Source organism: Nomascus leucogenys, chromosome 12 (genome assembly GCF_006542625.1).
Source record: "Nomascus leucogenys isolate Asia chromosome 12, Asia_NLE_v1, whole genome shotgun sequence".
In the NCBI taxonomy this organism is placed as follows: domain Eukaryota; kingdom Metazoa; phylum Chordata; class Mammalia; order Primates; family Hylobatidae; genus Nomascus; species Nomascus leucogenys.
Genome location: NC_044392.1, coordinates 78,724,990 through 78,869,168, shown reverse-complemented (window position 1 = coordinate 78,869,168; position 144,179 = coordinate 78,724,990). Strand labels below are relative to the sequence as shown.

Sequence of the window (144,179 nt, the reverse complement as noted above, 5' to 3'; positions counted from 1 at the left end):
CCCCCAGTGGGTGTTCCTGGTGCTTTTGTCAAAAATTAGTTGGCTGTAAATATATGAATTAATTTCTGGATTTTATAATCTGTTCCTTTGGTCTATATGTCTGTTTTCATGACATTACCATGCTGTTTTTGTTACTACACTTTTGTAGCATATTTTGAAGTCTGGTACTATGATACCTACAGCTTTGTTCTTTTTGCTCAAGATTCCTTTAGCTATTTGGGGTCTTTTGTGGTTCCATACAATTTTTAAGATTTTTTTTTTCTATTTCTATGAAGAATGTCATTGATGTTTTGACAGGGACTGCATAGAATCTGTAGATTGCTTTGGATAGTATGGTCATTTTAACAATACTGATTCTTCTGATTCAGGAGCATAGGATGTCTCTCTATTTATTTGTATCTTCTTCAATTTCTTTCATCAATGATTTATGGTTTTTCTTGCAAAGGTCTTTCTCCTCCTTATTTAAATTTATTCTTAGGTATTCATTTTTTGTAGCTACTGTAAATAGGATGTCCTTTGTGCTTTCATTTATAGCTAGTTTGTTGTGCATGTATAGAAATGCTACTGGTTATTATATGTTGATTTTATATTATAAAAATTTACTAAATTTGTTTTTCAGTTCAAAAGTTTTGGGTAGAATATTTAGGTTTTTCTATACATAAGATAATGTCATCTGCACAATCAGGGACAATTTGACTTTTCTTTTTAACTTGAATGCCCTTTATTTTTTTATCTTGCTTAAATTCTCTGGCCAGAACTTCCAATACTACGTTTTGAATAACAGTGGTGAGAGTGGGTATTTCTGGCTAGTTTCAGTTCTTAGAAGAAAAGCATTAAACATTTCCTCATTTAATAAGATATTAGCTATGGGTTTGTTAGATATAGGCTTTATAAGGTTGAGGTATTTTCTTTCTATACCTAATTTATTGAGAGTTTTTAATCACAAAGGAGTGTTGAATTTTACTAAATGCTTTTTCTGCATCTATTAAAACAGTCATATGTTTTTGTCCTTCATTCTATTAATATGATGTGTGATGTTTATTGGATTCTGTGTATTGAATCATACTGGAATTCCTGAAATAAATCCCTGTTGATCATGGTGTATTATATTTTGATGTGTTGTTGGATTTTGTTTGCTTGTATTTTGTTGATAATTTTTGCATCTATGTTCATCAGGAATATTGGCCTACAGTTTTATGTTCTTGTTGTGTCCTTGTCTGATTTTGATATCAGGGTCATGGTGGCCTCAGATGAGTTAGGAAGAATTACCTCTGCTTTAATTTTTTTTCAACAGCTTGAGAAGAATTGATATTAACTTTTGTTTAAAGATTTGATAGAATTCAGCAGTGAAACCATCTACCTCTGGAATTCTTTTAGTTGGGAGATTTTTATTGCTTATTTAATCTTATTGCTTGTTACCTACCCTCTTCATGTTAAATGACTTAATGTATGGTCAGTCCTGGTGCATGTTTCAAGTGCTAATGTGTTGCAGGAAGTCAGGGACCCTGAACAGAGGGACTAGCTGAAGCAACAGCAGAAGAACATAAATTGTAAAGATTTCATGGACGTTTATTAGTTCCCCAAATTAATACTTTTATAATTTCTTATGCCTGTCTTTACTGCAATCTCCGAACATAAACTGTGAAGATTTCATGGACATTTATCACTTCCCCAATCAATACTCTTATAATTTCCTATGCCTGCCTTTACTTTAATCTCTTAATTCCATCATCTTCATAAGCTGAGGATGTATGTTGCCTCAGGACCCTGTGATGCTTGCGTTATCCGTACAAATTGTTTGCAAAACATGTGTGTTTGAACAATATGAAATCTGGGCACCTCGAAAAAGAACAAGATAACAGTGATTCTCGGGGAACAAGGGAGATAACCATAAGGTCTGACTGCCTGCGGGTCAGGGCAGAACAGAGTCATATTTCTCTTCTTGCAGAAAGCGAATAGGAGAAATATCACTGAATTCTTTTCCCAGCAAGGAATAACCCTGGGAAGGGAATGCATACCCTGTGGGAGGTCTCTAAAATGGCCGCTCTGGGAGTGTCTGTCTTATGTGGTTGAAGACAAGGGATGAACTATGCCCTGGTCTCCTGCAGCGCCCTCAGGATTGCTAGGATTAGGAAATTCCGGCCTGGTGAATTCTAGTCAGACCGGTTGTCTGCTCTCAAACCTTATTTCCTTTTAAGATGTTTATCAATGACAATGTGTGCCCAGTGAGACATGGAACCTCATTAGTAATTCTAATTTCGCCCTGGCCTTGTGATCTTGCTCTACCATTTGCCTTGTGATATTTTATTGCCTTTTGAAGCATGTGATCTCTGTGACCCACTCCCTGTTTGTACACTCCCTCCCCTTTTGAAATCCCTAATAAAAACTTGCTGGTTTTGTGGCTCAGATGGGCATGACGGAACCTGCCAACATGTGATGTCACCCCTGTAGACCCAGATGTAAAATTTATCTCTTTGTATTCTTTCTCTTTATTTCTCAGACCGGCTGACACTTAAGGAAAGTAGGAAAGAACCTACGTTGAAATACTGGGGGCTGGTTCCTCCAGTATAAAAAAAAGAAGGTAAGTTTTGAGGTTGTTGGATAAAATGTTCTGTAACTGTCTCAAGCCCATTTGATCTATGCTGCAGTTTAAAGTCAATGTTTCTTTGCTGATTTTCTGACTAGATGATCTGGCCAATGATGAGTGTGGGATGTTGAATTCTCCAACTATTATTTTATTAGGGCCTTTCTTTTAGATATAATATTTGCTAGGCATACTTTGGTGCTCTGGTGTTGGGTACACATATATTTACAATTGTGATATTCCATCGCTGAATTTATTCCTTTATTATTATATAATTTTCTTCATTTTCTCTTTTTACAGCTTTTTACTTGAAGTTGGTTTTTTCTGATATGAATATAGCTACTCCTTCTTGCTTTTGATCTTCATACATGTGGAATATATTTTTCCATCCCTTCACAGGTGAGATGATTTTCTTGTAGGCAGAATATAGTTTTGTCTTGTTTTTTAAATCAATTTTGCCAATCTACGTCTTTTAATTTTTTACTATATTTTTTATTTTAAACTTTATATTTTAAATATAATTTGGGTACATAATAGGTGTATATATTTATAGGGTACATGAGATATTTCATACAGGCAAGGAATGACTAATAATAATATCAGCATAAATGGGGTATAGTTTAAAAATATGTTTTAACTCACCTGAAAATATTTTCTAGAGTTTTCAATAAAAAGCATCAAAGCAAAATAGAATAATTCAAGTAGATAAAAGTTCCATTTCATAGAAAAACATCTGATATGAAAATCCTAAATAAAACATTAGCTAGTCAAATACAATAATGCATCACATAAGAAGCTATCAGACATCAATTCAGCCATGATGGCAAGAATAGTGCTAAAATTACAATGTCATCATACCTAAGAAAACTAGAAAACAATATGAAACACCTCTTTTTCAGGCATTTAGCAACAGACAGGGAAGCATTATGATCTCTGAGAGAAGATAAACAAATAAGCCCTACTATCTTACCTTTTTTAAAATATGGAGAAACTTTCCAGACTATGGTGCAAAGAGAGTAAACCCAAGCAGAACACAAATGTTTCTTTGAATTGAGAAGAAAGAGATCAGAGTTTAAAGAGGCTAAAATGATTGGAAAAGGTATATCTCAGAGACTTCTGCTTCTCTTAATGATGGAAGAACAACAGTTGGATTTACATTGCATCTTAAACAATAAAAAGACTGGATAAAATATATAAAACAACTTATTGTGGACACTGGACAACTGGTAGCACATGGCCATAATCCCTGAGAGATGGGAGTTTCACAGAGAAAGAGCTCATGAGATCTGCGTGGTGGTTTCTTTAAGTCTTGGACTGATTTTGATGGGCATATGTGTGGAGTGTGACTCCATAAGAGTGGAGAAACAATCACTGGAAAGCAAACGATCATCAGAGTTCACACAATGCTGAGAAATTTTGTGTTCCCATTAGTCAATGTGAAGTAGTCTCCAAAATACATGGAGATTTGAGTATGTTCCTTTGGTAACAGGGTTAAACTAGCACTATTTATTCCTTGGGAGTGACCCAAACATAAAAGCAAGCACTCCAAATATTAAACTGATTTCTACTACATTAAATGCAGCCAGAACAATGTTGAACATTCATAAAAAAGAATTCCAAAAGGTAACATAAAAAATCAATCATATTCATCATCCAGATAATATTATTAGGCATGCAAAGAAGTGCAAAACTATGACCCGTAAATAGGAGAAATGCCAATCAATAGAAACAGATACAAGAATGAGGAAAAGAATTAAATCAGAAGGCAACTTACTAAGTTTCCTGTGTTAAGAATGAAGTAAAAGTAGAACATAATGAGGAGAGAAATAGAGTATATATAAAAGATCTAATGGAAATGCTAGAGGTAAAAAATACAATATAAAAAATATATATTCAACAGAATAATAACAAATTAGACTATAGAGAACAGATAGTGAACCTGAAAGTATACCAATACAAACTTTGCAAAAATTAAGCACAGATAAAAAATATCCTTGAAAAAAAAGAGCTCTAATGATTGCTAAAACAATATCAAGCAATCTAATATAAATGCCATTATATTCCCAGAAGAGAAGTAGACAGGGGAAAGAGAAGGGTCAGTCAAAGGTTATCTGAATGAATTATGGTTAAAATTTTCCAAATTTGAATAAAAGTATAAAATAATAGATTCACCAACTAATGTAGATGATGGGTTGATGGGTGCACCAAACCACCATGGCACATGTATACCTATGTAACAAACCTGCACATTCTGCACATGTATCCCAGAACTTAAAGTATCATAAAATAAATAAATAATATAGAAAATAATTAAAGGAAATCACACTATGGTACATTAAAATAATTTGCAATAAACACTGGTAAAAAGACATTTTTTAAAGAAGCTAGAGGCAAACAGGAACACTACTTACAGAAGAACAGAGGTAACAACTAGATTAGATTCTTTGTCAGAATCTATGTAAGCCAGAAGACAAAGGCAAAGAAGAAAATAATAAAAAGACAAAAAGTGTAGGGGGGGGGAAGCCTATAAATCTAGAATTTAATACCCAAATAAAATATCTTTCATAAAATGAGATACAATAAAAATATTTTTAGTTAAAGCTGAAATAATTCATTAGCAGCCAACCTATATTATCAGATATAGAAAGGAATTTCATCAGATAAAAGAAAAATAATTTCAGATAAAAACTTGAATCTCCATAAAAGAAAAAATATCTTCAAAAATGTAATGTACATGTAAATTCAAATATGTAGATATTACTTTTAATTTTATAAAAAGATAACTGATAATTTAAATTAAAAATCATAACAGCATTAAATGGGGTTTATAAAATATGTAGAAGTAAAATGTATGATAATAATAGCCCAAAGAATAGGAGAGAGAAAATAGAAGTATGTTGTTGCAAAGTTTATACACTAATCATGAAGTAGTATAATACAATGTCAAGGAGACTTTGATAACTTAAAGATACATATTGTATACCTTAATCACTAAATGTAAAACAAAGAAATATAGGTAATAAGCCAATGGTCAAGATAGAAGAGAGTCATAAAAATGTACTCAATTTAAAATTAGCCAGGAGGCCAGTCACAGTGGCTCACGCCTCTAATTCCAGCAATTTGGGAGGCCAAAGTGGGTGAATCAGCTGAGGTCAGGAGTTTGAGACCAGCCTGGCCAGCATGGTGAAACCCCGTCTCTACTGAAAATACAAAAATTAACGGTGTGGTGTGCACTTGTAGTGCCAGCTATTTGGGAGGCTGAGGCAGGAGAATCATTTGAACCTGGGAGGCAGAGGTTGTAGTGAGCCAAGATCACACCACTGCACTCTAGCCTGGGCAACAGAGTGAGACTCTGTCTCAAAAATATGGAAGCCAGGAAAAGAGAAAATAAATAAATAAATAAAAACAGATAAATTGAAGAGGGAAAAATGGCAAGAGCTTAGAGTTAAACCAACCATACTGATAACTATATTAAATATAAATGGTCTAAACATTTAAACTGAAAGGCAAAGATTGCCAGACTGGATTAAACAGTAAGGCAACTATCTGCTATCTATAACAAATTGACTTTAAATACAAATATGCAAATAGAATAAAATGAAAAAGATAGTATAACTCTCTACCATGGACCCCAATCAAAAGAAAGCTGGAATGGATATATTAATATTACACAAAATAGACTTTAGAACAAGGAATATTATCAGGAATACAGAGAGATATTTTAGCTTGATAAAGGAATTAATTCATCAGGAGGACATAATGAAAAACAAGTATGCATTTGATAATAGAACTAAAAATTACCTGAAGTTAAAACTGATAGAACATAAAAGAGAAATAGACAAGTCTACAACTATAATTAACATAAAAACTTTTCTCAGTTATCAATTAAAAACTTATATAGAAAAGTAGTAAGTATAAAGAAGACTTGAAGAAGCACCACAAACAAATATACCTAATTGACATTTATAGACTACTCCACAAAACAACAGTAAAATACATATGTCTTTAAAGTACACATGGATCATTCTTCAAGATAGATATTCTACCATAAAAATATCTGAATAAGTTTTGAATGATTTAAATAATAAAACCTTCATTCTCTAACCACAAAGATGTAAAATAGAAATTAGCAATAGAAAGATATCCAGAAAACAACCCAACATAGGAAAGGTAAATAAGAAACTTTTAAATAACTCATGGGTTTAAAAATATATCACAATAGAAATACATTAAATTGATTGAAATAAAAACAAAAAATATTAAAATATACAGAAGGTAACTAATTCAAGATTGCCCAAGCTGTTCTGTGCATTGTAGGATGTTTTGCAGCATCCCTCATCCTTATCCACTAGATGCCAGTAGCACTCTTTTCCTCTGTTGTGACAACCAAAATCTCTCCAGACATTATCAAACGTCCCTTAAAAGGCAAAATTACCCCTAATTGAGAATCATTGAGCAAAGATAGTGCTTAGAGAAAAATTATACCATTAAATGCTGATACTAGAAAAGAAAAAATGGTTTAAAATAAATGCTGTAAGTTCTCATCTTAAGAAACCAGAAATTTATCACATTTACCTTCGACTAAGAAGAAATAAAGAACAACAGAATAAATTAGACAACTAGGAAATCAATTATAATTCTATATAATACTAATTAACATTTAAATGTTCTTTGCATAAATAGCATTAAATATACTAAAAATATACTAATATACTATTTAGTATACTAATATACTAAAAGATACTGAGGGATAAATTTCATAAATTATGTGCAAGGACTGAACACTGAAAACCAAAAATTATTGCTGAGAAGTTAAGAATTCTTCCCTTGAGTGCTACATCATGTTCATGGATTAAAAGATGCAATATTGATTGTCAAGATATCATTTTTCTGCTAATTGATTCACAGATTCAATGCAACCCCAAATTGAGAAAAACTTTTGTTTTTTGTTAAGAGGCAAGATTTTTCAAAATTTATATGGAAATGTAAAGCACCTAGAATAGGTAACACAATTTTTAAAAAGATCAAAGTTGAAGAATTACATCCACTGACTTCAAGACATCTATAAAGCTACTGTAACCAAGACAGTGTTATATCACTGCTAAGATAGACAAAACTTCAGGATTTGACTAATTTGGCCATTTATAGAACACCACCTAAACACTACCTTGAACAATATAATAAATAATAGCAGAAAAAACATTTCTCTTCCAAGTGAACATGGAGCTTACACCAAGATAGAGCATATGCTGGGTAATACAATTCTCAATATTTTAAAATTATTGAGATTAGATATAATATATTCTTTGACAAAAACAGAAGTAAATTAGAACCCAATAATAATAAATTATCCAAAAAATTCTTAATTATTTAAAAAATAATCACTTCTAACTACCTTGTCTGATAAAAATAAAATAAAAAGGGCAATTGGAAAGTATTTTGAATCATATGATTACACAAACACGTCAAATTTGTAGGATAGAACTAAAACAATTGCTAGATGGAAATGTGTAGCTTTAAATACTATATTAGAAAATAAGATCAAAACTCTATTATCTAAGCTTTTGCATTAAGAATCTTAGAAAAAAATGTCCAAATTAAGCCCAAAGTAGAAGAAATAAAATAATAACTAATAAAAATTAATAGAAAATGAGTAAACAGAGAGAAAAATTACTAAAACCAAAAGCTAGTTTATTAGAAAGAGCAATAAATTGTTAAATTACTATCTAGACTAATCAAGAACAGAAAGAAAATATGAATTGCTAATATCAAGAATCACATCGTAAATATCACTATAGATTTTACACACACTAAGGAACAATAAGGGAATACTATGAACATTTGTATTTTCACAATTTAGATGAAATAAACAAATTTCTCAAAATATTCCAATATGAAAACAGACACAAGGCTTAAAACCTGGCAGTCAATATTTATTAAATAAAATAATTTTTTAATTAAAGCTTTCCCCAAAAGAAAACCCTAGACTGTACAATTATTTCAAAATAAAGCATTCAATAAAATTCATAGCAAAAATTATCTACAGAACAGTTATGCAACCTAAAAGGTTTCATCATTGAAACATCTACAGCCAAAATCATGTTTAAAGGTGAAAGACTAAAAGCTTTTGTTACTGAGATTAGGAACAAGGTAATGCTGTCCACACTCATTCATCACCTCTATTCATCATTGTTCTGGATATAATATCCAGTGCATTAAAATTTTTAAAAGAAGTCAAAATGACAAGAAAAAAAATTAAAGCTACTCAAATTGGAAAAGAAGCAGTAAATTTCTCTTTATATATAGATGCCATGATCAAGCTCATATTAAATTCTAAGGTATAGAATTTAATGTATAAAAATATAATTAGTAAAATATATTTTTATATTCATATATAATATACCCACAAACATAATTAAACTGTTATTATTTAATTTAATAAAAATTCAATTGTTTGTATGTATGTGATATATATATACATATAACATATTCATATCTTTTACTACTATAGGCATACATGCACACATACACACTAATAATTGAATTTAGTAAAGTTGCACAGTACAAGGCCAATATACAAAAATAAATTTTATTTCTTTATATGTTATATTTTTATATATTTTAATTTCAAAAAATAGAACATAAAATTTAAAAACCTTTACAATGGTTTCCAACTTAAAGCAAATATATTGAAGGTTTCTTCACTGAAACCTGTAAAACATTGTAGGGTAAAACTGTAGAAGACCTAAAAAAATCAAGAGTTATGCCATGATGATCGATTGCAAGACTCAATATTGTTAAGTTGTCAGTTCTTCCTAAATTAATGTATAGATTCAATGAATTGCCATACAAAATTCCAATGAGCTTTTTTGGTGTGTAAATTGATAACACAATCCTAAGATTTACAGAGAAATGAAAATGACATAATATACAGAGCAATTTTTAAAAGAACAAAGTTAGAGGACTTGTAGTACCTGGTACTGACTCAAAACTCACTATAAAACTACAGATTCAAGACATCATGATATGGGTGTCATGATAAACATACAGATAATGGAACAGAATAGAGAGTTCAGTAATACCCATGTAAATATATTCAAGTGATTTTTTTATTAAAATCCCCAAATATTTTAATATTAAAATTATGTTTTTTCACGAACAATGTTGTCATCACTATATATTTGTATAAAAAAATGAATCTTGATTCTTACTCCATATTTAACAAAATTAAGTAAAACTGAATCATCAACTTCAACTAGAATACCATTAGAGAATCTTCATGACTTTGGGGTTGACAAAGATTTCCTAGAACTTACTAGCCAATAAAAGAAAAATATTAAATTAGACTTCATCAGAATTGAAAATTTAAATTTTGCTACATCCATAAAATGAATATACTACTCAGCAAGAAAAGCATTTCCAGTAAATGAAGGCTCCCATAAAAGTGAACACACTGTACGATTCAATTTATATAAAATTACGAAACAGGCAAAACTAATATATAGCACAGGGCAGATTTTTTTGTATCCTGGTTTAAAAGTAGGGATAAAATTACTGCAAAGAGATAAATGCAATTCTGTTGGAGATAGAAATGATTGCGTCCTAACTTAGATGGTGGTTACATGGGTACATACATATGTCAGAACTTACTGCACTGTGTGCTTAAAATTGATGCATTTCATTGTATTCAATTTTTATTTCAAAAACTGATTTAAAGAGAAAAATATATTATGCTGTAGTAAAGTTTATTGCAAGAATGAAATGTTTAATATTAGATAGTATACCAATTTCTGATGAAACATGTCATTAAACCAGAAATAGAAGGGAATGTCCTTAAGTTTATCAAGTGATAACAGTGAATAAAACCTAAACCAAGCTTGTCCAACCCATGGCCTGCAGGCTGTATACAGCCTAGAACAACTTTGAATGCAGCCCAGCACAAATTCATAAACTTTCTTAAAACATTATGAGATGTATGCAGAGGCCTTTTTTTTTTTTTTTTCAGTTTGTCAGCTATCGTTAGTGTTAGTGTATTTTATGTGTGACCCTAGACAATTCTTCTTCTTCCAATGTGGCCTAGAGAGGCCAAAAGATTGGACACCCCTGACCTAAACCTATATGAAACACCATATTTAATCAAGAAACTCTAGAGATTTTCCCAAGGCTAAGATCAACACAAAGATGCTTACCATCACTGCTATTTTTTGAGCAATAATGAAGATCCTGGCCAATTTCGTTAAGAAGGGGAAAAGAAAAAAAAGTTTAATAATCGAAAAAAAAGGGATAAACTACCATTAATTACATATAATATGTTCATCAATAATTTAAAAAATTTAGAGATGATGAACAATCCAATTATTCTATCTAATTAGAGAGTTCAGCAAATGTACTGCATAAAATAGATAAAACTAATTAATATCATTTCTCTATGGCAGGGGTCAACAAACTACTGTCTAGTAACCAAATCCAGCTGTCACCTTTTTTTTTTTTTTTTTTTTTTTTTTTTGAGACAGAGTTTCACTCTTGTTGCCCAGGCTGGAGTGCAATGGCATGATCTCGGCTCACCCCAACCTCCGCCTCCCGGTTTCAAGCAATTCTACTGCCTCAGCCTCCCAAGTAGCTGGGATTACAGGCATGCACCACCACGCCTGGCTAATTTTGTATTTTTAGTAGAGATGGAGTTTCTCATTGTTGGTCAGGCTGGTCTCGAACTTGTGACCTCAGGTGATACGCCTGCCTCGGCCTCCCAAAGTGCTGGGATTACAGGCATAAGCCACCATGTCTGGCCCACCTTTCTTTTTATAAATAAATTTTTATTGTAGTACAGCCATTTTCGCTTGTTTATATATTTTCTAGGGCTGCTTTCTTGCTAATATGGCAGAAGTGAATAGTTATAACAGAGACGGGTTGGCACAAACAGCCTCAAATTATTCACTATCTGTTTCTTTACAGAAAAATTCTACTGACCCTTGTTCTACAACATCAATTAGAATTTATGTTCTAAGTAATCAATTAGAAAATAACCTAACAAAGGATGAACCACACATTTATGGAAATAATTAATGTCTTTGTTAAAGAACTTAAAAACAGTTCTAACTAAATGGGATGATATTTCCTATCTACAGATAGGGCAACTTATTATTACAAAATATAAATCTTTAAAATCACCTATAAAGTCAAGGCAGTCCCAATAAAAATTACAGTTGAATCTTTTTAAAAGCTTGGCAAACACCTTTTAAACTTTAAATGAGAGATTAAAGAGCAATGAAAAAGAAAAGTGAAGAGAGGTATCCTACTTTTCAGATATTTAGACAAACCTCAAAATTATTTAGTACAATTAATATGGTATTCTGGGAGAAATAAATAGACCAAAGGAGCAGAACTCAGAAAAAGGCTCATTTATATATGGAAAAATAATTGATGGTAAATACAGCACCACAAGTGGATATAAGTATCATTTAGTAAAGAGTGTTTGAAAACTGCTTACTATTTTGCAAACAAATAAACCTGGATGACTAATTAACACTGAATACAAAAGTGGAGTTCTGATGTAGTAGACATCCAAAAGGAACATTATACTACTACTGGAAGAAAAGGAAGAAAGCTGTCTTGTAATTTGGGATATAGGTGGAGAAAGTCTTAAAATCCCCCACAGCACAAATCAAGATACAAATACAAGAACGGATTTTACTAAATGAAATTAACTATATACATAGTACATAGTATATGGAATTCCTAAAAATCACGACAACGAAAGAGAGCAGAAAACCAATTTGAAAGGTGAGAAGTCTTTATATTTATAATACACGCAAAGAGAAGTCCCAAACTAATCACAAATATCTTGAGATATTCAAACTCATCAGTAATTGGATGAATCAAATAAAAATAAAATAATAATTGACATCCATGAGATAAACAAAGAAATTATTATTATTTTTAAGAGACAGAGTCTTGCTCTGTCACCCTGGCTGGAGGGCAGCAGCACCATCATAGCTCACTGCAGCCTCAAACTCCTGGGCTCAGGCCATCCTTCTTCCTCAGTCTGCTGAGTAGCTAGGACTACTGGTGTAAACCACCATCCCCAGCTAATTTCTTTCTTAATATTTTTTGTGGAGTTGGTGGCTCGCTGGGTTGCCCAGGCTGGTGTCAAAGTCCTGGCCTTAATTGTTCCTCCCACCTCAACCTCTGAAAGCACTGGGATTACAGGCATCAGACACTGTGCCTGATCAGAAATTATTAGTAAAACCAAATTTGTAGCAATTATTGAGAGATAGGAACATTCAGGCACTTCTGGTGAGATTACAGTTGTTTTATAAAGTAATTTGCAGTGCTTATGAAATTAAGTACATCTACAAACTTAATTACGAGTATATCTGTAATAATGTATATTCATACTTACTGTGTATGTGGACATCTTGATTATGGAGTATGTGTTCTTCACTGCCCACTCTGAGTACATTTCCCACACTTATTGTATGTGTTTTCATCCTTGTGGGTTTGTGTACCTCTTTATATCCTTACTGTGTAGGTATATGTGTTTATTAGCGTATATTCATGCTTATGTCGTGTGTTCATTCTTGCTGAGTATGTGTGCATACTTTCTGAGTATGACTCAGGAAACCCACTCCTGAATATGTTCTAGAGAAATTCTCACATAGGTTCATAAGCAGACTTGTATGAGGTCATTATATCATCATGCATTATGGCAAGGAGCTGGAGGCAATCTAGTGATAGAATAGATTAGAAAATGTGGTAGAACCATACTTCAGAATCCAAAACAATACTTCAGTATAAACTGATAGTATCATAGATACATGGCTACTTAAAAAATTCACTGAGGGAACAAAAGTAAGAAACAGAGAAATACTGTTTATATAAATTCAAAACACATACACACAAAAACACTTCACATTTTAAAAGGAAATGTAAATGTTTAAGGATTTATCTAAATGCATTATAGTAGGTATTTAGTGGGGTACAGGAGCTGAATGAGAATCAGGATCTAGGGTGAAGTGGGAGGAGAGTAAAACAAAGGCAGGGCCTTGCATCGACATAACAACTGTGCTCATATACGCAAGTGCCCTGCATGGGAAATAAGGTGAATCAACCCCCTAAATTTATGAGTTGTGGTAGTCCTGATGATGAGTAATATGACTAACAACTTTTTGTGATTTGCCCAAAATGGGAATAGAAATCAAAGATGAAAAAGAGAATGTCAAATTGAATTTATAAAGCTTAGACATTTATAATGAGCATACATTGAGCATAGATGGGTATATATTACAATGCTTTCTTAGGGTATTTTAGCACATCTTTACTAAAAATTATATGAGATAATGCAACAAATACCAACAAAATACTCTACTTTTTGTATTTATTTCAAAATGACCCTCATAATTTATAATGTGATTTAAATATATTTTTCCCAAATTATAGTAAATATACTTTGCAAAGTCATTCTTTCTAGATGGAATTAAAGTACTTACCTTGGTAATGGAGAGTCACCGGAAGGATGTAAATGAGTTGTTAACATGGCACTTCATTGCCACAATAATTTAGAGCCACTAGCTAGCTTGATGTGTCTGCAATAAATGCTTTATTATTTAGGAAAAATACACTATACAAGTTGCAATGTGCCATGCTCATTCATGCTGTAAATCAACAAAGATCAGCAGACTGAATAGAAAAATGAAAAGCTTATTTAGAAACTGACATAAGCTTTCAGATGAGCAGGGATGGTTGAAGTTAACTGCATTCATTTTTCTTTGCTTGTCATATTTGCCACTTGAATTTCACTGCTAAAGATAGAAGATAGTTTTGCTTTATGAAATTATATCCACAGAAACAGTGTTTGCATTTATATAGATATAGTCATAATAAAGTGGAATATAAAGAAGCCACACTAAAGTGATAGTAGCCCCAAATTTATGAAGTGTGGGATGGAGTTTGCTACTCCACATCCCTAGACTCAGGGAAATTGTTCTGTGGAGATCAAGGCTCACGTTAGAAGCCACGTCATGCGCCACAGCCGTATAGTAATTGCCAGACAATACTATAAGGCACCATAAAGTTTTGCATTCGTAAAGCACCTGGCAATTTTTCTTTTATTTACATTGCTTCCATTTTGACAAACTCAAGATCCTAGAAAAATTATCACTGTGTTCTCAAACCAAGTAATGCCAGTTGAGAGATCAACATAGGCCAATTAAGTGTGACCTTCACCATGGGAACTCCCTACACTCACTGTGGTCACCTAGAAAGTTCCAAAGTTGGCTACAGGTGAGGTCCCCGGTGTTGAAACAGCGAAGTGTGGAATCCGGGCTGTTGTCCCAACTCCTGCCCTGGAAGAAGGTGTCCTGGTCTACTGAATGACAAATTCTTTTGTGTGAAAGTGACACGGGTAATTGACACCCACCCACCTTGGTGTTACTTTCATAATAACATCATTAATCTGTACTATATAATGATCGTTTTCTATGTAAAGTTTGTCAGGGAATTGGTGAGGTGTTAACCACCAAGTTGAGATTAGCTCTTCCTGGAGGTAGATTTGTTACAGATGTCAGGGCCATAAGCCCAAGTTAAAAAGAAGAAGAAAAAGGTTATATTATTGATTTATTTATGATGATAAAAAAATCAGAATCCTAGAAAAGGAACATTAAGTTATAATGTAGCTAGGTGTAGTAAGATGGGAAAAGGGTACTTGGGCAATAAACAGCTATAGAATGAGTTGCCATGAGGCTGAGCTTATGGAAATCCAGGGAAGGGCCCCGGAGGTCATGAGGAGGTGAGAAAGGCTATCGAAGAAACGTCAGTGATAAAGAAAATGCAGAAGCAGAGCTAAAGATAAATTTTGGGGAAAGGGGAGTGTAATTTATACATAGTGAAAGTCAGAAGTCTTAAAGGTATAGTTCAATATATGTTGACAAACACATATCCATCAAATTCATACCTCTGACAAGATCCAGATTTTTATCATCCTAAGAAGTTTTCTGTACCTCTTTCCAAACAAAATCACCTCCTACCATAGGCAATCAATGTTTTACGTTCTATTATCATAGATTACTTTTCTGCTTTTGAACTTAATATCAGTAGAGACATACATTATCTACTGTCATGTCCCACTTCTTTCACTCATACTGTTTTTCAGATTCATCCTTGCTCTTGCAAGTATCAATAATTCATTCCTTTGTATTCTAAGAAAGCATCCTATTGTGTGTGTGTGTGTATGTGTGTGTATATATATATATATATATAGCTCAATCTGTTTACTGTTTCTCCAGTTGATGAATTATTGAATCATTTCCATTTTTTATATTATGAATAACACTGTATGAACATTCATAGAAAAATCTTCATGTGGACATATTTTTTTAAACTTCTTTTGGATAAACACCTAAGAGCAGAATTGCTGGACAAGTACACATTTAGCTTTATAAGAAGCTGCCGAACTATTTCTCAAAGTGAGTTCACCATTTTATAACCTCAACAACAACATTAGGAGAGTTCAGATTGCTTCACAACCTCATCAACACTTGGTGTTCTCAGTTAAAACTATACACTTTATGTTATACACAATTTGAGACAGAAATAACTGGCAGTTTAAAATTATGCACAATGTTCACATTATGCTAGTAGAAGAAAAAGCATTATTACATGATGTAAATTAGAAGCATGCCCTACAAACTTAGTATTCATCATACAGTGAAACGATTTCATTGGCATTCATCATTAACTTCTTTTGATAAGCCAGTGTATATTTTTCTATTACCTCAATAAAATATCATGAATTGATATTAGCCTGCTAACATGAATACCAGATGTTTTAACATGCTAAACTATAAATGTATTTGGAGTTAATATAGAGCCTGGAAAAGCTTACCATAATCTAATATTTGTTGCACTTAATTTCTTAGATCTTGCAAGAAGTCTGGAGATGTGGAAATCTAAGTGATAAAAATCTCCTGGAATTGTGAAATAATTTATTATTCTTGGATTCTAGTTTTCCTTTTTGAAACTAGAAATGATATTAAAGAGAGGTTGTGGGAAGAGAGAGAGAGAGAGATTAATCTGGGATCTGTGGAACTCTAGGTAGTCTGTGCAGGGCAAAATAAAGTCTGTGATCATTCTGAAATACTATACTAAATTTCGTTTGTATAGTATATCAGAATTTGTATGTGAATGAGGAAGGAGTGTGTGCTCAAAAGAGTTTATGAGCCAGTATCTTAGTAGGGCCTGCTACCATCTTGGTATTTTTTCGATGGGTCTACTAAAAGAGGCTCTGATTGCTCTTGGCAGTTAACTTATTCGGCTAAGTCTGTCCAGCTGTTTCAAACCTCTGCTACTGGAAACAGTTTTGCGTGTGCACAAGCAGATATTACTTTATTATTTCATATGATTTTCATCAAAAAATGTTGAAAATCATTCCTTATGAACAGAGTAGACTTAACTCTGGTAGCCCAAAATGGATGAAGCTCTTGGTGGTTATCAGGAAAAAGAAAAAGCATTGCTTTCTATCTCTACTTTGATGATAAAAGGAAGTCTTCCTGCTACAACTGTTTTGTGAAAATAAAGTTGAATGCCTAAACATACAACAGAGAACACTCACAGGTAAGGTTTATGAACCATGACTAACCTTGTCTCTGTGCATTTTAGCACATCTTCCCAAGATGACCCAACGTTCATGCTGCCCCAGTTTAATCTAAAATTAACCTTCATGGTGCCATTTCCTGTGCGGTGCCTGCCTTTGAGTGGTGTCATTGTCACACAGTGATTTGGTTCACTAGTTCACGGTGTTCATTTGGACAAGTTACCACTAATGTGTCTATGCTTCAGTATTCTCAGCTGTGAAGGAGAAACGACCCTGTTAACAGCATGCTTCCCTGAGGTGTTGTGATGGACAGCCAATACAATTATTGTGAAACATTTTACCCGATGCAAAAAAAGGAGTTTTATGGGAAAGTTATATGACCCTCTCCCTGGCATTACATAATGGTTCAGAGAGCTTGTGTATTGCTTTATGAAAACATTTATTTAGAAAATGCCTTGACGACCTTAAACAACCAGTGTTTTACAGTATAAAATATTAAGACTACTTTTATTACTTTTGCTATCATCAATTGTTATTATTATTCTTACTGCTATAAATGTGAAGGAAGATCCACAATTGCGGACGTTATGGGATTTTCAAAAGTATAATGAATGGCTGAGCCATAATACATTATTATGGTCCTCCCATTAGCCCAACCATCCTGAAATCTGTAAAGGTGCATATGATAGATGCGGGAATAATATCTAAACATTTTCTTATCCACGAAAGAATAAAAAACAACTAAATGCAAGTTATGAGTTGGATTTCAGCCTAAGACACATTGGGTGGCTTGATTAGACTCCAGTAACCCTACTGATAGAGCAATGTGATGCTGTTTTCCAAGGCACAATAAGACTTTGGTTAACTAGAAAATAACTAAAATTGAAACCTCAGTTAAGTAGACTCTACCAACCCCATTTAGAGCAAAAATAAATTATTTTTTAAAAAGCAAAAGGACGAGTTTCCAAAAAATGAAGTGAATAAGCAAACAAATTCAAGTTCTAGAGAACCTGAAAAGAAAGCTGCTTGATAATATCAACTGATGGTAAATTAGAATTCTGGGAACTCTACTCTCCGTGAGGCTGTTTCAGATGCTTTATAGACATTAGCCATAATTCTCACAGGAAGACTTTTACAGTGCAATGCTGATTCAAAAAGGTTACAACTTATTTATGTCATTGGTAAGTTACCAAGTGGGGGTTCAAACCCAGCTCCATCTAACGTTTTTCACAACAGCAGCAGCATGCCTCATTAGAACTGGAGTTCTGAAGAAGTTGATGTAAATTACAAGAAAAATATCTACTCAGATAAATTAGTTTGAATAAAATCTATGAGTAGTCTGTGGTTTTTCTGTTTGGTAGGACACTTCAAAAATTTTAATAATATGCTTTATGACATTATAAAAGGCGGCCGTACTAGGCAACATTACCTAAATGTAATTAATTATGGAGCACTTACTTGGAGGGTTGCAGGGAAAGGGACTTTGCTGGACCAGCATTTCACTGAAATGTCACTACATCCACTTCTACCTGCTTTTGCAAACTAAACTTTATATTCAAAGTGATTAATCTGAGAAATGCAAACTTGTAAATGTATTTAAAATGCATTGCCTATAATGTATTTAATAAGGAACGGAAAGACTCTTAGGTATCTAAGAAAAATGTTTGATAAAACTTTAAACAAAAGACTTCTAGTTAACTGGAAAATACAGTTAACTAGAAAAAGCATCCTTTAATTACTTTGAGTAACAGGTTGTACTGAGCAAACTTGATACTCTTATTAAACCAGTAATCATTCTGCTTTATATTTAAAATTTAGCATGAGGCCGTAGCAGACCCTTTTGTTTGGATAACTCAGTAGCCATCCCCAATTCTCTTCATCTTTGCCCCTTTCTGTCACAGAAAGTGAAAAAAAAAAATTCCCCTTTTCCTATTTGCTTTCCTAACTTTTTTTGAAACTAATGATAGTAGCAGAGCACATATGAAACAGTGAGACATAAGCATAAGGCTTAAACATTTTTGTGGAGGACTAAAGATATATTAACAGTAGCCTACAAAATATGTTTTAGACAAAGGGTCAGTTTTTATTTTAAACAAAGCTTTATTGGGATGTGAATAATGGACAATAAATTTTATTAATTTAGGTGCATAATTTGATTAGTTTTGAAAAATGTGCAGTTAGGTGGCTACCACCACAACACAGATGTAGAAAATTTAATCATCCCCCAAAAATTTCCTCATGCCCTCTGCAGACAGACTTCTTTCTTCACGCCTCACCTCTGTCAAACATTGATCTGCTCTACCTTCCTGTAGTTGTTTTCTAGAAATTCATATAAATGGAATCACGTAGCATGTTGTTTTTGGTCGAACTCCTTACCATTAGCATTATGCTTTTGAGATTCACGGATGTTGTGTGTACCTGTAGTTCATTTATCTTTTACTTGCTGAATGGTATTTCATTTTATGAACATAACATGATTATTGCATCTGTTCCCCCACTGATGGCCATTGGGTTGGTTGTTTACATAATTTGGTAAAGCTGCGGTGACAATTTGTGTATGTGTTTTTGTGTGGATGTATATGTTTATTTCTCTTTGGTAAAATACCTAGCAAAGTTCCTTGGGGTTATTTTGATACTCTCAAACAGTGCTTTATGACCGATACATTGCTGAAGACTCGACCTGGTGCCCTCAAGTGTTGAGCTCACTCTCTTTTGGCTGATAGAATTAGAACCTGTACCAGCCCTTTGTGAACTCTAGATATGTTTTGTCATCCTGCTTTCCAGTGGCTCTCCTCTCAACCTTGTGGATGTTTCCTCCTATGTGCACAGATCCTTATTCAGCAAACAGTTGACCTCCCCGCGTCTCTCCAGAGCAGTCTCTGTGTGCAGCTCCTGACACTCTCATGTTTGGATCTGCCAATTTAAATGACTCTGCCTTCATAAACTCTGATCTCTGTATCCTAAACTCACGGAGACTGCTGGGTTGTGTTCAGCTCCCCTCACCTTTTTGTGTGGCCTGGAAACTGCCTTCGGGCAGTAAACTGGTGTAATTGCTCACTTTATTTACTTTTTCTCAAGATCACAGTCTTATGCTTCCTGACGGCCAATGTTGCCGTTTATGGTGAGAACAGAATTTCTCTGACAGTTACTCTTTTAGGGCAGAAGTGTAAGTCTATGCATCAGCTTTTAATTAACTATGATATAGTGGTGAGGAAATGAGTTAGACAAGACGAATAGTATTTCTATAAAATAAGCATATACCAAGAAATATGCAAAGACATTCCATTTACTTTCTGATTGTAATGCTGAATCTTGAATGATTTGTAGAGAGTATCCCAACAGCATTCTGGGAAGGAATGAAATCAGAGCACCATAATTAATTTTAAAATTAATTATTTATATTATGTTAATAATAGTTTAAAATGTATACATAGTAATAATACCATATATTTTATAAGCATTATCCTGGCTGACCCTCATTACAACCTTAGCCTCATTGCAATCTTGATCTTTATTTTGCAGATGTGAAAAGTGATGTTAAAAGGTAAGTGACTGACCCAGAGTCACAAGATAGCAAATACTTGAAACAGTATAATTGATCAATTAACTCAATCTATAGATATTTACTAATAAGCGTCTAGTCTGTACCAGGCCCTGGGTCAAATTAAATACATAAAGATTAAGAAAATGACTTCTACCCTTACATAATTCAAATCTTTTCAGGGAAATTTTCAAAACAATATAAGATGCTAATGTATTCACGGAGGATAGATGTCTAATCTAGACCTCGGGAAGAGAGGAGGTTAGGGAAAGCTTCCTGGAGGAAATAACATTTAAACAATTTGGAGAAATGAGTAAAAATTAAATAAAGAAAAAGAGAAAAATCATTCCAGGGCAAAGGAACTCGAGTCTGTGGCACTTCCTCAGCCCTTTCCAAGATTCAAATCCGTTTCCCTCCTTCTTGTCATAACTAAGAGAGTAAGAAATTCTCCCAGTTTTAATGACTCCCAAAACTAGGCTAACAATTCAAAAATTTAATTTGGTTCTTTAGCCTTTTGTATAAGTAATAGTATTCATTTCACATGGACCTTAATTCTTAAATGACAAGATGTATTATACTTTGCTGATTTTTTTTTCCTCTTAGAAATAATATGTTTTTTTCCAAGTCCCTGTTCAGGTTTAACAATTTTTATGATCCAATTTTATAAACATTGTTGAGTTCTCTTTTGGTAACAGACATGTGCTAAGTGCTGCAGGGGATACGAGGGTAATTAAAATATATTTCCTTTCCATAAAGCACTGATAATTTAGCAGGATGACTTAAACAAGTACATGACTGGTTATGCTACAAGTAAAGGTGAATCTGTTAAGAAAAACAGTATTTGAAAGGGAGTTCAGAAGAGGGAGACACTAAAACTGCTTAGAAAAAAATCTAAAAAGGCTTTATAGAGGAGAAGACTTTTATCGGCTTTGCAGAATGGGCAATTTTGATAGGCAAAGAAAAGGGGAGAACATTCCAAGTATGGTACATGTAAGTGGGGCATAGGTTTTATATGAAGAAGTGACGGAGATGAGACCAGAAAAATGCCACCTTTCAGAAACTTGAAAGCTGTGATAAGAAGTCAGTATATATTTTGGTAGACAATAGAAAACCACAGGTTTTCTAGAAGTGATGTGAAGAGAGTGCATCTTAAGAAAATTATTTTGGCCCTAGGATGTATGATATATCAGAATTAGAAGAGATATATAGCATGTGATAGAAGCTGGAAGACCAAGTAGGAGTTAATAACAGAGTTGTAAGTGAGAAATAAAGGAGATGCCATACAGGGTTGTGGTTGTGAGGATGCGAGGGAGGAGCCAGGCTACCTATGAAAAACATTTCTAAGGTGAGTTTGGCAAACAAATGGATGTAGATTGTCATGCCTAGGAGAAGGAAAAGCAGAGAAGGGCTGTGAGACACGTGTACTGAATAAATGATAACTCCATTTGTGGGAACAAGGAAGTCTAGAGAAACTGGGCGTCTGGAGGCCTAGAAGAGCTGGTAGGACATCAAAATGGAGAGATATAACAAATTGATGGAAATGTGGCACTAGAATTTTGGAGAAACACTACGCTTTGTAAAGAAAATAGATGAGGTTTCCAGAGGCAAGCATAGAGAGAAGAAAAAAGATCTTAAAAGCACTTCATAACTGCTTTATCAACCATTAGACAATGTTTACCATTCTTGATTTTTCCTAATTCCAAAGCTTCCTGTAACATAAAACAAGTGTTTTTTATGACTGTTCACAAAGTATATACATGTTACGTTTTCAGTCATTTATTTTAACTGATTGTTAGCTGATCTACATTAAAGCTGTTATTTGATATAGCCTAGTGGGAAAAGTTAAAAAGGCTTTGGTTCAGTTGTTCTCAAGTTGTAAAGGTACTGAGCTTGTGAGCCTGGGTTTTCATCTGTCCTATGAAGTGCTAATACCTAGGATTTTTAGTAAGATTAAATGAGATAATGGTTGTAAAAAATTTAGCATATTGCCTGCAGCATAGCAGGAGTTTAACTCTCATGTTTTGTAAGATAGTAAGCAAATGTCCTTGATTCCCTATGAGCCTGGAAAGAAAATGTCTTAAACTTACTAGGATGTTCTTAAGATAAGGCAAAGAGGAAAAACATTCCAAACAAAACAAAACAATAGGCTTCAAATCAACGGGAGGTTTTTGTTGAAAATAATATGACTCATTAACAAGAGCTACTGCACAATTTCCTTTCTAAGTATTTTTAAGGGATAGCATTGATAACCAATTGCTTATTATGACTTAATCTTTATGGGGGTTTCAAATAGCTTTGTGCTTTTTAGAAATTTACTTTTTGTGGCTATTACAAAAACCTGTTGACTTTAAGAGTAACGAAACAATTTGGGATGTTTGGGTGATCATACTGTAAATGAAGGTCAAATATTCTGCTACAAAATACTGATGCAGAATTTTTGCCCCTTAGTTCAGCTAAATCTGGGTTCTTGTATCTCGACCAGGAGAAATTAGGCACGCAGACACATTGAAGTGTGACGAAAGCAGAATGTATTGGGTGAAAAGGAAAAACAAACAAACAAAAAAACAGCAAAGCAAAAGGGAGTCCTGCCAACAGGCTCCCAACTCACAGATTGAATACCACAGACCACCACACAGAGGCTGAAGAGGCCAGGCTCCTCCCCCTGCACAAGGCGTGAACTTCCTGTGGCTCCACCCATTTTCCCAGTGTGCAGGTGGGTCTTCCCCGGTCTGCTGTGGGCACGCGCAGACAAGACCCTGGGCAGGTTCCCTCATCTCCACGAAAGCATCTGATGTAATCACTTGTGCGGCAGGTCTGAGATTCTCTGGGGATCCCCCTTATCTACCTCATGCATCTATCAATACCACCCAAGATTGTTTGGAGAGATGGTTTTAAAAATAAGGGTTGGCTCTTCCATAATTTTTTTATCTTTAATTGTGTGCTATTTATAAGAGACTACATATTTTGATTATCAATCTTAGCGTAAAACATATTTGAAGAAGAAGATAGATATATACGTGTGTGCATACGTGTGTAAATGAGAAATTAAGCTTTAACTCACAAATTCAAAGCAATGTTAATGTGTTTTTCTAAAAAAAAATTGCCATACCTTGTACTCTTGAGTGTTGCTGTCAGAAAATTACTGAATAAATATTTGTACAATCTATGCTCGGAAGAATAAACATTAAACCTTCTCTCAAAATATTTTCTAATTGTCAACTAACATATTTAAAACAAGGACATCATCATTTATCACAAACACACAAACTGAATTTTGTTGAGAGGTTAAGATAAAGTGACATATATAACAACCAAAAGACAGGTTGCCTTCAAAAAGTGATTCATGACATTGGAGAATGTATAATTGATGTGTGTGGTTGTCTGGATGGTAAAATAACAATGCCATCCATTAGAGATGAGAGCTCTAACAACTCAGGCAGGGAGGCAGTATGTATTTTATGGGTCATCTGGGTTCCATTTGGATCTACAGGTTGCTATTCCTTCTCCATACTTGAAAGCATTTAATGGATTATTATAAAAGGAAAAAGATGGCATGCAATAATGGTTTAAATTGAAGCTCTGTGTGTATATCACCACCGTGTGACTCCTAAATGAGAGCTTCATTTTTTAAATTCTCATACGGCATGCTTGAAAGTTTGCCAGCACATGAAGGAATCAAAACAATGAATTCAGCAGCAGGAAAGAAGGACACAGCACCAGGGAAAAGGGGGAGTTTTTTTTCTTCTTTCCTCTCTTTTGGCATCCATGACTAAAAATAGACAAGTTCATCAGAAATGACATTGCAGATAGTTCCAAACTTCAAATAAACAGTAATTGAGCAGTGTTTTTAGAAAACACGTTGATTCAGAAAATGGGGTAAAGGAACAAAGCTTAAAACCATCAGGAAAAAAAAAAGCTGCTGGGGGAAAGATCTTGATAGTAATTGTGGTGAAAATCAAATCAAATAGCAACTCATCTGGAAAATCCCCCCTCTTTTCTGAAATTGAGATAAGCTTCAGGGTGAAGACTCTTTTCTGCATTGTTAGCCATGAGTATAAAAGTTTATTTCTGATTTTAATGAATAGTATTTTAGAAATGTAATGAAAGATAATTTTACTGGATTTCCCCAAGGAAAAGCCTTAGCTTAATTATATAGGCAATCCCAGTCATTCTAGTATAATACGTATAATATATATGCATAGATATGGGTATTTCCAGTTAAAATAAAATGCAGTGGAATTTGAATAATCAGAAAGCAATGAAAGGAAAGAAGGTGGATCGGAAATGATGAGGTATTATTAAGATACTTCTGGTTTATGGTGATACATATTCTAAAATAAGGATCTTTTCAGGTTAGCCTCAAAATGATTGTCATTTCTAAGAACAAACTTACTTTGCTGGGGTTTGAAAGAAGATGTTGGGGATATAGAGAGAAGAAAAAGGTATAATTAATAATTTCATTAGTTCATATATCAACCAGGCTATACACAAAGTATCTTCTATTAAATTGTGATGTGACATATTTAGCATTTGGCAATTGTGAATTAGTAACATAGTGCTTATGGCCAAAATGCAGAAGGACAGTTCTCAGTCTTCCAGGTAAGTACATGCTTTTTATAGGCATACTTAGTGGCTATTAGATGATTCTTGGTGGAAGACCTTGTTATTTTTTTCCTTGAGTGTAATATTTATACATGAATTCTTCTTCAGAAAGCATCTAATGATCACACACTCTGAACTAAATACTGTATCAGGCACTGACGATACAAAGATCAATGAGATATGATTCCTATCTTGTCTTCAGGGAGTTCAGAGGCTATGGAGGACTGACATGCTAAGTACAATATTATAGAATAAGTTATCCTATGAACAAGATGTAGGAGCATAAAAGAGTGGCTCACTCACTGTGTCTGGGTCCTGCACGAAGGCTGTGGAGATATGGGAGCTGAGTCTTGAAGGGTGAGTAGAGATTCATCAAGTGGAGAAGTAGAGACAGGACATTACAAAAAGAAGAAGGCCCAGGACACACAAACACATCTGTGTGAGACAGCATAGGATATGCATGAAATGGCAAATGGCTCATAGAGTCTGGAGTTCAGGGTGCCTGGAGGACTACTTAGGGGAATGAGACAAAACATGAGGCTAGAGAATCAAGTGGGTGTTGGGTGCTTGTCTTAGTCCATTTAGAGCCACTACAACAGAATACCTGAAGATGAGTAATTTATAAACAAAAGAGGTTTATTTGGCTCATAATTCCGGAGGCTGGAAATTCCAAGAAGGTGGCACTGGCACCTGCTAGGCTTCCAGTGAAGGCCCTGTGCTATATCACAACATGGCAGAAAAGCAGAAATGGAAGCAGATCCACAGCAGAAACTCAGAATAGTCTTATTAAAACATTGTCAGAATAGCTAGGCTATTAGTCTAGCTCCTGAGTCCGCCGCTTCCAGCAGGAGTCCATGCTCAGAATTTGTGTCATCTTAATTGCATCTTGCACCATCCCCCTTGCTTAAATCCTCAGAAAATGTCTATAGCACTTCTTTCAAGCATGAAGGAAAAGGATTCTGTACTGCTAAAAGAGGGCAGAATTCTCCCTCCCCCATCTCATGGCCGAGTATCTAAGCTTAGAAATGGGAGGAATTTAATACACACCAACTGAAAGAGATAGGCTAGGAGGAGTGGATTAATCACTGGCTCTTTTATGATTGTTTTGTCCTTAATTGTGTGTTATTTATAACATACTCATTGGGGAAAGTATTGTACCTTATAGAAACCTGTTCATTTTCTTTGTATGAAAACTGTTTAAAACAAGTATAAGTTTGTAGCCTCTTATTTGACATTCATGGAACCAGAAGCATCTAGGAATTAAATTGTTTATTTCCTCACACTATGTTATATTACATAATATCATGTATGTTATTTAATATCCCCAACAGAGGTAGCACCCATTATCAAATGCATTAATATCTCAGTGGAGAAACATGAATATTTATACTAAGTGAGATAAACAAAAATAGAATTTGAACTGAATTTACTTAAAATCTTGGTTTTACAGCTTTGAAGTATTTAGGGATTATAGAGAAAAGACCTGGATTTCACTCTCCTATCTGGTTATCCTGAGCAATTTTTGACCAATGGAACTGAAAGGTATCTAAAGCAGCATAATCCCTGGAAATACCCTTAAGCCGGAAATTTTAATAAGGATATAGAACTATTAATATGTATATGTCTAGAGGTTATTATTAATGAACACCAGAAGTTTAGGGGTACAAATCTACTAGAACCTGGGTGTGAATTCTACAGCTATGATCTTCCCCAACAAGTTGTAGCTAACTGCATATCTGAATACCTTACTCTTGACTCAAATTTTCTGGAATGCTCTAGGTCAGAGGGGTTATTAGAACTAATTGATCAAAGCTTCTGGGTGAAATTGCCATAAAAGCTAAAGCAAGACGAATGATTATGTGGGAAATAATTCTATAAGAAGAAAAGAGAAATGGGTATTGGAGAGGTACAAATAATAGTAATCGATTACTAAGTATAGAAATATTAATATGTGAAAAATGGATGAGTCAAATAGAAGTTAAAGATCTCAACTACCATATTTAATTTAATTTGCCATCTAAACACTTTTGTCTGTATATGTGCATATATAGTATGTGTGTATGAGCGTGCATGTGCACATACACAATTTTCCCAATTGCTACACCCCAAATTTTTGGCTCTTAAATTAACTGAGGGCTCTGAAACTTTAGGTTTCACGGGGAATGACAAATAATATTCAAGATAAACTGAAGCTTCCTTGAAATATAACATATGCTGGGTACACTGCCTCTTTTTGTATATGTTGAATTTTGAGTCTACTCCTTCCAGATTTACTTTGAAATGAATGTGCATCCTGGGAACAAGACAGGGACCTACTAGATTATTTCATAAGATGGCTCCAACTGTCTCATTTTTTATTAGCCTAGCCTTAAAAAAAGACATTTCTATGGAGGATTCTTTTAAGATCTGATACCAGTGGAATGTACTTTAACATAAATCTCTAAGACTTAGGGTTCTTGCCACCACTGTGATACATTTGAAGGTATATACAGGAAAGTCTTCCTTTAGAATGCTCATGTGATCATATCACTGCCCTCTCATAGTCTGCTGTCAGTGTTCAACAGCACTGGTTAAAGGGAAACTGACCTTCTGTGTAATTTCTTAAAATTCTTGTCTCTAGATAATCCTAGAGGTAGCCTGAGCTGCTGAAAAGCTTTCACATTCTTCTTTCTCTGCAGCATTGAATGGTTGGCAAACAATGGAAATTTCGTTTTCATTTTTGGATCAGTCTGCTTGATGAATTTAAACGTAGTGATTATGTTTGCTCATCTGCTTCTCCAAGTCAGCTTTAGTGTGGAGACCTGAACTCATGGAATCATGGTGAGTGAAAAAGCAAGGGACAGTTGTCTCAAGTGCTTTTTCAGGAAAAAGTCTCCATAGCGAGTCTCCCTTCTTTGTTCTGTGTGCCCACAGTAACTGCCTTATCAGACATCTACTTTAATGATATACATGGGAATGAGGAACAAGGGGACAAAATTCATTATTAATCTGCTATTAATTTCTGCTCTTCTGGGAGGTAGGAAAACAATACATGTAATAACACAAATAATTAAGAAATAGGGCATAATTCAACACTGCACAATGCAGTGATTCAACACTGTCCAGCCAGTTATGGCCCATGCATTTCTAGCCTCTCTTATTTTCCAATTTTATGTACTACCATTATTTAGCATGTTTGGACCTCCCAAATTACCAGTTTTCTTCTTTTTAATTAAGGAAGTTTCAGGTGTTAGGCAATTTTGCTTTAAGAGAAATGGAGTAAAATTTTTTAGATAGAAAGTGGGATATAATTGGACTTTTTTCGCTGGACTTTCATTGATCTTTCACATATATTTTGTGAATATACATAACATGCTGTCAAATTATCACCACACAATTTCTTTTCTGCTAGATAAGTGTTTTTCAGACATGCCAACTTTAGTGTTTATATCTTATTGTTAAACGTGTTTGGAAGTAACAGACACAGTCATTCATCTACACATAGATTAATAAATGTATTTCTCTTTTTTTATCACCAGTATAATAGGAAGTTTAGAAAACTTGCCGATAATCACTAATTATGTTTCTTGTGGTTCCAGGTTTTCTTCTGCCAAGCCAAGGTCAAACTTTTTCTTTTACTTCTCCTGCATTCCCAATGCTGGAATCAGAGTTAGGTATAAATTTACCCAAAGAAAATACTATAATTTGTGCCTATTAAGATAATAATAAAATCTCTGAGTAGGCTTGGCATGCAGGAAGTACTTAATAAGTGCAAGGGAGAGCAATGTATTCAGCAATAGAGCTCAGATATTTTGACTCCAGGAAATTATTTTATGTGATTTCTTTGCCCAGATATTCTCAGACCAGCATAGTGTAAGTGAATCTAGGTCCAATCCCTTCATGTTCCCTGTGCAGTTATAACTGAAAATGGAACGGCTGGATTACATACAGACTTAACAGCAGCAATGTCTACTCTAAGCCACAGGAATTCTTTTCTGAGATGCACACATTCTTCTTTTCTTGCAGCTTCCCACATTCTATGTCAGAATATCTAATGTTGTCACCTGTAAGAGTTAATACAGTGCTCAATAAACGTGCCTAATTTGCACACATCCGCTAGAGCCACAATTAGATCCCAAGGCACATTTAGAACAGTGGTTCACAAACTTTAATGCACATAAAGTTTGCTTGATAAAAATGCCCCTCGGGCCCCACCTAGGCACTGACTAGGACCCATGGCAGAAATTCTGATTCACTGGGTCTGCAGCCACCTAAAAATTTGCATTTTTATAGACATCTTCAGATAATTTTGAAGAAGCTTTCCTCTAGATAGTTCTCTATAAAATACTGCTTTAGAGCTTGTATGGTAGAAATAATCATTTGTTTCTTCATCCTTTCAAAAGGGTTTTTTATATTCATATTCTAATGTCTGTGTACATATGTGTACATAACAAAAGTAAACACATCCCTATGTAAAGAAAGCACGAGAGGGCTCTTGAACCAAAAGAAATAAATCACCTTTACCCAAATGGTCATGTGGCTACATCTAAGTCTAAACTGTTATATAATTTTTTTAATAAAAAACTATTCACTCTACACTAGAGATTTCTAAATGACTGCTATCATTTGTAGAATGTATACAACAGAAGTCAGTGCCCAACAAAAAGAGTTACTGTACTGGTTTTGCTTTCCTTGGGGGAAAGGTACTCCTCTTCCCTACTCTCTGCTTGGGGATGGGCAATAATCTCGTTTGCGATTTAATAAAAACTGCCTTCAAATCAAAGCTTTAGAGGATGTAATCATGCATTTCACTTGATTCACTCATTAGTTTTCACCTGAGAGCCTCAGGTTCTGTAATTCCCAAAGCAAGAGAGCTATGCTTCTTTCTTTCTGCATCTTCCCCCCTCCCTCAACCCAGGAAGCTCAGAGTTTTATCAGTTCAATCTGACTCAAGGAGTATTTCTTATAAGGTGTATTACAAGATTATTTTTCTGGCTTTGATATATCCTTTAACCCTTCTTCCCCTTTTTCTACTCCCTTCTCTGACTATTCTCTTCCTTTTTTCCCACCATCCTCACTACAGAAGTTGTATTTGAATTAAAGACAGAAAAAAAGATAAAAACAAAAAGTCCTGTAAATTCAACAATAGATTATTCTCTTTCTCACAGTCAGGAGTTTTCACCAGATGGCGCCTAGTACCTTTGTGGATATATCCTTCTTTTTATCATTAGTAGGTATTTGCACGTGTATAGCTTTGAGATGTGAAATACCAGTGAGCCTTTGCACGCCTTGCTAGACAAATGAAGCAAACTCCCACCAAAAAAGCCTCCTTCACAGATACCAAACAAAGAAGAATTATTTTTAAATAAATCAAAGGGGAGTTCAAAATAAGGGGAAATAAGCCTATTAATTAATGACTTTTTTTTCTGGTTTTCAATGCTGATTATAAAATCAAAAGATTCTTCATGAAAGGTTGTATGATTATATGATTTCTATTTACAGAGGTAGCAACAAGCTGAAAAAGAATGGGGGAGAGAGAGAGAGAGAGAGAGAGAATTTCTAAACAATAAAATTTTTATGACCAAGTGAACACACAATATTTTTTTAAAGCCCAATTATTCTCTTTGTAATCACAAAGTTTTGCATCCCAGAGAGAGAGGATGCCAGATTTCCCACAGTAGTCATATTGCAGGGAGAACAAACTCAAAGATGCTAAACTTTTCCTGCTTTTTATTTCACTAAAAGTATTTGTTCATTGATGCCCAGTTTTGGGCTCCTGTCTTCATTATGTCTTTGGTCTGTAGAAAAAAAGTGCCAGCATCTTAACATTTTCTAGGAGCAAAATAGTAATCTAATAGGAATTAATAATGCTATGTAAATTAGGTTGTTTTCCAGGGATCTTCAAACATCCAGGATTATATTACATTTAAAAAAAACTCATGTCCTTAGTAGACTACCTACTCTTCCTTGCAGACTTAACCATTCTGAAAGCATTTTCTTGTAATTTTCATGTAATACTCAAACAATTTAGTGAGGTAATCATTAACTTCCTTCTTACAGGTTTGAAGCAACTAGGGTTTAGAGAAAGTAAGTGATTTGTCTGAGATTAGAGTGCAAATTTATGACATAATCAAAACCGTCAGTAGATTTACTTACAACCAGTCTGAACTCTTTTCCATGTCATAAGCAAGGAAAGGGTAAAGAGAGGAAGATTTTAGTGGCAGAAATTGTGCTACCGTAATAACAAGCAAGAAAACATTGTCATAAGATTAAAAGTTGCAGGCACCCTGTCAATTTCATGAATGTATTTCTGGACATTTTTTTGAATATTGATGACTTACAGTTGCAAAACAGACTTTTACTTGGTAAGGCAGTGTTCTGTCCTCAGGCAGCCATAGCATGATGAACAAAGTTACAATTATGAAATGTAACCAGACAGACAGATAAAAACTTCACAGATTTCTGGGAACCCACGATTCTGGTCTTCCAGTAGTATTCTCACGGGACTCAGAAGATCCAGAGAAATTTTGTCTGAAAAATTGGAGGACAGCCCCTAATTTTTTTTTTTTTTTTTTTTTTTGAGACGGCGTCTTGCTCTGTCACCCAGGCTGGAGTGCAGTGGTGCGATCTCGGCTCACTGTAAGCTCTGCCTGCTGGGTTCACGCCATTCTCCTTCCTCAGCTTCCCCAGCAGCTGGGACTATAGGCGCTCGCTGCCACACCCGGCTAATTTTTGTGCAATTTTTGTGAATTTTAAATATATCTGGAAAAGTAACTTCATATATTAGGGCATATGACTTTGATTTGCAAAAACACTGAAAGTGTGATAATGACCTTGGTTTACAAAAACATTGAAAGTGTGATACAATGAAATGTTAATTGAAATTGAAGATAGACCTGTATTTAAATTTGTGCTCTATCACTTTATAGACATCTCATCTCGGGTATATCTTAATTTGAATCTTCCTTCTTTGTCTACCCTTTCCTGCCTCCCCTTTTCCTTTCTAACCTATTTTATTTCTAAAAAATATGTTACAGTTGCTTACAGAAATACATAAATTTCTATGAGATTGTAGATTATTAGATCTAGATATCAATAGATAGATGAATCAGTGCAAAACATAAAGTTGAGATAGACAAGACAAGAGAGAGTCACTATACAGAAAGGTTGTTCTTACCACTCTATTATTCTTACCAAGATGAGGCATCATAAAATCACGTTTGAATTGCCAGAAGCTGAAGGTCATAATTGAATATTGACTGACAACAGACCCAGTCCTAACATTTGTGAATCCTAGGGCAGGACTACATATGGAAGCCTATGTATTACATGTTCAAATATTTAAATGTTAAAATCAATTTAGCATTTTAAGGAAATTTTGATTTTTACTTTGATAATACCTTCAAAGTAACAAAACTGAAAATGTTTACATACTACATCCACACACACACATATGTATGTATAGAAGAGTAATATGAATTTTTTTAATATTGCAAAAAGTTTCTGAGCCACCAGATGCAATAGTGGTGAATACTCTTCTAATTCATGCATCTCCCTGGGACTGTGAATAGGAACATGAAGAAGAAAATGGACTCTTGGTGCTACTGGGAAATGGTGTTTGTTATGCAAGAGTCTACCGCCTATATTTAAGGATTACAAGTTTTACTCTGCCAGTATGGAGTACTGGAACCTAAGTGAGAAAGGCATCAAATGCTTTTTAAGAAAGCTGAAGCCTCCCCTGCTAGGTTTAAAGACCATACTTGCTTAAAGATATCAATATCTCAGGAGAGGGAGACCCAGTTTAGGGAGAGGTTTCTATTTTAAGTTTATTTTTATTTTTAAAATTTATGTTTTATTTTATATATTTAAGGTAAACAACATGATGTTTTGATATACATATACACAGAGAAATTATTACTACACCTAAGCAAATTAACATATCCACCACCTTTCATAGTTTCCTTTTGTGTGTGTGTGTGTGACAAGAAAATCTGAAATCTAATCTCTTAGTACATTTTCAATACACAATACACTATTATTAACTATAATCTTCCTGCTATGCATTAGATCTCTAGACTTACTCATCTTACATAATTGCAAGTTTTTACCCTTTGACCTACATCTCCCCATCTACCCCATCTACTCTAAGTTTTAGTCTTTAAAAGAACACCCGGAGTGATTCAGTCTAGTGCTTTTTTTTTTTTTTTCCGATGGCTTCTCGCTCTATTGCCCAGGCTGGAGTGCAGTGACGTGATCTCGGCTCACTGCAAGCTCCGCCTCCCAGGTTCACGCCAGTCTCCTGCCTCAGCCTCCCAAGTAGCTGGGACTACATGCAGGCGCCCGCCACCATGCCTGGCTAATTTTTTGTATTTTTAGTAGAGACGGGGTTTCACCATGTTAGCCAGGATGGCCTCGATCTCCTGACCTTGTGATCCGCCTGCCTCTGCCTCCCAAAGTGCTGGGATTACAGACATGAGCCACCGCGCCCAGCCCAGTCTACTGATTTCTAAACCCAACTTAAACATTCAAATAGCCTAGGAGCTTCAGATTGAGTACATCTGGATTAGGGTCTAGGAATCTGTTGTTTTAAACATGTTTGAAGATTAATCTGATAAACTACAGAGGCATGCTGATTCGTGATATTCTGTATAATATATTCACAGTTATTTTGACATAGCCGTTATTTTTCTCACTCAGAAATTAGGGAAATAATGCTACCTCTTATGAAATAGGGACTTTAAATAAAAATATATTCACAAGGGTGTGCAACAAAAAGCAGGTATTTCACAAGTTAGTTTAATTTGTGTATCTGAAGCATGTGAATCTGATTACATTTGAAGACATGGATTATTTATGTTTTACCTTTTCTTTCAGTGATTGATGAAAATTGGTTTTAGACCCTTGTTTATACATCTGCTTACAAGAAAAGTTTCTTCTTTTGAAAAATTGGAATAGAGCATAAAGCCTTTAGCTCAGAAAAATTTTTATATGCAACTTTTATTAAATTATTTTTTAGTTTTAGCCACTGAGTCTTAAACCCTTTGTATACCTATAGTTTCATAATTTAATCTGATTTTAATACATTCAACAAAAAGGTTTTTCATTACAAACTTCATAGATATTTACTGTAGAAACTTAGATGATGTGGATAATAAAAAAGAAGAAAGACCATATTGTGAATAATCTGACTCTTTAGAGTTCATCACTCATGCATTTGGATATCATTCCAGATTCCTTTCTGTAAAAGAGTCATTTAATAGACATGTGTATTAGGCCATCTTTCTATGTGTATTCATCTATACATTCTTCATGATGATGTTTAGTAGCTTCATAATTATACAGATGCACTAAAATGTATTCAACTAATACCAAACTGTTGGACATTTAGATATTTTTCTTTTATAAATAATGCTAGTTGTATATACTCACATTTAAGTATTTGTCCAATTATTTCCTTAGGCTACTAAGTAGCAAGAGAAATTAGTGCTACAGCTGTCCAGTTGTTTAAAAAACTATATATGCCTTTTTGAGTTTCAAATATATGACAAACCTTTGGAATTGTCTCTTTTTCATCTAATAAGGAACGAATGGTAAGTCATTGTTTAAATTTTCATTTCTTTAGTAAAGCAATATTTTTCTTAATTTATCAAGTATTCTTGCTTTTTTTCTTTTGTGAATTAACTCATATCTTTTGCCTGTTAAGACATTATTGTTCATTGTTTTGTATTTTATTTCTATGATAGTTTTATATGCTAAAATGTCTAAGCTTTATGACAAATGGCAAACTATAGGCAGAATTTAAGTATCATGTACTCAAGCAATATGTGGCCCGAGGGATTGTTCTTCAGTTCATGGATTTCTCAAAAAATTCACCATTGCTAGTCTGGTCACCTAATTCTTCTCTGGATATCCATTTCTCCTCGAATAGCAGGATCCACTTGGGAAGTGCTTAATGCGCACTTGTCTGAGTTTTCTTTCATGTGGCCTGCATTTTCACCCGACATTAGAACCTAAAATGAGTTCTCCACTAAACAGCTTATGGGCAAAAGTTTACATGATAGAGAAACAAAATTTATGTTTAAGACTTGTTTCATGGGGTACACCTCCTGATTTGATTAATATTCATGCCAAACCTGAGTCCATTTGGCTGTTGCAGAGAAATGTATTTGTTCTGACTGGTTAAGGACTGCCAGAAGTGCCACATGTCTTAGGTGGTGGGACCAGTGATCCACTTCCCACTATACGATTTGGCTAGACAAATCTGACAGGACCAATTGTTTAGAGGTAATCCAATCTGCACACATTCTAAGATTAAATTTCAATATAAGAAAATTAAAATTGGCTTTAAACTAGACCCCCCCCCACCCCCACACAGGCACACACATACACTAGAGACAGGGTTCTACTCTATCACACAGGCTGGAGTGGAGTGGCATGATCATAGCTCACTGCAGCCTCAAACTCCTGGGCTCAAGGGATCCTCCTGCCTCAGCCTCACAAAGTGCTGGGATTACAGGCATAAGCCGTTGTGCCTGGCAAACTAGACAATATTTTTAATATAATAGATATTAACAGAATGTATCATTAGAACTTTACCTCATATTAATAATCTATTATTTACTATTCATTTTATTCAAGCACGTTAATTTATGTTGTTGAGCCTCAGTTTCCTCATCTATAATATGAGGATGATCAAATTTAACTGATACGGAATGTTGATTAGATATTTAAAATACTTAAAACCATGCCTAAGTTATAACTTTTTCAACAAATAGAAGCTCTCTCCAGTGAACTTCAGGATCCAGTAAAAAACATAAAGTGACCGATGTCTTCAGAGTTTTCTCTGATGTCTTCAGTAGAGGCAGGAGATTGCAATATATATCAAATTTCTTTAATATTTCTTCTATCACCTTTCTTTAAAAGAACTTTCTGTGTGGATTTAAGAAAATACAGTAGCCTTCCAAATAACCTTATGGCTGGTCTAGGGACATAGGTAAATAGGAAAATCTCGTCACTTATTCTCTAGAAATGTTCTGCCATATTCATTTCGTTATGAGTAAAGTGAAGTTCATGACATTTTATTTTAATCCTAGAATAAACAAAGGAGTTAAATCAATGTTCTATTTTTCTTCTGAAGGTTCTGCTCAAACGTATGTAAGATAATCATGAAGCCAAAATAAGATTAATACACATTGCACATGCAAAAAGTTTTAAAAACATAAACATACATTTAGAGTGGCATATGAGGTTGGGCTAATTACTCGTAACATAAGATAGAGTAGTATTTTAAATGAATGATTTAAAATAGAATTTTTTTACATTGAAACTTGTGGCTATGGCTGTCTAGAAACTAGGAAACTTAGCTGCAATAAGTTATTTATTTATTTTGTTGTTATTTAGTTGAGACCATTCTTCCAGTTTCCCCTTCCTTCCACATCGTGCTGTTTCCATAGTTTATTCATCTAAGGTGAGTCTGCTGAGTCAGTATCACCTCCAGCAGTCCTTCCTGTCAGTCATTAACACGTCCTTAGAAAAGCTGACTTGGTGGAAGATAAGAAGGCTTCTTTAGATGCTTAAATCTAACTACGGAATGGTGGTGGGAATAGAAATCAATTAAAATATGGGCACCAAATAAACATGGAAGCAATTTATATGAAAAGTGTCATGGAGAGAGAAAATCTGTAGTTCTAAGAGAAAGAGTGTTGAGATGAAGTATGATTTTCCGAAAGGGGGAAAAATAAAGTAGAAAACAATAACTATGAAAAGGAACAAAAGAAAGGAAACAAGAAAACTTACGGGAAATGTTGTAAGGTGGAATGGGGGCTCTTTAAAGATTTGTGGGGATGAAACTAACATTTATGAAGCCTTTTTCTCTATGTAGATATAAAGCCATAGGAATACATTGTTAAGTCAAAATAGCACCAAAAGGTTGTAACCTCTTCGATCAATAGAAAACCAGTTTTTCATAAAACAGGTTTTCTATTGATTGGTGACATCATCCTCATTAATGAATAAGCAGGAGGTACTCAATGTACATCAGCCTTCACTCACAATAGTTTTTGTTTCATTGTGTACATTCTTGGCCCTTGGGTGGAAATAGAGCCCTGAAATATCTCATTGCCTTTTACTTCAATAAGCCCCAGAGGAAGAGAGTTGTCCAGTAAAGTTCTAGAATCTTGTTAGTGCTTAAGAGTGCACATTAGTAATTATAATATAAATAAATTGTTTCCAATTTACTCTAGGATAATTTACACTTAGGTGTAATATAAATCCCTATCCTTTGTCTCCAGCTTTCAACCCAGAAGGTGTGAATAATTTTACAATAATTCACTAGATGGCATGTCTGGATTCAGTGTAAAAACAATCCTTCACATAGTAAGTCTGTGCGTCTGCTTGGTTACGCTTCTTGGTACCTGATACCACGTAACAGATAGGAAAAAAATAATAATTGGTAACATGTACATTTGGTAAATACCAATTTTTAGTGATTTTTGCAGAAAAATTATAATAACATGTACATGACAATTACTATTTATTGAAGCATAATGCATATTGAAGCATAGACGTTTCCTTGTAGCGTCATTTGTCTACTAGAAGTGTGGAGCAAAAAACATAAAGAAGTATATCATGTAGAGCTTGGTGTACATGTTCTCAACTACTGCATGCTTTGTTTTTAAATAGCAATTTATAATATGTCATACATTCCTTTCTAAAGTGGAAGGTTCTCCACTACAGGATTATTTTAGATGGAGTGAAACAGTTGCCAAGGTCTCCTGCTGTAGGACTTCGCCTCAAATGCTATTGAACATATTGCATGAAGTCAGTGCATAGTGCTGGCAGCAAATATTTATTTGAAAATTTAATAATATATTTTATTTACCAAACACATTTATTACTTGTAAATAGTTGGAAGAGAAATGGCTCCTAAGCAGTTTTCTAACATGACTTTAGATCCCAGCTATATTGTACAGTGCTGCTGTATCTTTATGAAATTTGCATTGACCTTGTTATACTTGTTGCTCATGTCATCTTTAATGTTTTCATTTTTAATTTTTGAGTAATGCTAGTAAAATCGTTCCAAAAGCAAATAGCCTATTTTTTCTGTTGGTCCATTATTTTTCAAATGTTTTATTTCAATCTTTTGGTGACAAGAAATTTTTCACCATAAAGTTGATGTAGATTTTCATGAAAATCAGCTTTCTTGCAAATTAAGATGGAATAGTCAGGTCGAACTCCGGAGAGCCCAGGATAATGGCAGCAGCAGAGAGAGATTTAATTGTCATCTACTAAAACATAATTTGCAGACTACCTCACATACATGAATCACTTCCAAAGATTGGGGGATAGTCCTAGGAATACGTTACATAATTATAAATTGTAAAATTTGCAAAATTATTTATTCTTTTTTATAAGGGAATAAATTGTATAAACTACAAGCTTTACAAGTACTGTATCTATTTATAGAGAATTCAGATCTTCTTCTACCTTTGCCAGGGAAGACTGCTTGCTTATGTAGGTTTCTAAGAGAAATGAAAATCAACTGATAGCATGGCTTAATAAACTATCAAAAATGAGTAGATTGTTTCCAGGAGAGTTTTCAAGCTGCTGGGTCTTCTGTTTTTAACCTTAAGTTCCAGTTATTATTTTCTGTTTTCAAACAATTCTTTTTGACTTAATGAAATAATTGATATTGTTTATGTCTTGGTGATAGCCACATGCTTGAGTAGAATCAGCTTAGAAATATTACTAATGATGAAATTGTAAATGTTAGTGTGTCAAGATATCTGTAAATGACATTAATATGTATAAATAGGAAATTTATGTACCTATAATGGGGATTAATAAGAAAATTTATGTACTGCTAGAAATATATAATCAAAGAAGTGGAAAGCTATTGAAACAGATATTGAATGAAATCCAAGTATTTTCCCATGACTGGGCAGTTCCTCCATCCTCTGGGCTTTGCTGCTGCTTCAATTTCATTTTTGGTTACCACCTTCCTTACCTGCATTAGTGATATTGAACTAGTTATAGTTACCCGAAAACGCCAAGGCATTTTATACTTTTGTTACTTTACCATGGTGTTTTTCTTTGCCTCAAATCCTCTTTGCTTTCTTATTTGCCTGGTAATCTTCCATCTATTGTTGAAGATCCTGTTTCTGGAACTTTCTCTGATTTCTTCAGCCTTCAGGACAGAGATAATAACACTCTCTGTTCATTCTGTCCTTCATATATACTTCTAACATTGCCAATATAAAAATTATTTATTTATGAATATGTTCTCTACCTGCAGACTGAAAACTCCTTGAGGACAGAACCAGTATATTATTCATAAAGTTCACCTGGAACAGAGCCGGGCACATCAATGCATGTTTATTGAACAAAATTACTTGGATAAAGGTATTTACAAAACAAAATCTGTTTTCTCTCTCTCTCTCTCTCTCTCTGTGCATTTCTGTTTTACTTCAAAAACTAGGATCCAAAGCCCTCAGTACCTTAGGGTGAACTGATTCTTATTACCTTTTAGAGGCTACCTTCTGTGTTTGAATTCAGAGAAATATCTGCCCTCAGTATTGACTGGATGATGTTTGGAGAGCTTTGCACCATCACCTAATAAATTAGAACTGCTGCTAATATAAATATAAGACAAAGGCCTTTAGAACAAAGAGTCTGACTTCGTTTTTTGATGTTTGACTGCTGACAGCTTTTAAGCCTCAATCCCCCCTTCTTCCTTCCCCTTCTGTCCCCACTTTGAGCATGCTTATAAGAAGAGGTTCTCCCCACTTTGGCATCTGCAGGAAGTTCAAACCACATGTGGGAAGCCTCAGCCTAGCCCCTCCCCTAAATACCATAAAAACTCCCAGCCAGTCTCTTTTCCCTGCTCTGTCAAGCCATTTTCCTGATTATAAGTAGCCTGCATTCCACAGAAAGCTTCAAAATGCAACTTATAAACCTTTTCACCCTCTTTTAATGTGTGAGTGGTGTTACCAGTCTCAATACCCAAACCAAATTTTGGGTTGGAGTCCATCCAGATTCTGTGAGGTGTCTACACAACAGCATCTCTCTAGATTATAATGAATTTCAAGGGTAATGGCCCTGGTAAATGATACCCATCAATGTCACATATTACTTCCCATCATCCCTTTCATTTTCTTCCTTTATGTCTCTGTTGAGCAGGGTAATAGGGTTGTTTGCTTTAGATGTGATTCAAATTATAACATGGATTATAACAACTTCCTGTCTGTCAAACCGGGTCATGCAATTGGCCATATGCTCTTGGATTAAGTCAGGTGGTCATGTTGCCACACATTGCAACTTGCAATTACAGCTGTTAAGTGTCTTTCATAATCATCTTTATTTCCAGATGGAACAAACGTATTATCATTGAATAAGCTCCCTGCTAAACATTTTTATGCTTGAATTTATTATTCTCCTTAAAATAATGTGGTATTTGGTAAAATCCTAACATTCTGGCATTTTCTTTTTCTTTTCTTTCTTTTTCTTTCTTTTTTTTTCTTTTTTTTTCTTTTTTTTTGTTTTGAGACAGAGTCTCGCTTTGTCACCCAGGCTGGAGTGCAGTGGCACGATCTTGGCTCACTGCAATCTCCACCTCCTGGGTTCAAGGGTTTCTCCTGCCTCAGCCTCCCGAGTAGTTGGGACTACAGACACCTGCCACCACCCTCGGCTAATTTTTGTATTTTCAGGAGAGGTGGGCTTTCACCACGTTGGCCAGTCTGGTCTAGAACTCCTGACCTCAAATGTTCCACCCACTCGGTCTTCCAAAGTGCTGGGATTACAAGCATGAGCCACTGTGCCTGGCCCATTCTGGCATTTTGTATTACAATAAATAAGCAAGTAAATCACTCTTTTTTAATTTTTATACTTTCAAAGGAGAGCGAAAACACTCTCTGATACTTTATCTAATGTTTGAAATATCTTTTCCCTAAGGTTAACTTTTTTCCCAAATTAAAATTCTTTATTGGATATTCAATTGCTTAGATTTGATTCGAATCTCTTATTAATTGAGTGCATACCTTGTTCTGGGCTCTATCACATCATGTCTTATTTTATTAATTTTCTTATTTGAAATTGCATTCAATGTGATGTGGTTATTAAGAGGTGATATTAATTAGTCACTACAGCCATCTCCAGAATGTCCTCTCCTTTCTACCTCATTTTCCAAGAGACATGAATCCTACAGTGGGATTCTCAAGAATACATCGTTTCCTTAACAGGGCAATCTTTTAAATTTAAATGATTCTGTGGCTGGAATTAAGATTTTCATAAGGTCAAAGAGTCCAGATAATTTGAAGGAAAAAAATGTAGCCAGGAAGCTGGAATTGGCAGTCCAAATCTATGGGCTACCAGTCTGCCTTGTTTCAAATTAGGGCACAGTCCCATTAGTGACGCACTCCAATCAAGACCTGATATACAGTCAGAGCGGCAGGAATGGCTCTGAGCTTTCCAAGTAGAAAATTATAAACCAGCAGCAGAGAGCAGTATGGAGCCATTTTTAAAACCAGAAAACCAGGAAGGCGAGCCAAAGAGCCCAGAAAGGGCTGGGGGAAGGGAAAGAAAAGGTCCAAAAGCTGTCCAAGGTCTTTATTACATTTTCTTTTTATATATGCATTTTTTTTCCTATATAGATAGCAAGTCCATGCTTTGGAGGAAAATTCATAAATATCTTTTCCTCCTGATCTTGTTGCTTGCTTTTTCTTCAGGGGTGTGTGTGTGTGTGTGTGTGTGTGTGTGTGTGTGTGTATGTGTGTGTGTGTGTGTGTGTATGTGTCTGTGTGTGTTTAGTATGTACAGGCACCTATCTATGTAGTCATATAGTTATTTTTTAACTAGTTTTCAACCATCTTTCTAAAGAATAAATGTAGAACTAAGTAGTGTTTCCTGCAGTGCAATTCCATGCAGGATGTATTAATCGACATTTCATATGCAGCCTGGATATCCGCAGCTTTCGCGTTCTTAGACAAGCTTATAGATACACTGTATCTACATCCTGATTTCCTCTAATATTTTCTCTTCAATTCCCCTTGGTAACTCTTTGAGTTAGAGGATGTTATTATATTGTTGATCCCAGTTTGGTTGAATTTCTATCCAATTTAAATCAGGATCAAATGCAGTGTTTGAAGAGTAAGCAGAGTATGTGAACACAGAGAAAGCACTCTCTCTGGCCCTGTCATATTGTCTGTAGATGAGTGTGCTTTCATTTAATTAAATGTTCTCTTTTTTTAAATAAACAGAAACATTGATTTATGCCAGTGCCCTGTCTGCAAATGACACAATCTGCCGTTCTTGTTTCTCCACCATCATCATGAAATGCCAACCTTTGAGTCACATTAGCCTTGGGTATCCAATATAGGTGATCTTTTTAAAAAGCCAGGGCTTTTCTTTGCTGTTTTCAAAGTCTGTCTGGATGATTGCGTCTGCCTGTGTGTGTGTGTGTGTGTGTGTGGACAGGAAGGGTTAGTGTCAAAAGAAATGGGGGCTCCGAGAAACTAGATTAAGCATTTTTCATAATAGAACTCTCCTGTCTGGTGCTCAGTTTATTGCTCTCTTGATTACTGGGCATTGTTTGGCAAGACATGGGTCAGGAGAGTTGCCAGGCTTGTCTTTTCCACTGGGGAATCTTAAATAACAGCCCGAATTTCTCAGTGATGGGAGTGAATTAAAAGGTTATGCCACTCCTTCAGGCCACCTTCTGACCATGTAAGTACTGGACAGCTTTTCCAACAAGTGAAATTTCAGAACAAAAACAGATCATCTCCTAAGGCACGTATACTTGGATTTTAAAGAAAGATGCCGTGGCATTTTCTATCAAGAAGGTTAAACTCGTAGGATTATATGAAAACACTCATTTTACCCTGGCTAACCTGTAAAGATTTCATTTTGCTTCATTTATCTTCTCTCTTACCCTATGCTAAACCATCCCTGGCTTCGATGAAAGAATCATGTCTCCATTCATTTCCTATCTTGCTGAATTGCCTTCACATTTCCTATCATCTGCACATAATCCTATTCTCTCCATTATTGTCTTAATACCAAGAACAGCACAAGATAATGGATAGGCACTGTAATAACAGCGTGGCCTGTAGGAGCCCCTCGAGGGAAATATCTTTGATGCTGGTGGAATATTAATGCATTCTAGGTCCCTGATCTTCCTCTTTCACTTCATCTTCTGTTTTCTAAACTACATAATGACTTTCATATACATGACAAAAGCGTTAGAACAGAAAAAGCCTCATTGATGAGCAGCAGGGCTGTATGATATTAAGGAGTCCTATTCTTACTTCTTTGTACAATTTTTGACCACCATCTGAGATTGTATGTGCAGGTAATTTCCGATTTGAATAGATACTAGTGTAAAGAGGCATAATCATATAGTGTTAATGCAAACGCCCATCAAAAGCACTGCATGAAAATAAATTAAAATATAATTCTTCAATAATGCATTTGTCCATAGGATGATTTTGGACATATTAAAAACAAACACCTTGATATCACTTAGGCAAGGGAGTAAATTGTTTCCAAGGAGGCTAATCATCAGCAGATTATGAATGGGACAGTAAATCAAAGCAGCCTATATTAAACCTTGTAGATTGGGTTATAGTTATAATTTGTTGTACATAATTTTTCAATAAAAGGGAAAGAATTGATTTTTTTTCTAAGCATAAATAGTGGAGCCTAAGAAAATTCAGTAGCAAATTAAAAAATAGAATGTTGGAGGAAAATGACTCAGCAGCATGATGACAATAGCCTTGATTGTGTAAAAAGTAAAGTAGAGGTTCTTCTTCAATGACTTTCCTCCCCATCTAATTAGGAATAAATAGTAACTTCTCTTAGAAGCAAAATTTATTCAAAGACCTGTGCTAACATTCCTAAATATCTGCTAGCCATAATAAAGAAATCAATGTACTTTATGTTCTTAGCTCCCACAATTTAGTCTAAATATTTGCCCTGGCATGCTTACACTGGTCTGAGCAGGCATTAGGTCATAGCCTGTTCATCTTCCTTATTTTAAAGTGTTTTTACCTTTTTCAGCATTCCACAAGTTACTTCCTCCTTCCTTTGTTCTCCTCTACCTTTGCCTCCTTTAAACACTTCCAAGTTGCTAGCTAATCAGGACCTATACAGAATGCGAGGTCCCGTTTCAGCCAATGGAAACTGGACACAGCAGTAGAGTGGACACGTCAGGTTATAAATGACCATGTCTCCTTTGTTCAGTGTACTCTTTTGGCAAAACTGCTGGCGAGTGTACCCTTTCCGCAGGAAGTAAAAATGGCCTGATTAAATTAAATTAGTGTTCAAGTACACCAGGGAACAAGCATTTCAAACAATTGCTTTAGGTGACGTGAATGTCCTCAACAACCTGCAAGAAACAAAACTTTTGAAACTCCACCTTCTTTCCTCTTTCCTATTTTGCTTATATGCTAGTGGCCATTGTACTGTGTGCAAATTTGTATATGAGTAAGTTGGGATGCTTATAAAAAGGATGTCTGACCAAGTTACACTGAAAAGGGATACACAGAAAATGCCCCAGACATTGCCTTCTCCTTTCAAAAGGCAGATCACGAAGCTTATATTTCTGTATGAAGCAAACTAAGAAAGTTGGTTGTGAAGGTTTTTACTTTTGTGGATGATTTTCCTTCTACTTAAATGACATAATAAGGGCTGGTATCTGAATTTCTGTGTTGCAATACTATTTTTAGTAATTCTATAAAAAGTCCACTGGATAGGGTTGCAGGTGTTTTTGTTTTTCTTTTTGAGTCCGCTAACATTTATTAAGCATTTTCTGTTCAAGGTACAGTGTTAGGCAGCTGGTTGAAAAGATGATCAATATAGACTTGTTTCTTCTGGTCTCAGGCAGCTCACACTCTAGTATCTAATGGACAAAAGGAACATTCTTTTTTATTATTATTATTGGGCAGAAAAATACATTATGTGGCAGGAAGTGTGTTAGACATAGGGAAGGACATCAAATTAAGCAAAATGTGGTTCCTTTTATTTCCCAAAATATTTTCAGTTGGTAAAAGAGGCACATGTGTCACCTACAGTCTTAATATGAGGTTAAACATAAAATGTGTTTAAGAGAGATACAAATAAAATTCTGGGAGGTCTGGAGGAGAGGAGAATAACTTCAGGCTTGAGAAATGAGTGGAGAGAGTTTGCCATAAAAATATTTCATTCCAAAGTTCTGTAGAATTTAAACGAAAGGCAAAATTGAAGGTGAAGTGGAGGGAGTGAAGGAAATGACATGAACAAAAACATAAAATTTATGTTTCAGAAACTGATCTAAATGGATAAGGAATTAGAACACAGTGCAGGATGTGATTGTTTGATTCCAGATGGTAGAACCTCTAAGATTTGGTATATTTTCAGGCAGTAGAAGGGAATCATCGAAGATTCTGTTCACAGGAACGTGATTAGCCGATGAGGAACCCGGCAGTGCTGTGTAGCTTGTGGAGAATGAAGGGGCTACTTGAGCTGGAATAACCAGTTGGGAAGTCCTCAAAGCAAGGCAGATGAGAAACCTAAAAAGCTCAAACACAGAGATCTAGTAGAAGAGCTAAATGCAGTGATGCCAAAACACAGCAATCACATAAGATACTTCACTATTTTATAATGAAAAAATAGTGAATAAAAGAAAGCTCAAACGGGACTCTTAAGAAAGTAATACTAAAAACAATAGTTCTGGAATTTGTATGAGTTGCTTTTGAAAGTGTGAAAATCAGCATTGGGATGGAAGAGGAGGCTTCAGAGAGCACTGTGATATATCTCATTTGCAGGTTGTAAATCCCTTGGCAAAAGGGAGAGATCTTCCCTGTTTCTTTTCCCAGGAGTGCTGGTTCTCAGAAAAGCTGTGTCTTAATTCAGTTTATAAGGCTTCATCAAAACCTGGCTTGGTAGCCATGAAAGAGGCCCTGTCTTCAGGGAGTAGACCAGAGTTAATCTAAAATTCTCAGCTCCAAGTAAAAAACTAGTGCCTGTATAAACCTGTTACATACCTCTCTGATTATTTTAACTTCATATAAAAATAGCAGAGTGATTACTATTTAGTACATTTAGGAGTGTGGAAGAGGTCAATGATGGATTGAGACAGTGAAGCTTCTTTAAAACATGTCTTTAAGAAGAAAGATTATTTAACATGCAGCTTCATGTAACTGAACTCTAGAAACTGGAGTTCATCACTTTAAAATCCATTAGGGATAATATTATTGCATTTACTCGATATTTTTCCCTTTACAAGTCCTGCCTTGTGACCTAGATAGACGTCATTTGTAATGTGAGTGATAATAGAACTAAATGCTTGAGACTATGCATGGTATTTTTAACTTGGCTTGATGGCAAAATGTTCAAAAAAATGTTTCATTGTCAATGCTAAATGCTTCCCTTTTTAGATAACTTTATCTCACCCACTTTTACAGTGTCAGAGTGATAAGAAGGACTGGCCATTCCCTATTGAGGTGAGAGGACAACCAGCTTTGTTCTTTCTTTCCCTTTCTCCTTTCTACCTGTACCTGGAAAATAAGGCATAGCTTAGATTCTGCTCCCTGTCAGAAAAGGTTCATTCTTTCCCTCTCTCTCCTCTTTGGTGGTATGGCTCCCACAGTTCAGCTAGTTTTGGAGGGCTCACTATTTAGCATTCATGGGTTAAACCTCAATTCTCATAGTTGTCCTATGAGGCAGATACAATTATCATTATCCTTATTTTAAAAATGAGGAGCCTGAGATAGTACAGGTAAAGTCACTTGCCCAAAGTTACACATTAAAAAGTATCTGAACTTGCATCATCCAATGGCTGTACTCTTAACCACAACCCTATACTACCCCCTCACACTGAACCAATATATTTATTTTATGGCCCACTTCAAAGTCATGGCCTACAGTTGGAAAAATAGTGAATTAGAATGTATCCAGGGGAGGATGACGGAATTGATAAATACAATCATTTAAATCTGCATCATTTGGTGAATGACTAAAGGAACTGATAGTCTTTATTCAGGAGGGATTTGCATCTTTCTTCTAATATTTGAAGGGTTTTTGCAGGGTGAGAGTAGACATTTAGAGTTGGCTTTGGTGACTTAGAAGGTAGGGCGAATTCCATAGGCAAGACAGGTCCATGGGAGGCAGAAAGTATTTTTTTTTAGTATAACAAATAATTTCCTAATCACTCAATCTGTCTAAAAGATAGTGGGTCCACTCATGAGGTAATGAGTTTTCCTTTCATTCAAGCATTGATTTTTGATAAATCAAAGGTAAGGGACTTTTCTAGAATATGATCATGAGTGAACAGAGCACACAAATCATAGGCCCTCATGGAATTTCCATTCTAGCTGAGTGAGACAGATAATAAATGTAATTAAGTATGTGAGTATAATGTAATATAAGCATACATAAATAAATATTGCTACACTGAAAAATTAAGGTAATAAGATGATAGGGATTTGGAGGGACTGACAATCTATGAAGAGTTTTAGAAAAACTTTTTGCTAAGATGACACTTTTGCAGAATCCTTAAAAAAGTTAGGTACAGGGCCTTGTGTTATTAGGAAGGAAAGTTGTTGGGAGCAGGCCCCCCAAAATCTGGTCATAAACTGGCCCCCAAACTGGCCATAAACAAAATCTCTACAGCACTGTAACATGTTCATAATGGCCCTAACACCCACGCTGGAAGGCTGTGGGTTTACAGGAATGAGGGCAAGGAACACCTGGCCTGCCCAGGGCAGAAAACCGCTTAAAGGCATTCTTAAGCCACAAACAATAGCATGAGTGATTTGTGCCTTAAGAACATGCTCCTGCTGCAGTTAACTAGCCCAACCTATTCCTTTAATTTGGCCCATCCCTTAGTTTCCCATAAGGGATACTTTTAGTTAATTTAATATTTATAGAAACAATGCTAATGACTGGTTTGCTGTTAACAAATACGTGGGTAAATCTCTGTTTGGGGCTGTCAGCTCTAAAGGCTGTGAGACCCCTGATTTCCCACTTCACGCCTCTATATTTCTGTGTATGTGTCTTTAATTCGTCTAGCGCCGCTGGGTTAGGGTCTCCCCAACCGAGCCGGTCGGCAGAAAGCATTACAGCCTAAAGGAAGAGCAAATACAAAGACCTTGAGGTGTATGTGTGCTCAGTGGATTTGAGGAATATCAAGTGTCAGTAGCTGAGGAATATCAAGTATCAGTCGCTGAATTTGAATAACCAAAAGAGAAAGTGGTAGAAGATGAGATTAGAGACTTTGGGAGGCGTCATAGATTATATAGGACCTTCCAGGTAAAAAATTTAGAATTACCTAAGTGACAAGAGAAGGAGTTTGAGCCAAGGAATGATGAGTCAACTTTAGTTTTAAAAGAATACCTCTTCCTCTTGTATAGAAAATTGCAGAACCCCAGGCTAATTAGGATATTATTGTGCCACTAGAGGTGTGCCAAGTAGCCTTAGATCATAACATATTTGGGATGTGATCAAAGAAATTCACTGCTTCATGTCTCCTCATTGGACTAGAGCACTTCTAAGATCTCTTCTCACTTTGAGATTTGTGATCCTATATTTCATTTTACATTTTAACTTCTTTCCAGTGCTAAAAGGTCATGTATACAATTTCTAATGATGTTAGGAGAATAAACACAGCATTAATGGTAGCTGAACAAAAAAGGCTCTTAAAGATGAATTTTATACATTGTAATTCAATGTATGTAAAAGGACAAAAGTGACTTGAAATAATTACTTACTAATATATAATTCAAAAGTGGTCAAGTCTCTGGAAGCATTTAAACACATCTCTTTAGTTACTGTGACTAAAGCTATGCACCTACTCTCTATTGAATAAGAAAAAAGGCTAAACTCTTTTTTTTTTTTTTTGAGATGGAGTCTCGCTCTGTCACCCAGGCTGGAGTGCAGTGGCGCGATCTCCGCTCACTGCAAGCTTTGCCCCTTGGGGTTCATGCCATTCTCCTGCCTCAGCCTCCCAAGTAGCTGGGACTACAGGCGCCCGCCACCACGCCTGGCTAATTTTTTTTTTTTTTTTTTTTGTATTTTTAGTAGAGACGGGGTTTCACAGTGTTCGCCAGGATTGTCTTGATCTCCTGACCTCGTGATCTGCCCACCTTAGCCTCCCAAAGTGCTGGATTACAGGCATGAGCCACCGCACCCGGCCAAAGGCTAAATTCTTTTGGAACACTGTGTAGTTTAAAAATATGTTTTAACACAATTAAAAATAATTTTTAGAGTTGTCAATAGAAAGCATCAAACAGATTAGATAAACTCTTAATTTGGTCATTTTCCTGTAATTTTTCTGAGTGTATTGTAGGTGTATATATTTATGAGTTATATGAGATACTTTGATACAGGTATGCAATGCATTATAAACACACCAGGGTAAATGGGATTCATCACCTTCAGCATTTATCTTTTGTGGTACAGACAATCCAGTTATACCCTATTAGTTATTTTTAAATGTATAATTAAATTATTTTTACTACAGTTACCTTGTTGCCCTTGCAAACACTGGGTCTTATTCATTCTTTCTAACTACATTTTTGTACATAATAACCATCCCCACTTCCCCCACCACCCTTCCCAGCCTCTGGTAACCATCCTTCTACTCTCTATCTCTATGAGTTCAATTTTATTGATCTCACAAATAAGTAAGAACATATGAAGTTTATCTTTCTGTACCTGGCTTATTTCACTTAACATAATGAACTCCAATTTCATCCATGTTGTTGCAAATGATGAGATCTCCTCCTCCTCCTCCTTCTTTTTGGCAGAATAGTACTTCATTGTGTATATGTACCACATTTTCCTTACCCATTCATCTGTTGATGGACACTTAGGTTGCTTCCAAATCTTACCTATTGTGAATAGTGCTGCAATACACATGGGAGTGCAGGTATCCCTTTAATATACTGATTGCCTTTCTTTTGAGTACATACCCAACAGTGGGATTGGTGGATTATATGATAGCTCTATTTTTAGTTTTTTGAGGAACCTCCAAATGTTCTCCATAGTTGTGGTACTAATTTACATTCCCACCAACAATGTACAAGGGTTCCCTTTTCTCCACATCCTTGCCAGCATTTGTTATTGCCTAACTTTAGGATAAAACCCATTTTAACTGGAGTGAGATATCTCATTGTAGTTTTGATTGGCATTTCTCTTATGGTCAATGATGTTGAGCACATTTTCATATGCCTGTCATTTGTATGTCTTCCTTAGAGAAATATCTATTCAGATCTTTTGTCCATTTACAAATTGGATTATTAGATTTTCTCCTATAGAGTTGTTTGGGCTCCTTATATATACTGGTTATTAATCCCTTGTCAAATGGGTAGTTTGCAAATATTTTCTCCCATTCTGTGGGTTGTCTCCATTTTGTTGATTGTTTCCTTTGCTGTACAGAGCTTTTTAACTTGATGTGATCCCATATTCCAATTGTTCTTTTAAATTTTGTTTGCTAGTATTTTTTTTGGAAATTTTTGCATCAATATTCATCAGTGATATTGATCTATCATTTTTTTAAATTTGTCTTTGGTTTTGGTAGGAGGGTAATGTTGACCTCATATAAGGAGTTTGGAAGTACGTCCTCCTCTATTTTGCAGAATAGTTTGAGTATTATTTGTATTAGTTCTTTTTAAAATGTTTGGTAGAGTTCAGCAGTAGAGTCATCGGGTCTCAGGCTTTTCTTTGCTGGGAGACATTTTTTAAAGCTTCACTCTTGTCGCTTGTTATTGGTGTGTTCAGGTTATGGAATATTCTCATGGTTCAATGTTGATAGGTTGTATGCATCTAGGAATTTATTTATTTCTTCTGGGGGTTCCAATTTACTAGTATGTAGTTGCTCATAGTAACCACTAATGATCCTTTGAATTTCTGCAATATCAGTTGGAATGTCTCTTTCTTCATTTCCAATTTTATGTATTTAGGTCTTTTCTTTTTTCTAAGTCTGGCTAAAGGTTTGTCAATTTTGTTTAGCTTTTCAAAAAAATAACTTCTTTTTTGTGATCTTTTATATTATTTTCTTCATTTCAAATTCATTTATTTCTGCTCTGATTTTTATTGTTTCTTTTACTAATTTTGAGTTTGGTCTGCTCTTGTTTTTCTAGTTCTTTAAGATGCATTATTAGGTGCTCATCTGAAATTTTTTGGAAAGACTTATAGCTACAAACTTCCCTCTTTATACTACTTTTGCTATATCCCATAGGTTTTGGTATGCTGTGTTTCCCATTATCATTCATTTCAAGAAATTTTTCAATTTCCTTCTTAATTTCTTCATTGATACACTGGTCATTCAGAGTCATATTGTTTAATTTCCATGTGTTTCTATAGTTTTTAAAATTCCTCTTTTTATTGATTTCTAGTGTTATTCCATTGTGGTCACAGAAGATGCTTGATATTATTTCAATTTTTTTGAATGTCTTGGGATTTGTTTTGTGGCCTAATATAAGGTCTTGTATTATAAGACCATCCTCATTGAGGATGATCAATGTGCTGAGGAAAAGAATGTGTATTTTGCAGCCATTGGATGAAATGTTCTGTAAATATCTGTTAGGTCCATTTGGTCTATATATCAAATTAAGTCCAGTGTTTCTTTGTTGATTTTTTTTTATCCAGAAGGTGTGTCCAATGCTGAAAGCGAGGTGTTAAGCTCTCAAGCTGTTATTATATTAGGTTCTATCTCTCAATAATATTTGCTTTATATATCTGGGTGCTCCAGTGTTGGCTGCATATATATTTAAAATTGTGATTTCTTCTTGCTGAATTCATCATTTTATCATTATATCGTGATGTTCTTTGCTTCTTCTCACAGCTTTTGTCTTGAAATCTATTTTGTCTGATGTAAGTATAGCTATTCCTGTTCTTTTTTGGTTTCCTTTGGCATGGAATATCTTTATCCATTTTTAAAAATGTTCACTCCATATGTGCCTTTATAGTGAAGTGTATTTCTTGTAGGCAACAGATCGTTGGGTCTTTTTTTTTTTGGTAAATCCATTCAACCACTGTATGTCTTCTGATTGAAGAGTTTAGTCCATTTACATTATATGTTATTGTTCATAAGTAAGGACTTACTTCTGTCTTGTTATTATTTGTTGTCAGGTGGTTTTATATTCTTCTCTTTCTTCTTTACTTCTTCTTGTCTTCTTTTTAGTAAATGTGATTTTTCTGTGCTGGCAGAATTTATTTTCTTGCTCTTTATTTTTTGTGGGACCGTTATATGTTTTTTAATTTGAAGTTACCATGAGTCTTGCAAATACAATGTTATAACTTGTTATTTTTAGCTGATGACAACTAATAGTGTTGACATAAACAAACAAAAAGAAAGAATAGGAAACATAGAAATTCCAAACAGTATATTCACCAACCCCCCACACTTTTCAACTTTTTGTTGTTTCTATTTATATCTTATTGGTTCATCATTTTGTTTTTCTACTTAAGATCAAAGTAGTTTACATACCATAGCTACAGTTTTATAATATTCTATGTTTTACTGTGTACTTACTATACCAGTGAATTTTGTACCTTCAAGTGATTTTTTGTTGCTTATTAACATCCTTGTCTTTCTGATTGAAATACTTCCATTAGCCTTTCTTGGAGGATAGGTCTGGTGCTGATGAAATCTCTCAGCTTTTGTTTATCTGGGGAAGTATTTCTCCTTTATGTTTGAAGGATATTTTCACCAGGTACACTATTTTAAGGTAGAAGGTTTTTTCCTCCAGCACTTTAAATATGTCGTATCGCTTTCTCCTGGCCTGTAAGGCTTCCACTAAAAAGTCTGCCACCAGCTGTATTGGAGCTCCATTGTTAAGTTATTTGTTTCTTTTCTCCAGCTGCTTTCAGGATTCTTTCTTTACCCTTGACTTTTACAAGTTGGATTATTACTTGAAATTGTATGCCTTCAAGTCCTTGTTTTTTAATATCTATAGTGGCATTTATAAAAAACTTTATCTAATTGTAGGTATTCATAAATCTTATAAAAAATGTGACATGACGTGATGACAGACTGTTTTGCAAGTGTGTAGAGTTTGCAATTTTATGTTTTTAATTATTTTCATGTCCATGTGATCTTCAGAGCAATACTATAAATTAGGTATGGCAGCTAACAGTACTGTCATTTTTAGAAGAGGTTTTGGACATTCCTTTTTAAAATAAGTTAAAAATTTCGTTCTATATTCTTTTTTGTATTATCAACACGTGAGCTTCTTTAGATTAAGGGCTGTATCTAGATAGTCTTTGATAGCCTTCTTAGTACTAGAGAACACGTATTAGGGACTTAATACATACTGTTTAATAGATGCCTAGGAAATCTGAGCTTCTCTCCTCGTGCCAGCCTCTTTTCCCATGATATTAGAAACTCACTACTCACACTTATTACTCTGTGTTTTCCTCGCTGAGATTCCTAGAAATTGGCAGCAAATACACAATGAAAAAAATAGTGTGTCTTTTGCCACCTGAGAAAGGGCAGATGGGTTAGCTTTTAGGGGAAGATTTCTCACATCAGAGAGTATTTCATTGTAATGAAGGGTGGTTTGCTTATCTTAATAGTTGTGTGGATTCAATTGAGCATTTAAAGTCCACTCATAAATTTAACTAACTCATTTTTTTTAAGGTCAGTGTACAATGGTAGCCAAACTCCCGAAATTACTTATTACAGGTTCTTCCTACAAAAGCTTATATTCAAGCTAGGGAAGCAAAATCTGTGCACATGAAAGGTGTGACTGCAACTTCAAAAGAGTGGAGGAAGAAGACATCAGGCTAGGCATGACTTGTGTAAACGTGGATAACTCACTTAAAATTTGTTAACAAGAAACACATACCTAAGAAAGCTTCAGGTAAGTACAGGCTTTCCCAAGGTTATAGATATCTGTGCATTTTGAGAGCAGAAAAGAGGAATAGGCAGGTGTTGGAGAAGGATATACAGATTGGAGCAAAAGAATTTAAAAATTGAAAAGTACTTGGATCTTTATGACATTATGCAGAAGAAAGCAGGTTTTCTTCTAAGAAGAGAAAATAGACTACAAATAAGAACATTCATCTACTTTGTCCAAATGAAAATTGTCCCTTGCTCCTTGAAAACACTTAATGTGAACCTATGACTTTATAATCCAGTCATACATTGCTTAACAATGAGGATACCTTCTGAGAAATGTGTCATTAGGCAATTTTGTCATTGGATCAACATCATAAAGTATACTTACACAAACCTAGATGATATAGCTTAATATGCACCTAGGATATATGGTGTAGTCTATTTCTCCAAGGATACAAACTGGTACAACATGTTGCTGCACTGAACACATAGTCATTTGGGACACATAGTAAGTATTTGTGTATCTAAAAATATCTAAACACAGAAAAGGTACAATAAAATATTGTATTATAGTCTTACGTAGTCCATCGTTGACCGAAGTGTCATTATATAGTGCATTACTATATATGAAACTACTAATGCCTTTATCATGTATATTGTCTTATGATTTTTTTTTATCTTCCCCAATTTAAATCTTTTAATTTAAAAGTAAATACTGTCGAAAATACAAACTTGGGGAGGGCAGAAAGATCACACACAAGGCTGCCACTTCACACCTGGAGGGTTGCATGGTGGCGGGGCAGAGGCGCTCCTCACTTCCCAGATGGTGCGGTGGCCTGGCAGAGGTGCTCTTCTCTTAGATTTTTAAGGAACTGTCTGGTTTCACAACCAGACAATTCTATTAACAATCCATACTTCTCATATGTATTATCTTACAAAAAAATTTGCATTACTAGGTGGATCTGCTATTTTACTATTTAGTATAGTACAGTCTGCTACTTTTTTCAAGAGACATAACCTTATTTACTGAACTTCAAAAATACATTTACCCTCTGTAGATAGCTTCAACACATCTAAGTGTGATTAGGTTGAGGCAGATGGGATGAGATGGAAAAGACTCATCAGATAAAAGCTTACTTCTCACTCACATTTTGCCTTCATCATTTTTCTTTCCTTAATGAATCCACAGAACCCCTGCTGCATTCAGGAAAACTTTAAAAAATACCATATGTTTCCGATAACCGTACTAACCTTCTTAGTACTTTTAACTTTTTTTCCTTTTAACTGTTGCTGCAACACTTGAAGTACATTAATACACTATCTAGCTGATGGCTTCTATATCTAAATCACAATTTCAACATCTCAGCTCATTCTCAATGAAGAACTTTATGAAAAAACAAAAACTTAGATTATGAAATTCTTTCATCAGGGCCAAAAAGGAAGCTAATTGTGGAGAATGCTTTTTTTTTTTTCTCCTAATATACATAATATTGCTGGAACTGACAAGAAGACGCAATGTTATATATATGCCAGATAAATAGGAATGTGGTTTTGAAAGTTTGCTACCTTTCCCAGGCTGTCTAAAATGACTTCTGCTATTTCTGTAGGTAGGTCACACATTAGTCCATTTTGCTTTCAGATGTGTAAAAAAATTATGCATGAACAAATCCTCTAGGTTATAGATAATATAACAATTAGAAGATAGTATATTTTAAATTGATAATAAAAATACTTCCTTTTCAAACAAACTCTTCAACCATCCTGTTTCACACTGCTGATAGAGGACAATTCTAGACCAGAGAATATTCAACTAAGTGAATATGTCTTTTCTTGGCCTCCAATATTTTTCCAGTAAATATTCAGTCCATCAAGAAGTGTTTTTAAAACAGCTAGTTATCACCCAGTGCTGTGCTAGGTAATGGGAAATATATCTAGGGCACTTAGAATCTAGCTGAGAAGACTACTGAATAATTCAAAATGACATATAACCAAATTAGTGGTGAGTGACACAAACATCATGAATTTTCTAGAGTTTAGCAATTTTATATTCCCCTCCCCCATTGGAAGGGGAAAAGAAACTAAAGTTCCATGAGCTGATGACGTTCCCAAAGTCACACCTAATTAGGGGTAGATGTACGCCCAGACTCCACTATTTGTTTCCTAAACCATTGTAAAATGTTTATCTCTAAAATCCAAAGAAAGGATATGTAGGTAGTGTCTGAGTTAGTTGGAAATACAAATCTAAAGGAGCGGAGAACTAAAATCAAGTATTTGTAATGATTACTCCAAACTAGAAATGGCACTTTATTTATGAATACTTTCCAAGTTTTTGTGACTATATGATGCAAGGTATTTCAGAATTAATGCATTTATTATATATGCTGTGTTCATAATTGATGTCATAATGCACTTGTAGCTTTTCACCTGAATGTGTATGAAAATGAGTGAGAAAACAGGTCTGTTGTTTTTAAACTGCCTTCACTTATCATCTTACAAATTTATCTCTGTATTTCTGTTTCTCTTAACCTTTGGAAAAGTAATCTTGCATATCAGTTATCTATGTTCTAAGGAAATTTGTTCTCCTTTATTTTGTCCTTTCATTTCCATATGGCATATTCAACTTCAGAGTGATAAGATAGTTCTCTAATAATATTCTTATAATTTCTGATGCTTGGTTTTACATTTTCATATGGCACCACAGCCCTAAAATTACTTCCATGTAAAGTGCTCTTCCCTGACATACTTAATTTAATAACTACATATTGGTGCAAGTTGAACATGTTAATTGTTACATGTTTAATTTAACAGCTACCTTGAAATATAAAATACTTTCCATTACATGGTGTTTATCCTTTTTCAGCCAGAGTGCTGAGTCAATACTCTGATTAGTTTACTTTAAATCGCAACTTACAGATTGGCATTTATTTAGCATAACATGTATATATTTGGATTTATTATTGTCTACTTCATCAAAATATATTTAAAGACCCTCCTTATAACATCTTTCATGTTCAGTTTTACACCATATTATGAGTAATATCTAAACTGTAACTATAGACATATCCATAAACATAACATTTGCTGATATCTACTTTACTGTTCATGACAGTCATCCATAAGCATTTTCTCATGTAATGTTTTACAGACTCATGACTTCATTTAAATGTCTCCAGAAATATTTCTTCATTAATTCGCTAATATGCTGATATCCATTTGATTTATGTTTTTTAGCTTTTCCTCAGATATTATGCATATGCATAGTTTTGAAGTGCTTGAGGCTAATTGGAAGACCCGGATGCAGAACTAGTATTAGGAGAAGATATCTAATCTTTCATGGCTGCCGTAAGCTATTCACCTGCTGTTGCTCCACACAGCTCAAATAGACCCTCAATGCAGGCCTAGCTCCTGACCGCTTTTCTTTTCTTTTCTTTTTTTTTAAATTTTACTCTAAGTTTTGGGATACACGTGCAGGTTTGTTACATGTTTGATACATGTGCAGGTTTGTTACATAGGTATATGTGTGCCATGGTGGTTTGCTACACCTATCAACCTATCAACTAGGTTTTAAGCCCCGCATGCAATAACTATTTGTTCTAATGCTTTCCCTCCCCTTGCCCCCAACCCTCCACCAGGCCCTGGTGTGTGTTGTTCTCCTCCCTGTGGTCATGTGTTCTCATTGTTCAACTCCCACTTATGTGTGAGAATATGTGGTGTTTGGTTTTATGTTCCTGTGTTAGTTTACTAAGGATGATGGCTTCCAGCTTCATGTCCCTGCAAAGGACATGATCTCATTCTTTTTTATGGCTGCATAATATTCCATGGTGTATATGTATTACATTTTCTTTATCCAGTCTATCATTGATGGACATTTGGGTTGGTTACAAGTCTTTGCTATTGTGAACAGTGCTGCAGTAAACATATGTGTGCATGTGTATTTATAGTAGAATGATTTATATTCCTTTGGGTATACACCCAGTAATGGGATTGCTGGGTCAAATGGTATTTCTGGTTCTAGATCCTTGAGGAATCACCACACTGTGTTCCATAATGGTTGAACTAATTTACATTCCCACCAACACTGTAAAAGCATTCCTATTTCTCCACTGCCTTGCCAGGATCTATTGTTTCTTGACTTTTTAATAATCACATTCTGACTGGTGTGAGATGGTATCTCATTGTGGTTTTTATTCGCATTTCTCTAATAATTAGTGATGGTGAGCTTTTTTCATATGTTTGTTGGTCACATAAATGTCTTCTTTTGAGAAGTGTCTCTTTATATCCTTCACTCACTTTTTGATGGGGTTGCTTTTCTTCTTGTAAATTTGTTTAAGTTCCTTGTAGATTCCGGATATTAGACCTTTGTCAGATGGGTAGATTGCAAAAATTTTCTTCCATTCTGTAGGTTGCCTGTGCACTCTGGTGCTAGTTCCTTTAGTTGTGCAGAAGCCCTTTAGTTTAATTAGATCCCTTTTGTTAATTTTGCCTTTTGCTGCAATTGCTTTTGGCATTATCATAATGAAATCTTTGCCAATGTCTATGTTCTGAATGGTATTGCCTAAGTTTTCTTCTAGGGTTTTTATGGTTTTGGGTTTTATATTTAAGTCTTTAATCCATCTTGAGTTAATTTTGGTATAAGGTGTAAGGAAGGAGTACAGTTTCAGTTTTCTGGATATGGCTAGCCAGTTTTCTCAGCACCACTAATTAAATAGGGAATCCTTCCTCATTGCTTGTTTTTGTCAGGTTTGTCAAAGATCAGATGGTTGTAGATGTGTGGTGTTATTTCTGAGGTCTCTGTTCTGTTCCATTGGTCTATATGTCTGTTTTGGTACCAGTAACATACTGTTTTGGTTATTGTAGACTTGCAGCATAGTTTGAAGTCAGGTAGCATGATGCCTCCAGCTTTATTCTTTTTGCTTTGGATTATCTTGACTATACAGACCCTTTTTTGGTTCCATGTGAAATTTAAAGTAGTTTTTTTCTAATTCTGTGAAGAATGTCAATAGTAGTTTGATGGGAATAGCATTGAATCTATAAATTACTTTGGGCAGTATGGCCATTTTCACAATATTAATTCTTCTTAACCATGAGGATGGAATGTTTTTCCATTTGTTTGTGTCCTCTCTTATTTCCTTGAACAGTGGTTTGTAGTTCTTCTTGAAGAGGTCCTTCACATCCCTTGTTAGCTGTATTCCTAGGTATTTTATTCTCTTTGTAACAATTGTGAATGAGAGTTCATTCATGATTTGGCTCTCTGCTTGTTTATTATCGGTATAAAGCAATGCTTGTGATTTTTGCACATTGATTTTTTATTCTGAGACTTTGCTGAAATTGTTTATCAGCTTAAGGAGTTTTTGGGCTGAGATGATGGGGTTTTCAAAATATAGAACCATGTCATTTGCAAACAGACAATTTGACTTCCTCTCTTCCTATCTGAATATAACTTATTTATTTCTCTTGCCTGATTGCCCTGGCCAGGACTTCCAATACCCATGTTGAATAAGAGTGGTGAGAGGGCATCCTTTTCTTGTGTCTGTTTTCAAAGGGAATGTTTCCAGCTTTTGCCCATTCAGCGTGATATTGGCTGTGGGTTTGTCATAAACAGCTCTTATTATTTCAAGATATGTTCCATCAATGCTTAGTTTATTGAGAATTTTTAACAGGATGTTGAAATTTATCAAAGGCCTTTTCTGCATCTATTGACGTAATCATGTCGTTTTTGTTATTGGTTCTGTTTATGTGATGGATTATGTTTATCAATTTGCATATGTTGAACCAGCCTTGCATCCCAGGGATGATGCCGACTTGATCGTGGTAGACAAGCTTTTTGATGTGCTGCTGGATTTGATTTGCCAGTACTTTATGGAGGATTTTCTCATCAATGTTCATCAGGGATATTGGCTTGAAATTTTCTTTTTTTTGTTGTGTCACTGCCAGATTTTGGTATCAGGATGATGCTGGCCTCATAAGATAAGTTAGGGAGGAGGCTCTCTTTTTCTATTGTTTGGAATAGTTTCAGAAGGAATGGTACCAGCTCCTCTTTGTACCTCTATTAGAATTCAGCTGTGAATCCATCTGGTCCTGGGATTTTTTTTTGGTTGGTAGGCTATTAATTACTGCCTCAATTTCAGAACTTGTTATTGGCCTATTCAGGTATTCAACTTCTTCTTGGTTTACACCTTGGGAGGGTGTATGTGTCCAGGCATTTATCCATTTTTTCTAGATTCTCTAGTTTATTTGCGTAGAGGTGTTTATAGTATTCTCTGATGGTAGTGTGTATTTCTGTGGGGTCAATGGTGATAGCCCCTTTATCATTTTTTATTGTGTCTATTTGATTCTTCTCTTTTTTCTTCTTTAGTAGTCTAGCTAGCAGTCTATTTTGTTATTTTTTTTTTTTTTCAAAAACCCAGCTCCTCGATTCATTGAGTTTTTGAAGGGTTTTTCATGTCTCTGTGTCCTTCAGTTCTGCTCTGATCTTAGCTATTTCTTGTCTTCTGCTAACCTTTGTATTTGTTTGTTCTTGCTTATCTAGTTCTTTTAATTGTGGTGCTAGGGTTTCAATTTGAGATCTTTCTAGCTTTCTGATATGGGCATTTGGTACTATAATTTTTTCTTTTAACATTGCTTTAGCTGTGTCCCAGAGATTTTTGTCTCTTTGTTTTCATTGGTTTCAAAGAAGTTCTTTATTTCTGCCTTAATTTCATTATTTACTCAGGAGTCTTTCAGGAGCAGGTTGTTCAATTTCCATGTAGTTGTGTGGTTTTGAGTGAGTTTCTTAATCCTGAGTTCTAATTTGATTGCACTGTGGTCTGATAGACTATTTGTTATGATTTCTGTTCTTTTGCATTTGCTGAGGAGTGTTTTACTTCCAATTATGTGGTCAATTTTAGGATAAGTGCCATGTGGCACTGAGAAGAATGTATATTCTGTTGATTTGGGGTGGAGAGTTCTGTAGATGTCTGTTTGGTCCATTTGATCTAGAACTGAGTTCAAGTCAGAATATCCTTGTTAATTTTTTGTCTTGTTGATCTGTCTAATATTGACAGTGGGTTGTTAAAGTCCCCCACTATTATTGTATGGGAGTCTAAGTCTCTTTGTAGGTCTCTAAGAATTAGTTTTTATAAGTCTGGGTGCTCCTGTGTTCGGTACATATATATTTAAGGTAGCTCTTCTTGTTGAATTGATCCCCATACTATTATGTAATGCCCTTCTTTGTCTTTTGTGATCTTTCTTGGTTTAAAGTCTGTTTTGTCAGAGACTAGGATTACAACCCCTGCTTTTTTTTTTTTTTTTTCTTTTCGTATGCTTGGTAAATTTTCCTCCACCCCTTTATTTTGAGCCTATATGTGTCTTTGCACATGAGGTGGATCTCCTGAACACAACACACTGAAGAGTTTTGACTCTTTATCCAATTTGCCAGTCTGTGTCTTTTAATTCAGGTATTTATCCATTTACATTTAAGGCTAGTATTGTCCTGTGAATTTGATCCTGTCATCGTGATGCAAGCTGGTTATTTTGCACACTGGCTGATGCAGTTTCTTCATAGTGTTATTGGTCTTTACATTTTGGTGTGTTTTTGCAGTGGGTGATACCAGTTTTTCCTTTCCATATTTTGTGTTTCCTTCAGGAGCTCTTGCAAGGCAGGCCTGGTGGTGATGAAATCCCTCAGCATTTGCTTGTCTGGAAAGGATCTTATTTCTCCTTTGCTTATGAAGCTTAGTTTGGCTGAATATTAAATCCTGGGTTGAAAATTCTTTTCTTTTAAATGTTGAATATTGGTCCCCACTCTCTTCTGGCTTGTAGGGTTTCTGCTGAGAGATCCACTGTTAGTTTGATGGGCTTCCCTTTGTAGGTTTTCCAGCCTTTCTCTCTGGCTACCTTTAACATTTTTTACTTCATTTCGACCTTGGAGAATCTGATGATTATGTGTCTTGTGGTTGATCTTCTCATGGAGTATCTTAGTGGTATTCTCTGTATTTCCTGAATTTGAATGTTAGCCTGTCTCGCTAAGTTGGGGAATTTCTCCTGGATAATATCCTGAAGTGTGTTTTCCAACTTGGTTGCATTCTCCCCGTCTCTTTCAGGTACTCCAGTCATAGGTTTGGTCTTTTCACATAGTCCCATATTTTGTAAAGGTTTTGTATGTTCCTTTTCATTCTTTTGTCTCTAATCTTGTCTGCATGCCTTATTTCAGAAAGATGGTCTTCAAACTCTGATATCCTTTTTTCTACTTCATCGATTTGGCTATTGATACTTCTGTATGCTTCATGAAGTTGTCATGCTGTGTTTTTCAGCTCCATCAGGCCACTTACGTTCCTCTCTAAGCTGGTTATTCTAGTTAGCAGCTCCTGTAACCTTTTATCAAAATTCTTGGCTTCTTTGCATTGGGTTAGAACATGCTTCTTTAGCTCAGCGGGGTTTGTTATTACCCACCTTTTGACAATTCATCTATCTCATCTCCCATCTAGTTCTGCACCCTTGCTGTAGAGGTGTTGCAATCATTTGGAGAAGAGGCATCCTGGCTTTTGGAATTTTCATTGTTTTTGTGTTTTTTTCCCTCATTTTCATGAATGTATCTACCTTTGATCTTTGAGGCTAATGACCTTCGGATGGGTTTTTTGGGAGGTGTCTTTTTTGTTGATGTTGTTGTTGTTGTTGTTTTCTGTTTGTTAGTTTTTCTTCTAACAGTCAGGCTCCTCATCTGCAGGTCTGCTGCAGTTTGCTGGGGGTTCACATTAGACCCTGTTCACCTAAGTATCACCAGTGGAGCCTGCAGAACAGCAAAGATTGCTGCTTGCTCCTTCCTCCGGAAGGTTCATCCCAGAGGGGCACTGGCCTGGTGCCATCTGGAGCTTTCCTGTATGAGGCGTCGGTCAACCCCTGTTGGGAGGTCTCTCTCAGTTATGAGGCATGGGGTTAGGGACTCACTTGAGGAGGCAGTCTTTCCCTGAGGAGAACTACTGCGCTGTGCTGGGAGAATCCCTCTTGTCAGGATCAGCTGCTCTCTTCAGTGCCGGCAGGTAAAAAAGTTTAAATCTGCTAAACCTGAGACTGCAGGCACCTTTCCCTCAATGTACTCTGTACTAGGGAGATGAGAGTTCTGTCTGTAAGTCCCTAACTGGAGCTGCTGGATTTCCTGCAGAGATGCCCTGCCCTATGAGGAGGCATCTAGAGAGGCAGTCTGGCCACGGCCACTTAGCTGCACTGTGGTGAATTCCACCTAGTCTAAACCTCTCAGTCTCCTTGGCACTGTCAGGGGAAAACTGCCAACTAAAGCCACAGTAATGGCGGTCACCCCTCCCCCACCAAACTGGGTCATCCCAGGCAGATTCCAGACTGCTGTGCTGGCAGTGGTTCTTAGCTTGCTGAGCTCCATGGGGGTGGAACCTGCTGAGCGAGACCCCTTGGCTCCCTGGCTTCAGCCCCCTTTCCAGGGGAGTGGATGGTTTTCCTGCGTCACTGGAGTTCCAGGTGCAACTGGAGTATGTAAAAACTCCTGCAGCTCAGTGCCTGCCCAAACAGCCATCCAGTTTTGTGCCTGAAACCCAGGGCCCTGGGGTATAGGCTCACAAGGGAGTCTCTTGATCTGAGGATTGCAAAATTCCATGGGAAAAGTATTGTACCCCTGGTGGGTAGCCCACTCTCTCACTGCTTCCTTTGGCTGGGGGATAAATGTTCCCCCATTCTGTACACTCTCCAGGTGAAGCAATGCCCCACCCACCTTCTCCTCATTCTTTATCGGCCACACCCACTGCCTAGCCAGTCCCAGTGAGATGAACTGGGTACCTCAGTTGGAAATGCAGAAATCACCCACCTTCTGGGTTGGTCTCACTGGGAGCTGAAGACTGGAGCTCTGTCTATTCGGCCATTTTGGCCCCTCCTTCCTGAACCACTTTTCTAAAACCATTGTGTAACACTTCTCCATTCCTCCAGCTTCTAACCTTGTATTTACCCTTTAAGATACCGTTTTTTCTTCCCTCTCATCCTTTGTTTCTTTCCCCAAATATCCTTTAAATTATCCCGTGAAGAACCTATCCAATTCAATAAGGTATTGTTCCCTATAGGTAATACTCTAGTAGGGTTTACCCCACACAGAAAGAGGAATGGGACTCATCCAATGTAAAATTTAAAACCTGAAATATGATTGTGGTATCACTTTAATATCACTAAATGAGATATTGGGATTGTTCTTTCCTTTTGCCTCTACTTTTGGTTTCCTTACACAGAGAAAAATAATCCAGTCATGTCAAATATTATATGTAATACGAAATTATACTCTGGGTGAAACTTGGCATTTGGGGTCAGTGGTTCTCATGTGTAGGTTGCTGAAGTTCCCTGAAGATAGTCAGTTATGACGTTTTCTACATATTCTATCATTCCCAGAAAACTAATTGATAAATAAAAATGCTTAGTAACTATTATTGTCCTTATTTGTTGATACAACTTGGTGAAAAAGAAAGAAAATTATTTTCCAAATAGTTCTGACAATATCTTGCAACTGGAGCTAGAAAAAGAGGGTTCCAAATGCCAAAATAATGCCCAAGGATTCTAACTTAGCTGAAGAGCATAGCCCAACTGAGGAATATATTCAATAGTCATTGTAATTGGTTTATTTTCTCCCAAAATGCTGCACATCTACACTAACTATTACCAGATTCCATGCAAGAATATTAATATTCAGCTTAAAGTGCCTCTAAACTTTACGTGATTGAATATCATTTCAGTAATAACAGTCAATTAAAAAAAATCAGTGAGCCATGTTGACATGTCATGATCCCAAATTAACTTATTTTGTGAAAGTTCTTTTAGTGTCTCAGATTCTGTGAAATTAGAAGAAACCAGAGTGTTGATAAAACTAAAAAAAAAAAAAAATTAAATACTTCAAGTTTGTGCCTCGATTAAGTATTTTCATTTATTTTTGAGGGGAAACATATACAAGTTAAGCCAAAATAGTACTACTTAGAAACAGCCACTAAAATCCAGTGCTTCATTAATATTTGAAAAGAAAACTGGAATTCTAAAAAATTTTAGGCAGGCAAAAGTGGAGAAGTTGTTTTCTAAAAAGCTAAACATCATGTACTGCACACTCCTTTTAAAAAAACCAAACTCTCTCTCTCTTTGGTGCTCTGCTGCTGTTTGAGGTTTCAGATACTCTTGCAAACATGTGCTTGTATGTTTTGCCCTCAAACCCTTCAAATCTCATTGCTATTCTCTTCTTGCACAAACACCACAGTCTAACTTTTCTCCTGTTTCCTTCGTAATGTCTTCTTACCTTAAAATGAACTTTTTTCTTCCTTCAGATAAGTACTAGTATTGAGGATTCAACTGTTTATCTTTCACCACTGGGTTCCATTAAAATCTTTTTCACTTCACCATAAATTTCTCTTTTTCTTTTCGGAATAAAACACAGCAGTGGAGCACCCATCACAGACCTATGCAGATAGTAGTTACAGTATTATCACTTTTAAAAAGAAAAGAAAATGACATAAAATTGATCTGGTACTTTGGTTTAAAAGAGCATGCAATCACTTGAATTTGTACATGGTATATTCCATACTATGTGTTTCAAATTTCTCCCCTTGAATACTAGTTGAGCCTCCCATTTTATTTTGTTCTTATTAATTTTTAGCATGTATTGACTGAATAAAACAATACTTTTTAAAGCACTAAGAAGAATACTCCTCCAGCAGTTAGGTTTGATGATACATTCCTAAATTGCCCAATTGTAAAAACAGATTGACAAAAAGAGTATTATACTGTAAGATGGAAAACAAACGTATAGACCTATAAAACAAATTACAAGACAAGATTTTTGCATTCCCAAAGGCAAATGATGCTGGGGAATTTTTCTCAGATCGAAATTACCCTTAAATAATTCACATTACCTGCTTTTAGGGAATTGCCGCTTGAATATAAACTATTAATTTTTGATGCTTCAAGTTGTATTTCTATGTGTCAAATTGTGACATAAAATGTTGTTTCCCAGCATGTGGGATGGATTTATACTGTTTTAAAATATTAGCTTGAATGGAGAAATTTCTTTGGTGATTTCTCATTTTATAATAATAAAATGGAATTTTTATAGCCAATAAAAGACATTTATCCTGATAACTTGTGTCACAATCACCAAATACAGGATTACCAAAATATCTATTTATGCCCTTCTTCTAGTTAGATAGTGACATTTATCACTTTCTTTTAAGAATATGTTTAAGAATCAGCAAACACAGCAATATGGAAAAATCATTGAATGAGATGTCAGAAAATCTGATTTTTTTCTAGATTCTTCTACTCATTAAAGAAACCAAAAGCAAACTATTTGGCATGTTGCTTTCCCCATTTTATCATTTGACATAAGAGAGTTAGATCAGACATTCCTATATACTGTTTTGAACTTTAAAATAAGGTGGCTGAAAGAGTATTCCTTATCTCACTATACCTAAAAATACATCTGAATCATTTCAATCAGATTGTCTATCATTTTATCTGATGCCACTTGTATCTACATAAGCTCTAGATCCTATAATTTTTTCCTAAGCATTATATCTCAAACGTTGTCCATTCCCAAAGTTCTTTTGCCAGGTTTTTCTCCCTGTGCCAAATCTCTCTTCAATTCTTTCCAAAGGCAGAGGGTTGGACTTTGGACCAAATATTAACTGTTCTCCAAGGGAATATAATTAATTTCAATTTTGTGATTAATCCAAACAGGCATCTTAGGGAAAACATTCAATTCAATTAAGCAAGGATTTCCTGAGCTGTTTCCTTTAATCTAAAACTACACCCTGCATTACACACATCTTTATTTTAAAGCAGCACAACATATACTTTATTGTATTCAGATATCCCCCTTTACTTTTATGCACAATGAAACTTCATAAATCCAGATGACTTAAACTTGGTGATGGTGATATAGATCTTTTAATTCTGGAGAATTCTAAATTATAGAATACTATTATTTTCTAGCAGCTGTAAAATAATGAAGACAGCACTGGGCAGTTGGCTATTTTTTGTGCAACATAGAGGAACATGTCAGCAGCATTAAGGGAAAAACCCATAAACCACAAGAGCATGTTTATCCATTCTACAGACTGAGGAATTGCTTCTGGTAACTAAGGAAGAGGCTCGCTTAGCCCACTCACATACTATTTCCTTTTAATCAACTTTATTGAGGTATAATTTAAAAACAATAAACTACACTTTTCGTAATTGCAGTTTGATGAGTTCTGACAAAAATACTCCCATGCATCTAACACCACAATTAAGATAAAGAATATTGCCAAAAAATACTAATTTATGCTTTTACCCATGCAGTCTCTTCTCCCCACCCCGATTCATGTAGCCAGTGATCTACTTTTCATATAACAATTTAAAATTTTCTAGAGTTTCTCAAAAATAGAAAGATGCAATATGTTCTCTTTGTGTTTCCACAATCTTCTGATTACCATAATGTTTCTGAGATTCATATGTTGTTGTATTTATTAGTAATTCTATTCTTTTAATGCTGAGTTGCTTTCCATTGCATAGATGTACCACAATTTGTCCACTCATCAGTTGATAGGTGTATGACTTGTTTTTGATATTTATGCTATTGTAAATAAAGTGCCTGTGAACACTGACCTACAAATCTTTGTGTGAACATATTTTCACTTCTCTTGGGTAAATACTTATGTATAGAATGGCTGGATTATAAGGTAAGTGCATTTTTAACTTTATAAGAGGCTACAGAATTGTTTTCCAAACTAGATTAGTACCATTCTACTTCCACCAGAAATAAATGAAAGTTTCAACTGGTCCCCATTCTCACCAAATTTGATTTTATCCAACTTTTTAATTGCAACCATTCAAAGTGATGTAGTTTTAATTTGCATTTCTTAAGACAGCGGATGAAGATTTTATCATGTAGTTGTTGGCTGTTCGTATATCTTCTTTTGTAAATTGCCTGTTCAAATATTTTTAGCCTTTTTCATTAGTGTGTTTCTCTTCTAATCATTGAATTGTAGGAATTTTCTGTCTATTCTGTATACAACTCTATTTTCATATCTAGATATTATGAGTATTTTCTTCCAGGCTGTGGTTTGCCCTTTCATTTTCTTAACATTGTCATTCAAATAGCAGAAAGTTTTAGTTTTGATGAAGTCCATTTTATAGTATTTCTAAATGTTTTTGGCTTTTTGTGTTTATGTAAGGAATGTTTGACCACTTCAAAATATAAGTACTCTATTCTAGGTATCCTTATGGATGTTTTATTTTCTTTACCTTTTATATTTCGGTCAATTTTCTATTTTGAATTAATTTTATGTATCCTGTGAGTTAACGGTCAAAGATTTGGGGGTTTTTGTTTTTGATGTTGGTGATTCCTCCTCTCCTTCTCTCCCCCTCCTGCCATTCCCCCTTCCCTTTCTTTCTCCTCCTCATCTTCTTTTTCTTTTCCTTCTTCTGCATACAGATGTCGAAATGTTCCAGTACCATTTGTGGCAAAGATTATCCGTTCCTTATTGGATTACTTTTTCATGTAAATTTAAAAATCAATTGGCATTATATGTGTGAATTTGCTACTCTTATTACTATTACATTTGTCAGTATGTCTACCTTTACATTCATATTAAAGTGTCTTGATTGCTTTAGCTTTATAATAAGTATTCAAATCAAATAGTGTAAGGTACTCTGACTTTGTATTTTTTCTCGAAGATGTTTAGTCCTTTACCTATTCATAAATTTTAGAATTAAAAATTCATCAATATCTATCAAATATCATGGTATGATTTTGATTAGGATTCCATTGAAACTATAGATCAATTAGAGATAATCATCATCTTAAAATAATGAGTCTTCTGATCCATTATGGCAATCCATCTATTTCTGTATTATTTTATATTGTCTTTAATTTCTCTCAGCATTCTTTTGTAGTTTTCAGTGTATAGGTTTTGGTAATTTAAGTTTATCCCTAAGCACTTCTTAGATTTTATTGCTTATATAAATGACCCTTAAAAAATGGTTTCCAATTGTTTGTTGTCTATATGCAAAAATACAATAGACTTTCACATATGGTCCTATATCTCGTGACCTTACTTAACTCCCTTTATTTTTCTGATAGCATCTCCCTGTGACTTCTTACGATTTTTCTACAGAGCCAATCAGTTATTTGCAAAGAGAAAGAGTTTTACTTCTTCCTTTTTAAAAATCTGTATGTTTTTTGTTTTGATACTGGTAATTTGTCTCTTCTTTTCTTTTTCCATGACTATTCTAGCTAGTGGTTTTTCAGTTTTATTGATCTGTTGAATAACTGTTTTTTGGTGGTATACATTTTTCTCCATATTGTTCTGCATTCTATTTCTTTGATATGTTTATTATTTTCTTCTTTCTGCTTAGAGTGGGTTTGATTTTCTTTTTCTTCTTTCTTTTACTTTTTCTTTTCTTATAATTTTAACTTTTATTTTAGATTCAGGGGTACATGTGCAGGTTTGTTATCTCAGAATATTGTGTGAGTTTTCTTGTTTCTTAAGGTGAAAACTTATATCATCGATTTGAGAAGTTTCTTCCTTTCTTGTGTAAGATTTTAATAATAGGAATTTTTCTCTTATCGTCAATTAACCTGCATCTCTCCAATTTTTATGTTGCAATTTTATTTTCGTTTAGTTAAAAATATTTTCCAATTTCCCTAGTGATTATCTTAAGTCTTGAGTAATTTGGAAGTGTGTTGTTTAATTTCCACATGTGTTTGTTGAGAGGATAGACTTTGTATAATTGGGGTTTTTTATATTTATTGATACTTATTTTATTGAGTTAGAATATAGTCTATTTTGGTGAATGTTCCATGCACACTTGAATGAATGGTATTCTACTGTAGTTAGATGGGAAGCTCCATAAATATCAATAGATCATGTTTATTGACAGTGCTGCCCAAATTGTTTCAGCTACCAAGATAAGATGTTGAAGCCCCCTGCTGTAACTGTGGATTTGTCTTATTATTGTTTTTAGTTCTGTTAGTGTCTGTTTTGTGTATTTTTAAGTTCTATTATTAGGTGTATACTAATTTAGAGTATTTATGTCCTCTTGATGAGTTAATCATCTCCTTATCTTTATGAAATATCCCTCTTTGTCCCTGGTTCTGAAGTTCACTTTTTCTAGATTAAATGGTTACTCCAGCTTTCTTCTAATTGCTGTTTGCATTAATGTTTATATAGATATTTATTTCACTTCTATTTACAAGCAAACTTATTTATATTTCCATGTGACTGCAATACAGTATAATGGTAAAGACCTATGGACTCAGAGGCCAGCCTAGTAAACATGAGTGTTTGAAATAAAAAAAGATAAAAACAAATTAAACTTTATTAAAGTTCATACTGACATTACTACTTATAATTGCTTCATAACAGAAGATAAGAAGATAATACACATTATTCTTTAACAAGTTTGTTTAAAAAAGAAATCTTTTCTTATTAAGTAATCAATAAATTACATTCTTCTTAAGACATGCCCTACAGATAAGTACTACGATTCTTCTTATTTTAGTACTTGAGACACAAGATGTCCTTTTATATATGCTTACACTTTTAAAGCTTAGCTAATATAAGTGTAAAAGTCTTCTTCCTTAAATAGCAAAAGGTAGTACAAATAAGGAATTCTACTTGGGCTTTTGTGGATATAAGAATTATCAAATAGAAAAAACATTATTTCATTATCAAAATAATTCACAGACATTTAAGACCTCAGTTTTACCTGGGTGATTTACAGTTCAACTATAGAAAAGCAACAGTAACACTCTGTCTGTAAGAACGCATGTACCACAGAAAGGGGTTTGGTTGTTCTCTGCTTTCTCTCCAGTGTATACAAACATACTTTGTATGTTTCTGTTGAATGGATTAATCCAAGATTTATGTTTGCCAAATGCGATGCTAGGCAATACGGAATAGTGAGAGAGATATATATATATACATCTATAGCTATATCTTTATCTATATCTATCTATTATCTATCATCTATCTATCTATCTATTTATCTATCATCTATCTAGTTTACCATCAAGGAGCTCATATTCTAGTAATGAGGATGTATAACAAGGAGCTTATATTCTAGTAATGAGAATGTGTAACTGGTGGAAGGGGGCAACAAATTGAAGCAAGAGATGGTAAGTGGTTTGAAAGAAAATTTTTTAATTTAACAAGAAGAGAAGTGTCAAAGATGGGTGGGGAAGCATATTAAAAAATAGTTTGGTGAAGGAAGTTCTCTCCTTTAATAAACGCAACATCTGAGCAGAAAGATCTGGAGGAAGAGAGGGTAGTCCCCATCAGCTTGCTCAGGAAGGAGCCTTCCAAGTAGAAACAGTGACACATTGGACAGGCTCTGATGTACAGGTGCATTTAGCAGGTTCCACAAATAACAAGGAGCCTGCGTGACTGGATCCAGTGAGAGGAAATGAGTCAGAGATGGAGAGAGGGCTTTTTTGGCCTCAGTAATAATTTTTTTATTCTGAATGAGATGGGAAGCCATTAGAGGTTTTTGAACAGAGAACAGAGATGATCTGACAAAAGTAGTAATACTATCTGATTTAGTTTTTGTGGGGCCTCAATTTCCAGGTATGTTAATTTTAGAATTCAGGTTTTTAAAAATACTTAACAATCTTACTTTTGAAAACATCAAGAAATTTATTACAATCTAACCACATTGCTTAGACTTGGGTCCCTTTTAGAGCCTTGGGAATGAACTGTTAGGAAAAGAACCTAGAAGTTCAAGCTTCGTTAGTTTCACAATAAATCTGCCTCTGAATCTCACTAGTTCTAACAGGTTCACTCTCTTGAAGTTTTAAGAATAATTTGTAGGGGTCAGAGGTGTCAAGGGTAGAAGCAAGAAATTCCATTTGGAAACCATTACAATAATTAGGCAAGAAATGATGGTGGCTCAAGCCAGATGAACATGGTAGCAGTGGATGTGATGAGAAGTGGATGGATGCTGAATATATATGAAAGGTAGAGATGAGAGGATTTGCTGATGGATTGACTGTAGAATATGGAGGAAGGGAATGTCAAGGATGACAGTGAGGTTTGGGCCTGAGTAATTAGAAAATGTACAGAGTGGCCAGATTGTGATAGATCTGCAGGACCCTGGGATGGAATCTTAACGAACAGGCAAAGAATCCAATTTTTAAAAAGATGTTTGTTTGTGTGGCATGGAGGAAACAAAAAAACTGAATTAAAACATGTTCTTGCCTCCCTACCACCCTTTTTTCATTTTAGTGTCCCCATCCCCTTCATTTAAGATGGAAATCTTATTTAAAACTAAAATGCTGATGATGTCTCTCTTCCAATTATTAATTGAGAAAGAAACTCATATTCTTTTTTTTCTATGCCTTGTATTTGGAGAAACACTGCTGCCCACTGCAGTGGCCAGCACTGTCTGGTCAATATTTGTTGGTGCACAATAGACTATAGGAATTTCAAGCCTATACACCAGAAGGTAGATATTAACAATCTAGGAATCACTGAGGCAAGTGCTGATTGTGACAGCCATGCATCACTCTGCATATTAATCTGTCACTGTTTCCCAGGAACAGGAGATTTCTTTCTCTTTTTTTTTTCTTTTCAAGAGGATGTCTTTGAAAGCCCCCCCAGTTTTCTAAGAGTTATTTCCACGATGGCATTTGTTTCAGTCGGAATAAAGAAGCCACTTCTCAGGCCTTCAGAAGTGTTCATTGCACTCTCTGGTAGGTCCAAAGCTACATCCAACTTTATATGTTATTCTTTAATAACAACTCTTCATCTCATAAGAGTGAAACACAGAAAGGCTCACTAGTATCGATAACCAGGTAATTGTACCATCAGGAGCTCTCTGTTTTACGTGAGACTCTGGCTTTGAGAATACTTGATAGTTAGCAAATTTGCTTTTGCTAGAAAAAAATCAAAGCGATTCATAAAATTAAATTTGGAGGAGTCATGCAGAGAGGCCAATGAGGTTTTGATTCCGTTTTCCTTCTCTCAGGTATATTAGCAAAGATTGTTCATGAAGAGTGAACACTTGAACCTAAAAGGAAATTTAACATAAAACTGTCTTAGGTGCAAAGCCACAATGGCTGAATAATATCTAGTGAAGTCATAAGTCTTTTAATGTAGTTTTCTTTATTAAGAAGAATAGAATATCTTCCCCAAGAATGTAGGTCTGTCTTGAATACTTTATTTTGTGGTGCATTTAGGTCACACCAGAAATTACTGTTTTATTCTAAAAATGAAAACCAAATGAATCTCAGCTGGCCATTTGTATAAGAAGAAAACAAAGCATCATTGTTTTATCCTTTTAATGGAGAGCTCCCCACCATCAATTTGTCTGCCGACTAGATGAAGTTGTTTATTACTTGTAAGCTTCTGAGAGCAGATAAGTAAAAGTAAGATTTGATAACTCAGCTTTATGTCTACCAATCTACCTTGGCTGGACAGAGGAAAATGGAGTTTTATAGGATTTTCCATGGGCTGCTACTGACTGGAGTCACTTAGGAGTACATTCTGACCTGTAATAATTTATGAAATTTATTGCTACTTAAGTTTGTCTGGACAATTTTTGGCTGTTAGAAGGGTAAATAATTTATTTGAAGATGATAGCAAGGTCATATTAAATACTTCATCAGAAGAAAAGCAGTTGCAATTACATCATGCTCTCTGACCAAATGGCACACTCGTGTCAGTGAGGCAGAGGGCTCTTCCAGAGTGGGGCTGCAGAACTGCAGCAGATTAGTGTAAGTGATGCAATTTGAGTTGAGTGGACCAAGTTATGCCATTAACCAGATGATATCAATGACAGCCTTCCTCTGATGGTCAGCATTAGCTTGAAATTGTCTGTTGGGAGAAATTAGACTTGCCCTGAATCACAATTCAGCCTACCCGGTTGACATTGCTTAGGCTAAACTTGCAATGTGTATGGTGAAGAACAAAGCCTGGAAGGGAATGAAGAAAAAACCCATAGCAAACTGTTGGAAGTTTCCTTCTGACAGGCCGAAAACCAACTGAGAATCAGAATCAAGGTTTCTGTCAGCTTGGAGGTGAGGCAGGAACTGCTTCGGAGATTGTGAGCAAAATGGGGTACTAGCCTCTTTATAATGGTAAGTGGAAAGCCGTAGTTAGGGAGGCAGGTGCAGTCTTTAGCAGCCCCCCAGACCCCCAAACAATTATAAGCTGATTTCAGCAAATGTTGTTGATGGTAGGCTTTATTTGTTTTGAAGATAGCTACATCTTTTGACATATCTTAAATCATGAGAAGACTTTATGTCCTAGCACATTTTTTTTTTTGTACTTCAGTAGTTCCCTAATGCAGCTCTAGATACGAAAACACTTATGGCTCAGTAAAAGCAAGATTTACTTTTAGTAATAAGGTGCAGATTATTCTCCTGATTCATAGACACAATTTCATATGTTCTGTTTGAACTTTTTACTTTTATTAAAGTTATATGCTAAGTTATAATTTTCATCATATTAATCATAACCCTTTCTTACACTGCACTTAATATAACATCACATATCTTGAAGAGTAAAATCCCAGAAACTACAAAAATCACGTAATTTGAATCTAACTTCACTATTATATTATATTGACAGTATATCAAGCATAAGTTTTAGTTTAAAATCAGTAAAGTTCTGTCTTTAACTTCTAGAAATAATTTATTAGTGATTAAAACAAATGTTTTTACATCTGATCAAGAAATATAGCCACAAATAATTGGTTAATCCTGCTTGAAACTATACTGTTACTTAATATGTATAATTAAATTCATATGCATTTAAATTCATTTGTTAAGCAAGCATTTGTTGAGTTTCTATTATGTGCTTGGCACTCTGCTTAGGCATTGAAGCATTATATATATATGTGTGTGTGAGTTTATATATATACATATATACAAATATATACATATATACATATACATATATACATATATATACACATATACATATATACATATATACACACACACACACACAATAATCACTCCAAGAATATACAGTTTATTATAGGGCTATAAGATATGAGCATAATTAATTTCAAGGCAATGTAGAAAGTGACATCTTTTAAGCAAGTAGTGGTAAATTGAAATGAAAATCCAGGAGAGAATTTTGCAATGAGGAAAAGCTTCACAGGAGATGTAACTTTGAGTTGGACTTTGAAGGCTGGATAAAAGCAAATCCATTCCAGGCAAAGGAACAACATGAGCAAAGGCACAGGGGTGGGATATTACACAAAACAGGGGAACTCAGGCTGACTCTATTACTTGACTTCTGTTCTTTAAAAGCACTCTTTCTGGTCAAGCGTGGTAGCTCATGCCTGTAATCTCAGCACTTTGGGAGGCCGAGGCAGGTGGATCACTTGAGCCCAGGAGTTTGAGACCAGCCTAGGCAACGTGATGAGATCCCATCTCTATCAATCAAAACAAGCAAGCAAGCAAACAAACAAAAGGAAACACACTCTTCCTTCCTTTCACAGTTCTTACAAAATTAGAATAAAGATGGCTTGTATCTCATCCACTGGCTCTTAGTTGGGTTAAGTTGGTCAAATCAGAGATAACTGGGTTCAGAATTACTAAGGATATTTTTGCATATGCATTTAATATGCAATAAAAGGCTTTCTTTGACATTAACATTTTGCATAACAAGAACTACCACCAACAACAACAAATGCCATTTGTGTAACAAATTAGAAAAAATAAATTGAAGCTATGAGCATTTGTATTCCCACGAAGAAGGCAAAAGTGACCAATGATAAAAATCCATAAAGACAAGTTAGTGATATAAAATGTGAGCAATAACTAGATAGCATCCAATTAAAATATGTTTAAAAGCCAAAGGGAAATCTGACTACCTAAGATGAGGGAATGGAGTTAATTGCTTCACCAGCCAGATCTCATCGAAGAGTCTCAAAGAAAGTTGTTTGTGTAACATCAGTATAATGCAGAGCATTAAATGTTAATAGGGTTCACATCATTGCTTTTGCTTATCAAAAAATGTCCTGAATTAGAGACAAAGTTGATAGGTATGTCTGTCCATAATATCCTCGCTTAAATTAGAAAATCTGATTTTAAATTTCTCTCCCATTTATGTTATTGCTTTCCTCTTACACATCCCTTTCTGCTCCTCTGTCTCACCTCCCTCTCCTCGAATATCCAAACTTCTAGGTCTTCACTATCACAGAGGAAATTAGGTAAAGGACTATATCACAACTGTTGCATTTTGCTTGTGTAATAATAACTGTCCAAACACAGAGATATATTGGTATTTTTTGAACGTTAACCTTTAATGAAGCAGCTATTTATCTATAGATAGTCCTCACAGGTATGCCTTGCCCATTTGATGGCTGAGGCCAATCTTCCTAATGGGTGGCAATAATTTTTAGAATGACTGTTGAGCACAGGTAAAATACGAATCAAGTAGAGTTTTTCTTCAACATCATCTGCAAGGAAAATTCTGTATGTCCCATAAGAAAAAGGCACTATTGGTCCTACACCTTATTCCTTTGAAGCTTTCCCCAATAATAGCTTTCTCTAGGAAAACACAAATGAGAGTTATTTCAACTCCACAAGTGCATCATCTCATTGGGTTTAAATCTTCCAAGTATGAAAATCTTTCCCTTGGAGTAGTTTCTGAATGACATCAGCAGCCTACAAGGGTAGAATTGCCCCAGCAGAGATGATAACAGCATCATTGTTACTGATGATGACACACTGTCCCAGCCCCTGTGCAGTTGGAGCTGTCACTCCTGTTTCAATTCAACGATCTTTTGATAAAATACTTGTGTCATTCCTATGGGTATTTCAACTTTTTTTTTTTTTTTAATTGAGACAGAGTCTCATTCTGTCACCCAGGCTGGAGTGCAATGGTGCGATCTCAGCTCATTGCAACCTATGCTGCTCAGGCTCAAGTGATTCTTGTGCCTCAGCCTCCCGAGTAGCTGGGACTACAGGCGCATGCCACCATGCCTGGCTAATTTTTTTTGCATTTTTATTAGAGACAGGGTTTCACCATGTTGGCCAGTCTGGTCTCCAACTCCTGACCGCAGGTGATCTACCCGCCTCAGCCTCCCAAAGTGCTGAGATTACAGGCGTGAGCCACCGTGCCTGGCCTCAACAACTTTCAAATTAAAGTTTTGGCATTAGGCTTAGTCAGAATGTGTAGAACACTTATTTTATATATGATTAAAAAGAAGTAAAATAGGAAGGGAATGGAGCTGACGCGGTATCAGGCAATTGTGTCCTTGTTCACAGTGAAAACCTAGGTTCTCATCGCCACTTATTAGCTGCTGACAATCGGTAAGCAGGGCTGCTGTGAGGATTAAATTAGATAATGCACATTAGAAATTAACATATCTAGCACATAGTAGGCATTCAATAAATGAAGCTTTATTGCAATGTTCTTTTACATTTTGTAAATTGTGTGTGTGTGTGTATATATATACACACACACACAAGACTGAACTGAGAAACAGAACCAATAGCATAGATATAGACAGAAATATATACAGATACAAATAGATATAGATAGAGAAATAGATAATCTATATCTATTTATATCTATCTATATCTTTCTCTCAATCTGTATCTATCCTATTGGCTCTGGAGAACCAAGGTTTCTCTGGAGAATCTTAACTAATATATCTATGGACTCTATAGGGGTTTATGGACCCTTCTCCCTCAACCCCACTTGAAATCCTCTGGAGAAGAGATTTTGAAAATAACTTGATTTCATTGCTTCAATGAATGTAAAACTTTGCATCTCTCACAGAATGATTTTATCATTCTTGTAGTGGTGGCTTAGCAGGAGCTAGAAGCCCATTCAATGTTAAAGTACAAAGTAAACACTTCCTGTAGATACTGAAATAAATGTTTTCCATTTTACTCTAATTCAGTTCTGGGGTAGTTAGAAAGTCAATGATGCTCCTGGAAGAATTTCATGACAAGCATCAAAATCCCTTGACTCGCTGGTTTGGAAAAGTTTTTCTGGGTGCAGCCACCTAAGGTCCATGGCTGTCAGGAGAATTAGTGTGCTAACTTTAACCATCTCAGATATGTACTTGAGAAGGTTTTGCCAAGTCTTGGAAGGAAGTCTAGGTAAAGGAAATATAAAAACGAACTATTTCTCATCAGGCACACACATTTTAAGAATTGTCTGAATTTTTTATTATTTTAATGTGTTATGTGGCTTTCTATAGATATCAGGAAGAAATATTTATAAATCCTTAGAAGCAACTTTGCATGAGAATTTCTAAAAGCTTCAATAATAAAGGAATAGAAAGAACTTAAAAGTTGGGAATTAACTATAGATAAAATTGCTGAACATTCACACCTACAAGTTACCATTTCCCATCATATTTGAGCAAATAATTGGCAAGAACCACACAATCTCCAGCACAGGGATTTTACTCAGAAGGAACTGTTGTCACCACCCAGGTAAATGATAAATAAATGACTTATTGGAAGACTTATTGAAAGACGATTTTTACAGTTCTTTGGAAGGACTGTTCTACTGAAACTCATTATGCAGAAAAGAGCAGTCTTACAAACAGCGCTTTGGTCAAAGAGAAGAGAATCTGTCCCATATGCACCGTCTTTCACTCATTGTCTATCATTGCCCCTGACTTACTTCATGACCAGTTTGTGACAGTTTCTTATCTTCAAAGTGGAGATAATACTTGTCTTTTCTCACAGGAACATTGTGAAGATAAATGAGATAAATCATTTGAAGTGCTTTGGGCTCCACTGATGGTAAGTGCTATGTTATTTCAAAGCATTATTATTTACTTCACAAGTGACTTGTCACCATTCCTAATCTGTGTAAAGCACTTTGAATTCCTTAGAGAAAAAGTTGATATTGGGTGAAATTTTAATACAAGTGGATAAATATGCACCACATACAATCTGTTCTGATAGAGGCCCCATTTCTATTGTAAGGAGAAAATAACACACGTTGTAGCACACTAGATAAGAAGAAATGTCAGGAAATACTTGGGCTTTTCAACTAGCTTTCTCATGAACCCTCCCAAACTAGCCCGAGAAACGGACTTATATTAGTGACACATTACATTAATGTGAATACTTGGCCTAAATCACACTGGTCCTTAAAACTTCCCATCTTATCTTACTATTCTATATAAAAATAATTGACTTGTCAAACAATTACTGAGCATTTACTATTTATTTGCCACTGGACTAGATTCTGGAGATACAAAAATGGCCAAAGTAAGAAGAAGACAATGAAATTACATATAAAGAAAAGTAGAACATGGTAATCTAATTGGTTAAATTAGAAACACCAGTGTGACATTAGGACCTTAAAATAATATATTATTTAAAGCTTGGCACTACTGAAGCTCTCCAATAGTAGAAATAGCAGTAGTATTAGAACTTCACCCATTTCCAATTTTCAGGAAACCCCTAGGATAAAGATTTTAGTCTCTCATACTGCTTTCCACTACAGAAAATCAGGACTGTTTGGTTTTCTGTGTAGCTAATTCCACACCTTACATCAGGAGAAAAATAGAATGGGCCTGGAAATTTTACTTTTGCCACAAGAATACTTTCAAGGGTAACAGAGGCAGTTATAAAGAATAAAAACAAAATCTAAAGAAGTTCCCGGGCCAGGCATGGTGGCTCATGCCTATAATCCCAGCACTTTGGGGGTCCTAGGCGGGCTGATCACTTGAGGTCAGGAGTTCGAGACCAGCTTGGCCAACACGGTGAAACCCTGTCTTTACTAAAAATACAAAACTTAGTTGAGTGTGGTGGTGCACACCTGTAGTCCCAGCTACTTGGGGAGGCTGAGGCAGGAGAATCACTTGAGCCCGGGAGGTGGAGGTTGCACTAAACTAAGATGGTGCCATGGCACTCCAGCCTGGGTGACAGAGTGAAACTCCATCTCAAAATAAAATATAATAAATAAATAAATAGTAAAGAAGTTCCAGATAGCCATGTTGAAATAGTTTGACCATGTAGTAAAAATCATAGCAATAATACAGTTAATTGGAACACATTAGATTTATAAAAAACCAAAAATTCTTATTGATATTCAGATTTGATATACGTTTCATTTAATCCAGTCCTTCAACCTTTATTTATTAAGCGTCTACTATGGGCAGTCACTAGAGCTGGCATTCTAGTGGAGGGAAAAAATGAATAAATAAGCAAAATCTTGTATCTCAACGATGCTGAGTACTACAGAAAGAAATAAATGAGGAAGGTGGGCAATAAATGCCAGGGAGAAGCTGTGAAGGAGAGAAAGAGAACCAGGAGTTTCTTTGGGAAAAGGATAGTACAAAGAATAAAGAATGTTGGAGATGAGGTCAGATATTTCCAGGAAATAGTATTGTGTAGAGGTTTTGTTTCTTGTTGTTGTTTGTTTGTTTTGCCACTGGAGAGAGTTTGGCTTTTCCCTGGGTGAAATAAACAGCCATTTGCAGCTATGGGGACGATGGATTGCAGGTGGGGCAACAGTAGAAGTGAGATCACCATGTGAGAGTCCACTGCAATAATCTAGGAGAGAAATCATGTGAGCTTGAGAAGGAATCAGACTCTGCATATATTTCCAAGTTAACATGAACAAGATTTTCTGAAAGACTGCTACGGAGTCTGAGAAAAAAGTGTCAAAGGTAGTGCCAAAATTGTCACTTAAAGAACTGCAGGAATGGAGTTGGCATTTACAGAATTTGGAAGAGAAGCAGGTTTAGTGATAAAGACCAGAAGCACAGAGCTAAGCATATTAAATGTGAGTTGTCTATTAGGCATTCAAGAGGACACAGAGTGGGCAGTGGCTATATGAGGCTAGAGTTCTGGGAAGGCTGGGCTGATGACAGAAATGTATTAGTCATTAACACTTATGTGTGTGTGTACACATATGCACATGAACACTGGATATGTGAATGCACAGATTGAGGACATGAGGAGGAAAGAACTGACAGAGAAGATGAAGAAAGGTGATCAGGAAGAGCCATCAAAGTGTTATCCTGGAATTCAAGTGAAGACAGTGTTTCAAAGGTAATTAAAATAAAAAAGAAGGTTGAAAAATGGTAAGAGGTATATAGTTTTTACAGATGTTAATAAACTTGGTATATCGTCTGGGATTTTTACATTTATTCTATCCTGGTTTACCAAGTTTATCTGGGTAAACTCAAGTCATTCTGGAAAATGTAGCCACATACCAAGAATAGGAAGGAATGGTGAACAGCGATAGTCACTCATAAGAACCATATTGAAACCAGCTCCAGCTATTTATAACATATGTGGCTACACATAAAATCTCAGTGGGAAATTTCAAAATTTCGATCAGTTAGTCAAAGAACTAACGATGAGAGTTAGAGTGCAGCTTCACTCCTTTATTTCCTAGGAGATGAAAATACTGGATGGATCTTTTGAATTACAATAAAAATAATAATGAATAGGTAATAATATTGAACCAGTTTACTGCATTGCAAAGACAATTCAATGTGTTAAGTATTGCAGGCTATTTAAAACTTGATTTATTGGAAAGATAACAATTTATGGAAATAAAAATGCATGTGAGAAAGAGGGGGTATTAGAATATACAACAAGGAAAACATAATTGTTGAAAAGGGCTCAGCCAAATTATATGACACTGTGGTTTAATTCCCTTGTACTGGGGGCTGAGAGAAGATCTTCAGTAACTGTTTGATAACCTTGATTCTGTAACATCTGCTGTTCTGAGAATAGGGGAATCTAGAAAGATCAATAACATTCCAGAATGAAATCAATATAATACTTTCTGAAACCACAGGAAAATATCAAAATAAGCATTAAAGTAATTTGAGAATGTACAAAATCTGGTATAGAAATAAGGAATAATTAAAGTAAGTCTATGGAGTTGATTCTTTTAGACTAGAAGTTAAATGTAAATGTTATAAATTTTGTATTATTGCATTTGTGTATACCTTTATTGTTTAAATTGTTTAGAAATTTATAACTGCCATGTACATTATTTGAGAGAAATTAGTCAAAGTAACTGATATTTGAATGTTTAAAAAAATGAGTTTTCGTAGTTTTATCTTTTAGATGTGAGTTTCAATATATTGAACATTAAATGACAAAGGGAACACTCATATTTTCCTTCCCTGTAAAACCTCCTTGAATACTGAATAATTAAAGACAGTTCAGTATTCAAGGATCTAAGTGCAGGATTATAGAGACAGGCACATCAACATATTTATAAGGCCATGTGGTATGTAATAACTGAGACATGCATTAGGGAAGCAGTCCTCAAACTTTTTTTAAATCCCAGGAACCTTTTAAATGCTAAAAAATTATTGAGGACATACATGTGTTAAAAGTATCAATATTTACTCTATGAAAAATTTAAAATGAGGTATTTCAAAATATTTATTAATTTATTTTAAAATACAATAAACCTTTTACATGTTAACATAACATTCTTCTGTGAAATATAATTAGATTTTCCAAAACACAAATCTTAGAAGAATGGCATTGTTTTAAATTTTTGCAAATCTACTAAGATCCATCTTAGCAGAAGATACATGGATTTTCATATCTACTTCTATTTTTAATTTATTGTAATATGTTGTTTGGGTTGTTACATATGATAAATATATCACTTCCCATAAGTATATATTTGGTAAAGAAAGAGAATTTCAATAGCCTTTTAAGGTAATTATTTTAAACTACACCAAAATTCAAGTAGTTTCTAAAATGTTAGTATTAAAGGGAACTCTAAAACAATATTAATAAATTTTCATATTATACACAACTAATTGATATATCTCACATATTGGATGGACCTTTTAGCCATGAATAATTATATACATTATAATTGATCATTTAAAAGATATTGGTTCACTGAGTTATATAAATCCTATCAATGTTGATAAATGTTATTATATAATATCAAGCTCACAACGACTGATAAAAGCTTTCCAAAATTCTAATTTTCTCTTAAATATTCAAATTTTGTCATAACAACAAAGACTATTAGCTGTTTTTCTTGAAGTAGCAGCCTAACTTCATTTATTTTCAGGAAAATGTGTGCCAAATAACCAATGTCAACACAGTGAACCAGGCACATATCATCTTACTATCAATCAGTACAAAAATAATTAGAATTTGTGGAGCCCCTAAAAAGGACTTAAGAACCCCCCAAAATCTGTTAATCACTTATGACAACTATTGCATTAGGCTGCTATGGGAATAGAGAGCTGGTACATCCACCCCAACTTGGATATTGGGGATGAGTGTTGCAGAAGACTTCTAAGAGAAAAGACATCTGAGCTGAGTCTAAAGAATAATTTCTGTTTAGCTGACAGAAAACATAGTGCTGTAGTATCAAATCAAGGCAAAACTGAAAGTGAAAGATAAAGTTTGGCTGAATCAAAGAAGGAGAAATATGCCATATTAAGGATTTTAGATTTTATCCTTTGGTCAAGAGACTGTTAGCTTTAAGGAGAAGAGCAGAATTGTTAGATGTCCATTTTAGAAAGATCATCTATATGAAGCATAGCTTTCAGGAGAACTAAATTGGAGGCAGAGAGGCAAGGTGTAGAGCACATTTCCTCTCCTGCTCCTACTTCTTTATTTAGTAATTACCAAAATACAAAATAACAAACGTGCAACACAAACGTTTGCTATGTAAAATAAAATAAAATAAAATAAAATATAAAACAATATAGAAAGGCAAAGCTAACCACCCTGTCTTTCTTCACTTTCATCACCTTCAGGTAACCAATGTTAGAGCCTGGTGTGTATCTTTCAGAGGATAGTTTCTTTGTGATTGTGAAGGATAGTTTCTTTGTGATTGTGAGTAGCTTAGCTGTTGAGCAAGCCATTGGATACAAGACTCAGCTTACAGAAAGGTCAATCCTGGACGGGTAGGATGTCATCAGCATATGAGGCATGGTTAAAACCATGAATGTGGATGAGATCCTCCCGGAGGATCACAGAAAGAGGTCAGCGCACTGTGACCTGACTTACGGGGATTACTATATGGAAGCTGCATACAAAGATCAGAGGTCCAGCAGGGAAAGGGGGGACAATGAGTTTTGGGTGGAAATTCTGACAACACAGGATTAAAATACTGAGGATGTGCCTTTACGTCGAGAAAGTGCTGAATAAACATCCTGAAGGAGGTTGGTGGATTTTAATAAAAATTAAAAAGGGAGTCTTTATTAGACTATAATAACTCTCCTGTGTTTTTCTGCATATTATTTACATATAATGCAACTCATCTTCAGTCAGGACTTCAGGGACACTTGTGCCAGTAGACCAGTACCCAGAGAAATAAGTGAAGAACAGAGTTTACTGTAAGTTTAAATATTAAACAAATGGACAGATATTTGTATGTTCTACCAAAAAAAAGATTACTTATTGATTCATTTCTAAAATATTAAAGAAAGTACAAGTTTTTCCAGGAAATATTAGAAAAAGAAAAACATTGAGAAAGTAGTAACTTCAGTTTGTGAAGGGGTAAGAAAATCTCCAAGAAAAAAAAAAAAAGAGTTTGGAAGATAAAAAGGAGAAGGACATTGTGACTTTTTCATGGCTAACCTGCCAAAATATACATAACATCAAAAAGTGTTGCAATTACAAATGCTGCTTTTTCTTGTTTTTATTCAAGTGGAAATGAACAGTGTCCTGTAACCCTCAGAGTGAGACTAGAGTCAGAATGCAGGCTTTTCTCATTTGAAATCTGTAAGTACTTACTATTGTTACAATGGGTGGACAACAATTTGGGTGTTTCCCCATGTAATAATTTGTATTCTTCACAACATGTCTGATACAATTAAATATTTCTAATATCTATATGTCAGATACTATACTAGATACTGAGGATATTCAGATAATTTAAATACTGTTTTTCCCTTAAAGAATTCACATTCTCTCTAATTAAACCTCTATCTAAGCCACTAACAATAATACACTATGATAAATATGGTATAGAAATAGCCTTTTAAAAAGTCTAACAAAACTACTTCTACCATATCTTCTTAAAGTTAGGAAAGTTTTAAGCCTTTAATCTTTTCTCTATTTCCCAAGATGAGGCCTATGACAAGAAAAAACAATCTTTTTACAGTTGATCTAAATATCTCCTATATAGGAAGTATTATACAATTTGAACCCAATTATCCAAAGATAAAAAGTATAATTCACTACTCTATGTCCTTATGTATGAGATGGGATCATTTCAGTTCATTTAGTCAAATTTGGTGACATATATAGAGGGGTACTTAAGCGTTAAGTGCTTGAATAGAGTTATCTGTTGTGGGCTGATCCCATAGGCTGCCTTTATTTGAAATGCTAATTATCTTAAAGCAGATTTTTAAGTTTTTCTGTAAACATTGTTATGTTTTAGAAACATGGTTTGAGCCGTAGTTTATTGAAATCCATGTAGTGATGAACTATTTAATGGTGAAATACTATTTCTGTTAAGATGTACTCTTTTCCACAGAAATCTACTAGGTCTAACAAACTGAGGCTTTTCTTCTTCAGTGATAATTTTTCCAATGGAGCTCAGAGTGTAGCAACACATCAGACTGTATTAGTCCATTCTCATGCTGCTAACAAACACATACCTGAGACTGGGTAATCCCTTAAAGGAAAGAGGTTTAATTGACTCACAGTTCCCCATGGCTGGGGAGGCCTTGGGAAACTACAATCATGGTGGAAGGGGAAGCAAACATGTCGTTCTTCACATGGCAGCAGCAAGGAGAAGAATGAGCGAAAGGCAGAAAAGCCCCTTATAAAACCATCAGATCTTGTGAGAACTCATTCACTATCACAAGAACAGCAGCACGGGGGTAACCACCCCCATGATTCAATTACCTCCCACCTGGTCCCTCCTGTGACATGTGGGGATTATGGGAACTATAATTCAAGATGAGATTTGGGTGGGGACACAGCCAAACCATATCAGACTGTGTTTGATTGAAGCAAAGGCTGGATACCTTGGCATTAACTCTGTTCCAAGAGTAATAGGACCAATTGGGTGGCTAAAAATTCAACTTAGGCAGAAATCTACCAGAATTTAGGAATAGAATTTTCCCTACATGAGGTTTAGTTACTTAAAAACATTTGTAGCCTTTTGTTTTTTTCATTTCCTCATCCAAATAAAAGTGCTAAGACATTTTCAGAATGGCACAGGCTTTGTGATCATGGTACAAAAAAAGTATGTTCAAAAATATATGTGCTGTTACATTTGCTTATTTACTTCAGTCTGGAAAAAAATAAATGACTTTGGGAACTACTAATCGATGTCTCTCCTGATCAGTGGTGTCAGACCCATAGGTAAAGTAACTTCAACAACTTAAATACATATCTTTGTACATACATATTAATTATTTTTTAAATGTCTCTTGAGTTCTTTCTTCTTTTTCTTTTTTTTTTTATGTGAACATTCACTTTGAAGAAAACAGGTGAGAAATAACATGGGGACTTAAGAAGGAAAGTCACAGCAGAGAAGTAGCCAAATAGGGGGACTTGGGACAAAGAATGACTTTACCTGTAATGTGATAAAACTCTAAAAATGGGAGTGAGAATAATGAATGGGATGTCACAATTTTTTTTTTTTTTTTTTGGAGACAGAGTCTCACTCTGTCGCCCAGGCTGGAGTGCAGTGGCACCATCTCGGCTCACTGCAAGCTCCATCTCCTGGGTTCACATCATTTTCCTGCCTCAGCCTCCCGAGTAGCTGGGACTACAGGTGCCTGCCACCACGCCCGGCTAATTTTTTTGTATTTTTAGTAGAGATGGGGTTTCACCGTGTTAGCCAGGATGGTCTCGATCTCCTGACCTCGTGATCTGCCTGCTTTGGCCTCCCAAAGTGCTGAGATTACCGGCGTGAACCACCACGCCCAGCCAGGATGTTATAATTTTTTAAGAATGGAGAGGTAAGACAAATACATAGCCCTCTGAAAAATAAAGCAATCTGTCTTCTCTTACAACACAGTAAACTAAACTAGAAATAATAACAGAGAGATAGCTTGAAAACCCCAAATATTTAAACAACACACATCTAAACATGAGTCAAGAGAAACTTTAAAAGTATTTTGAACAAAATTAAAATGAAATTACAGCTCAACAAAACTGGTGGGAGGCAGCAAAAAGAGTGTTCAGGGCAAATTTATAGCATTGAATGCTTATTATAAGAAAATAAGAAAGATCTAAAATTAATAACCTAAATATCTACTTTAGGAAATTAGGAAAAGATGAGCCAATTGAATACAAAGTAAATAGAAGAAAAGAAAGAATAAAAATCAGAGCAAAAATCAATAAAATTGAAAACAGGAAATCAATAAAGAATATCAATAAAATCAAGGGCTGGGACTTTGAAAAGATTAAGTTAAAAAAATTTTAGGCAGGCTAAGAAAAAAAAAAGAGGATACAAATTACTAATACCAAAAATGAAAGAGAGGACATTACTACAGATTCAATGGACATTAAAAGGATTATAAAAGAATAATATCGTAAACTCTATGACCACAACTTTGATAGCTTAGATGATCTAAATAGACTGATATCTATAAAATAAGTTGAATCTAAAGTCAGTAACTTTTCAAAACAGAAAGCATTAGGCCCAAAATGGGTTCACTGGTAAATTCTATCAAACAAGGAGGAAAGTATACCAATCCTCTAATATCTCTTTCAGAAGATAGAAGCAGAGGGAATATTTCCTAACTTATTCTCTGAATCTAGCATTACCTTAATATTAAAGGCTAATAAAGACATTACAAGAAAGGAAAACCACAGACCAGTCTCTCTCATGAACATAGATTCAAATATCTTCAACAAAATATTAGGAAGTCAAGTCCAGCAATGTAGAAAGAGGAATTATATACCATGATCAAGTGAAATTTAGCCCAGATATTCAAGGCTGGTTTAATAATTAATCAATATAATCTATCACATCAACAGGCTAAAGAAAGAAAATCATATAAGCATATTAATATGCAGAAAAAGCATTTAAAAAAATTCAACACCTCTTCATGATAAAAATCCTCAGCAAACTAGGTATAGAGGAGAATTTTTTCAACTTGATTTAAAAAAGCAACCTACAGCTAACACCACACTTAATGATGAAAAACTAAAAACTTTCCAACTAAGATCAGAAAAAAGGCAAGGATGTTTCCTACTATGATTCAAATGTGTCTCCCAAATATCTTGTGTTAAAACTTAATCCCCAAATTTATGTGTTGATTGGAATTAGGGCCTTTGGTAGGTAATTAGGATTAGATATGGTCATCAGGATGGGGCCCACATGATGGAACTGGTGGCTTTATAAGAAGAGAAAGAGAGACCTAATTTGTCACACATGCTCTTGCCTTCTTGCCATGTGATAACTTCCACCGTGTTATGAAGCAGAAAGAAGGTTCCTATGAGAAGCTGAGCACATGCTGGCACTGTGCTCTTGAATTTTCCAGCCTCCAGAACTGTAAGCCAAAATAAACTTTTTTCCTTTATAAACTACCCAGCCTGAGGTATTCTGCTATAGCAACAAAAAATGGACCAGGTATCCCTTCCCACCACTACTATTCAAGATTTTACCAAAAGTTCTAGCAGATGTAATAAGATAAGAAAAGAAAATAAAAAGTATACATACTGGGAAGAAAGAAACAAAACTGTCTTTGTTCACAGATGCATGGTTTTCTGTGTAGAAAATATGAAAGAGTGGACAAAAAAATTTCTGAAACTAGTAAGTCATTATAGCAAAGTTGCAAGGTACAAGGTTAATATGCAAAAGTTGATCTCTTTCTAATATACAAGCAATGAACAAGTGAAATTTGAAATAAAAATACACATTTATATTAGCACCCCAAAATAAAATATTTAGGTAAAAATCTAAGAAAAGTACAAGATCTTTATGAGAAAAACTACAAATCTCTATTGAAATAAATCAAAGAAAAACTAAATGAATGGAGATACATTCTATAGCCACGACTTGAAAGAATCAATATTGTCAGGACGTCAGTTTTTTCCAACTTGATGTACAGGTTCAATGCAATCACAATCAAAATAACAGCAAGTTATTTTGTGGATATCAACAAAATGATTCTGAAGTTAATAAGGAGAAACAAAAGACCTAGAATAGCCAACACTATATTGAAGGATAAAGTCAGAGGACTGACACTACCAACTTCTAGACATACCATAAAACTATACAATCAAGACAGTGTGGTGTTGGCAAATAAACAGGCAAATAGATCAATTGAAAAGAATAAAGAGCCCAGAAAAAACCCCACATAAATATAATTAATCTTTTATAAAAACGAATATAATGGACAAAAGATAATCTGTTTAACAAATGGTGCTGGGACAACTGGACATCCACATGCAGAAAAAAAAAAAAAAAAGAATCTATAGAGACAGGGTTACAACCATAGCAAAACTTAACTCAAAATACCATAAACCTAGATAAATAAATAAATAACTAAATAAGTAATAAGCCTAAATGTAATATATATATATATATATATATATACACACACACACATATAAAACTCCTAAAAGAAAACACAAGAGAAAATCTAGATGACCTTGGGCACAGTAATGACTTTTTAGATGCATCACCAAAAATAAAGTCCATAAAAGACATAATTGATGAGCTGGATTTCACTGTTAAAAACTTCTGCTCTATGAAAGACACTGTCAAGAATAGGAAAAGACAAACCAAAGACTTGGAGTGAATATTTGTAGAAGACATATCTGATAGAAAACTGATATTCCAAATATACAAAGAACTCTTACGATTCAAATGTAAGAAAACAACTTGATTTAAAAATATGCAAAAGACATGAATGGACACATCACCAGAGAAGATATAATGATGACAAAAGTATATGAAAAGATGCCCAAAATCATTTTTCATTAAGGAAATGCAAATTAAAATAATAATGAGATATCGTTGCACACCTATTAGCGTGGTAAAAATTCAGAATACCAACAACAAATCCTGGTGAAGATGTGGAGCAATGTGAACTCTCATTCTTTGCTTGAGAAATGCAAAATGGTATAGCCACTTTGGAACACAGTTCGTCAGTTTTTTACGAAACTAAACACACACCTACCATAAAATGAAACAAGCCAACCAGATTGGTGTTTATTCTCAAGCTGTCCACTTGGGGCAGGGCAAGTGGGTCACAACCCTCTTTATTAACAAGTAGTTATTTTTGTTGTGACCCAACAGAATACCTTATAATATTCTGTTATTCTAATTTTTCAGAAGGTATTGAAGAAATTGAGAGATTGTGCTAAACTTGATAGAAGGCAGAACAACCTTGATTTAGCTAGGATTTGAATTTTCATGTGTGGCTTTTTCAAAAGATTTTTAACTTGGCTTTTCTAGTAAGCCTGTGGAAAGGGTCACTTAGTGCTTAGTGAACATCCCCTTATTCTTTCAGGTGATTCCTGCTTTGCCTATCCTCAGAGTGTGGTCAAAAGGCAAACTTTCCCACTTGCCTTTTCTTTAGCAGCTTTGTTAAAGGTGTCAGTGCTGAGAGTTGCTTATTTTTGGAGTGAGTGTTAATGATTTTATATTTTTCCTGTATACACTGTTCCAGCAGTGAGCAGACTCTTAACAAATCTCCAAAATAAACTCATTTACCAAGTCTTTCTCGTATTTGTCATTTTGAAAGATTGAATAAACATCAGTAAAAGAAGCAATCCAAGTTCTCATGCCAAATATGTATATGTCCAAGACCAGGATTTCTTCATGTCTGAATGTGGATATAGAGCCTAGAGTACTAGGTATTTTAAATTTTCATTTTAACTTATTTTTGTTTCTCCTCCTTCACATGCTCCAGTTTGGATGGGCCTTAAAGGTAGGGCTGCTTGCCGCTATTCGAAGATCTGCTCTAGCAGACTGAAGGCTGGGCTATGTTCTATTTTATTTGGAAGAAGACTTGATTTCATAGCAGAGAATTACTAATTGTGGCTCAGAGAATCCTTTCCAGATGGCTGTAGGTTGGTCCAAAACACAAAAGGACCCAATTGGTCTAAAGCCTGGATGACAGTCCCAGAGAGAATTGGATAAAGGTTGGAGGGAATTATTTCTGTTCTGGATCTGCATCTATAGTATCTGTAGAATGAGGCTAAACTGAGCAAGAGGAGAGGAGAACAGAATGCATCTTTGGTTTCCTCTCCCTTTTTTCCACCCATATTTTAAGGGAAAGCAATGTAAGGATTTGGAAACTTTTTTTTTTTCCATGTAACTTTTATTAGTTGATAAAGTTACATGGTGGATCACCTAGTTCAATGTGTTTTCTCTATTACCCTCTCCTCATCTATGTCATCTACGTGCTTTTCCATAATTCCTCCGTCTCCCCACTTATCAGACTCTAGTTTCTCTTTCTTTGTATGCAACTGAAACAATCTGAGACCAGACAAGCACTATTACTATGTCAAGTGGCAGGGCAGTGCCTCAAAAAGTTGTGGAGAGTCACCAAACTGAAAGGTATGACCCTCCTAAAGATATTCAAATTCTAATGTGAATTTATTGATAGTAGACAAATCAGAGGGTCAGGTTCCATCTACTGGTCATCTCTTTGCAACTGTTGCTCTGTGTTATTCATATCTCCTCTAATTGTCCCCTTCCACCTTTCTAAAAAATTGTACAAGATAAGGGTGAAGTTTATAATCTTAAAATTCTGGCTCTACTACTTACTTTGTGAATTGGGCAAATTAATCTCTCTGTGACTCAGTTTTCTCATCTAAAAAATGGGGTGATAATGATATTAACCCATTGAGTTGTTTTGAAGAATACATGAAGGAATACCGATAAAGCTCTGAGTAGCACCTAGAACACAAATGTACTATGTAATTGTTTTTAAAATAAATATTTCATTTTTTTATGGACAAGAAGTCTGCTGAAATCTTTTCCTGAATTTCACTTCTCAGCTCACCTGTCTTCCCCTCCCCCACTTCTGTGTTCCTAAGTGAAAGGCATACAAGGAATCAACATATGCAAGGAAACAAGGTGCAGATTACCATTTGACTAGGCTAGTGCTGATTTCCCAAAGATCAGCTATTTGCATGAAGCTTGCTGCTTAGGTTTGAGGCCTAAAGAATTTCATCACTACCCTTATGGCCACATTTGAATCCTGTTGTCTTATCACCAGATTCAGATGTTAGGGCTTGGAAGAGACCTAGCATTATCTTTGTATTGTCACGTATTTTCATAAAATTTGCAAAAGTGCAAATGCTTTAGCTACAATCAATCTTTTTCCTTACTGACTCTCCACATTGCTTACCCTCTACCCCAAACTCACTTACCTACGCATAAGGAGGCATTAATGTCTCCGTGGGAATGTATTGTGATTAGAATAGGAAGATTGAAGGAACATTTAGTTTGGATTTGTGGAGATACATTTATGAGACGTGTAGTCACTTCCTTGTATAGTTCAATTGTTGTTAACTGTCCCACAGTAGAAATGGTTTCTAACAATGTTTCAAATGCTTTTCAATTCAAAAATGTTTAATGTTTTTTTAATTAACAAATAAAATCATATTTTTTAAATCATGTACAACATGATGTTTTGAAGTATACATACACTGTGGAATGGTTAAGTTGAACAATTCAAATTTTATATGCTTGCAAGAGTATTTAAGAGTAATCACCACACAAGAATATCTCAATGCCCTGAAATCTTGCAGCTCTTTTATGAAAATATTTGAAAAAAATTTTTCAAAAATTGACAATCATAAAAATGTGTATGACATTAAAATAAATGAATATCTTTATAATATATGTAAAGAGGTTTTCAAAAGATGTGTGACTCCTCTGTGTTTTTTTTGTTCTAAGACCAATCTAATTATGATAAAATACTACAGTATTTACATCGTTGCTCAAATTGTATCACATCGCATTGAGTTGCCATGTCTCCTCAGTGTCCTCTGGTGTGTTACAGTTTCTTAGCGTTTCCTTGTTTTTCATGACCTTGATAGTTTTGAGGGGTATCAGTCAGGTATTTTGTAAATTGTCCTTGAGTTTTTATTTATCCACTGTTTTTCTCATGATTAGACTGGGGTTATGAGTTTTTAGAAGACTACCACAGAGGTGAAGTGCCCTACTCCTCTCATTGTATTAGCAGGCACTTCATGTGCACATAAGATCACTGATTCACCTTTATCAGGTTGAGGTAGTAGTGCTTGCCAGGTCTCTTCACTGTAATTGTATTCTTTTTTCTCATCCATTCACTATTCTTTGGGAGTAAGTCACTAAGTCTAGCCCATTCTTGGAAGAAGGGGTAGGGAAGACTAAATTTCATCTCTTAGAGAGCTCATTTGGGATAACTAAGCTTCATTATTTGCAATTTTTGAATAAAGATGATTTGTCATCATTTACTTATATCCAAATAGACTTGTAATATTTATTTTATATTACATTATTTATTTTTTGTTGAAATTGTGCCAGTTTTTGCCATTGGGAATTCTTTCAACTGGCTTCTGTGTCCCTTTGACACATCTCTATCTTTTGTTTTTGTTTTTTTTTTCCCCACTTTCTTACTTCCTGCCATTGTAAGATATTCCAGGAGGTTCATTTTGTATTTTTCTTGCCCTAACCCTAGAATTAACCATTTCTTCAAAGAGCCTTGGTTTACTTGGGTAAAATGGTGTTTAGAAACCAAGATCTAGGTGCTGTCTGTGCTCACTGCCACTGGGTTATCATTGCTTCTAGGACCTCTCAACCAACACAACTATTATGTATACTAACTTAGGTGTACATGCATATCTTTAGTATATATATATATATATACACACACACACACACACACACTATACAGTATATTATGTATATAGTACATACATTTATATATACTAATTTATGTGTACATGAATGTCTATGCTTGTTTCTGTATCTATCCATTTGTATCTATAGTAAGCTAAAAATAAGTTCACACAGACGTCTCCAACTCTGATCCACTACCATGGAGTTTATTTTACCCTTCCCCTCTTGCTTATCTATAACTTTATTCTCCAACAGTGAGAAAGGTGACACCCAATATCCATCTTCCTTTTACTTATTTATCCAATCCCTATATATATATTAGCCTTTCAGAAGGGCTAACATGTACCTCCATGAGAAAAATAAATGAAAACGAAAACAGAGTACAGTGTTTATGTAACAGGGTCTTATTCTGTCACCCAGGCTGGAGTACAGTGGCACAATCATGGCTCACTTCAGCCCCAGGCTCAACTGATTCTTCCACCTCAGCCTTCCAAGTATCTAAAAATACAGATGCGCACCACACCTGGCTAATTTTTATATTTTTTTGTAGAGACGAGGTTTCACCCTGTTGCCAGGCTTATCTCCAACTCCTGGGCTCAACCTATTTCCTCACCTCAGCCACCCAAAATGCTGGGAATACAGGCGTGAACCATCACACCAGGTCTAAAGTTCCTTTTTTGTCCTTGACTCTACAGTTTCTCTATTTTCATTTATAATTTACATTTAAAGTTTAGCTTTACAGTCAAAACATTGTTTTCCAAAGTTACGCAGGTCAGCTCTCTTTACCTCCATCTCATTCAGTGCAAATATATCATATATTTGTTAACAGTTTAATTAATTTGCCCTTCCACATGCTGGTTGATGTTTTAGTTTTCTTAGTTTACATGCGTTAAAGTTTACTCTTTTTGACGTACAGCTCAATGAGTTTTGACAAATGCATAGAGTCATGTATCATCACCCAGTTCTACTATTTCTTTTAACTCAGCAAGGTAAGTCCAGGTCCTTACCTCCACCTAAAAGTTCTGCCATCAAGGGACATCTGCTCATTATATTCTGTCCACACATCAAATGACTTCAATGTGACTCCTGGATGTTCTCCAAAGAGCTGAAAGGAAATAAATATTGTTTCTTTATCACCAAATGCTTCAACTGCAGAGTGGTTGTGCTACCAAGGCCTGAAACTTTGGAAAAACCTGCATAACACAAAATATTAAGTGCATCTCTGAGGTAATTTTATGAGTATAATATAAAAGAAGAAAGTAAGGACTTATCTTTCAAGCACACAGTTGATGCAGTGTGCATTTGTTCCACCTTTATTTTCTCGATTTTCCTATTGTATGTATAACATGTTTACCAGATTGGCATCAATAACGTATTTCAAATTGTTTCTATAATTATAATTTAGGCTCCATCATTTTTAGCTATTTTAACTATCAGTGTTGCAAATTCAAAAGAATTCCACTTTATAAAAGCATTAGTAGGCTGTCTCATTATGATCTGTATAAATCATTTAAATATATTAGTAGTATTATCTTGGCCAATTCTCTTAGTATATAATTCTTTTGTTAATTCAGCATATTTTCCCACTAATAATACTTTTCTAATTGTTTAATTTTGTCTTGCCTTCTATAACATGTTTTGAATCTGAATAATTATCACCTTTCATTTAATTTGTTCCCTTAGAGATACAGAATACATGGTTGTAACACCTTATAAATCTCTTATTAAATTGATAAAGTTTACTCTTTCCTGGCTTTTTATGGAGATTAACAGAAGATCCTTGAAAACATTTTCTAAAAGCTGGCCTGGAACACAAAGCCCTCAGGTCTCCACATTAAAGTGTTTTGCTTTGCATTCAAGGTTGTCAACATGATGTGTGGGCTTCTGCTTTTGCAATTATTTTAAATGTAGTTATTAAGTTCCTTTGGGAAATTGTTCTCCAGCTCTTGCATTTTCTTACATACCCCTTCTTTTATTTAGCCAAGATGCTAAAAGTGTGCTTCTTTTGAGAAATATACTTGCTTTTCATTAAAAAACGAAGAAAGATAGGGGTGCATGGAGGCTACAAGAAGATAAAACATAATGCTCAGAGAAAAGAGAAATTATTACTTAGCCAAACTTCAATTTTCGAAAGTTATTAGTATTTTATCCCAAAATAAAATTTAAGGTAAGCACAACTTTAACTTAGAAAAATATTCAGCATAATTATTTGCATAATTACTTTCTAGCTTCAAAGTAAAATAGAAGAAAATATGTTCAAGTTTTTATTAGGAGATGTGACTTGTAAAGCAAGTTAATAACTTTAAGAATCAAGTATCTTCTGAATGAAATGAAATATGCACAATTTTGTTCTTAATTGTCAAATTAAGGATGTCATCAATCTGATTAAAGGCTTTTAATTGAGTTGTCATCAAAGAGATGAACAAAGGATGGCAAATATCTAGCACAAAGAGTACCACTCTTTGATGACATGCCCATGGCAGACATCACTAATTAATCACAGCACCTTTTTCCACTGTTATCAGTGGAAGTTTCCAAATTTTTCTTGTCATGGTCCTGCTAGGCACCAAATGCCCAGCATATAAAGACAAAGAAAAAGTTAAACTATTTGCCATTGCATTATTTCTTGACTAATCCCAATAAAACTCATTAAATGTCATGCAATTCCACAGGGTTTATCATGGTATATATTATTTCCACATAGATAATATTATAAATTAACAACAAAACTTCTTACTTAAGAATATGATAAACTTTTTGAAAGATCTGCTATACTGTTCATTCCATGTATAGTAGAGGGCTTACCACCACGGACATGGAGATTGAGTGATAAAGTCACTTAACAAAATAGTTAAATACATACATCTATTTTAATGAAACTCAGAGAATGTGAGGATTATAAGTGGAATTAATACAGTGAAATAATGAGCAGGATTTACATTTAGTGGGAGCTATATAAAAATCAACAAATCAATCCACACTAAGTTAGTTTAGCTTCAGTTTTACACCTCCTAGGACAGGAATTGTGTAGCCTACAAAACAATTTATATTTTATCTGTACCATCTAATTAATTAAATGGCCCCAGAGTACCAGACTCACAAATCTCGTTAATAGCTGAATGCGGAAATAAAGGCTGTTCACCCCTACTAGAATAATATTTGCATATCCCCACCTGTGATGGGTAATAAGTACCTGCCACAAATCAGAATTATGAATTTTGTACGCCTAACAAAACCGCAGGGGAAATTATACCTCAGACATTCCATAATAATTGCAGCTAAGCTGTTTAGTGCCATCCACTTATTCTGCCTGAAGTGTTTAAAGCAGCAACAGTTGTAAATGAATTCAGGCACATATTCAAGGGAATGTCTTTTTTTTTTTTTTTTTCAAAAAGTTTTTCTGTCTTGCCATATGTAATTATCTTTATGGAAGTATTCAGCTGTGAGTTATAATGCATTCGCATTCAAAGAATCAAATTAGAAAAAAAATAGAGGGTTCTGTCCATCAGCCCATTAGATGTGTACTAAAATTCTGTTTTTGAGATTCTGGAACAGCTTAAGGTAGGTTTTGAGGTATTGACACTCTAAAACTTAGGTTGACTAGCTGGAGTGGGATTCTACTTGTTCAGTCTGTAAATTGGTAAAATTAGATTCAGAGTAGATAGTCCAAGAAGTTGTGGCATTAAGATGGAGCAAATACTGGACTAGTAACCCCAGGTTTCAAGATTACATAATGTGGCCCATCTTTAAAATGGTTTTTCTGAGCTCCAGGATTGATTGTGGAGTTCACAGGCTCCTGGGAGGAATCTAGCCTGAGAGCACTGCAATCCTAGACCTTGGGCTGGGAACGATGGGAGTTGCAAAGGGCACATTTATCTTATTGCTAAGCTCATACAGGGGAAGTGCCATGACAGTGCCCAGCATAGAGTATCACACTATAGGAAATAATAAGTACCTTGGTATTAACCGTTAATTGCAGTGACCATGTTCTGATTAAATATAGTATCTAATTAAATGACAAATAACTCCAATAGGGACAAGACGTAACCTGTTTAGGAGGTATGGAAGTTACTTAACAATTTTGACGGCTGTGAGGTATATGGTAGGGATTAACTAAATGCTAGAAGACCTAATGTCACCTCTTGCTAAGTATTGGCCTTGAGATCTTGAACAAGTCAATTTCTCTGAAATTCTCCTCCCTCATCTATAAAATGTTATCAGAAATAGTTTCATCTGTTTACTAACTGACCAACAAAATCATCTACTTCTTGAGATGGTTGTGTGCCTCAGTAGTTACACTGTATGCACCTTAGGATCACACTACAAGTGATTGCCACTATTTTATTTTCCCATTAGGGATCTGGCTGATTAGCTGCCTGCCTGAACCAAGTTTTGCCATTAAAGAGACTTTACTACAAATGGGAAGGAAGGGCATAGGAGAGAATATACATAGGAAAGAAATACAATCGTTCAAAGACAAAGAATGTCTTCCTACCTATCTGGGGTGTGTGTGTGTGTGTGTGTGCGCACACTTAGCCTGAGTGTGTACATAAAAACTGCTCATTTTAAAAGGGTTTTAAAAATAATTAGGATTTATATATTTTCAAAAGAGTGGGCAGAGTGCAATGAGTCACCAAGAGGTGATTAAGTCAGGTTGTTTGAGGCTCCCTGAGGTGACAGGATGGTCTGTAGGCTTTAGAAAGAAAGCTTATATAGCCTATTACCATGATGAAATGAAATTTAAAATTACATTTTATATTTGTAAAGGGCTAACAGGCAAGGTCCCTATGGATTGTCAAATACTACATAAAATGCTATAAAAACCAGACCGTAATCTCTCACTAACTTACACATTAGCCTCAGGCAGTAAAGATGGTTTTTATTGGAACCAGATTTTGTGAAGGGAAAAAAAAAAAGTTATGCACAGTTTATCCTGGCTTTTCAGGCACTTTGCTTCTTCCTTGAGTTAACATGACGTATTCCAAGTGATTAAATAAACTTATCTAGCAGCTCTTTTCATGCACTTGAAAGAGGCAAAGTAAAGAAGGATTTACTCTGAAGAGAGGTCTTAATTCTATCACTGAAAAGTGTCTCTGTTTTATTCCAATCATTACTATGAAAACCAAAAAAGGCAAGAAAAAATTAAAGCTTCTGAAAAAGCCTCTTATAGAGAACTGCTTGTACTCCATGTACTATTTCACTTACCACCTTGTACCTTTGAAGATCAAAAGTAATACGTGTGGGAAGAATTCAGAACACAGAGGAGATATTATTGTCAGTGCCATGAATGCAACCCAGGAAAATAATAGTTTGGATGTTAGCTCCTTTGTTATCACTGAAGTGCTAAGCAAGGCTGCTCAAATATTTTGATGGACTGGTAAATTTTTTCATCTTCAAGAGTAACTAACTTTGAACAGCTTACGGTCAGATTTACAACATGTGGCAGATTTATAAGTGATCTCTAGATTCAACAGTCAAGCAGTGAGCCTATTGGTGTCTTTGGTTTTGTGCTTCTTTCAAGAGTTAGAAGTTTGTAGTAGCCTATAAGCCAGGTGTAAGATTTTATGTGGAGACAAACTTGAGGCTCTTTAGATATGGTTGTTTGGCCATTTACAGAGCTAGCTTGAGCAGATATTCAAAGTTCTGATCTTCCCTAATGTTTAGGTTGTGCTGGTTGAGGACTAACCCTCCGTGATTTAGTAGTCAAGGGGTAGAAGGTGGTGGCCAGTGTGAGTCTTGAGAATCCCAAGTAGGTGGCCCATGTTTAATTACATGCCTTAGGAACTCTTGAAAAGTTGGTATGGTAAAAAGCACACATGGCTTTGTTGTCAAACTGACCTTTATCCCAATCTTATACCCATCAATTACTAGCCATGACTTTAGGCAGGTAAATTACCTTCTCTGAGCTTCAAGGAGTTCTTTGTTTTTGTTTTTCATCTATAAAGTGATACCTACCTCAAACTATTTTTGGAAAGATGAAATAAACTCTCAAGTAGAACCAGGGAGAAGTCATCTCACTGGAGCATGGATTTTGTGTATCCCAGAGCCCTAACCTTTAAGAGAAGCCCTCAAAGTCTGAGACATAGTGGTTAAAAAAAAAGATGGTTTTAAAAAGGAAAAAGAAATCAAGTATTCATTGCTATAGAAAGACGTAATAAAATAGAAATTAAAACAATCTCTCCCTCAACTTATACCCTCTCCAACTACTGTTTTTCTCCCGTCTTCCACTAGCATCTTCCTTTACTAAACTGTCCTCATCACGGTCAACAATAAATTTATTGTTGCTAAACCCAAAAATCACTTTCTGGTCCTCATTTTATTAGACCTAAAACTAATACAGTTTGGAGAGTTGGAAAGGAAGCATTGTACATGGAAAGAGCTCAGAGTGAGTGTTTCGATGAAGAATTGTCATCTTAGTAAGTGCTTGAACTTGGAAAAACTATTGGACGATTCTGAGCTCATTTTCCTTACTTGTTATCAGAACAAAAATCTCAGCCTTATTTATGAGGATCTGTTAAGGACTAAGTTCTGATAACAACGCACGGAAACATCTACAGCTGCTCCTTGACTCTTGATAAGGTTACAATCCTTCAAAGCCATTGTAAGCTGAAATACTGTAAGTAAAAAATGCACTTAATATACCCAACCTAGTGAATATACCCAACCTGCTAAATACTAGCCTACCTTAAATGTGCTCAGAACACTTATATTAGACTACAGTTGGGCAAAATCATCTGGCAACACAGTAGAGAACCGGTTGCTCACCCTTGTGATCACAGGATTAACTGGAAGCTGCGGGTCCCTGCTGCTGCCCAGAACCACAAGAGAGTATTGTACCTCCTATCGCTAGTCTGGAAAAAGATCAAAAATCAGAATTCAAGTATGGTTTCTATTGAATGCATATCACTTTTGCACCATGATAAAATCAAAAAATTGTTAAGTTGAAACATCGCAAGTTGGGGACCATCTGTAATATCATGCTTGGAATGCGATAGGTGTCCATTGAGTTATTTGGCTTTCTGTTTTCCCTGACACAAAATGCAACCACATAGCAGCCACCTTCATTTTCTTCTACCTTCTTATTATGCAAGCTCCTCCAGATTAAAAAACATATTTTAAATATCCATAATCTACAGTCGCTGGCATAGTGTTGGAAATAAAGTGCATGTTCCATAAATTCTTATGAAGACGAAAAACAGTTTACTGATACAGAGAAGTTCCCATAGAGGCAATATTTGGTGGTTTCCTTTTAGTAGACAAATGTTTGTGAAGGATATTTTTGGATTTATCATGGGAGGTTGATGACACCAAATCAGATACAGTCTGCCCTCTGTATCCATGCATTCTGTATCTGCATATTTGGGGAAAAAATAAAAATAATAATCCAAATAAAAAATTAATATAGTTCAACAATTACATAGTATTTACCTTACTTTACATATAAGTAATGTAGAGATGATTTAAAGCATATGTGAGGATGTGCATAGGTTATAAGCAAATACTACATTATTATAAGAGTCTTGAACACTGGCAGATTTTGGTATCTGTGGGGTCCTGGAAGCAATCCTGCATAAATACTGTGAGAAAACTGTATCATGAAAAGACTATACATTGATAATCAATAACATATTTTAAGCATTTATTATGGACACTCTATAGTAAGTGCTTTATTGCATTACTTCATTTAATCATCATTCTATCTTCAAGAAAACTGCTTTATCCCCATTTTACGAAAGAAATGATTGCTTACACAATTAGGCAAGCAGCCGAGATTACACACCGTCTGAGAGGAGACCTGAGTTTTAAACCCAAATCTAGCTGTTTTACACAGACTATGATCTTAGCCATTATGCTATGTGTCTGGATCCCCACCAAATACAAGTTCTGAATAGACGACCTACACGGCCCTTCCTGCCATGGCTGCTGCCAATTTTGGCTTTTCACATGCGCCTTCTCCTTCTCTTTTACAACCATACTAATCCTAATCTCCTTTCATTTTTTGGTATAAATTTATGGGGTACAAGTGTAATTTTTTTACATGCATAGATTATGTAGTGGTGAAATCAGCGGCTTTTAGGCCATCACCCAAATAACATGCATTGTACTCATTGAGTAATTTCTCATTCCCTCCCACTCTCTCACCCTCCTTAGTCAGCAGTGTCTATCATTCCACACTCCATGTCCATGTGTACTCATTATTTAACTCCCACTTATAAGTGAGAACATGCAGTATTTGTCTTTCTGGGTCTAACTTGTTTCACTTAAAATTAGGGCCTCCAGTTCCATCCATGTTACTGCAAAAGACACTATTTCATTCTTTTATGGCTGAATAGTATTCATCGTGTATAATCTCCTCCACATGAGCTGTCTTGAATATGTTTCTTCCTGCCACTGACCCACCTGATTACTCTTCTGATGGAAGGCAGTATGGCAATGGTTTGGATGGAGTTTGAGCCTGAAGCCAGGTGAAAGCTAATGATAATATGTATGACTTTGAGCAACTCAGTCTTTGGATGACATAATGATAGATACTTACAAGATTATTTTAGTGACTGAGATAATGATGCAACACACTTTAAACAGCATTGATTATTAAAATGATGAATACTTTTATTCTAGTTTCAAGGTTTCTTGCTGAAATTATGCTGTGAAGTTTGGTAAACCTTTTAATGTTCATTTTAGTTGTACCCAACATAAATGCTTATTAATATGTTTCCTTATATATTGTATCTTCAAAAGAGAAGCAAGATATGAAAATCAGTAATTGAACTTGGCATGTAAATGGGAGGAGCTTTTTTAGGGATTGCTAGGGGAAAAGGCCACATATGAAACATTGATTTATCTGCCTATTGTAAAAGACCAGAGAAATAAAGCAATAACTTTTGAGATTAAAATCAAAATACATATTAAATTGTATTTGAGCATTATTTTGGCCTGAGACAAATTATTTTCTTTAACCCATTCAGTTTTAATTTATGTCAGATTCAAATTTGGTAATACGTTTTACTTATTGCTATTTAAATTCATGACAAATTGCATGTATGTGTATATATATATATATATATATATATGTATGTATGTATGCCATGCATGCTGTTATGTTTTGGAGAATATTATGAATTCAGAATGGATATCCTTATTAAAATATAATAAACTATTTTTTCTATTTCAAAAACATATAGTTTATAAACTGTGACTGTCTTAATAAATGCTGGAATTCTCCCATAATTGTCTTAGGGATTTGTTTGCCTAAGATTTTCATACACTTATGACTAAATCAGGAATTACTAAGACCAGGCCATATTTCAGCAAAAAATCCTTATTATCAGTTGGGCTGTGAATCTTCCATCTAGATGTTTTTAATTTCTGCAACAGATTTGCAGAAACCTCACAGCTTTGTTAAAGACTGGTGAAGCAAAAACTGAAGTATATGAAAGGTGGTTTTTATGTCTATGTGTAGGGTAAGTAGACCTTTGGAAGGTTCACCCAGTTTTTAAAAAATCTAATCATCAATCATATCTCTACGAAAGGCTTCTTCTGTTCTCCTTTTTCTATTTTTCAAGATTCATTTCCATTATCAAAGATATTTAGTACTTCTATAAGATTTACCACATTAAAATAATTAGTACAACCTCCTTTACCTGGCATTTAAGAACACCCAGATTACCCTGCAAAATACATAGAATGAACAATGGAAGTGGTCTTTCAGGAGACACAAAATAATATATCCTTGGCTACTAGGATCATCACTTTGCTGTATCACATTGCATAATTAATTTTTTTGAGTCTTTATTTTCTTAAGTGTAATGGAGGATTTCCAAGGTCTGCTATAGATCTTGAAGTCCATTTGTCTCTGACTTAACCCTTTCAGACATATTTTCAACGAGTTCCCTACATGTTTCACTAGTTCCAGTTAAACCAGGCTACCTACTAATTCATGCACGTGCCCATATCTTTTCTGTCTTCTATTCTTTTGGCATTACTGATTGTTTTCTACAAAAAGTTCTCTCCCATTTCTGTCATTTCAAACTCTTCCAGTTCTTTAAAATTCCTTTCTTAGCATCCTCCACCATCAATCCCTCCAAGATTTATAACCCATGATGATATAGTCTCTGAAATTTTGCTCGAAACTCTTTTACTGATGCCATATACAGACTTTGATCACATTGTTTCTTATTTCATCTTATCTACTAGGCTTGGAACAAAGGCATTCTTCTACTGACTTCTGCATTTTTTTCTGTAGCACCTAATAGTCATGGCACATAGTAGGCACTCAATCAAGTGTCTGTAGAATGGGAAGTCTGGTCTATTATTCTGACACAATGCAAGTGGTAAAATGATCTCCTGTTAAAAAAAAAAAAAAGCTGTAGGCCATTTATTCAGAATTCATTTAGTGCATTGTTTTTGATTGTTCAAAGATGCAGTTTAATACTCTTTTTTATTATACTATATGAGTATTAGCTCTCCCCTGACAGTAAGACAGGGAGAAAGATGATGCCATTTGGCTCTTTCTTTTCTCCAAGCCATTATGCAAAGAATAAGCTCTAAGTGATAAGGTCATACCCCTGTGTCTAACAAAAAACCAGGTTGTTTCTTAAACATCTCAGATCATTTCCTGTAATCAGTTAACAATTTCTGCCTGATTAAAATGTGCACAATTTTCCATTTGCTTAATTTTTCTCAAAATTTTTGGATTAAACTATGTAAGAAATTTTTGTCTGTTCCTCCTTTCCTGCAAAAACATTATTCCTTCATAAATGAATCTCTAATTGGAATTTAAATGGTCATTTTCCAATAACTAAAGCTTTCTCCATGGATGTTAAAGCAAAGGCAACCCACATTTCCTACTATCCCTTCACCCTCAATATTGTGATGGAAGCTCTACAGATCCAGTGGATTTTGGCAGAAGAGGTCTAGTTGAATCATCTCAAAGCCCCAGAGTTTTGGGCCTCTGGCTATTATGACTGAGCAGCTACGAGTATGCAGAAATTCATGCTTTGTTTGCCCTGAATCCCTGTGCCATCTGTACCACACAGAAAGCACTGTGAACTTAGTCATTCAAAATGAATATTTAACAGTTCACTTTTGACATGCATTTTTAAAATTTAAATTAAATTTGTTTTTTTTTTTTTTAGTTTTTATTTGTACCTTCTCAAATTTCTTGGTCCCAGCTGTCCTGTGTATCACTGTGCTGGCATCATTCTGTATTGACCTTGGTAAGATCAGCAATTATAGATTATCAGATAGAAACCCTCTTTTAACCCTTGAATCATTTTCATGATAAATAGTCAGGACAGTCCCATGTCACTTCAAGATTTGCTCATTTGTGTTTACTAAAAAACATCGGGGTTGGAATACATATACAGGAGGTTTATAATGCCTCTATTTTTGTTATATTTGTTGATCTCATGTGCTTTAAACCATTTATTTTTTTCAGGTCATTGTAGCCTTGTGATGAGTTAAAATTAATGTCTTTTCATAGATTGTTTAATAAATGTACATTGAATAATAATAATTCTGAACCATTATCAAAGTGGTAGCATGCGTGCATGATTTCTCTATAGAGATCCTCTAGGTTGAAGACATTTATGACAACATAATCATTATGGTGTAATATGTAATACCTATAAGCAATTTTTACTAAGATCAATGACTGTTGCTGGTCCCAAGACTGAGAAATTCTTAAGAACATCTCTATAGTGAAAATTAAAATAGTGCAGTCTTTTCATATTTAAACATTAAAACAAACAGAATTTAGAGCCCTAAGCCTTCCAAACCTGGTAAAAGGCCAATAGTGAGGTGTCAGAGGGAGAATGAGATCTGCCCATTCTTTCGAGCACCATATATGGCACTTCACAATCTGGTCTTGCCTAATAATAAAGAGTTTAATCCTGTAGCTACAACCTGTTGAAAATTGCTTTAGTCCAGGGCTTCTCACTCTTATTCTTAACATATTTTGGGCTGGATGATTTTTACTGTATGTTCTTATGCATTGCAGAATGTTTAGCAGCTTCTTTGGCCTCTACTTATTAAGTTCCAGATGCTAGTAGCACCAGCTTCCTAACTCATGACAAATATATATCTCCAGACATTGCCAAATATTCTACAAGGGGCAGAGTTGCTCTTCACCCTCATTTGAGAACCACTGTATTAGATCCAACACTTACCCTTTTATAATTCTCTGCGTGCCCATCAGTCAGGATTCAGAAAGTTTTCAGATGTTTTAAAAGAAAGAAATTCAGTGTTTACAACAGGCAACAGAAAGTTTTTAGGTGTTTTATTAGAAAGTAACTGAGTGTTTACAACACTGTAGGAAGGGCTAAAGAAGAGGAATTCAGGGGAGTCCCAACAGACTAGAATTTTAAGGGCATGTCAGTAAAAACTGTGAGCCAGATTAAGGAAGCTGCTACTCCCCTTGCCATTGCCACAGCTGTCTCTCACACCCATAGTTTCTGACCAAAATTGGGAATTCAGTGCTTGTATTTATTCCCACCTTAATTCCTAGAACCAGCAGAAGCAACAATATCCCAACCACATCACCCTTTCAAGCCTCTCAAACCTGTATATCATTCATTAGTTGAATCTAATTCACAGACTTCTGGTTTCAAGGAAGTTTCTAGCCCCTGCAGTATACATAGAAGATAAAAATGGAGAGTGAGAATAGATACTGTGGGCCAAAATATCATATCCAGCATACATGCTGTGGCACATCTGCTTGTTTTGGGCTTATAGTACCCTCTGCAGAGATGCGCTTCATTTGTTCATTTATTAATCTGTTTATTCAATTATCATTCAGTCACTCTTTCAATAACTACTTATTGAATACAGTATTAGGACTCTTCCAGGTGCCAATAACTTGAATTAGTCTATTAAAACATGTTAGTGGGGAAGGCAAGGAGTTAAGAGGTATTAAATATGGTAGAACTAGGCTCATAAATGCCTTTGGGACTCTTCTCTTTTTTCCTTTCTCTCCTCCTCTCTTTGCACTTTTCCTCTACTTTTCATCATCCTTTTCCTAGAGTGGGCTTTTTCAAAAGGTGCAAAACCTAGAAGTTCCAGATTCACACTCTACCAACTCCACAACTACACAATTATTTTTTTCAACAAATACATATTGAGAACTCACTAAATGTTTATCGTTTTGTGTCTTAGTTCATTTTATACTGCTATAACCACACAGGATGCCACAGACTGGGTAATTTATAATGTACATAAATTTATTCAGCTTATGGTTCTAGAGGCTGAGAAATCCAAGAGCATAGTGTCAGCATCTTGCAAGGGCCTTCATAATGTGTCATCCTATGGCAGAGGTGGAAGAGCAAGAGAGCATATGAGAATGCAAGAGAGAAAGAAAGCCAAATTCATCCTTTTATCAGAAACCCATTCCCTCAAGAACTAACCCACTCCCTTGATCATGGCATTGATCTATTCATAAGAGTAGAGCCTTCATTACCCATTCATGCTTAAAGGTCCTCACTTCTCAACATTGTTGCATTAGGGATTAAGTTTCCAACACATGAACTTTGAGGAACACATTCAAACCATAGCACTACGTAGTTGCTGAGTATAGAATGAGAGAAACCTGAAAAGAAAGGGCTCTCTTTCTGTACATAAAGTTAATAAAGAATAAATGAGTAACCAAGAGGAACCTTAGTTTTTACAGCTTGGGCCATGGGCTTTTTCCTTGACCATGCATTGTGGCCAAGGAATAGAGTATTATGATTGCCCCAGTAGAGGTCAAATGTCTAATCACTTGGACCTTTCAGTTAGAGAAGAGGGTAGGTAGCAGAGGCCAAGGTAGGAGGATTACATGACATGACTATCAGGGGAATTTCTGGGAGACAGAAGGCTGCTATATTTGTGTCCACTACAACTATCTGCTGGGTATTAGGCACTATGCTAAGTGCTGAGGATACTGTAGTGGGTCAGACAATGTCCCTGGGAAAAGTTTTCTGTTAAACCTGATCCACCAGAGCTGACCACTCCCTCTTCGGGCGTACCAGTAGTTTGTGTATATTACTAACATTATTATTTCTTCTTATCTAACTTCCGCAGAAGACTGTGAAATTGAAGCCTCTGACATCTAATTCCAGCATCCCACCTGGCATGTAGATGTGATTCCATGAATGTGCATTGGCTAAATGTTGAAAGAATGAAAGAACAAATGATGGCTTGATTAAGCAAATGAATGGATGTCTCTCTTTCATACTGAGAGAACAGTAGATGAAGGCTTAGCTTTCTCCTTTCCTGAAGCACGTCTATTGGAGAAGTGAGGCTGGCTCATGCAAAGGGTGATGGAGGGGCACCTGATCTGCTCTGACATGTTTCAGTTTAAGCTTATCTTTCCCTCGCTCCTTTCCTGTAAGTCTATCTTCTTGGCTATGGGATTTTTATTGAATTTCTGATATGTGAATGAATCACCATAAAAATGTAAGCTCTCTGTTGAATAAAATTACACACACAAAATACTCCTGGAAAAATGAGGCAAATAAGTCTCTTCAGTGGTGGCTATTTATAAGAACCTCCTCCACCTTTAAAATACACATATTTCAATAGGCTTAAGTGGTTTTGGTTGAAATTTTAGTGAGAAAGACATAAGATCTGTGAGAAGTGGCACTTTATCCTGGTTAACTATAAAAGCATTTAAAAACTTATAATGACTAAAAGTGTTTTAAGTGATCATATAAAATGTCTTCAGATTTCTTTTATCTTTTTTGGGAGGGGTAGTACACAGGGGAGAGTGAGGTGAGTATGACTATGATTAAAATCAATGAAGACCATTGCTGGTTTTAACACATGATGACAATATTGTACACCACAGTGGCACGTAAAATGATATTACCCATAAATCCTTTGCCCTTTCTGATGCTGCTAAGAAAACACATGAAATCATTTTGACTGATTAACAAGGCTATGCTCTGCAGGCACTACTGACCCTGAAGTTACTGGTATTACCTAAAGTATCTGAGGTTATAAATCAGGAGCAGTTTGCATTATTAGAAGCAAGAAGATGTTTCTTAGGAAGGAAGAGAAAGCCAACAATTATTTAGAGTTATTTGTGGTGTGTTCCCACAGTATCATGGATAATATAAGAAGAACAATAAAAGAAATATAAGAAAATATAAGACTATAAGAAATGGAAGAAAATTTGTGATATTAATTCTTAGAAATGGGGTTACTGAAACTTAAACGAGGTATCCCAGATTGAGAGGAAGGCAAACAGTTCTCCATAGGTTAGGTTTTACCTATTGGAAGATATGTTTTATAGTCACTTAGCTGGAACAGGGGGTTCAGATAGGGGTATTAATTCTCTACACTTTCTATTATCACTTACTAGTTGCCTAAATCACTCTCATCTTTGAGTTAAACTAGTTAACTCTTGATGGTGGGTTTGTAGTTTTGGTGGAGTACTGATAGATAATCATTTATTTGTGAATTAAACATGGAAAAAGTAAAACAGTACATTTCTCAAAATAAGTGACTAAAAATCAGTAAGAATTATACACATTAGATTGTTGAATCTATTGTTTGGAATCACATAACAACCAATACATTTGTGTTATATTAATTGGAAGGTAAGAAGGCCCATTCTTATCAGCAACCATATACGTACTTCTCATCAATCTCTCAAGACCCTCTACCGAATCAGAAGCAAACACTAGCTACAGAGAGAGGTAAGGAGAAGCTTGGGCTATTTGGTTCCAACATGACAATGTGTGAGATGTTTAGAATGACTAAATTATTGTATGGGCATCATTTTGGATAACATCTATAGTTAAACAAGTTCATAAATATCACATGGAAGTTCATAAAAACATCCATTAGATCTATTTGATATAATTTACTTTATTTTCTTATTAGAAATTGCTTTCAAACAACAGAAATAGACTCTGATTAATTTAATTAAAATATTGAATTTTTGGCTTTGTCTGAATTGAACTCCAAATTGTATGTCTTTCTTCTACCTTTTTATCTATATTCTTTACTTTCAATCAGCTTTCCAAGCCAGCTGGTTTGATTTGACAGAGCACCAAACTAGTTTTTACTTTAGGTATTACAGTTTAAGCATGTGATCATTGTTATTTATGACACATTTATTCATCTGTATAACAAAAATAATAATATCTGTGTCTCCTAAGGTTCCAGAAAGAATCAAATAGTGGTATGAAAGCACTTTGTTAGGATGTTGAATAAGTGTAAGAGATCTATATTTTCTTACTTCTGATTTTATAGTTCTTAATATAACTATATAATGGAGGTTCTTAATATAACCTCCATTTGTTTTTGGAACCTCCAAACAGGTACCAGATGAGTTCAGAGAATCAAAGGGAAAGAGGATAATTGCACTTCAGAAAGAGTAGGAATTAAGGGGGCTATGGGGACCTAAACTGAAGGAGTGATTAGAGTTTTAGGAAAACTAAGAGAAGAAGAACAAGAAGTTTACAGGAACTAAGCTTTGAAAAATGTAGGGCACTGACTACCCTCTGTGGAATTTAAAACTTATATGTATAGTCTTACCATATATATCCCTATCAATAAAAGAATAAAATAAAGCTCAAAGAGTTCTTATTTTATTTTATTACCACCTTGGTTTATTTGTGGGGAGAAGTAGAAATTAAATATTTACTATTCTGATTGATTATGATGTTCTATTATCACAAATATTGCCAATTTCCACTACCTCTGCTTTGTTGGTTCTCCAAGCAGATGCTCAGTCTGTCATTAGGCACTGCTGTTAATACGATTCAATTCCAGTGACTTCAAGATTTTTATTTCTGTGTCTTCATGTTTCAGATATGCCACAGAGAGGATCCAGAGAGCCCATCTTCAGTCAGTTATCTGTATTTGCATGTCAACTACAGCATCAAGAAGCATAGGCATGGATACTAAGGACCCCTCTGTACACCAAGGCCAGTCCAAAGGACAGTGTTTCACTGTGAACTGGAAATTCACCTCTCTTCTTCATTTTTTTTCTACCTACTTTATGCTTTATCTCTAAGATGAGGCTGTTTATGGCCTCATCCTCAGTTACCTTGTCCCTCATTACTCCCAGTTAATGGAGATTAAGCTTTGTATCATGACTTCCTAACTAAAACTGAAATCACAAGACATCACATAAATAAAGTGACAAATGGATTAGATAAACATTCATTCCGCTATAAGGTAAATGTAAAAGTGTATTGAAAAAAATTCATATAAGGGAGAGGGAGAAGCTTTACTCTGGAGATAGAAGATACGAAATTTCTTCATCTCTAAAATGGGTGTAACTTTCATTCCATTGTTAATTTAGGACAGCTTTTCTTGCAAAAGGAAATCTTGAGGTGGTACTTCAGATGTAATCAGAAGTGAGCCCTGTCAGCGTTTTGTTTGGTGACATCTGTCATTTTCTCTTGTTTACCTTCTGCAACAGCTCTAGTGAGGGCTGCTGTCAGTGTCTCTGATACGGTGTTAGTACGAGAATTTGTAACTTCTTCCTCCTTTTTTCTTCTACACATCAGCTTGATTTGCTATTAACCATCTCCTGCTTGTCCCCGACAACCCTCCTGTCACCCCCAGAAGCTGCTATTGCTGATGTTTGCACTGTTGAAAGACCACAGGTGGCAGAGACCTCTCTGGAGCCCTCAGTGCCCAAGTGGCTATTTTGTGCACAGGAAAACAAAACAAAACATTTATTTCTCCTCTTTTACACATTCTCATGTGAATATGAAAACCATGCTGCTTGTATCTCGTTACCTTCTTACCCATACTCTGCCACCTGCCCTTTCCATTTCTCTTATACACAAACTGTGAAAAGCTAGATCAGGAGACCAAGAGTAATGCATAAAAATAGCTCATATTCCACTGGCCATTGTCATATATCCATGTGATGACGGGAACTTTGAGAGCCATCCCACCCCCATGAGAGAAAGCAGGCCATGTCTTGAGGATAGTAGATCAGAAAGATAGAAACAATCTGAGTTTTTGAAGACATTTATAACCTTTAGAATTCACCAAGCCTAGAAACTTTCTGCTTCTGGACTTCTTGGTTTCAGAGATAATACATATTTTTTGTTTCTTAAGGCCATTGAGATGTCATATTTTGCTATATAAAACTGAAAAGACGTCTGGGCACGGTGGCTCATACCAAGCACTTTGGGAGGCTGAGGCAAGTGGATTGCCTGAGGTCAGGGGTTCGAGACCAGCCTGGTCAACCAACATGGTGAAACCCTATCTCTACTAAAAATACAAAAATCAGCTGGGCATAGTGGCAAGTGCCTGCAATCCCAGCTACTCAGGAGGCTGAGGTGGGAGAATGGCTTGAACCTGGAAGGCAGAGGTTGCTGTAAGCCTAGATTGCACACTGTACTCCAGCCGGGGCAACAGAGCAAGACTCCTTCAAAAAAAAAAAAAAACCCTGAAAAGACAGTAAATAATGGTCACATAACAAAAATGCACACTGTAGATGGAAAATTTTAATTATTAATTTGTTGTTCTCTTCTAGGCTTTTATCTCAGGGGAATCAGCTTATCATTGGATAATTTACCATCCTCTGTCTAATGATCTCTAGCTCTTTGATACAGTTTTAATTTTAGTTAAAGAGACATATATACACTTCAGTTATGGTAACACCACTTCTCCAACTAAGTATTCCATTAAAATTTTTATAAGTACATTTACGATTTTTTTTAATGTCTAGTGCATTAAAATGTTTAGGGAGAAATGGAAAGAGAAGGCAGCATTCAAGCAAATTTCATTTTGTCTCCCAAAGCCATTAACAAGTGGATGGGATTATTTTCATATACTACAAGTTCTTCTTCTTTGATTAGAATGGTTTCTGAGTTGCTTTTCTCCTTAGTCTTAGGATAGCGACCATAGCCAAGATGTAACTATATCGTTATAATAAAATTTAATTATTTAATAAGGAATAAATTTTTAAACAATTTAAAAATCTTTCAAGATGTCAGAATGAATACATGTGTTTCTTCATTCTCTCTATGGGCAGAATCTCAAATAAAACAAAATAGATATATAAAGGCTTAAGCCAAAAAACAAAGGAGGGAGTAGATGGGAAGAGAGTACATCAATCTATGGTTGCTCTTTGGAACTGTTCCTTCTGGAAAAACAAACAAACACCATATTGGGGATTGGGAGCCAATAAAGCAGAAATGAGAAGGATAAAGTCAAGGACACTTTTGAAGATTTTAGCCAAGGATGAAACAGATTTTTCACTGCAGAAGATCAGTAGGGCTTGGAAGCTGGAAATACTATGTCTATGAAGAGTAGGAATGAGATATAATTAAAGTCTGTAGAAGAACCAGTCGACCTCTTTCCCTCTTTCCTATGTCTGTGCACAGATTGCCTGGCATACAGGGATTTAGCCCACATGCAGAAAAGCAAAATGACAGCAAATTTAAGTGAGGTTCTTCAATTAAACTGAACCACCTCCTTGAGGGAGAAATAGGGTAGCTAGTGTAGGAGATGGCACCCCAGCATTAAACAGTCTGTCACTGAGGTGTCTGAAAATTTACTGCCAGCTCTCTGCTCACTTAAATTAAGCCAAGTCTGTCAAGCCCTTAACAGTGTTTATGGTCAGATTTTTTGTAGTCTCTTAATTAAATGGACAACAAGAATCTCTAGACATTAGGGAAAATCCTCAGTGCAAAGTATAATCATTCAAATACTTATTTTAAAGAAAGAGACAAAAAGAAATCCTCCCCAAGGGAAAAACAGATATTTTGGGAATAGAACAATATTTAGAAAACATCCTAATTAATGTCTCTAGAGAAATTTAGAAGATAATGCTTTAATAAAACGAAAGCAGGCTTACTTGAAAGGAGAAAAAATACCAAATACTAATAAGAAAGCACACGGCCGGGCGCGGTGGCTCACGCTGGTAATCCCAGCACTTTGGGAGGCCGAGGTGGGCAGATCACGAGGTCAGGAGATCAAGACCACGGTGAAACCCCATCTCTACTAAAAATACAAAAAATTAGCTGGCCGTTGGCGGGCGCCTGTAGTCCCAGCTACTCGGAGAGGCTGAGGCTGGAGAATGGCGTGAACCTGGGAGGTGGAGCTTGCAGTGAGCCGAGATTGAGCCACTGCACTCCAGCCTGGGTGACAGAGCGAGACTCCGTCTCAAAAAAAAAAAAAAAAAAAAGAAAGCACACTTGAATTTGAACATATAGATATTTACATAAATATCATATCTATATTTCTCTGTCAATCTGTCTGTAAAATGATAAAATGAAGGAAATCTCCTGAAGAATACACCAGAAATACCAAAAGACAGACTTAATAAAATCTAAAGTAAAAGACACAGATAACCTCGTGAATCCAATGTCAGATTAATAGGTCTTCCAGAAGAGCACTGAAAATTCTAAAATTATGGCTGAACAACAAGACTAGAAAGCTAGCTGGAGTGAAAGAATTGGGGAAAAATAATTGCATACATCATTTAAAATAAGAGACCAGTTGAAAATATAGTAAAAGAATTCTGTGGGGTAAAAACAAATTCCTTGAATGTAACTCTAGGAATATTCTCCGTGAGTGGAAAAGTGAATATGTACTAAATCCTGAGAGGAGAACAAGTAGTCCTAGCACATTACTTGTCTCTTTCGTAATAGTTATTAAATAGTCATAATACAAATGCAGTGCATTTATTCATAATTTTAAGAAGCCATCTATAGGCTAGGCGCAGTGGCGCATGCCTGTAGTCCCAGCACTTTAGGAGGCTGAGGTGGGTGGATCACTTGAGGTAAGGAGTTTGAGACCAGCCTGGCCAAAATGGTGAAACGCCATCTCTACTAAATAAATAAATAAATACAAAAATTAGCTGGGTATGGTGGCACACACCTGTAGTTCCAGCTACTCAGGAAGCTAAGGCAGGAGAATTGCTTGAACCTGGGAGGTAGAGGTTACAGTGAGCCAAAATCATGCCACTGCACTCCAGCCTGGGTGACAGAGTGAGACTCCATTTCAAAAAAAAAAAAAAAAAGAAAGAAATCATGTAAGACTTCATTAAGCTCTCACAACACAGTGTTAGGGCTTCCAGTTTCAATTGGAATATAGAAATTTGCAATGCATCTGTCATCAGAGAAACACGAAATACAAATTATCTAGTTTTAACACTGTTAGAGAACTGTGGTCATAAAGAAGTCTAATGGAATTATATCTTAAGGATAAAACATTTCCAAGTAAGCAGGGTTTATCTGCCACTTTCCTCCACATGGTCTGCCCACTTTAGGTTTGGGCAGGCTGAAAATCAGGCTGCCATGGGAAGAGCCACTTTTCTTGGTTAAGGAGAAACAAGAGGATTTAATGACATGGTGGGCTCGCTGGCTGACATATTAGGGCTATGGATTCCCAAACACAAAGCTAATTATCTCTCCTTGCCGATCTTTTTCCCATAGGACTTTTGTTGAGTATTTGGCTATGGCAGCATGGAAGATAAGAGACTGGGCTGGAAAGCAATAACAGCCTTCAGTAGTCTCACAGTTTTAGAGATCTTGCAAGAGGGAAGAGATTGCAACGCATGCAGAATGGATCTTACCCTGAAAATATTTGAAACAGGAGGTAAGTTGAAGCTAACTAAAGCTGCAACCAAGTCCCAACTGAGTTCAACCGTTTGGACCTAACGTGGTCATTTTCTCAAACCAGTTGCCGAGTTGCTTAGTTCCTATCTGGGGAGCAATATTTATTTACTTTACTTCATAAGAATCTTTTAAATACTATATCTAGTTACAAATAAATAATTAGATATTCAAAGATGCAAGACAAACTAAATACTAATAACAGAAAAAGCAGTCATAGAATTAGATTCAGATGCTGGAATTAGTAGACAAGCTATTGAAAGAGCTACCAAATATCTTAGAGGAATACATGAAAAATGGACAAAAAGATAAATTTTAAATTGAATTTTAACAAGGGAACAAACTGGGCATTTTAGAACTAGAAAATATAAAACCTGAAATTACAAATTAATTGGATGGTTCAATTTCTGGGAAAATAGAGTAGATGTACTTTTCTACATTCTTCTCACTAAGTACAACTAAAAACCCTGGACATTATGTAAAAAGCAAACATAAGAAGACTTGAAAAGGTGGAGAAAAGAGGGTAGACTGGCTTAGAGACTTTGAGAACAACACAATGATGAGTTTCTTAGCTTTCTTCTTGCCTCCTCTATTCTAATCTTGGAGCTGCAGAAGCCAGTATCTCAGAAACACAATGGGTACAGACAAAAAAATAAAATCCTTAGCTAACTGTGTTCCTTGTAGCCAAAGAACCAGGCAAGGGGCAGCCTAGCAAGGCAACAATTATCCATTCCAGCCAAACACCACAGGAAAAAAACACGTACTCTGTGGTGAGCTGGGCCTTTCACCTCCACCCAGCCTGACAAAGAACCACGCCCATCCCTGAAAATACCAACCAAGGTTCAATAGGAAGCCTGGATTTCTAGACCCATTGGGCAGGAATGAGATGGTGTTCCCTCCTGCCCCATGCTGTTCCTGCAGGAGCACAGTCAGAGAAAGTCATATAAAACAGAAATTTTAAATAAGACCTAGAATCTCATAACCTAATGTTATGACATCCCTGGGGTGTCACTTCAAGAGCCGAAAGCCTCTGTGCCCTGTGGTGCATTTGCCCCAGTTTTGCTCAGGCCTGCTGGGCCCATTCGGCTTGGTAGGCTGCACTTGGCTTGCGCTACTGGCCCGGACTCCTGACTGCCAAAGGTAAGCAGAGTAGTGAGGGGTGTGTGAGCAAGTGAGCATGGGATCCAGTCACTGTGCACACCCAGGCACACTGGCTGCAGCAGGACAGGCAGCTCCAGGTGCCAGCATGGACACTGGCTCCCTGCAAGGTTGCGGCTGGACCAGGCGCACCACAAGCATCTTCCAAGCCTGGCACTGGGGAACACAATGATGCCTGGCAGGTTGGAGACACCAGGAACCACAGAGCCCCAAAGAGAGTGTCACAGCCCTGGCTTGGTGAGCTTCTAGGTCTGGGCTCCCCAAAGGGCCATAGCTGTTCCCTCCCTCTCGTTATTTGCAACATAGCAGGCAAGGAGTGTGTTTCAGCCCTGTTTGTGTTACAGCTCTTTCACCCCACCAAGGTGTCTTGAGGAGTGTTCAGCTTTCCGCAGAGAGGAGACCCTGGAGTGGGTAGCTCCTCTCTGCCAGCAGGCTGTCATGGCATCTCTCCAGTCCGGCTGTGTTCGGGGTTTTATGGGCTTCAGAGGGGAGGAAGTGCATGCTGATTGGTTCATAGGTAGCTATGAGAAGCCCAGAAAAAGGACCATAAATTCCCACTCCAGTCTGTGGGACTGGGAGCCCCAACCCCAGGCTTCAGGTCTTCCCTGGCCTGAAGGCAGAGCTTCACCAGGGACCTGCCCTTTTCTGCCCAGGAGCCTGTCTGCCTCCTGCAACTATTAGTTTGTGCTAAGGGACACTTGAAGGCCAGCGTGAGCTGCCCTCAATGCCCCAGTCAGCTTCACTCTCATGCTCACTGGTGCCCGAAGTCTGGAGGGGGTCGAGGAGGCAGGGGGCTAGTGTGACAGTGCTGCCCCCAGTTTGCACACACCTGGCCATGATGCAACAGCACATGGGTTCAGCCTAAACTTTGCTCTGAGATCAAAATGGGGTGCAGGGAGTGGGGAGAGACCAGACAGTGGGAACAAGCACTTCTAAGCCTGCAGTGGTTTGGGGGGGCCTTCCTGGGCCCTTGAGAGTGCAGAGATGCCTGGGTCCACCGCCACAGCTGGGCAGCTGCAGCTGTGCTCAGGAGGGTAGGGCTCCTTCCTGCTCCCAGCCCCCAAGAGCACTGGCATGCTCAGGTCTGCAGCTGCAGCTGGGCGGCTGCAACTGTGCTCAGGGAGCCCAAGGCTCCCACCCTGCCAACTCAGAAGAGGGCAGGGCTTCCGCCTGTTCCTGGCTCCTGCTAGTTCCATGGAGCATGTAGCCGCAACCACGCCTCCTCCCCTGAAGCTGGCATCATGGCAATGATCACTCTAGATGGGCTGCCGCTGCCATCACTAATACCAAAATATAAAGTTTTCAGTAAAAATCACTCATCATACCAAAACCAAGCAGATCTCAAATTGAATGAAAAAACACACAACAGCTAACAGTGAAATACCAGAGATCTTAGAATCAAAAAAGATAATATAAAATCTTAGAGTCAGACAATCTTAGAATCTTAAAATCTTGGAAAAGATTTTAAAGCAGCCATGATTTTTTTAAAAAAACTTCATGAGCAATTATGAACACCTTTGAAACAAAAGAAAAAATATCCAAAACCTTAGCAAAGGAAGTCCAGCAAAGAAATAAAAGATACAAAGGAAAACCAGATGAAAATTTTGGAAGTGAGAACAAACTAAAACACCCAGTAGTGGGGCTCAACAGTAGAATAGAGGGGATAGAAGAATGATTTAGCCACCTAACAATAAGATAATAGAAATTACCCAACTGAACAACATAGAGAAAACTAACTGGAAAAAAAATGTCAGAGCTTCAAGGACTTAGGGGACTGTAACAAAATATTTAAATTTTGAAATATTGAAATGTTAGAAAGAGAGGAGAAACAGCAGGGCTGAAAAAATACTTGAAATAATGGCTGAATGCTTTGCACATTTAGGTGCAAGAAGCTGAATGAAGTTCAAAAAGAATGAACCAAAGATAGCCAGGTCAAGACACATCATAAAGTCCCGATAATTAAAGACAAAGATAACATCTTGAAAGCAGTCAGAGAATAATGACACCTTATCTATTGGAGAAAAAAAATTTAAAAACAATGAATTCCTCTTAGCAACCATAGAAGCTAAAAGAAAGTGACGCCATACTTTTCCCAGTGCTAAAAGAAAAGACTCTCAACCCAAATCTGTACGCCTATCAAATATGCTCTTTAGAAATTAAGGAAACATCAAGATATTCTCAGATTAAGAAAATCTAGTCTGGCAGATATGCCCTAAAAGCGTAATTAAAATAAGTTCTCCAAAGAGAAAGGAAACAATTAAAAAAAAAAGAACGTTGCAATTTTTGGAAGAAAGAATCCTGTCAGCAAAAATATTGGTAAATACTTCAGGCTTTCTTTCTCTTCCTCAATTTTCTAAATTATGCTTTATGGCTAAAGTAGAAATCATAACACTGTGGCTCTAACTGTATGTAGAGAAAATATTTCAGACAATTATATTATGAACAAGGGAGTGTAAAGGGATGTAAAGAGAGGTAGATCTTCTATACTTCACTCAAACTGGTATAACAATGGCACCTTTGAATCATAGATATTATGTAGAGCAACCTCTAAAAAAGCTATATGAGAGATACACTCATGAAACACTATTGATAAAACAGAATCCTAAAAATAATGTAATCCTGTAATCCATCAGAAGATAAGAACCACAAACTAACATAGCTTCACTGGTGAATTCTACTATACATTTAAAAAAAGAAACTCCCACACTTGAAACATTTTATCTTACAACGGAGGCTAGCATAAACATGATGCCAAATCCCAATAAAGACATTACAGAAGAAGAAAATTATAGAACAATATCTTTCATGATCATAGTCACAAAAACCTAACCATATTAGCCAATTTCAGTGTCGTATAAAATGGATAAATCAGTCTGAGCCAGTGGGATTTTCTATGATGCAAATAAGCATGTAAAGAAATAAAAAGGATAGTTCATTAAAAATAAAATGAAAAAAGATGATTATCTTAATTCATAGAGGAAAAAAGTAACATTTGCTTTATTTAAATAAGTATATTTAAATAAAGTAGAATTTATTCCATTTGAATTTTAAAATATCTGCCAAAAATCCTGTAGCCAGCAGCATATTCATTGATAAAATATTGAGAGTTATCTCCTTAAAGGTCATAAACATGATAAATATTTCTGCCATCACTACTTATACTCACCATTATACTGGAGGTCCTAGCCAGTATTTTAAGGCAAGAAGAAGAAATAAAAGACACAAATATTGAAGAGCAAGAAGATGATGTTTCTTTATTTGCAGACAATACTGTCGCATACAACAAAAATCCCAAGAAATATACAAGCAGCTAGTTGCCTTGCAAGGTCACAGGTTCAAGACCAATATACAAAAATCAATCATATGTCTTTATGCTAGCAGCAAATAAACAGAAAATAAAATAACTTCTGCAATAATATAAAAATTATCAAATTCCTAAGAATAAATTTATCAAAAGATATATGATATGTTTACCCTGAGTCCTACAAAACATTGGTGAGAAAAATGATCCATTAAGTCAAAACAACCCAGCACATGTTATCTGTAGAAATGGAAAGCTGCTTCTAAACTGTACATGGAAATGCAAAACAACAAGAAAGGCCAAAAATAAACAAAAACCCAGAATGTTATTATTACTGATTTTTGACAATATAAAGGTAAGAGTGCTATTGTCAGATATAATAAAAATGGAAGAGCATAAGAAAAGAAAGGAATGCTACTTTTTGAATTATATCAAATGTTGTGTGAACACTGAACAAGACTGAAGGAGAAATAAACTTATAATTATGTTGTTTGAGGTTAAAGATATGACCCATGGAGAAACCAATAATAGTTGTAAAATTATATATATAGGTGGTAAATTAGGGAAGAAGGGAAGAGTATATATGAATTAATCTCACATCTATCATGAGAGTAAACCAATAGATATGTCTAAAGCTGGGGGAAAAAGGAGGTGTCAATATGAAGGAAAATCTCAAATGATGAAGATTAAGGGGAATTGCTCTGGGTACCAGGACTGGAAGTGGGGAGAGATGAGCTAAGAGATGGTTGCTTTTTATTATACTGTTTTAATTCTTGATACATCTTACTATGTATGGTAAGACTTTATAAAATGTATTAATTGGTAAGTTAAAAAGGCAATTACTTAAATTCAAAATATGGTATCCAGAAGAAGAATGTGCATTAAAATAAGTGACATCATGAAGTTAAAAAGTCAATGACCAATTAAGTCATCTTGGGATACAGAGGGAAAGGAACTTTGATATTTAGCTGTTGAATCAATCTTTATTTTAACTTTTTATTTTCTGATTTTTTCAGGGGAATGACTATATTGTTTTAATAAAAAAGATACATATTACTAAAAATTTAATAGAAAGTTGCAGAGAAAAATGTAAAATACTTCCTCTAATTCCATCTTTATTCATCACCAGCATTATTCTTAGCCAACTGTTCTATGAGCTGTAAGTTTGGATGGATGAGTGGTTGGGCAGAGAAATAAGAAAAAAAATGTATAAAATGGCATCAAAGTGTAATACTATTTTTAACATAAGAATTAATATTTATTTATTTAAATTTTGCAGAGAAAAACCTCATAAGAAATAAGGGAAAGGACTGCTTAACTTCAAAAAATATTTCATCACCTCAAAAGATACTGTTTCATAGTAGATCTCTCTAATCCTTAGAAACTGTGAAAAACATTGCACTTGAGTTGCCATTTTTAGCTACATATTTTAACCTTACACAATATCAATTGACCTCTGCTATGAGAGACAAAAGTATTAACTCTTTACACTTGCTCCCAGCCTCCATCTCCACTTCTCAATTTTTTTATTAGTTATATGTCATATTTAATATATATTACATTTATATGTCATAATTTTATTGTTAAGCTTACATTTACCTTTATTTGGCAAGCACAATTATTGCAGGAAATAATCTTGATTTTCATTCCAGATGTTTTATAGTGGTTTCTCAATTTTGAAGTAGTTATTTTAACTTTTGAGTTTTGAGTAGTTTTCATAAGAGTGTTTATCATATTTGAATGGAGAATATGGGAGTTCTGATTTTGTTTTTCTCTTTTTGTAAGAAATACAGAAGCATGTTTCAGAATAATTTTGGTTGTCATTTGATTTGTCTGATATTTTGCCTGGGTCTAATATTTTGGACAACACATTCCCTCAGAACCTTCTAGAAATTGCTCCATTGTCTTCTGACATTGAATATAACTTTCAAGAAGTCTAAAGCCAACCTAAACTTTCTTCTGCCTGGATTTGATATGCCATTTTATGCCAGAATAACTGAAAACTGCTTCATTTTTGAATTTCAGTGACAATCAGAATTTGTCTCGGGGTGGATGGTTTTGTTGTCAAGAATTTGTCTTTGCAAAAGAGATCAATTCTGCTGTATTTCTCTCAGTTTTGTCTCTACCCTCCATGCATCTATTTACTTTTTTTTCCTTGCATCAAAATTAGATCCTTCATATGTAGAAACTTTTTGGAATACTATTCTTTATAGCATTAATCACAAAAAATAAAGAGGGAGGGTACTGATCTTGCCTGTAGAAATAAATATTAGCAGATAATTGTGCAAATAGAACACAATAGACTACTCTACTCCTAGGGAATACCGGAGACTTACAAATAAACACACAAATCAGTGGCTGCATTCATCTATTACAGCCTCTTAAAAGCACAACCTTTGTTGCATTGTGTCTGGAATATGCAGGAGGCTTGTCTAATTTTAAGATATAGCGTTGCCTCTGACCATCATCTAGTAGTCAAGAATATTTTAGTAACAAATTAAGGCTAATTGGTTCGGATTTCTGAAGGAGAAAAAAAATACAAGTCTCCCACAATAATCTGACAGTTTATTTAACCATTTATTTAAGCCAGTGAAATTAATGGGGCTGGTCTTTTGTTTAAGAAAACTTCGTTAATGTTTATGATTTAACATCCTATCCTACATTGACCAGGCATTTGCTGACATAAATTTAGTGCAAAATTGCCAGTTATTTTAATTTATGAATTGTTAGTACTAGCAGAATGTGTAGCACAGCTGTTACTCAATATTAGAAGGACATTTTTAAACATAATTTTTCTACATGATTAAAGACTATTGTAGAAGCAGAAGCTTAAAAATCAGTTTCACAAACTATTTTGCATCCTCATTGTTACAATATGATATTTTGAAAAAAGGAATATGAAGGTGTAAAATTTGTATTGTCATTAGTTCCCCTTCTTAAAAGCAATATTGCATTCTAAGATGCTGGAAATGTTGTTTACTTTTTCCTTTTGGAAAGATTTGTTGTAGATACAATGCAACAACAAAAATATATTATACACAGACTTTATCCTAGGAACTAGACTAGACATTGGTATCATAGAAAAATCTGTCATGTTGGAATTCATTTATTTGGAAAGGAAATGCAATTGATATTTAATCGAATTCATAAAATCACAGAAAATGTTTAGACATGAGAAGTGAATCTAGTACCATCTACTTACATTACAAAATGGAAATAGGATTTTTTCCAAACCATGGAGAGTCTAATATAATTTTTTTTTAAATAGGGCAAAAGCAGTGACTTAGTGAGTCCTTCATTCAATAAGTACAAAAAAAATTAACAGGGCTTACAACATGATAGTAATCTTGCTCCTTATCCCGATTTCTTTTCACTTTACACTTAAGGTTCTATATCTGTGGCTTAAAATAGCATTTATCAGAAGCTTGATGCAACTGATGTTTTAGCAAGTAATCCCAACGTTGTTTCCTGTAGGACAGGCTGATAATAGCAACCACTGATACTATGTAATGTATTGTATCAGATAGACTGTCATCTTCTTTTACAGGTTCAGGAACAGGCCAGATTTGAGCTCGGCTTCTTCACTTATCAGGATTTTCTTAGGAAAGTCTGTTCCAGTGATGAGTCTAGGAAATGATTTCCTACTGCTCTGCTGTTTTATGTTTGTTTTTGTTTTAAAGAGAAAAATAGGGTGTACTTTCCAGGATTCTGTAAGAACTCAAACGTGATAGTTTTCTCCAGGGTCTCAACTCTGTTCATTGTAGTTTGAATAAAAAGAAGGGTCCTGGCCCTACCACTGGGAAATACATGTATTTTGTTTCTTCATGAAGCTTGCTTGTCAGCAGTTAAGCGTAAGTAGATCAGTCCCATTTGAACTAAATTGCCAAGTTTGCAAGGACTGGGAAGAGAATCCCCATTTTGCAAGACAATACGGTGATGGCTGAAGATGGCAAGCATTTGGCAAAATACCATATTTGACAAGCTCTTAGATCAACGTTTTCTATAAGCTCTTTCAGATATTTCAAGGATAAAGGAATTGTTCTTTTTTCAGATATATCATTGTTCATAAAGTCGTTTGACCTTGTTTCTTGGCTAATGCAAAGTCTTCTAAGTTTTTCTTTGAAAGGAGTTAAGAGCTACCATTTTTACTAAAAATTTTTGTGTAACATATTTTTGTTTTTCCTCCTGCCTTTCAGTGTTGCACTTCCAATATGCTATTTGCAACAAAAATTTTAACTTAGGGGATAAAGAAAGAGGTAGTAGTGCACATTCATCCATTAATTGTTTGCTCCTTCAACAAATATTTATTGGATACCTCCTATCACCAGGCACATTCAATACAAATGGATTAAGATGTTTTCCCTGCACTCATGTGGCTCACAGCCCAGTCTCTAACAGGTTACATGGAATTAACTAAGAAATCGGTACTAGGAGAAAGCTTCATAAGTGTAGTCTTTACCTTGACTCTATGATTCTTACAGTATGAAGGCCAGAAACAGTGACACCTTTTGAATTGAGAAGATAATATGAGAAGTTGTTTACCCTTTCAAGTCCTCTTACATACTGGGCAGTTTACAGTTTTGGTATATTCTGAATGAGGAATGAGGACATATAGAAGTTAATTCAGCTTGCAATATTGTCTAACTGGTCCAAATAGAAATGGGGCTTACATCCTGGAAAGCATTGATGAAAATGAAGTTCCCCACAAATGACTCTATGCAAATCCTCAATTCCAAATTTGTTTTAAAATCAAGAAAATAATTACCTCGGTCAGTGCCGTCAGGTACATACTCCTTCACTGTGTTCTGGCAGAAACTCAGAAAACCAATTCAGCAACTTAATTAAGTCCTCACAGGCAAGCATGTCCCAACTAGGCAATTTCTGGACGGTGAGATTTCCTTCCCTGTTGGGTTCTAACTTACATCAATGTCTTAGGCTACCTTAGCAGCAGCAGGACAAAAATTTGGTACTTTTGGCCTCCATTTAAGTGTTTTAGGCAGACAGCAAAATAAGGTAGCTATTTTTAAAAAATCATTCCTGGAACACGCGAAAAAGAAATTGTCACTTCTCAAAAGTCTGAAAGGAAGTCTGCTAACACCGAGTTTTTGAGAGAGAAAGAAACGAAATCAATGAGGAGAAATAATTCTCAGATTTCTGTTGAATGAAATGTTCTGATTAACACTAAAAATGTAATTCACTATACAGTAACATTTTAGGCTGAAGAGTGATTTCACTAGAGAGGTTTCTAAAGCATGGAGTGAGGAAAGCAATCACTTTTTTAAAAAAATTCTCTAAATATGAGAAGAAATTTTAATCTGGAAGTTTATTCTATCTCTCTCGAATTTCACAACGCAACAGAAGCAGACTTGTGCCTCAGATTGCTGAGATGTAGTCACAACATCAGTGAAAGCTCATCATCTTCCCAAACTGCACATGTGACCTCCAACATCTTGAATTCAGACCAGCCTATGTTTGCATGCAGCTCCCTAACTTAGCAATTCCAGTGCTGGTCTTTGTTTTGTTTTGCTGTCAAGCCTTCTACTATGGTGTCTTCTTCACTGAAGTATTTCTACATTACATTGCCGGGGACAAAGCTATTTTGTATGCACAGAAACTCGCTTCAGGACTTTAAACTATTTTCTATTCTACAGTGGTTAATTTTTCATTTATGTGGCATCTTACTGAAGAGTAGTCGGCACAGTTAACAATACATTGTGAAACAATAAATATTTTACTGGATATATAATCTCCACAATTTAAAAGTTTTGTTTTCTGTGTGGATCTGTATAAAGCTAGAGATGTTAACATTTTGTGGATGCACATTTTTAATAATATGCTCTATAATCACTATCAAACAAATGACCTGCACTTTAATAGGCACTCCAGACATTAGCTGCCATTTCTGCTAAACTCAGTAAACTCTAATAAAGGTGTTTTATGGGAAGAGGTTTTTTTTTTTTTTTAAGAAGATATATTACTTAGATTTCATCAGCACATAAAAATGTTATCTTGGGAACACTGGAAGATTCATATATTTCTAAATTACAGCACATTCCTGTCACTTTCACATGAGATCATTCTAATTTTTTTTAAATCATAGTTTAGATTGGGTCGTGTTTCACACTTTATTCCATTTGAATTAATGATGTTATTTACTTGGAACTTGATTGTATACTTGCCTCACATTCTATGAGGTAGTTCATAAGAGGCAGCAACATAATAAAGAAGGAAAATGTTATTTACTCTCTTTCCCAATTCTCAGGAGCTTGGTGTAAATTCTACCCAATAAAACGTGTTTAGTTTGTTTCTGTATTCCTTTAAGGCTCAATATACAGAAGCAGGCAGCAGGAGTGCTCAGAGTCACAGTCTTTGTAGGATTTTACTCCTGAGCACCCGCAGTGCTTGCCCTTGATCTGGGAAACAAACGTATTCTCAGTTCTGGAACTCCTTGATCCAAGAAACAAAACTGTCTCCTGCCATGGAACTTCAGCTTCAGGAGTTGCTTTCGCCTCTCCAGCCCCAGGAGAGGCCAATAATCTCAGATAGCAAGGACTCAAGTGAGTTGTGCACAATAAATATTTTCTCAGAGCAGCTATATGCACTAAATGAGCAGTGTGCACTAAACAAAATTCCTTGTATTTCTAGAAATGCTTAATTTGGCACCTATCAACTAAATCCAAACCTAAATCTGAGTCTAGTGCAAAGCCAGAGGAATGGCCACATAAGCCAAGGGGTCAGGAAGGAGAAGAACAATTGGCATCAGGGCAGCAGGGAAATAGGGGAGAATCAACTCCTCTTGGTGTATATTTCAACCCCAACAGCTTCTGTCCATAATTTTGTCATCACAGAAAACACTGTGGAGTTCAGTAACAAGGCTAGCATTCCAGGCACCTCAGACCTTGGTTACTTAAAATGCAAATTACTTACCGATCTCTGATTGTTGTGGCTCATGGGTTGAGGACAAAAGCATTCTAGCACCCTCTGGCATTGTCTCCATTCTAAAGCCCTAACAACATTTTCAGGTAGCCTTTCAAATTTCTGTGAGCCATAGGCAGGTAGCCATACTCCAGAGGCTGCAATTGACCAATGTGAAGTTAGAAATTAGTTTCTTATCACGGGGAGAAAACCACAAGAATCAGTGAACCTGAATGGTGCCGGCAACCTTAGGTAAGGCACTTGAACAATTTGGGTCTTACGTTCCCCGTTTTATAGAATCCAGACACAAATGGGAGGCTCCTGACTTTTAGGATTCAAATGAAATATGGTCATAGGGCTCTAGGTTTACATTTCTATCATTCTTTCTTGAGATGTTGAGGAGGATAGCTTACATTGTTCTTCAAATCCTGCTCAACCAGATTTGTGTATGTCTGTAATTATCCACCACTCATCTCAGCTGTCACTCAGAACAAGCCATGGAATTTAGTCCCTTTACCTTTTCATCCATAAAATAACCACACTTACAATCCAACAGTGACAATAAAATAAAGATAACTGAACAAATACCACCTCCCAAAAGACCCCCCTAACAAGAAATAAGTGCAAACAAAAAGTGACCACTCTAAGACCATTTTGTGTTGAGCAGAATACAGCAATACATGGGGAGATAGAGAGGGCTTAGATTCCATCAACACAAAACACTTAAGATTGATTATTGGGCCTCCCTGTTCTTCAGAAACCCTCAGCATTCATTTATGCCAGTCTGAGCTCTAGCTCTCAGCAATTGCTCTCCCTTTTTAAAATCCACCTTGAAACCTGCACGTTCTCCACATCTATCTCAGAACTTACAGTAAAATTAAAAAAAAAGGAGCAAAAAAAAAAAATCCACTTGTCCCTACCCAGAATTATAAAAGATCTTCAAAAAGTTCGTGGAAAATACACATTATGAAAAAATTATGCATGGTTTTCAAAAATTTTTGCACCAAAATAAACTCATATTAACTTTTCATAACGTGTGTGAACAGGATCTCATTTGAGGCCCTAAGAAGGATAAGATATCAGTTTGAAAAGAACCCCTATTGGAGCAACATTGAATTCTGCTAAAATTGAAGCAAGAATAAACATTAAATTTATGGTAAAGCTTGGGTGGAAGAACAGTGAAATCATTAATGCTTTATGAAAAGTTTATGGGGACAATGCCTCAAAGATATCAGCAGTTTAAAAATGGATAACTTATTTTAAAAAGGGACAAGACCATGTTGAAGATAAAGCCTGTGGTAGCAAACCTTTCACCTTAAATTGTGAGGAAAAAATGAACCTTGTTTGTACCCTGATTGAAGAGGACTGATGCTTAACAGCAGAAACAATAGCCAGCAACATACATGTCTCAATTGATTCAGCTTACATAATTATGACTGAAAAATTAAAATTAAGCAAACTTTCCACTGGATGGGCAGCAAAACTATTGTATTCAGATCAGCTGCAGACAAGAGCAGAACTTTCAAGGGAAACTTTAAACAAATGGAATCAAGATTTTGAAGCATTTCTTAAGAATTATAATGGGGGATAAAACATGCCTTCATCAGTATGATCCTGAAGACAAAGCACAATCAAAGCAGTGGCTACCAACAGGTACAGGTGGTCCAGTCAAAGCAAAAGAAGACCAGTTCAGAGCAAAGGTCATGGCAACAGTTTTGTGAGGTGTTCAAGGGATTTTGTCTCTTGACTTTCTGGATGTCCAAAGAACAATGACATTTGTGTATTATGAGAGTGTTTTGAGAAAGTTAGCCAAACTTTAGCAGAAAAACTCCAGGAATACTTCATCAGAGAGTTTTTTCTCTACCAAGACAATCCTCCTGTTCATTACTCTAATCAAGGGCAATTTTGTGAGAGTTTCAATGGTAAATTATTAGGCATCCACTTTACAGTCCTGATTTGGATCTTTCTGGCTTATACTTGTTTTCTAATCTTAACAAATCCAGAAAGGGCACCCATTTTTTTTCCGGTTAATAAGGTAAAAAGACTTAATTAACATGGTTAAATTCTTAGGACCCATAGTTCTTTAGGAATGGACTAAATGACTAGTATTGTTGCTTACGAAAGTGTCTTGAACTGGACAGAGGTAGTGTTGAGAAATAAAGTTTATATTTTTTATTTGTATCCTTGAATTCCATTTTTCATGAATGTTTAAAGTCTCCTCATGTATATGTATAAACATATGTATGAGATATATAAACAAATAAATGTATACATATGTAAATATATACAAATGTTATATATTTTTAATGGGGGATAAAACACGCCTTCATCAGTATGATCCTGAAGTGAAAGCACAATCAAAGCAGTGGCTACCAACAGGTGCAGGTGGTCCACTCAAAGCAAAAGAAGACCATTCCAGAACAAAGGTCATGGCAACAGTTTTGTGAGGTGCTCAAGGGATTTACACATAAACCTAAGCTTAGCCTTCTGTGAGTTATCAAAAATCTTTACAATATTTTATTCCTAACAATGATCCGTATATTCTAGGTTTCACTATTTCTTCCTCCCTAACTGCGATGAAAGAGATATATTTATCTGTTTCTACAAAACCTTGGTTTTCAATGCTCTTTTCATCCTCCTTCCCTTTTACATGTAATATGAAGTATCCAAACTGAATTATTAAGTTTCCTACTGTCTCTAGAAATCTATGAAATAACTTCATGTTTTATGGATTTGAAATACTTGAGAATTGGCAAAATCTTTATGCTGATGAAGATATATTGATGGCTCCAAGGCTCATCAGAATGGCTGGAGGAAGGTGAAGGCTTGCATTGGAAAATACCTTGGTTAGAGAGAGGTTCAAGAGGCCCTTTGTGTGTTGGGCTGGCACTTAAGGTTTAGAAATAAAGTAAACGGTTGGTTATGGGACTGATTTTGTGTATTTCTCCATTGATCAGTGAAAGGTATTTTCCCACAGTTATGAACATCAAATTTGGTGTAAGAACATAAAAGGAGCTGCCACTGGGTGACAACCCAAGAGACACTTCACACTGTCATATTGTTGCTGAATCTGCTGTGATTAAGTATATGATACTTAATTTTATTGGTCTAGAGCTAGAAATGCTCAGGATAGAATAAACTGACTCACAGGAATCTGAAGTATAACACCAAGTGTCAATTAATGAATTTACAAGGGAAATCCTTCTGTGTCTTTAGATGCCATGTGGGTCTTTGCTCTAAGCTATCATGATCATGTGTTGGCTTTAATGTTTTGTTCTCAGAGGCAACATTATTTTTCTTATTTGCAATTGCTTTGGGGTCACCTCAATGTAGCCACCAACTTATTTTTAAAAGTTTGATGGTCAGAGAGATTTAATGGAGTCAGAATTGAATCAGGTGGGTTGACTGCAAATTTAACTGCCTTTTCATTATGCCAAACTGCATTGAATACAGCAAACAAAGGTAAAACAAATTATACTGTATAATAATAGGATATGTTAATATTATTTTGTTCCCCCTGTTGTAAAATAGAGACTAAATGCCTAAAAACAGTTTTAAACATAATAAAATTTAAACACTATTATGTTTTATTCTTTAGAATACACATTTAAAAGCAATTAACTTTGAACTTGTAATGATTGCACTTGGAAATTATGGTAGCATTTGGTTGCATAAAATATTTATTCAGTTCAACATCAATGAAACCATTGAAACTGAGTGTTGTAAATAAGAATGATAGTTTAAGGTAATCTGATGTATGAGGTCATTTCCTAATATGTATAATTTCAAAAATTTAGGATTTAACCATTCAAATCACTAAATATGATCATTAAGGACAACAAAGATTTTAAGTCATCCAGTCTACCTTCCCAATTTTGCCTAATTGTTTCTTATAGTAAACTGTTACATTTACTTTCTCCCTTGCTTTAAATATCTTAAAGGATAGCCCTTCTCTAATATTGTCATAAAAGACACTTTTCAGAGGCTAATAGATTTCACAGCCAGAAAGTTTTTTCATGAAATTTCGCCTGAAATTTTTTTTTTCTTTTTTAAAAATTTTACTCAGCCGAGCACGGTGGCTCACGCCTGTAATCCCAGCACTTTGGGGGGCCGAGGCTGGCAGATCACTTGAGGTCAGGAGTTCAAGACCAGCCTGGTCAACATGGCGAAACCCCGTCTCTACTAAAAATACAAATATTAGCTGAGCATGGTGGCAAGCATTGTAATCCCAGCTACTAGGGAGGTTGAGGCAGGAAAATCGCTTGAACCTGGGAAGTGGAGGTTGCAGTGAGCTGAGATCATGCCACTGCACTCTAGCCTAGGCAACAGAGTAAGACTCCATCTCAAAAAAAAAAAAAAAACCAACAACTATAAAAATGTACCCTATTAGTCATAGCCTTATCATCCTGCAGCTTGCTAAATAATTTCTCTTCTGCTTTGGTGTTTATACTATCATAGGTCAGTAGCCAGTTATCTTGTCCTTCTATAGTCTTTGCCTCACCAATCCATACATATTTAATTCTCTTAATCTTGCCTCATGAATCAATCACATCAGATCTTCATCATGCTTGTTAGAGTGCCTGTTAGTACTTTCCAATGTGTCTATACCACTCTGATAATAGGGCTCCCAGAATGAAACACTACTTCACTGTGTCTTAGAGACGATCATTTATTTGTTGGTCATATTGATATATATTATATGTATATATATATATATATTTTTTTTTTTTTTTGAGACAGGGTCTTGCTCTCTTGCTCAGGCTGGAGTGCAGTGGCACGATCACAGCTCACCACTGTAGCCTGGACCTCACAGGCTCAGAAGATCCTCCCCCTTCAGCCTCCAGAGTATCTGGGGCTACAGGTGCACACCACCTTGCCCAGCTAATTTTTGTATTGTTTTGTAGAGACAGGGTTTTGTCATGTTGCCCAGACTGGTCTTGAACTCCTGGACTCATGTGATCTGTCCACCTCGGCCTCCCAAAGTGCTGAGATTGCAGGCATGAGCCACCAAGCCTGGCAGATATACTTTCACTTCATGTAAGTAAATGAGTTCTTGGCAAACTGTGTACAAATCCAATGATTGCACACTAAATGGTATCTTAAATGTACCTTTTCCAAATAGAACTTTTTTTTACAAAAGTTCTTACAAAAGGTAAAAAATCAAAATGTCCTTTTTGTGTGTGTATGTATAGGGAAGAGGATTGGAAATCCTCTTAATTTGAGTGTTTTGGAAACCAGGTAGAGGCAAGATCCATGATCCATTACAAGATCCAACACGTGTAGAGTTTTCGAAGTATTTTTACATATTTTATCTAATTTTTCCTTCTTAACTCTATATAAGGTATGTAATGCTATTTCCATTTTATGAACAAGGAAACCAAATCTCAGAGAGTTTCATGGACTTGCTCTGGATGATAAAGTGGAAAATGAAAGAACCATATCTTACTGAGGTCTATTGCTTCCAAATTTAGCAATTTTAAGAATAAGGAGCCTGGTAACTGAGGACAGAATTTGAGATCATGCATCGTATTTGAAATCTTGGTTCTGCCATTGACTTTAGGCTACTATCAGCAAATTAGATAACCTTCATAAACCTGAGTTTTCTCATTTAAAAATGGAGAGAATATCCTACATTTCCAGTGGATGATGTGAGGGGTTAGATAAGGTAACCCATGAAATACTTAACTATGTGTAAGCACACATCACTGACCTTCCTCCTATTTGCACTGCCCACTACAATGAAAGTATAAACTTAGATTTTCTAACACTCAATCATAGCTGTCTTCTAAAGTCTTGACATGGTCTAGTAGAGAGGTTTTCATAAGATAATATGCATCTTCAAGGGCCTATGACTTGGTATTATGTGTTCCTTGAAAGAAAGAAATACAGAATAAACATAATTATTATTGTCTATTGCAACGCTTCATGCTCTTGAAATTTAAACAATAATAACAAAAATCTCCGCTAAATTTTCTAGCGAAAAGCACTGGTAGTCTAAAACCGTATTTTTTACACCAAGACCATAGTTGTTATACAAAGACTTTCCCAGTGTAATCCAGGCATGAATACTTTAAGTAGTTCTCCCACTTACAGAAGACAGCTAGAGCCTGTTTCCATTGCAGATTATACTGTGGTGCTTTGCCATGGGATATGAAACCTCCCAGAGCCCCTAACAGTATGGAAATACTGGTAGGAGCCTCCCCTTCAATACAAACCAAGGGACCTTACACACATAGCACTTCCTGGCTTTTCCTCAGAATACATTGGCCCATACTGAGACATTCTGAATTCAGAATACAGGAAACAGTGAAACGGTAGAGATTAGTGACACTTTGTCTTATCAACATAATAAGAATATTTTATAGAAAATGTTGAGCTATGAGTCCTGTAATTCTGGAAAACATAATTAAAGAAATTTAAATTAAAGAAATTCCCTTTTTTTTGTGTGTGTGCTAGGAGACTGCTTACTGCAAAGAACTACCCATTCTCATATGATTTAGATAAATTTTGTGGATAATCCCCTTGTTTATTTAGCACCAGGCCAGACTCAGGCTTTCCAAATTTCCATTCTTTGCTTCATAAGTGAGTAGCTGAACTATTTGTCCCCACTGACCAATCAGAACAAAGCACTTGTTGATCTGATTTGACCAATCTTTTGTTAAGCTTCTCTCCTTCCCACTGGACCCTCAACATTGATCCACCTCAGCCTGAGCCGGCTGAATAGGAAACAGCCCCTCTTTAGTGACCTTTCCTCAACACTGCTGGACCACAAAAAGCCATATTTCCTGATCAGTTGCTGAATTCGAGTTCTTTCTAGCCTTGTTTACTCCTCCCCATGAAAGAAAAGCCCTTTTCTGCCTGACGTTCAAGGCATTCACTGATCTTGCAGTCTGAGTATTCTCCCTATTGCAATAATCTTTCTAATAGTCTTTCTTTATGTAAGTCTGGATTTTTCTTTATTTGACAACACATTAGATAAAACAGATAAAATATTCTGAGAGTTCTCCCAGATTTGGTGAAGTTTATGTAATGAGAGTTAATATATATTTTATCAAATTACATTAAGAAATACATATTCTAGCTGCAGTGAATTCTTACTAGTGATGAGAAATAAACTTACTTAAAACTTACGATGAAACATTTGAGATATCAGGTTACAATGTGCAAGAGGATACATAGTTTTGCAAAATTATTGTAGAAGATACATGAGCAAAATAATTTGAGGACCTTAACTCTAACAAACAAAACCAAGGGAAGCAAATCATTGAAAAGATACAGTTCTATTTCAGGTTTGCTCCTGGAGGTCCTTCGACTTATGACTTCTCCCTCTGAGAAAGGAGAAAGACATTTGTATTTACATCTTTTGAAAACATGTCTTAAAATAGGTTATTTGAACTTCCCTCCTGAGCAAGTGGGTAGCATGTGCAGTGAGAAGTGCCATGCATGCTGCTGAAGCTGGAGTTCTGGGAGGGCTGGGCCTGGGTAGCGGGCAGGACAGTCCCTCAGAGTGTGAAGGACAGTAGAAGTCAAAACACAGACCTGGCCGGGTGCAGTGGCTCACGCCTGTAATCCCAGCACTTTAGAAGGCCGAGGTGGGCAGATCACGAGGTGAAGAAATTGAGATCATCCTGGCCAACATGGTGAAACCCTGTCTCTACTAAACATACAAAAATTAGTTGGGCGTGGTGGCGCGTGCCTGTAGTCCCATCTACTCGGGAGGCTGAGGCAGGAGAATTGCTTGAACCCGGGAGGCAGAGGTTGCAGTGAGCTGAGATTGTGCCATTGCACTCCAGCCTGGCGACAGAGGAAGACACTGTCAAAAAACAAAACAAAACAAACGAAACAAAACAAGACAAGACGAAACAAAACAAGACAAGACAAAACAAAACAAAACAAAACAAAACAAAACACAGACCTGCTGCACAAAGGTGGCCTGGGGGAGCCTTGAGGCAGCCTGGAAGGATCAGGATGTATAATTACATGGCCAAGATGGAAACCAGAGACATGTAGACAGAAGGAAATGTTTGGTCAATGGGAGGGGCCAGGTTTTAATGGGAACCTGTTGTCTAATCTAAGGGCACAGAGGAATTTATTAAGAGCCTTGAGCTGATTAGGATGTGTCTGAGACCAAAGGGTAGAGTAAAATGTTTAGAAATGGACTTCTTATATCAGTTCTTACAGTTTAATGATTTTTTTCTGGCTTATTCAAGACTTGCAGCTTCACTTTACTAATGACATAAACACAAAATACATTGTGCTACTACTTTCTAGGGTTTTTGTTTCAGTTTTGTTTCCCAATTTATCTCATCTAATAAATATTTTGCAGTATATAAGCTTGAAAGGTATTTTGTTAATGTTGATTACCTCCTTACCTCTCTCTAAGTTTGACTTTTGCTAAAATAATGGCATCTGTAAGAGGTCTTTCTTGTATCATTCAGAGTCAGGAGATGTTGCTAAAAGACTACCCGCAAAGGTGTGGGCAAGCAATGCTGAGGTGCCAAGAGACTTAGCAGCAGCAGGAAGCTGTGAGTATCCCTACGCAGGAGGAGCATGGGACGGGGAGAGCATGGCCAATGTCCAGTGAGAACAGAGAATGCAGGAGGGTTCTGGGGCTGGACTTTGAGCTGTGCAGAGACCTGGGATCTACCAGAGATGCAGCCCCCAAGTACATGGGGTAGTGAGGAAGCCCTCTGGTCTCTCTCCTCCCGTTCTTTTACTCTCTTCTTGTTCCTTCCACTGGCCCAACAAATTGAAAGCCAACAGGCAAAGGATCCCAGGGGAAGCCTCATAGGAGGCTGACCTCCCAGGCCTTACATCAAGGCAGGTAAGACTGGAAAATATTCAGAGAGGCAAAATAAGGGGGTCTAAATTCCAATGTACTTCTCAAGGTTGGATGCCTCATATATTTTACTAACTTACTTTTTCTTCCCAAATCTCCTTCACTGAATGTGTTTTGAATATCCTCCTCATCTATTTCCTTTTTATTCAGCAAACTTTTGTGTATATTGATTTTTGTTAATTTGGAGGGACATAATGCTGAATATAAATAGTAATTATGATAAAATATTATAATTTTTATTAAAATCAAGATAGAAATTGATTTGTTAACCTACTTATCTACTAGTCTTTTAACATTATTAAACAATCAAAACTTCTGGTATTGATTTGTTCTTTAAAAATCATATTTATTACTTCTAATTGAATTAACTTATTGGCTTTTTAATTTTCAAAAAAATGATAGATTTCCAGAATTGTCTTTGTTTACTTCCATAAAATTAAACACTGGCTTTTCCCACTATCTCCTTTTTGATGTCTATATTCTGTATCTTTCCAAAAATGTTTCTTATTGTTAAAGATGGTAACATCCACTTTAAATTTCTATAGATATTTAGATTTGTAAATATGTCTTTGAATAATAGATACTTTAATAACATTTTTATATTCAATATATTTAAGTGATAGTGGATGCACTAAAGATACACTTGAAACATGAATTAAATCTTACTATGTGTTTATTCAACAAACATCTATCTATTGAGCACCCACACTGCACACGATGTTAATGGCTGGCATTTCCTGAGTTTTTAACACGTGCCAGACACTGTGCTAAATACCTTCAAGGGATTATTTCACACCCTCACGATAACACTGTGAAGTAGGTTTTATTATTAATTTCACAGTTGTTTCTTGAAGAAACTAAAGCAGAGTGCAGTTAAATGCCTTGCTTGGGGTCCCAAAACTAGTGAATAATTGTTATTTTAACCCAAAGAGTCTGAACCTCGAAACAATTTTTCAGTCTTTATGTACCTGATGTGGTTTGCAAAGAATAATAAAGAATCGCTCTGCCTCAATAGAACTTACGTCCTCTTGGCATAGATCAAGGATGAACAACCTACAGCCCAAATCTGGTTTTATACTTGGTTTTATAAATAAAGTTTTATTGAAATGCAGACCCACTCATTTGTGTATGTATTTTCTGTGAATGGTTTTGTTTTTGCTACAAGGGCAGAGTTGAATAATTATGACAAATACTTTACACTTGCAAGGACTAAAATATTTACGTATGACCCTTTACAGAAAAAGTTTGCCAGCCTCTGCCATAGATGTCTACAGAATTAATTACAAAATAAGGCAGTCTGTGTTCAGCATTATTAAAGGAAAAAACGTGTAGTTGAACTGCAAAGAGCAAATGATTAATTACAGTTTGAAAAACATGAGGAGTGGGAAGTTTTTATGAAGATGACTGTATTAGTCAGTGTTCTTCAGAGAAACAGAACCAATATGACATATACAGACATAGAAGAGGTTATTTATTATGGGAAATGGATGAGAAATCTCATGCTATGCTGTCTGCAAGCTGGAGAACCAGGAACGTTGGTGGTGTAAATCAGTCTGAGTCTGAAGGCTTGATAACAAGGAGGGCTGTTGGTGTTAAGTCCTGGAGTCTGAAGGGCCCAGAATCTGGAGTCCTAATGTCTGAAGGTAAGAGATGATGTCCTAGCTCCAAAAGGGAGAGTTAATTCATCCTTCCTCCACCTTTTTGGTCTATCCAGGCCCTGAACAATTTGGATAACGCTGTTCACATTGGTTAGGGTGGATCTTCTTTATTCAATCTCCTGACTCAAATGCTAATCTTTTCCAGAAACACCCTCTTAGACACATCCAGAAATAATGTTTTGCCAGCTATTTGGGTATCCCTTAATCCAGGCAAGTTGACACATAAAATTAACCATCACAATAACATTATGACTTGAACCTTGACAAGTGAGTGGAACTCTCAAGCATTTACATTTACCATAAGCCAGTGCCCTGGAGTATAAACAAAGTACTATGACTCTCTTCTATCTTAAAGATTATTAAGGCTACTCTTTTTTCTTTCTTTCTTTCCTGTCACCATGCCTGCCAGAAAAACAATCCCAAAGTATTTCCAGTATTCTCTCTAAAAAGACCAAGAAATTCTACCAGCAAGATGTCTCATTGTCCTCACTGAAGTGTTCGAGAGATAGGCAAGCAAACAGGGCTCTTCTCCCTCAACTGCAGATCCTGATAATTTCAAAAAGGAGGTGGAAAAACCCTGTTGTTCCCGAGCTTATGTTTTTGTCCAATTCTACATTGCTTGTTATACTTCTAGGACATGCATATCTTCTGCTTCTAACTGTGATGCAGCCTGTTACCCTTCTGATGGCTGAACCTCAAAGTAATCTTCCCTTTTTTCATAAGAATTAGTGACAGTCCAATATTTTTGATTAACATGAAAGTCACTTTTGAACTTAGATTATTTTTTACAGAATACATCTCTTTGGAAGATTTACAAAGATTTATAAATACACAATGCAATGTATAAATACAATGTACTCATAAACATACAATGCATTGTGTGTTTAAAAATGTTTGTAAATTACCACCCCTGTAAGGTGGCAGAGAGCATGCTCAGAAAAGTCATTACCAGAGCCATTTCTATTGACTAATATATAACCTCCAAAGAATCAACTGCCAGAACAAGAGGAAACAAAGTGGGAAACCACAGAGACCAGGGAAAGTATGACCCTGTAATTCCCTTACTTGTAGTGTCTACTTGGTCAGAGTGAATGCTTTACTTACTCAGCTTTGACTTCGTCCATTTGTTTTGCTTACTATGTATTTCCAATTCACCAGCCATTGCTAAGTATGCAACACAGCCCTCATTTCCTAAGATATATGAATTCCACTTTAAAACACAGTTATGCAAAACTCAAAAGGAAATAGTTTATTGAGCAAGGATGTGAGTCGGCAAAAACTAGAAGGTGAAGGGAAAGGCTGAATTGTCAGTAGGAGGGGCACCTTGGCTCTAAGTCCAATCAAATTTTAGTTCTTTGGAAACAAATGAGAGTTTAACAGGAAGACCATTTCAATTAGGGCCAAGACATAGAAGAGTATGGCACAAACGTGGATTACTGCCATGAAAAAAAGATTTGGGGAATTAGAACACATTTTATTGACTTGTGCAGACTCATTCCACTAATCAAGTAAACCTATGTAAATGATTAGCACAATGGAAGTGTAAATATAGTTGCAATTCTCAAATTTACTACTTGTTAGTTCTTACTATTGACCTAATTTTGATGCTTAGCCATTAGTTATATACAAGTCAATGAAGATGACTTTTACTGTAGGCATCAGAGTTTAAATTAAAAAACAGGAAAAGACACAGGACCACACGCCTGGGAAGTTGGGCTGAGAATATGGGGATTAATTCTAGAACTACAGTTGAAGGACCCAGACTGTCTTCTGTGACTTCCAGCATAGCCTCTGATAAAGCAGTGGATAGTGAAATAGGTTGGCTTCTCCCAGTTGTCTTTATTTCCCATTGCTGTTTCTACTACCTCCTAAGCAAAGTCTGAAAGAACTAGGAAAAGAGAGAAAGCAGAAGCCTTGATCATTCCAAAATGTAGGAGTACAAATTTGTATTTCCACTTGTAACTGCTGTGTTTTGCTGGAACCTTTTATAAAGTTGTGGTTAAAGGTGAATGCTTCCCTATAACTTCATTTCTTATACCTGTGGATACTCAGAGTTGCCTGTCAAATTTTGTTATCTCCATCTTCTATGGCAGTAGAGTAATTACTCCGTACTTGGCTGTCCAACAAGGCATTGAATTTCCAGGCCCACCTTTCCTTTAGGGGTGGCCCTGGGACTAGGTTTCCACCAATGGAATCTAAACCCAATTGATGTAAAACATTTTTGCCTCCCATCTCTCTTTGGCCCTAGGCTTCAACTCTGCCCCTTCCAGCTAGCTGGGATGATAATGCCCAGATCAAACGTGACAGGCATGCACCGAAGGTGGGAAAGACAGCCCGAATTCATGAATGAGCACATCAAGCAAAGCCATCCTCCAACATGGAGTATTCACCTCAGCCTGTCAAGGGAGAGAGAATAAGCAAATTTGCTCATAAGCCACCTTGTACTTAGGTCTTTTGTGGCAGCAACTTAGCCTTTCACCCTAACTCATGCTATGCTCATTCACATTTAAAGAAGACACGATAAAACTCTGTTTTACAATAAATTTTAAAATCATTTTTTTCTCTTAACTGAAACATGCAATCAACTATTACTGAGTAAAGCAGAACTCTTCAGAACAGCAGAACTTAAAGTACCTACTTCCTTTTTAAAATTTAGTCCCTTAGTCTTTGCAAAATCTAAATCCTACACCTAGTCTTAATAACGATTTTTATTACTATGCAAATATCCCCCAAGTTTAATGTGGACTCAGAACTTGTATGGCTTCCCTGTTTAGATCTCCTGCATGAAGGTACCTATGAATAACCATAGCTAACTGTGGCTTCAATTCCTACCTGACCCACCAGTAGTACCAGAAGTCCCCAGAAGTCTTCAATCATTATTCCCCTCATTCTTCAGTTATTCCAAAGCAGTAGAAATAGCTTCCTTGTTTAGGAAACTTTTTTCAAAAGAAATTTTAAAATGTCAAAAGGGTTTGATTTGCATAGTTGAATTAAATTACAGAAATAACAAAGAATGCAACTTCTATCATGAGCATTGGCGTACTATACCATCACAGAAAACCATTCCCTTACTTGTTTGTCTTCCACGATAAAAATACCTGAAGTCAAGAAATAGGTCTGTCTTGTTTGCCATTTTTCTCCCAAGCACCTAGTACAGAGGCTGGCCAATGTAGACACTCATTAAATGTTTATTAAATGAATGAATAATGCTGATTTTTTTTCTTGGGAACAAGGTCAATAGCCATTTTTACTGATGCTGAGTCCTTGTGAAGGTGTTGAATATATATATTTTGGTTCTGGCAACAGATAACAGGCATATGGCAATGGGTGTGATATGAATATAGAGTGTGCTTTGGACTGGTCATGATTGATTACTGCTTCCAAAGGTTACTACTTGAGACAGGGAGAATCACAAGTGAGAATTCACTCAACACTTGCTGGATTTTTTTTAGATCCTAGATGCTAATGTCTGAATATTTGTCCCTTCAATTCTAAGCACATATATTGCAATTCCAACACCAATGTGACAGTATTAAGAGGTGATGCTTCCGGAGTTGATGATGTCTTGAGGGCTCAGCCCTCATGAATGAGATTTGTGCCCTTACAATAGTGGCCCTATAGAGCTGCCTCAACCCTTCTACTGCATAAGGACGCAGCAGAAAGGTGCCATCTATAAACCAGGAAACAGATCCTCATCAGACATCAACTCTGCCTGGTGCCTTGAGCTTAGGCTTCCCAGCCTCCAGAACTGTTAGAAATAAATTCTGTTGTTTATAAGCCACCCAGTCTATGGTATTTTGTTATAGCACCCCAAATGAAATAAGACATTAATTATGGTATTTATGCTTCTTTAGGGTCTATTACCTGGCCTGATGCCATCTTCAGGCTTAGTACAGATGGTTAGCATATCTAAAGATAGTTCATAGATAGGATCAGTGTCTCTTCACAGTTATCAATTTACTTTCATTCTCTTTCCAAACACTTTGGCAAAATGTGGCCCAGTGACTTGACATGACTTTGTTTCCACAGGGAAATTGACTAGTGATAAAACTGGTTAGTAAACTCTAACTAGTATCAGAGTTATAGCAGTTTCAATGAATCCAACTCCTTTTAAAAAATTATTGATGCCTAGACTGTTTTTGCCTAGTTATGATCTCTATTTTGCATTTTGCTTTCTCACTCTGCTTTTCTCTTGGCTCTCAGAGAGAGAGTGGAGCTAAAGATCCAAAACATGAAAATAAAGACTTAAAAAGAGTCAAGATAAAGGATGCTCCAGGAACTAGTGATCATGCTACGGCACTAACTGGCAGACAGGATGTACTGCCAATGGCCAGTTGCTAATTTGGGTTGGTTTGGGTTGACTTGGGTTTCTGCACTCATTTCCTGCAGCAACACTGCTGCCCAACATCAAACAGGTACAAAATTGTATTTGTAGAGTATGATTTATCTCCACTCACCACCACCTTGGATTTTTCTACTACAACACCATGGCCAAGGCAAAGGACTATGAACTGAGAAAGTCTAGCCTCATAAAACCCAATTAGAATAGAAAATTAAAGGAGAGGCAAGCAGGACTCGCTGGAAATCAAAACATATGGATCCAGCAGCCTCTGCTGAAACAGTCCTGTCAGAAGAGAGTAGGTATTGGGGTCTCCTCTAGCTCATTTCTGGAAGGCAAATAATCAGAGTGGTTCAGCACACATGTAGTTCGAAAACTCTTTACCCTTCCACTTCCCAAATTTATATTGCCAGCAAATTTGACCTGAGCCTGGGGACGTTGCTTCCTACCTAAATGGGATTACCCACAAAAGCCTTAATGTAGTGCAGGTCACATAGCAAATTACCAACAAATGCTAACTATTATCATCAGTACTGCTATTAATTTTAGCCAGGTGTTTGCCCTCAGGTACTGAGAGGAACCAATTTTGGGCTAAGATCCAAGTACCAACTATTACTGTCATCAAACAAATATCTGTGATAGCCTGTATACAAGACAACCTTTCAAAGGACTTGAGTCTAATAGGTTTGGTTTTTGTTGTTGTTTTGTTTTTGTTTTTATGTCTGTTGCCTTATTTCCAGTTGACAGTCCTTGTGGCCAAGTTTGGAGAAAATTCCCATTGGAAATATAAGAATTACAAATTTTCATTTCATAATAAAAGAAAATGCATGTTTCCAAAAAGCTTCATGGTACTCAGATATGTTAAGGGATTTTATTTATCTTCTGTCTACATTTTCTTAGAATCTGTCTTCATAAAATCAGATCATTCAGAAATTGTATGGAGGGAAAAAAACAGGAAAGAAAAATAACTTCAAGTGTGTGCAAGTAGACACTCAACTCATTAGCAAGTAATATCCAGAAAAGACAGTTACCATATGGACTGCTATTACTGAAAAACTTCTTTCTTCTATCAAAGGGAGGGGCTGCTAAGAGGCTCAGGGATGGTTGTTAGAATGAAACATCATGCTTACTCCTACTCTCTGGAGCAAGTTCTCCACTCCCCCCACCCCCACCAACTCCCCCCACCCCGTCTGAGAGAGGCTGTTGCCTTTAAGGCTTCATTTTCTTTGTGAGCCTTTCTGAATGTTAATGTCTTTGCGACTCATTAACGGGGTTAGTTGTTTTGCACTCTGAGCACCAAGACATCTCATCAGGATGAACTGGGGCAAGGCAGCCTCCAGAAACACACCTGGGTCTCTGGGCAGTCATCTGCAGGCGATTGCCTCCAGGTGTTTGCCAGTGGGAACCCATTGAAAGTCAATGCAATTTAGAGCAATTTCTCTGGCAGTGGAAATTAACCTGCAGGAATCTGCCGGCAACAGGTGTATTTTAGGGCAGACATACCAGCGTCCTGCACTATGGAGACAGGACTTGGACTACCAGGTGCGGTGCAGAAGGCTGGATAATTGGAGGAGGCAGAAAATTAGTGCAGAGAAGATGGCCAAATTGCAGGTCAGCATGGGTTGGCGTAATTATTGGTTAACCCTCTCCTGTCTGTTAACCAAAAACTATTGGTGTGTTTGAGGAACCAGGAAATCTGCACTGAAGGGACAAGAATAATCACTCCCTGCTCAAGCCAGCTGAATTTTTGATAGCTAAGGTTTTCAGCAAATTGTTTTTGGTTTAGTGTTTGATACTCAGACGATTGCCAGGAAAACACAGGAAGAAGTGAATTTTAAGTGCTTGAAAGCCTCCTGACTCAGAAACAAACCTAATTTTACCTAGTGTGTTTGCCGCTTTTTATCTCTTTTGAAAAGACTTATAGGGAGGAATGTACATAATCAGGAAAGGGCATCTATGCTCTGTACCTCTGATTCTCCTCGATAGGTATTTCTACCTTTGTTTTTCTTCTTTATGGGCTCATAGTGTGACTCCTTGACATAATTATCTTTTCCTAAGTTTTTAATGTCTATTGTTCCTTCCACTTAGTTGGTTTAAATAACTTTGAAATTAAACAAATTAAACAAAGTCCTGAACTGAGCAAATTTCTAACTACAAAATAATTTTAAACCAAATCTTAATATTGATATAATATCCATGACATACAGCAATGGAAACTGTGTGATACAGACTTTTGGCTCTCTGATCTAAAGTTTATAATATTCTTTGGAAATAAATAAAAGTGTATATTATTGCCAAATAAAGTGCTGCCATAATTAATGATTATTATTAAAGCAATTAATTTTTTTCTATAAAACCAATTATTTGGCATTTCAAGGAATTGAACAGGGAAATGGATTTATAGTTTTGAGGAATATTTATAAAGTGTTGGCTAGATAACTTTAGAGGAACATATCCTGTTTTCAATCAACACATGCTTATAAAATTTAAATTATAAAAGGTACAATAATTGATATTCAAATAAATTATGATTTTAGTCTTCGTTAAATTTTTTAACATAGTATTTATAACATTAGACAAAATTGTATTTAAGTGT

At 35.6% G+C, this 144,179-nt stretch overlaps 2 long non-coding RNA genes across 2 annotated transcripts; both read left to right on the top strand.

Moving 5' to 3' along the window:
• The first annotated feature begins 28,012 nt into the window (after positions 1–28,012).
• LOC115837526 lies at positions 28,013–78,835 on the top strand. Its single transcript, XR_004032538.1, has 5 exons — positions 28,013–28,134; positions 34,753–34,883; positions 37,584–37,668; positions 39,587–39,693; positions 78,780–78,835. It is a non-coding gene; the product is annotated as an uncharacterized LOC115837526 (long non-coding RNA).
• Positions 78,836–80,660: 1,825 nt separating this feature from the next.
• Positions 80,661–110,945, top strand: LOC101178165. The gene is made up of 5 exons (XR_179143.3): positions 80,661–80,716; positions 80,995–81,101; positions 84,703–84,776; positions 94,790–95,018; positions 110,599–110,945. It is a non-coding gene; the product is annotated as an uncharacterized LOC101178165 (long non-coding RNA).
• Positions 110,946–144,179: the final 33,234 nt, after the last annotated feature.